Source organism: Ochlerotatus camptorhynchus, unplaced genomic scaffold (genome assembly GCF_037179485.1).
Source record: "Ochlerotatus camptorhynchus isolate MF236.1 unplaced genomic scaffold, CSIRO-AGI_Acam_v1.1 ptg000205l, whole genome shotgun sequence".
Classification (NCBI taxonomy): domain Eukaryota; kingdom Metazoa; phylum Arthropoda; class Insecta; order Diptera; family Culicidae; genus Ochlerotatus; species Ochlerotatus camptorhynchus.
In genome coordinates this window covers 666,998-771,700 of record NW_027040695.1, presented here as the reverse complement: position 1 = coordinate 771,700, position 104,703 = coordinate 666,998, and the positions used below count along the sequence as shown (strand labels likewise).

The following is a 104,703-nucleotide window of genomic DNA, read 5'->3' as shown; positions in this document are numbered from 1 at the left end:
CCAGAGAAGACGAGAGAAATCCCAACCCGAAACAACGTCGACTGGGTCAGGAATCAAATCCGCTGCCTGCGTCACGAACTTGTTTTATACCCGCACCTTTGCTGGCTTAAATGCATATATTTGCACGCAATGGTTTTTACCTTGGTAAATTTTGAATCTCTTGTGCTCAGTTGTTTTGCTGTTGTAAGTCCTAAATGAAGTGTATCATATTTATTTATGGACAACAAAACTTCTGCTTTGTGTGATACCAAATACCTACTGTTGAAGAAACTTGTTTTACTAATTAACTGTAAACAAAAAAATGGCTATTCAAGTCCACACTTATTTTTTTCTCGCAAAATGCGCACCCCGATGATCAATCAACCGTATACAACTATCACGACTAGACCCACGGAAGGAGAAAGGCATTTGGTGGTGCTATTAAACGGTTTTTTGTTTTGCCATTGATTATGATTATCTTCACTGAGTAGGTCAATTTGGTACTCGGTTCTCCCCGCGTAGCCTTCGCATTGTGGCCGCTATTCAGTGTGCTGGAAACATGCCAGATTGGTGAATTGCAACACTCCAGTGTCGGCCAGCTATCATCAGGCCAATGTTGATGTTAAGGGTTGGTGATGCATTTTGATTTACTGTAGGTTCCATACTTTAACTATACACTTAACCAATATTAACAGGGTGTCAATTATCTGAAAAAAAAACCTGGAAAATCAGGGAATTTTATTCAAACTCAGGGAAATATGTCTTAATCAATGTATCGTATGTAGAAGTATGACTGACCTCCCTAGTTTCATACAACTTGATGTGTAGTTTGAGGGTTTGAATTTCATATTTTAAATAGAGTTACGAACTTGTGATTGCTAAGTTGAGCAAAAATTACTCAAATAAAAAGGTATTTTAATTCAACTTCCACTGGGGACTGTGTTCATACGGAAATTGTCATGCGTTGTTTGGAGTGCGACGAAGATAGTAATACAATATTTCTAATCACTGACTTTACTCTCTCTACATTGATGTTAACCTTCCACCCCGAGTTCAGATTGACGGTGACGAAATCAAGGTGGTCGACGAGTTCGTGTATTGGGCCTACTGGCATTGTGGCAGTGAATCGTGCTTACTTTGCACGGTGGAGGACGCCCTTGTCGAATAAAATTCGCTGTCGCACGAAGGTGACTATCTACATAAAGCTGGTATGACCGGTGGTCATCTGTGGCCACGAGACTATCCTTGTGGAGTATCAACAGCACCAAACGGAAGGTTTTGCGTACCATCTACGCTGGAGTACAGATGGAAAACGAAACGTGGAGGGAGTGAATGAACCACGAATTACACCATGTGCTGGGAGAATCACTACCTACAGTAGGACCATTGCTTACAAATTTAGCCAATATTTTGAAAGACAAAAAGGATTGTGTCTCAACCGTTAGTTTAAGGTGATTGGTGTCTTCAAAAAATTAATTACCTTTTTTAGTCAATCTTTTGATGTAAATGACGGTTAGTGAGTTCTAAATTTCTAATTAATTTCAATATTTAATATTTCAAATTCGGCAAGTATTTATAGAAAATAAACAGTTGTCATTGGTTGATCAATCTCACCAACATTTTTTTGGAAAACCACTGGTTTATTCCCGCGTGATATTCGATAAATCCGTTGCGTCAATATTTTAGCAACAACTGAACACATTTTCTTCATTCCCACGCGAAATTATTCGAATCTTAATTTTGTCCCGATAGACCGAAACATCGCTAAAAATCAGGGTTAAAAATTAAGGTTGTCAACACATTAAGTCTCATTCAAATACAAATAGAAAACTTGGATAGTATCAAGACTACACAAGTTTGGTTTGCCGAATCTCGGTTATTCCGGCAATAAGTTTTATTGAGATATCAGTAAAAAAAAATGCGGAAATTGTTTCGCTGAATCTTAGCAAGCAAACGTATTTTTTTTTTCTGAAATCTCAGTGAAGCTTATTTCCGAACTGCTTGGTGGTGCCGGAATTACCGAGATTCGGTAAACTTAACTAAGTGTGTAGGTTTGTACTGATCGGTGAAAATTATATGCCTTTAATTTATGAACATCTTAGGTGTTGTCAAGATCGATTTGATTACACAGTTTTACAAAAACTTTCTATTTGTGTTGACCTATTTTGTGGCTTATTATAAAAGCAAAAAACGTTCAACGATTATGATCATTAAATTCTCCCGCAAAATACCTCACCATACACAAATGTTGTACTATAGCAGTTAGCCTACAAAGAAATAATGTTTTGAATGGCTTTTCTTGCTAATACAGCATGCTCCATATTTAGTACGTTTTAATTACACTTGTTTACTAGCTGCCTATTGTGTAAGAATTCCGTTATACGCCAAATCTATTCAAACTCTGTTCAACCTAAAGGGTGAACACAAAATTAATGCCACAAACATAAACAGTTGTAATTTTTTAACCAGGTTCAACGACAAACTTATACCCGTTTTCCAATCAGAAATACAAAAAGTCTTTAAAACATTGTACAGTTGCAAAAGTAACAATGATCAACAAATTTCCTTGCTTAATCACTGATTTCAAATTTGAGACTGGACATTTTTTTAGAGCAGTCTATTCACTCGACTATGACTCGGGATAAAAAATCTCCTAGACCGTCATAAAAATAGACGTTTGCAATATGGACTAAAGAACCATAACTGAAAATTTTAAGACATTTGGTAACGTATTTAAAAATATGCAGCTGTTTATGTGTGTGGCATTAATTTCGTGTCCACCCTTTATCAATCGCAATTATTTGTCACTAGAAGAGCTTCAATGTCAATTTACATACTTCGGCACGAATAATGTTACACGGACATCCGCTGCATACAGTACATTCATAATGATACAAACCAAACACGCTGAAGATATCGCTAATCCTATTGTATGAGGCATCAGTTTACTAAGGCAACACCGCATACAGTGGGTGACGTTGATTAGTATACATGTGTATCTTATGTTCATGTATAGTAGAATTATTCAGCTTTTTCTTAGAAGCAACTAGATATTATGTATGTTCTGAACCCGTTGTGGTTAACCAGTTATTTATTGAGATCTGTCAGACACTAATCGCTGTTCGGTAATTTTTGAACTACGGAACTTTTCAGTAAAAATTAAAAATCACATCGTTTTTAGCATACATTGGTTGGTTTTGTTGCTACAATTTTCAATAGCGGGTACGTATTTTGATGTGGTGTATCGATTTTTTTTTTGTTTACATGCTATTCCCTTTGTGATTGACGTGTGAACAAATGTTTTCAACAATCGAATACAGGTATACCTCGACAAAACATAACTGTCACTTTTGACTTCCACCGTCAATATCTCGCTAATAAAGATTTGTGGCAACTCTGAGGCAAATCAGGAATGTCCGAAGTGAATATGTTATACAATATAGGTCCAAGAATGCTACCCTGAGGAACTCATGTTCTAACAGGCAGTCGTTCAGATTTGGAATTTTGATAATTAACCTGTAGAGTTCTGTCAATTAAATAATTTTAACTAATTTCATAATGTAGTGTAAAATCAAACTTTTTAAATTAGGCAATCAAACTTTCATGCCAAACACTGTCGAATTCTTTTTCTATGTCTAAAAGGGCAACTCCAGTTGAGCAGCCTTCAGATTCAGGTCCTTACACTTGGTCATTTATGTTACCGATGCTTTCAGATTCGTAAAATATATCAAAATCGTGTTCAAATAGAAATATTACCATAAGTCTTCGACATTACATGCCTAAACACAGAAAATATGTCCAAAAACTCAAAGAACAGGCCGCGTTAATATATTTGTCAACCACTGTAGCTTTCTCATTCCATGTGTTTCCAAATTGTGCACCATGCTCACGTGAATATTGATTAAAAAACACAATCACTGCACACTGCACCGACACGCAGCAAACGAAATGCAATGTTTAGCTGTTAAACAAGTGTTTCGTGATTGAGAATCATAAATAATCTATTATTATGTTTTCATACACTGCCGACAGAGGATCGGTTCTATGAATAGGAAAAGGAAAAGGGCCTGTAAACAGTACTCTTTTGAAAACCACACAAAGACTAACTGTTTCTGTTTGCACATCGGAAAATTCATTTCAAAAGTCAAACATGTACCGCTATAAAGGCAAAATGCTTACGCTCGCTCTGTCACCATTCCATCGATTATTGTTTCGTGTGTTTGCTTTAGGTTTACGTTATCGATCTAAGATTTATTTATCGAAAGGGATGGACTAGGTGGCATTTAGTAATGGAGTTGTAAATAGCTACATGAAGTGTATACCATGCCAAAGGTTTCAGTTGTTTCTTCGGCATTTGATTGTAGGAAATGCTTGACAGCAGCTAACTAATTTCAGTCGGTCTTGTTTAGACTACCGCTCTATTTTTTTCCAATAATTTGATAGCTGATATAACGAACAGTATCTTTTGAATACATTTGTTTTCACTTTTGCATCTACCTTAATCCCATGTAGCTAATGTATCAGTAGTGTTCAACCGGTGACATTGCCAGTTTTGAAATACAAATTTAATCAGCTTATGACCATACAAAGGGAAAAGTCTGATAGTGTGACGAAGATAGTCACACTTTCATTCAGCAATACCAACTGGATTTTACTTTTTATGGTATGCTCTCGCTCGTCGCGGAGAAATGACACAGTGAAACGAAACCAATTTGATTTTTATGTCTAAAAGCCATTTACATTTTAATTTGAATATCAAACAAACTAGTTCGATACCTAGGCGGACTGATCATTTTTAGGCTACTGTTTTCTAGGGTAGTGACATTGGTTTAGAGTCAGTATTAATTTGGTGTAAAAGCGATGCAATAGTACTGATATCAGTGGTTATCAATACTTAATATACTATTGATTCGACATTTTACTGATATCAGCACTTTTATGCGATACTTATGAGCAGTGGCGTCGCCCTAACCTCAATCTACCTGTTCAACAACTCTCAAAACGTAAACAAACAAAACAATATTGGTTCCAATGGATAAACATCAGTGAAACTAGAAGACCCGATGCCTTTTGAAACTGATTTGAATGTAAACATGACCCTAAATAACGTTTTCAAAGTTGTTGAACAGGTAAAAAGTGAGGTTGCGCGACGTCACTGCTTATGAGTAACCTCAAATAACGTTAAAACATGCATAGCATACATACATAGAAAAAAAAATTCAAATCTATGTGTGATATATTGATGTTTTTTTTTTTAAATGGGTTATAAAACATGAAACATACAAGATACTAAAAGAATGTACTTACCAAAAATTTATCAAAAACATCGAGCTCCTAACTAACACAAACATGTTAATCAAGGCTGCTCATAAACTACGTAGACACTTTATGAGACATTTTGGACCCCCTTCCTCCTGGAAAATTTTTAAAATTTTGTTTGGGCCGTCAACATTTTGTAATTTTTGGTAAGTACTGAAAATTTGTCCTAAATCATTAAGATTTACCTGCAGTATCCAGGCTGGCCACTGCATCGGGAGAACCAGGAATTAGATTGTAATTATAAAATATGTGTTTTATACCTTTTATAGACCAAGGCGAATCAGTCAAAAACTGAAAGTCTCTTTAATAAAGAAAACTAACTAACCTTTATAAACCGAATTTAGTTCGGAGAAACTGACTGGGATCTTGAAATTTTATTGTACGCATGACATCTCAAAAACTTTTCGAATTACCAGAATCATTAGCCCTTATGCGTGTGAGGAATTCTACGCTTTTTTCTACACCGTAATAGCCAAACAAGATCCGGGTACCCCGTCACGTACATAACGGTTAGTCTATTTTCTACATGCATGATCTTGAATTTATGTCTCCTGCATCTTAAAAAGCTTTCAGTGACTGAATTAACTAGATAATTTTATGAATCCCTTTACAGGATATCTTTAAAATTGACTTATGATTTTTACTAGAATCACCCAAAATGTTTTCAGAGTTATTTTCTGCATTCCTCACAATGATGTTATGATTCGCTCCATAATTGTCACGGAACTCTGGATTATAGTACATTTATCTTCTTATTCTTAATGATTATCTCCATATTTATTTTTTAAATAGTCTTGGTATATTCCTCAAAAAAAAAAGTATTCTCCTGAATTTTCTATTTATTTCACCTCGGAATTCCACGAGAGTTTTCTTTGGAATTCTGTTGATATTCTACTCAAATGCTCTTGAGAGAATCTTTTCGGGTTTTCTTGAAATTCTCTTTAGAAAACTCTTGAACCTTTCATAGAATTTAATTTGTAAATTTCTTGCAGATCTTCTTAAATTTAAAAAAAATTGCAAGGACATTTGGAAATATGCTCAAAATTCCCTGTGATTTTTTTTTCTTTCTGGAGCTTTCTCGCCAATTGATTAAAATTCCCTCTGAATGATTTTTTTAAAGAATTCCCTTAAAATTATCTTCATATTTAGTTGAAATTCTGCAAACAAATTGTGTGAGCTTTTTCAATGGAATTACTATCGATATTCCCTTAAGGGGGTAGTCCACTCAGGCGGCATGAAAAATAGGTCATTTTCACGATTTTTTTTTAGGGTAAATAACGATCAATTCAAAAAAAGGAATGCATGGTTTGGCAATTGAAATGTCCTCCATTTAATTCCACTTAATTAATGTTGGTATCCATGACAGATACGTATTTCGACTACAATGTGCAGTCTTCATCAGTGTCATTCCCACTAAAGAACTTATCAAAATCTAACCCCCTTAAGTACTCATCCCCTAGGCAAAAAAGTCAAGATCATAGGTATAAAAATGAAACTACAATGTGTTGAATCGGAACCTACCTAACTAATAAAAACCAAAGATTTAAGTAAGCTAAAGGAGAAAAATCTATACAACTCTCTAATAAGGAAAATCCCCAAAGGCTTGGTAACCATCATAATGAAGTAATGAAATTGGGTTGTTAGCGGAATGCTAAATACAACAGCAAAAAAGGTTATCTTCCATTTAATTCCACTTAATTAATTTTGGTATCCATGACAGATACGGTAGTTACCCTTTGATAGGCTCTTTTACGCGAGATAGTCTCTATGTTACGCGAGAACCTTTAAGATATGATATTATTGTCCTCTGGGCCCAAAAAAATAAATACTGCTCAAAGAAATTTTTTAGCAGTATTATACATTTTCTATCGAAAATCATCACAAAACAAAATGAACCCTTAAAAACAGATTAATCTACCTAGAGGTTAGACATACCTTTTGACGTATAAAGAAGGTAGGAATAAAATTTTTTTTTTGGTTATATCTCCGGAACACCGAGAAATCGGGATATAATTTGATAGGGCTATGGGAAACATTTACTATGGAAAACATTTACATTGAAAAGTGTTTCGATTCCTTGTCTGGAATTGCTCATAGGTCATCAAATTGAAGGCTGGCTCATACCTAAGCAGACAACGGCGCCGGTGGTGTAGTGGTAAGCGTGATAACCTCTCACCCCAGCAGGCCTGGATTCAATCCCAGTCGGCGCCGCCGGGATGTTCTGAGGCATAACATCTCTGATCACGCCTTCCTTCGGATGGGAAGTAAAGCCGTTGGTCCCCGGTTCATGAGTTGATGGGTCGATAGGTAGGGTCCAGGTGTGGGAGCTGCCTTCCTGGCACGTCGGTAGCATTGGTGCTCAGCACGGAAAACAAGATCGACGGAAAAAACAAACCAAAGGAAAAAAAAAAGATACCTAAGCAGACACTGCAGGCTTAACTCTAGTTTGCATTTTTCATTTTGCATTTTTAATTTCTTTTTATATTTATTGTGGATTGAGTTCAATCACGATAAAATAAACAGCAAATTATTGAGTTTGTACATCAACAAGACATCTAAAAAATATTGTTTTTCATGTATTTTATTAATGTTGTTATTGAGTAGGGATCACAAAATGACATACGATAAGTTAACTAAGCTTTAAACATTGGACGTAGTAGTAAATATGTCTTTTTTCCCAAGATTTCATGAATGACTAATGTTCATTTTTTAATTATCCTTCGGGCGATAAAGTTTGGAAACTACTGCATTAGTTGCATTAGGCAAAAATTGTATCCTGTCATATGATGTCAAACCTAATATATGCGTCGATACAACTCAATAACGGTTTCGTTAGGTCTCATTGAGCAGAAGATTAACTGTGGCCAAGTAAATCAAAACAACATAAATAATCACATCGCTATCAGTGAAGTAGCGGCGATTCCACTATAATTTGAGCGGCATTGTTGAAACACAGGGCACAAGTGAGCTCATGTGTTGGTGGGCTCATTTAAAGTCGGCAGCAATCAACGACAGAAACTGATACGGGGGAAGCCTTCGTCGTCACGTCACCCATATCATGGTCCACCGATCCCGCCGTGCGGTCGGTGATTGCTCCATAATAATTGTCCATGTCTGTTGCAGGGTAATAGAAACACAAAACTAATAATAATCGTGACGACGCTGTTAGTCATGATTCCAATGATTTATTAATAACAATGTATCCGCGCATTATATGCATGTAAACAGGGGCAAGAACTTTCACCATGTTCGTTGCTCGTGGCCATTGATGGTATAGCTCAAAGCCTCTGTACATCCGTCACATTGTGGACGACAACGAAATGTACCTACATACGTCTTGGGGAAGATAGATGCATTATATTTGTTTAACTTCTCAAGAAGGCTGCAGTGGTAGTGATTGATTCCCAGAAATTTTCCCATCAATCGTGATAGTTTGAAGTTATTTTTTTTTTGTCGAACAGAAATTGCTCTCATAAAATTACTCGAATAAAGTTCTGGTAAGAAGATTACGACACTTGCGGGTCTTTAAACATTCGCCAGCTTTCCTTCGCGTTAGAAAAACTTAAGTATGATTAAACATAAAAAAACCTCGATTACTATACCAAGCAGGGTTGCTAATGAACAGAACCCCAATTAGAATTTGCATTGCGTTAACGGTGTTAACGTCATTAACAACCCTGATCCCTTCGGATCCTAGAACACATCCATGTGTGGTACATGTACTTCTAAAGACCTAAAAATGTATTGAAAATTTACCGTCCCAAATGTATGTCAAAAAGTTGTTGTGGCAAGTGGTGAAAACAAATAAAATTTTATCAGAAACACAACCAAAATCCAAAAACTGTATAAAAGGGTATCCTCATACTCTAAGGCAAGGAAGGGGTTTAGAATTTCGTGACAATCAATATATAAGGCATAAAAAAAAACACGAAAAAATGTTGCTGCTAATTTGCTAATTTTTCCTCAATTTCGCGTGACGTACGATTTGGGTTTGAGGTACTTTTATAATATTTCAGGAAGCGCCCAAAAGTGATCCTTGTACTTGCGTGACAAGCTTTCATTGTTGTTTCTATTGAAGCATTATTCCGAGAACAACCTGTAATACCAGTTGCGAATAAACGAGTAGCAATTAAAAGAAGGAGTGTAAATAAACTTCTAGTTTCAAAAATCGTCGATTCAGAGCGATTATGCCAAATGTTCGTTATGTCAAATGTCAAATACATAAAACGTCATTATGCCAAATGTTCCAGACCCGTCAAGAATACATGTTTTACATGATTACCGCAGAAACGAGCACTGCTCGAATCTAGAGATCTTAACTCAAATTAAATTGATGAACACAACCAACAAGTTCAAAAGCCATTGACTTATGTTATCACATTTTGTCGTTTTTTTTGTGCGAGAGTACACCATCAACAACAGCGTTATTTACTAAACAACGTTTCACTTTTCACTTTCAGGTGCAACCAAAGAGATTGGTACCGCACTGACACGGGTATGCTTGCGCCACAAGGCAGTCGAGACGCGGATGAAAACCTTCACCGCTGCCATCATGGACTGTCTGATTGTGCCGTTGCAGGAGAAACTGGAAGACTGGAAGAAACAGGTAGCCATTATAGATAAAGACCATGCCAAAGAATACAAACGCTGCCGGGCGGAGTTGAAAAAGCGCTCCAGCGATACGCTGCGATTACAGAAGAAAGCCAAGAAGGGTCAAACCGATAATTTGCACATTCTGGTGGAGTCTTCCATGCAGGACGTGACGTTGCGGCGATGCGAGCTCGAGGAGGTTGAACGGAAATCCCTCCGCTCCATCATGGTCGAAGAGCGGTCACGTTACTGCACCTTTGTAAATATGCTACAGCCTGTGGTACACGAAGAGTGTGAAGTGATGTCGGAACTAAGTCACCTGCAAGTAGGTTTATAGAACATTATAGCAGTTGTTGTGCTTGCTAACATTACATTTACACATTTTTAGGAAGCAATGCAAATAATTGCGGTAGTCACGAAAGATCCCGCAGTTCTGCCTCAAGCATCTGAGGAGTTAATCCTAGAATCGAAAACAAATATCAATCTCTACCCGGACTCACCGGGTGGTTCCAATTCCCAAGGAGCTTGCTCGAACTCATTAGGATCTCGTAAAAGTTCCGTATGTTCGATTAGTTCGATGAATAGTAGCAGTAGTGGCTCTCCAGGACATCAATTCCAAAGATCGCTATCTCAGGTGAGACGCAATCGTTAAGTTAGTTTTGTAATTATTTGTTACAGTTTTGTTCAGGCTCGGCTGTGAAATGCAACTATAAGTTAGATGCATGAATTTCTAGTTTATTGTGCGTTTTCTATTAAAACTTGTTCTTTTTAATGCTTTATTTGTTTAGTTGATTGATTTATTTTTATTTTTTTTATTTTTTACCTTTCGTTATATAGTACTCTCCGGCGATACGTTTGAAACCAGGTGAATCTAGTGATAGCGGATTTTGTTCTTCGCCAGCTTTAACTTCGCAGGTTAATTTAGTTTTTGACTAGTTTGCTTTTAGAATTGTTTTCTACATTACTCATGTTACGCTAGAGCTGGTATAACTTTTCACTAATGGTTTATTTTGTTCAATTGTACTTTAAGGCGTCCACACTCGCTAGTCAATCTCATGCCGTTTCTACATGGCCACCACATACGCAAGATGGTACGAGCTCCGCTGACCGGCCGCACACAATATCGTCAGCATACGAGAAAGGTCACCAGCGGCCAGCATTAACTGTCTATACGTTCCAGAATCCAGAAACGATATCGGAAAACCAAAAATCTCCTGCTAACATATTGTGTCGGCCACCGCTTCCAGTTGTGAGTATACACGTATGCATAGCAAATGGTTATGATTTATTGATTTATATGCGCACAAACTTGCCTCCTGGGCAATAACTTTTGCGTTACTGTGAGTATTTATTATTCATAAACTGACGATGCTGTCTTCATCATGGCGTGTCTGCTTGAAAAGAATGCTTTATTCATTAATTTGACACTTTTATGGCCTAATGAAATCGGAGAGTTATTGCGCTAAAGAGTTACTGAACTTCTGATATTTTTTTTTAAATAACCTCCTTGCTTTCTTTGCAACGGAATAATTAGTTAAATGTTTTCTTCCATTACCACAGCGATGTTCGTCACTCGAGAGGCCATTATCGACATCTTCCATAAAGAATTCCAATTCGAATGTTCCACGACAGTGTCCTTCGCCGATTCCTGCCCATATTACCAAAGGTAAGCATACTACCATATATCTAACTTAGTTTTGCTAAAACTACTTATAACTAAATGATTGCGGTGCATTATGACGATAAATAACCGTACACTACACGATTCACCAACTTTACAGAACACCCACAACTACAACCCACCTACGTCAATATGACGGAACTGGCATCGATGGCTGCCTCAAAGAATACTAACAATAATAACCAAAACGCAACTAACCAGCCCCAATCGTCGGCGCAAACTCCAATGCAACCTCAACAAATGGGGTATCAACCGCTTCAGCAGCCAAATTCGCCGGTGTTATCGTCGGCATCGTCGCTCATATCACCAGATTCGAGTGCCACCAACGCAATCAGTTCACCAGATGTATCCGCCTGTAGCACTCAGACACCTCAAAATACGCCTCAGGCTGGTTCACCACAGACGCCTATCTACAGTAGTAGCTCGGTGATTGTTCCTACAACCAGTGATAATATTGTTGGTGAAAATGGTGGTGGTATGAACACAGCTAACGGTGACGGAAGTGGGCCTCCTTTGACTATCATCGATGGAATCGCTAGTCCAGAAAGCGTGGCTGTCGCCGGAAATGAAAGTAATAATGATAGCAATAAGGCTAAATCGTCGTCAACTACGAGTGACTTCGATGATAACCAAGCAAAACAATCTAACACTAACAACCCATCCCAATCCACCACAGATAAAGATATCCTTAAATGTACCGGTTCAGTTTTAGAGAAAACGTCGATGTTCGAGCAACAGATTAACAATAACCAACTTGCACCCTCACGAAGCGAAGCCATCTACGGTAGGAAGGGTGAAGATATTTACAAAACTACGGGTCTTCTGTCGGAACGAGATGCAGGTTAGTAAACGATGCCTCTTTGTCTGGTCCAATATCTGATATCTGCAAATGATTTTACATCACCTTTTGATGATGCGATAAATATGCTTTTGATCCCTAATTGCTTTTCGGCTCGAGTGCATGCAATGATTAAATGGTGTCTTAGTTAGTTATTTACTATTGCATATTTTTTGTACCTATTTGAACACTACTGAGAGGACTGTACGTAAATTTCCCCGAATTGATATGCGCTTTGATACAACTTAACGTAAGCAATTAAGCTGTCTTTATCGGAAATATTGTTAGTAAAGTTTATAGTTTGATTGATATTTTATAGCTCGGGTTCTTAATGTTTTTCGAATCGTGTACCCTTTAGCAATGCATGGTCAAATTGTACCCCATCATTAGGAAAAAAAAACTCGAATTTTTTAAACAGGGTAGCCCCAATAAATGGCAGATTTAACCTCAAGAATGTTAAAAGATTACACAATTTGTGTAAAATTAACGGCTCTCCATTTAGGGTTTTTGATCTAATTTCCGTTCTACTAAGCACAATCCGCGTTTTACCTCTCTTTTTTGAACGGAGTTGAACAAAAAATGGAACATTCCTGTCAAAGATGACTTCTAAATTTATTCACCATTTCATACGTATGATTGGATTTGATAAAAAGTCACAAGTCGGTGAGATATTGTTTAAAAGCTAATACTGTTTCTTGATTCTAAATTCGTCCTACGAGTTTCAATTCCGTCCAAACGCATTGAAATGCCATTAGATTTTCTTCATCCTACGGATAAACGTAGAAAAAGGGGATTCGCTTGGAGCGCTTCCTTTGGTATGAGAACAATGAGCGTAAATATTCATACAATGTGCTCTAATAGGATTTATGTTGTAGCTTATGAACAAACGCATCGGAACAAACCTATTATTGATTTGTGCACGGTGACATCATTGAAATTATTGATCTTTTCTGATCGATAGAACGGAAATGGGCGATTACGACGAAGAAGCGCTCTACCCTATGTATGTATTGATCTACAAAAATAGAAATATGCTCAACATATTTAAAAAAAATTCTTGTGAGATCCAACAGAAGTCAACAAGATTTTACTTTATCTATCAAGTCAGTTGTTGAAAATGCTAATTTCATTCTAACTACTATTGTCATTTAATTTCATATAAAATATTCACAAAAATGCATTTATTATCAATTTTTTTTTAATGAATTACTAGGATTTTAGAAAATTAGTTATAAAATCTTATTTACAAATCTCGAGAATTCTAATTATAACTGCCAATTTTTTATATCGACGAAAAGTTTATAAAATAAGTCACATTTAGGCCAAAGAAGCATTGCAATTTTACGATTCTTCAAATAATCGAAGATAAAAAAATTAACGAATAGCAGAGCTTGAATTTTATCCAAATTTTCCCAACATTTTGCAACTTTGATGTGCTTAAACTAATTTGAGGGGGCTATAGGAAAATGAATTAAAAAGTCAGGAATAGATTATTTGTGCATAATTTTATAAACGCCATAAGAGTGACTGTTTCTGGTTGCAGGGTGGAAGTCAACCGAGAAAAATCAGAAACTTATTTTCACCAGGAAAAGCCTGGTTCAATCATTTTAGAATTTCACATAGGTGATAATGGCACATGTTTTAATATACTTGAATCGAGTCATCGTTTATAATTCAAGCAGATCGAAACTAATCATTTCGTAATACATCTACGGAATTGCAGCAATTTACCTAAAGTAAGGATTGAATAAAAATATTATGTATTTATCGTTATTTTCATGCTTTTTCCGAATCATTTGGACTTATGATTTCGCGACAATTGAACACTGATCATGCCGTGGTTAATTGCTGAATCGTTTTCAAGTATGTTCATTTGTAGCTTGATAGAACGAATCAATAATTTACTTCATAGCTTTAAATACAATTGTGATATTGATATGGAGATAAGTACTATGTTTTAGCACACAAAATATATACAAATGGGTGGAATCTAAACCAATGACGATTCACTCACTTATTTTATATATATATAGTTCAGTCTTCAATTGATCATTTTCGATTTTGCACTTAGTGAGAATGTTTTTCATATTCCTTCAGTTTCTCGCCTTTTTCGTTTTACTGCTGTCAGTTCCGAGTCTTTGTAAAGTAATGTGCCTGGTAGAGTTAACACTCGTTCAGCCATCTTTTAGCATCGAAGCAAGGATATTTTACAGCTCGTGCGAGTCAATCATTTTGCCCATAATTGAATTCACTCTTATTCACTCAAAATGAGGTAAAATACTTCTTCTACACAACACAAAGTTTTGCAATTGTTTGCACGATTTTCATAGAAACACTAAAAGTAATAATTTAAAGTAAGGGTGAAATTCGCATCCACATTCTATTTAAAACGCTTATGGGCATTATGACTCCAATTTATATAAATTTTAAAATTTCAAAATTGGTTTGGGAAATTTTTAAGAATTCAGCAATGAAAATGTTTATGCAGGATCATCAAAATTCAACGAGGCGCGGTTTGGAAAAGTTATTGGCCAGAGTTGAATTTATCTGATTTTAAAAGCAAATCATGCTGGGATTAAAATTAGTTTGTTTAATTTTTTTGTTAGGTAAATTCAAACCATCATCATCATCAAAACGGTTTAAATTTCTAATTCCTTCAAATTTTCGGAACATTTAAACAAATTTTCAATCAAATTGATAGAAGCATTTAAATATTCTTATAACATATATTTACAATTGTTGGCTGAGAACATGTTTTAGAAAACCGGGAAATTTTCAAATGAAACCATGAAAACCGGGAAAAATCTGGAATTTTAAAATGGAAATTCAGTCAACCCTATGGTTATCGCTTACACTCTTTTCCTCCTTATCTCCTCGCTTAAGTTCTAGCGAAGACAACAAATCAAGAAGACTGGCAACTCTTCTATTTCCTCATACGAACGCTATGAGACAGGTACAATCGCGTCATCTGCCGCTCAAAGGTAAATGCTTCGAACGAATTTGATAGCAAATATTACATCCTAAGAATAAAGGTTTGTGTATTTGCTCATTTTTCTATTCGTTGCTTCTACCTTCACTCAAGCACAGGTTCTAGTTTCTTGTCCTTATGCTTTGAAAACATTCAAAAATACCTTTAACACGCAGAAAAAATAATTTTGAACACAATAAACACTGTAGTTCCACTTAAACAAAATAAATGTATAATTTGCCGGCGCATAATGCATTCCTTTCGAATACACAAGATATATGCGTTTAATTCAACAATATATTTAGTTGTTATTCGGGACAATATGTGTTGTACCCTGTCCTAATTCCACGCGGCACCTAATACCGTGGGTTTGGCAATTAACTTGACAACTTCTAACAAATTATCGCAAACGTTAGCATATCGAGTCATCTTTACTAATGCATAACAAATTTGACAACTGGTTACACACTGGTACAACACAAAATATTAATAGAATAAAAACCAGAGCACCGCCGTACTTTTTATAAATAATAAAACGTATGTTTTACAGTCTAAATCAATTGAGCAAAGGCTCTGGACAACGTTAGAAACAGAGGTTCTATAAATTCTGTTTAATATAGGGATGATTCTAAGAGTCACTCTTCAAGTGCGCGATATTAGACATAATTACCGTGTGGTGCCCCTTTACCGCTCGACCTCCATTAACCGTTCATTTTTTTTAAATGGCTGAAAAATTAGTTTGAGCACGCATTTTACCGTCTAATTCACTCATTTTAAATGCCTTCTGTGTCAAAATTTCAGCTCAATTGATCATAGCTGCAACATGCCCAAGTTGGCTAGTTTGTATGAAACTCGACCTATTGTGCTAATTTAACGGCCACCACTGTATGTACTTGAGCTACACTCACATTAAATACATTAAACTATGTACTTGAGCTACATTCACTTAATTCTATGACTAGTCGTAATTGGGCCGAATACTCGAAGCTTACCCGAGGTTAGAGGGATAAATTATTGATGGATAGGATCAAGGAATGAGCTTGGAGGTGCCGTTTCGCTGTCTCATCAGAGCGTTGTCACCAATATGAACGGTATATAGTGCGGTAGTATGGAGTTCGAACGGTGAATTTAAATACTTGCAGCTGACGAATTGCATCGTAAATATGCGGCATAATATGTTACCCATAAGCAGTACGAGTATTTTAAAGGGTCAAAATCAAAAGATTAAAGATCACTAACAAACTGCTCGTATTATGAAGAAGGCTTGACAAAAGTTGATGATTTTTACACGTCAAAGTAGTGCTCATGATATTAAGAAGGAGTCAAGTGGTAGGAGGTAGGATATAAAGAAGGAGTTAACTCCCAAGAGAGATAATAGCTTTAGATTGTCAAAGAACTGCTCATGTTTTAAAGGAGTCTACTCCAAGCATGAGAAATTACTTTAAGCAATTCAGTTAGATTAGTATGATTCAATTGCTTTACTCATTATATTGCTATATAAAAAAGATTCGACCTTTTGGTCCTCCAATTTTCTAACTTGTCCTTTCGACCGTTTGTCTCTGGACCTTTCCTCCTACAACTTGTTTACCTACATATGCTGAGTTTCGTATCATCCCAATCGATCGGCACATTAAGATCATTGCATGCACCAGCCTCGGGCCAACCAACCATTGCATGCACATGTATTTATTTTCATCAAGTTGGAGCAATTGGGTTAAGCACCTGTACACCTGTGTCTACCAGTCAGTTTTAAAGATATCTGTACGGGGTACCTAAACAAAATCTACAGAAAGAAGGTGGTGCCTAACCCTATTGCGTTTGTTCGTTATACCTAGATATTTGTAGATTAAGTATTTACCCTTGCGTTTCTATATACACCATTTGTTTGCATTGTTTATCCTTTCATTTTGTTATGTTTTATGTACTCGCCTGTATTTATGTGATCCCGCTCATTATGCACTGCTGCCAATCATATTCTAATGAATCGATGTGCGAATGCCACCGCTGCTGCCAAATAACTTGCTATTCGCTGCTGACCCGCCTTAGATCGGATCGACAAAGAGACAATAGAGGAGCTAAATAATCTAATTGGTGAACTAGACCTATTCCAAAAAGAGCACGAGCTACGGCTGGAAGAACACTTCCAGCAACCGCCGTCCATGCCCCCACATGAGAATGGTATCAATCATTCCAACAACAATGGAAATCTGTCATCAAATAACAGTGACTCGGCTGGTAGTGATCGAAACGACAAAATTTCCATCTCCAGCTCGATGAATATCGAAGCGATTAATATGTCACTAAATAGCACCAACCTAGGTAGTGAGTTTCCATTCAACTACAGTGATAGTGATATGAATAAGCTCAATACGGAACAGCAGGGTTGCGACTCTGTGGACTACTCGAATACAGGATTTGAAAATCCTTCTTTTATGCACTTGAACGATTCAGAAATCGTGGTAATGCGGCAGAACGAGTTTGGAAGAATTGATCCTGAGAATTATTACAGCCAAAATATGAGCGAAGTAGTTGTCTTGAGATGCAAGGATGTTGCCAAACCCGACTCGAACCGAATGGATGATACCGCAAGTGTAGATAGCCAGCAGCGGCTGAGTTCGTTCAAGTTAAATTCCAGATCTGCGTCGCCAGCACTATCTTCGTTTGCAGTGTCGCGATCACCAACGCCGTCGCTGTCGGTGCCACCATCAAGTGCTACAACTCCCACGATGGCGTCACCGCAGCATAATATTGCTATCAGCATCTATAACAATAACAACAACAGCAATCATGTGATAAACATCCATCACCATACCCAGCAGCATCAGCAGCAGCACTCCACCAATGGTAATGAGAAATGCTCGTTGATCTCAATGCCTTCTGATGAGCGCATTAATAGAATTAAGCCAGCAATCACGCCACGACCTGCATCGTTATCTGGTTTGTGTTTTTGTTCTTATTATTTTAGTATTAATCATATATTTTAGTTTTTCCTATCTTTTTGGTTCGGTAGCCATCTCAACCCCATTCCTACATACAATCCATATGACTTAGTACAACATGAGTGATGTGTATCATAGTTTAGTTTAGTTTATCCACATTCAAAGAAATGTTTACGGTTGTTTTGCTCGATCCACATGCCTAACAAAGCCTCTTTTTCAAACATTTTTCTCATTGGCAAAATTTAACACATGGCTATAAAAAATCGCTTTTCAATAGCGCTGACGCCAACAAATTGGTTTTGTTCTAGATTAAAATAAAATGCTAAATCAATGTCATCAATAGACGTGTGGTCCAAGCGATACCGACTATTAAAGCCACGATTGAACAAACCTTTTAAAGATTAACTCTTTGGTAGTATTAATAGTTAATATCGATTGGAATGTATGGCCATGAATGTTCTAAAAGCTCGAACTTGAATGTATGTTGGGATATGATACTGCTACAAGAATTTGAATAACCGTGTTCATACATATCATACAAATTCCATATTCTTCATACCCTTAAGAAAACGAAAGTTTAATGTTTCTTCGTTCCTACCAGGACCCAACCGTGTTGCCAGACGGTCGTCTGTAAATACCGTGAAACCACCACCGCCGGTGAGAAGAAGTTCTAGTGTAACACCCAGTCCTAACCTTGGAGCAGTAAGTTAATTAGTTTTCACGATATCTATTCAAAGCACACACACAATTCCACGTTTTTGCTATTCAATAGGCTTCACCAAATCTGGCACAGCAAAGTCTCGCATATACGTCATCGGAAAGCTTACCACCTCCTCCTGCATATCTTCTTGACAGCACAACTGGAAATTCACTTAGTAAGGAGCACGTATTTTTTTAGTTCTATAGATATTTGACAAACTTCTTGTGCTTGTAGTTCCAGGAAACGTAGCGGGTACGGTTAAAGCACTGAACGAAATCAGGCACAAACCGGCAAGTCCCAGTGTTCTTCGACGCGCTCAACAGAACCTGCCAACCCAACAGCCGTCTCCTTCGGTAATTGCAAGCCATAAACATTACAACCCTATCCTACACGCAATTTTCTCACATCTGCGCATGAACATATATTATAAAATTTATGTTTTTATTAACATTTCATGTTCTTCTACACCTGAAATGACTGATCGCTACCAACCACACTACCAAAACACAACAGTACTCTACAAATGCATACAACAGCACGCCAACACACGATCACACTAGCACTACTTCTATGCATTACCCATCACAATCTCCGCCAAATTATTTTCCCTCCAGCAGTGATAATCCTAGTATGGTATGCATGTCAAGAGACATTTTTTAATATACCTTTGATCGTCGAGTTTTCCTTTTAATTCTACTACTTTTGTATCACTTTCATTAATTCACTTTCACTAATTGTACTATAACAGTTACGTATTTTCGTTTACTACTTGCAAACTTTTTCAGTGTCTAGTCAGCAAGTAGTAAACGAAATACGCATCTGTTATAGTTCAAAGTGATAGTGAAAGTGAAAGTGATACAAAAGTAGTAGAATTAAAAGTAAAACTCGAGGAAAAAGGTACACAATTATTCAATTATAAAACGCTCAGCAATCGATTTACATTTTTTAATGTTTGGTTAATATTCACTGACCATAATCCACTATTGTCTAATTTCTTTACTTCCAATCAATCAGTCATCCAACCGAAATTCGAAATCATCGCCGCATCAACAAGGGATTTACGCACAACCGAAACAAATAACAAGTATGTCGAGCTTCCGAACTGCAACTCCAGGTATGATAAATGCAAATATTTATGATGAAACCTTCGTTAAATTAACGCTTTTATTACTACTGTTCAATTAGGGCCGCAAAAGCAGAGCACTGGATTTCTGGCGCAATTGAACGCTAGAATTGCACCAAACAAACCCCAGCCACCAGCATCTCCACAGCACTATCAGCAGCAACAATCCTTCACGTATACAACAGCCCCATCAAGTGAATCGACTTATCATAGAAGTAGCCCGGCGGATCAACGGTCATCATATAGCACTAGCAATCAACAACAGCAGCAATCATCAATTCATCATGGAATCTATTCATCTTCCCAGCAAGCATCCACTCACCAGCAACAGCAACAGTCACACTATTATCAGCAACAGCAGCAGCAAGCAGTCAGTCAAAGAGACGGTAAAAATCAAGTTTATTCATCTGCTAATTCCCAAAACCAGCAGCCACATCACTATCAACAACAGCTGTACCAGCAACAGCAGCAGCAGCAGCAGCAACAGCAACAAGCAACCTCGCAATACTACTATCAATCGCAGCCCCAGCAAAATTATGCAACCCAAAACATTTACGTTTCCACTAATCCTTTTGCAACTGCGAGTCCGGTCCATGGTGTGTCTAGTTATTCGCCTTCGTCGTTTGGCAAAGCCCCCCGAGATGGTAGTAACAGCGGTAATGGAAGTGGTGGTGGAAGTAGTAATACGCCCGACAATTCCGGCCATGGTGGTGCCTACAATCGTTCAAGTAATTCTAGTTCCACTATTGATTGTTAGAGATCTTGCTGCTTCGTTTTGTAAATGGCTAATATTTGTTTGCTTGTCTTTCCTTCTGTACATTATACAGGTAGTAATATTTACAGTGTGGTGTGCTGATTAAAATAAACATACTTACATACATACTGACATTAAATTGGAAGCTGAGCAGACCGTGCCGACACCGTAATTTACGCGGTTCCTAAATCTGCGTACTAAATCATTTTCGAATATCTTTCAACAATATTTTTGAAATGTTACCGCTTCCCGAGATAGTTTAACAAGCTTATAAAATATCGAGATACGATCAAAAATGCAATCATTAGGAACTGTCCAAAGTATGGTGCCGGCTCGGGGCACATGTCCTAAATGTAACGTGTTGATTATTTTGAGTGCAGGTATGCTAAAAAAAAACTGACATTTTGTATAAAAGTTATTTTTGCATATAAGTGCATACTTTCATGTAAACCTTTTTGTGAACATCATAATCGCTCAAAGTTGGATTATGATACACACCGTTTCGTTCAGCAGTTTTATAGATTACAGTTCTGCAAATGTAAACTCAATCGGATAATATAAGCTTGACTAGGGTAGGCGTGTCAGTTATGGCGCTACATCTCCAGTTTTAGCCCTAGGGCCTAAATCAAATTTGAAATTTTATTCATGGTTTTATTTGCCTGGTACCATGCTAGCAACCATATTTTTAAAACGTTTCAACTGCGCTCTTGTGTTCAAAGGAAGAGAGTTTATCCAACGTTTTGAAAATATCTTGTTAAAATCGAGATTCTACCGAAAATGATATGAGTGCGCAAGCATAAGTAATTGCGCAAAGTATGGTGCCTGCACGGTATATGGCAAAATATATATTCTAATCGTGTATCGAAAAAAAAATGTAAAGTATGAAAAATTAGAAATATAAGATAGGATTACTAGGGCCAAAAGCTGGCGTGGTTAACAGACATACAAACATACTTACCTTGCTATTCAGGGCCTTGTTGTCCTTAGCCACCAACGACCAGGTGCGCTCATCTTTGTCTAATAATTTTGTGTACCATTTTCATCGGTATGCCGTTCGACATTTTTGCAACGTGCCCAGTATAAATTAGTCGCCCGATTTTGGTTATAACACACGTTGGGATGATTCTAAGGCATACAAACCTAGTTTGTGAACATTTTCAGGATGTGAGTTTTTCTCATTAAAAAGTATCAAATTTGCTTTCATGCGCATAACTTCGGCCTGAATTACTTAATTCTAATATTTTAGCTTGTAATCTGCTGTGCTTTATCTAGAATTATGTTTGGTTTGCAAAAATATAGTGATACTCGCCGACCAAATATTAGGGTCTGGTGCGTTTGGTATAATAGGCGCTTGGCATAACGAACATTGGTATAATCTCGCTGTGATTCGACATATTTTTAAAACCAAGAGTATGACTATTCCTTCATTTAGTAAGAGCATGACTATTCCTTCATTTTCATTCACGAGATGAACTAGCCTACGGCTAAAAATCTCAAAAATAAAGTAAAAAAAAAATCCTTCATTTAATTGCTGCTTGTTCTTTCTCAAAAACCAAACTGTACTTCTATGGTATTTCAGGAATCGCACAATGCATGAATATTCAAAGAAGGGAGTTTCCTTCTTTGTTAAAAATATTCTAAGAAAAGAACATTATCTTCCTTATCAAAAAAGGGAATACTTGATTCTTTATTAAATATTCGAAGCACGAAATATGTTTACGAGTCAATGAATAGGAGTAATCTTTGGTTGTAAATTAACTTTTCTAACCTGCTAAGTTTCCGTTATGCCAAACGTCTTTATACTGAATGTACCAGACTCCAAAAATTACGCTTGGTCTCAATGCCCATTCAACCATTTCAAATATTTTCAGTATAATTATTCCCTTTGAATATTTTCAAAATATAACTTTCATATGAATAAAAACAAAAAGTATTGCTTCAGAACCAGCTATAAGTTAATCGCCAATTCACTATAGGGAACAGATTCTACTGGATATAATTGAACCCGTATTCTTAGAAATAACATGCAATAATTTTGTTTTGTGATCTGATGCAACCCATGTTGAATCAGATGGAACAATACCATCGGTTTAGCTCGGTTTGGTTACACATGGGTCAATAATTGAGTGGCATGATCTTCGAGTCAATAACTATACCCTGATACTGATCGTCCAATGTTCAAATCTTTTCAGATCGTAGCAATAGTGCCAGTAATGCAAACACCAACAACGTCCTCGCCAAAACTAGCGCAGGTTTTTTGGAAAACCTAAACGCCAGGCTAGCAGAGCAAAGACTGTCCGGGAAGGCATTTGCCGTACGGAATCTCATCAACAGTAAGGCACTGGTAAGTTACACATCACTGTACACTTCCTTTCATGCTACACATCCAGAAATTAATCGTTTAGTTCACAGAGAGTGATGGGCTCCGCTTTCATTTTGAATGATGAAAGAATTAAACGATAATTTTGGCATAGGATCTATTTATATTTCATGGTTTATTTTTTTCTTTTTTTATTGTGTTATACTTTCATCAAGGATGAAGAGCACTACCATAATTACTATCAGAATGTTTAATCTAGAACAAAAGTAGTGGTCAACCGATCAGCTTTCTTTAGCATTCTTGTACGGTAGTTTAAACACTTCTACTTGTAAGGTGAGACGTAATGTTTGTGTTTTGGTATTTCACAATGACACAGACTAACAACTAAAACACTTTTATGTCCTTGTAATCACTTGACACCGGTGAAAACTTTGCATTTATATTACCAATATACGGTGCACCAAAATCGCTTAAAAGCTTTGCACCACACCATCAAACTCAATATTTTTGTTTCCTTTATAGCCACAGCTGATCAATAACACAAATTCAGTATTTTTTTACTTACGACTTTTTCCTAATGTTTTTCCCCATCAACATTCTGAATTCCGATTGTGTTTTCCGGATGATAAATAGAGCAGTAAATATAGAAGAAATTTTGTTACGAAAAGAGCATTTTACCGATAGAATTCACATATCATACATAGGGGTTGGAATAGTTTGTGAAATTACACGAAGTTCGCCTGTCATAGTAAGTTTTTGCAAACTGTTTCATCACTGCAGTATAGGGCAGCTTCTCCATAAAGGTATATATTTATTTCTCAAGAATCTTTTGCAGACATAATGCTTGATGCTTACTGAAACTAATTAATTAATTAATTGTCTAAAGATTAACTTTTTTCTACCGCGAATATTAAAAAAAAAGTGTTTTAATGGACTAATTAAAAATCTCAAAAATATTGTAAGAACTCTGCATTGATGTTTACTATTCGGTAATATTCCATCAACAGCTAGATAAATGGTAATTGGTTTTTAACTTAACAAAATGATTTGCCAAGTTTTTTTAAAAATATAAGTAACATAGTAAAATTTGTTTTGCAAGGGTTGATTTTGGGTGATATGAGCACCCCTTATGTTTCAAACATTTTCTACATAAATTCTCCATTTGATTAACCGATCTTTCCTATGGTTACTAGGACCGCGGAGATGTAAGGATAGGACAATAGGCTAAATACCACTAATGGGGGTCTATTTTATTGGTACGCGTAGTACCAATTTTCATGACTTAAAAACAAAAGCATCCGTAGAACAAATATTGTTCAGCTTAGCTTAGACTGACTGCACATATCAATGGTTGTTACTCCGTGATTGATCAGGATCAGTGAAATTGCACATTGGATCAACTTAATGGGGTTGGGAGTGACCATGCATTCTCAATGTACAAGTTTCAATTACCTCATATTTAAAGATTAATAACGGCGCTGGCCACGTCATTACAATAAGGTGAGACTAAGGAAAGAATATTAGAATAACCTTTGCTGTTTTGGGGACCGTGTTTACCTCTGCGTCTCCACGAAGGTCACAGGAGGGAGATTTCGTTAGTAGTTTAGGTTCGTTGGATCAGAACTCGAATATCTGTGATCTTATTATGCCTGGTAGGTAAACGATGCAACCATATTAACTTTCTCGCGATTGTCTACGTACCGGCGACAACTATGTCCAAATTTTCGATCCGTAAAGTAGTAAGCCTACATTCACGATGGTGATCATCCTCTCCCCCAAAACGAATCATGCTTAAGGGGGTAGTACACTTCGTAACTTTAAAAAAAAAATCGATTTTTTGGGCTTAAAATTTTTTTGGGATGTCTAATTTATGGGAATCTTTATCCGAAGTCCGTCCGACATTCCGTTCGAAAGTAATAGGCAAAAACGCAAGTTCTGGACTGATCCGAAGTCCTGGCCCGCGCTCCGACGTCTCAAAACTTCAAACGCGTTTTTCTCGAAACATGATATATCGAAAAAAAATTCTACGTACGCAGATTGAAAATGTATCTAAAAATAAGAGAAAAAATGGTTTGTTCTATGTTCACATGGGCGAGCAGTGGAACCCACGCCGCTAAGAAAAATTCGGTGGGCAGTGCCTGGCGGCACCTGGTGCAGCGGTCACGAGAGGAACGAATAAAATCACCGTCAAACTACATTCATGAATAAATAAACCTACTCATTTCGTTTTTTAACAGATGTTTATTTAGCCCTAAAAAAATCCTAAGGAAAGACTATTTTTCGGGTCGCCAGAGTGTACTACCTCCTTAAACACAAACATCGAAACGCTCGCACACAATCGCAAACCGAGCAACACACCAAGCATGGTAAACCTGAATCAACAGCAATGGAAAAAATAATCATAAGAACATCCCTCAACTGGAACGCATTCACCAAACCAACTCATGATCAGGGCGTCAAAATATCAGCTTCAATCGACAAAATCGATGTGATGAAGAGACTGGTAGCTTTTTTTTCTGTTGAACCTTTCTCCCGTTGTCGCTTCATTCGTCTTTCTTTCAAGCTTCGCTGTAGCGGACGATTGAACGAGCGCTTGACTTTGATAGTTTCGTCTTTCATGAAATCAACACATCAGCGATCACCGGTTTACAATATCACAACCAAAAAACTAATTCTATCAAATTATCACAGGCGAGAACCTGCGACCGCTCTGCTCGGCTGACATCACAGCAGTCTATTGTTAGTTGGATTAATCCATCCAACGGATCTAATGTGGGTGGCCCTTAAGACTCCTAAGTTTTGCACATTATTATAAAGATTCTGACGGGCTACACAACCGTGTGGCACCGTTGTCAATTTAAACCACACAATTTCTTTGAGTGCAACATTTTATTTTATCTCATTTATCCCAGTTATCCACACTCGATGTAACGCACACACTGACACGCACACTACTTTGCTACCACTCTGCTACGAATCTAAAACTGAATAAAGATCATTCCATAGTTGTCACCCTTGTGAACCGCACGCGTTTCTTTTCTCCACTGTCCGAGCCAGCTACTCTGCATCAGGTTATGGGCAACACGGCGGAAGAGTGGTGACGCCATTTGTAAAAACGAAAAGTTTTCGCTAGTTCGCGGTATATTCGTCCTGAAATCGAAGTTTTCGCGTGTTTTCGGTCGATTTTTCGCGTGTGCGATGGAAGGAAATCGATTCTCCGTGCAAAAGTTGGGGAATACCAACTACCCGACGTGGCGCTTCAAAGTGGAGCTGCTGCTCGTTCGAGAGGAGCTCTGGCGCTACGTGGATCCGGGTGTGAAGCCTGAAGGGGAAGCCGACGCGACGTGGAACGCGGGCGACGCCAGAGCGAGGGCTACGATCGGCCTACTAATTGAAGACAACCAGCACGGGCTGATCCGCGCGTCACGAACGGCCAAAGACGCCTGGACGGCGCTGCAAAACCACCACCAAAAGACGAGCCTGACGTCAAAAGTGTCGCTGCTAAAGCGAATTTGCGACAAGCGCTTTACCGACGGCGACGACATGGCGGAGCATCTATTCAAGATGGAGGATTTGTTTTCGCGTTTGGCAAACGCCGGACAGGAGCTCGCGGAGAATCTCACTGTCGCGATGATTTTGAGAAGTCTCCCCTCCTCGTACGACACCCTCACAACCGCCCTCGAAAGCCGGTCGGATGACGACCTCACGCTGGAGCTAGTAAAAAGGAAGCTCCTGGACGAGGCAGCAAAGCGACAAGGTGCTGGATTGAGCTCGGCGCTGCGGGTCGGGCATGACAGCAAGAAGAAGAAGAAGCCAATTGAATGCCACTATTGCCGAAAGCTGGGGCACAAACAAAAGGAGTGCCGCAAGTTCGCTCGTGATTCGGAAAAGGAAACTCAGCAAGGAAGAACCACCAGCAAGAAGGAGACAGTTTCGTTCGCGCTTGCTGCAGGAGGAGCTTCACCATCCGATGAAGCTGTCAAACCGTGGGTCGTCGATTCTGGTGCGACACGGCACACCGTAGCGGATCGGAAGTTTTTCCGGGAATTGCACGAAAGTGAAGTAAAGTTTGTCAACCTGGCGGACGGTAAACAAGCGGAGGTGCGAGGTAAAGGCTGCTGCGTCGTCGAGTGCGCCGACGAGCATGGGCATCGTCGTGAAATGGACATCAGCTTTGCGCTCTACGCCCCCACCCTCTCGATGAACCTGCTTTCCGTCCCGGCTCTCGTTCAAAAGCAAGCTACAGTCGTCTTCGACGCGACCGGTTGTCGGATTCTTCGTGGAGACGCCACCATCGCTGTGGCGCGTTTGAAGCAGGGGCTCTACTAAATTAAGCAACCGGAAGACGTCGTGATGGTGGCAAGCGGTCATAACAAAGACTGCCAGCACGTTTGGCATCGCCGGTTCGGCCACCGGGATCCGAAAGCAATCGACCATTTGGTGAAGGACGAACTAGTGGACGGTCTGACGCTCCGCCGGTGCAGCATCGACGAAAAGTGTGAATGCTGTTTGCAAGGCAAGACGCCACGCACCCCTTTTCCGAGTGAGTCTAATTCCAGATCGAAAGCACCAATGGACCTGGTGCACACGGACGTCTGCGGCCCGGTTGAGGTGCCATCGGTCGGCGGTTACAGGTACTTCATGACCGTGATCGACGACCGCAGCCGATTTTGCATCCTCTACCTACTGAAAGAGAAGTCCGAGGTCGCCACAAAAATCGAGGAGTACGTCGCCTACGCCAAGACACTTTTTGGCCAAAAGCCGAAGGTTATCCGCTCTGATCAGGGCGGCGAGTATAGCAGCAAGCGGCTACGTGCGTTCTACAAGCGAGAGGGAATATCGGCTCAGTACACCGCCGGTTATAGCCCCCAGCAAAACGGTGTCGCGGAGCGGAAAAACCGCTCGCTCATCGAAATGGTACGGTGCATGCTTTTCGATGCACAGTTGGAGCAACGCTACTGGGCAGAAGCGCTGACCACAGCAGTCTACCTACAAAACGTTCTGCCAACGAAGCCCCTCGACGTCACACCATTCGAGCTTTGGACCGGTGCGAAACCGAAGGTCGATCACCTCAAGATTTTCGGCTGCAGTGCATGGGTCCACATTCCAAAGGTGAAAAGGAAGAAACTGGACGCCACAGCACAAAAGTTAACATTCGTGGGCTACTCCTCGGAGCATAAGGCTTATCGCTTCCTGGACAGAACCACGCGGAAAATCTACATTAGCTGGGATGCCAAGTTCGTTGAAGACGACATGAAGAAGGATCCAACGGACGTTTTGACGGACGCTTCCACCAAAGGTAAGAAAGGCGATGAAGTTCTCTTTGATATAGGTCGTCTGCAGAACCGTCCAGTCGAACCTGAAGCTCAACCCGAAATTGAACCTGAAGCTCAACCCGAAATCGAACCCGAGGCGCGTCGGGAAGCGGAGCCTGAAGCGGAAGATCCTGAATGCTACGATACAGCGGATGAATCGAATCAATCGGACGGTGAATTCGAGGGATTCAGTGACATGGAGTTGCCACACCTCGGAGAACCGAGGCGATCCACACGTCCAACGAAGGGCGTCCCGCCTCAACGATTCGGCGACGTCACCGGCGTAACGAAACATATCAGCGATGAACCGCAAAGCTACTCCGACGCGGTCGATGACCCTGAGGCGGCGATCTGGCAGGCCGCGATGCAGGAGGAGATCGCAGCTCTCCAGGAAACCGGCACTTGGGAACTCGTCCCCCTACCCCCTGGGCGCAAACCGGTAGGCTGCAAGTGGACGTATAAGAAGAAGGAAGATGAAACCGGGCAGGTAGTGCGGCACAAGGCGAGACTGGTCACGCAGGGATTCTCCCAGAAGTTCGGCCAGGATTACGACGAGGTGTTCGCCCCGGTCGTCCGTCAAACGACCCTTCGGACCATCCTCGTACTGGCCAGCCAGCAGCAAAAGCTAGTCAAGCACCTGGATATCCGAAGGGCTTACCTGTACGCCGATCTGGAAGAGGAGGTGTATATGAAGCAACCACCTGGCTTCGACCGAAACGATGGTATGGTATGTCGCCTCAAACGCTGCATTTATGGGCTCAAGCAATCCGCCCGAGCCTGGAACAGGATGATCGACGGAGTGTTGAAGTCCATGGGTTTCAAGCCAGCGAATAGCGACGCGTGCCTGTACATCCGAAATCGCAACGGGGAGCAGAGCTACATCCTAGTGTACGTCGACGATTTGCTCGTCGTCTGCAACTCCGAGGCCGAGTTTGAAGAAATTCGTCGGCAGCTACAAGACAAGTTCAAGCTTTCCTGTCTCGGCGAGCTTAAGCAGTTCCTGGGATTACGCGTCGAAAAGGTTGGTGACCACTACACTCTCGACCAAGCCAGCTACATCGAGAAGATGGCACGCCGATTCGGACACGACGACGCGAAGCCATCTAAGGTACCAATCGATCCCGCGTACCTCAAGCAAAAGGAGGAGACCGACCTGCCTACAAACGCTTCGTTCCGCAGTTTGGTAGGAAGTTTGCTCTACGTCGCGGTGAACACACGGCCGGATATCTGCGTGGCCGTCTCCCTGCTTGGAAGAAAAGTCACCCACCCGACCAACCGAGATTGGACCGAAGCGAAGAGGGTTCTCCGCTACCTCAAGGCCACGAAGAACCATCGTTTGCACCTGGGTTCCGGATCCGGCGAAACGGAATGCTTTGTCGACGCCGATTGGGCCGGCGACGAAAGTGATAGGAAATCACATTCCGGGTTCCTCCTGAAGTTCGGCGGTGGTCTCGTCGACTGGGGCACTCGAAAGCAGTCGTGTGTCGCCCTGTCCTCGACGGAGGCAGAATTCGTCGCGCTGGCGGATGGTTGCCAGCAGCTCATGTGGTACCGGAAGTTGCTCAACGACATCAAGCAAGCACCACCCAATCCGATCATCGTTTGGGAAGACAATCAATCGTGCATAAAGATCGTGGAATCGGACCGTCTTGAACGGCGTTCTAAGCACATTGACACCAAGTATGCCTACACCAAGGACCTCCAACAGCAGAGAATCATCGAACTCCGCTACATGCCAACCGAGCGCATGGAGGCGGACCTCATGACGAAGCCGTTGGACCGAATCAAGCTGGAGAGGCACCGATCTGCCATCGGCGTTAAGGAGCCATCGGAGACATCCAACTAACAACGTTGAGGAGGAGTGACGGGCTACACAACCGTGTGGCACCGTTGTCAATTTAAACCACACAATTTCTTTGAGTGCAACATTTTATTTTATCTCATTTATCCTAGAGTCGGTGTATAATGAGTCACGCCAAGAGAAAAACAGTTGAACTCGCATCACGGTTTTCGAAAGATTCCAATTCTTTTCACTTGGCAACAGAGGACTTCTACAACAACTTCAACTGACTTCTAGCGAGAGAAACAATACTGCGGCTGTAGTAAATCATTATATCAGTGATTTTGTCAAATTATCTTAACAAAAAATAGTAGAAATTCTCATTACTAATCATTACCGAGCGTATCCCATGACAATTTAAAGCTCACTGCGTATTTATGCTCATTTCTTCGATTATATTTTATATTTTATTGCAATACCTTTCGTGAACCTTTCATAGCATCGTAATGTTTATTTACTTTGCACGATAGGTATCCGCTTTGACAGTTCAATAGGTAGACTTGGCTTCACTCTTGGCGTGACTCATTATACACCGACTCTAATTTATCCCAGTTATCCACACTCGATGTAACGCACACACTGACACGCACACTACTTTGCTACCACTCTGCTACGAATCTAAAACTGAATAAAGATCATTCCATAGTTGTCACCCTTGTGAACCGCACGCGTTTCTTTTCTCCACTGTCCGAGCCAGCTACTCTGCATCAGATTCATGATGGGAACGCAAGCTCTGCCTATCAGGCTGTTTTTTTTAACGTGTGTGAAATGATTGATCACATGTTAATCACTGTAAATTCCATCCCGAATACTAACCGTTTTCTAGGGGCTAAAGAACAGCCTGCTTGCAGCCTCTATGATTTTTCCATTTGTTTAATCCGTGCAGAAAAGTTTCTCTTGATCAGTTCTAGTTTCACAACCAGCCTTGTTGCCAGTATGTAATGTACCGATCTTATATTGAAATTGTCTATATTTGCCCATTTCAGGCATAACATTTGATAACGGCACAAAAGCATTTATAAACAAACTTTCTAAGGCCCTTTCACGCGAACCAAAGTACACGAACCCACGCAAACCAATACCATTTTCGGAAAGGTGATAGTTGTCCCTATTCGATGATGTTGGTTTGCGTGGGCGTAGTTTGGTTCGCGTTTAAAGCGCCTTAGAAAGTTTGTTTACAAATGCTTTTGTGCCGTTATCAAATGTTATTCTTTATCATTTTAGCACTAGCATTTCCAATAAAAACATACTTTTTGGAACTGTATAACAAACTTTGACATATTATTCTAGGTTTAGCTTGAATTGATAACTAATAGCGAATTTGTTTATTATTCAGTTCCAACCTGGATCGGGTATCAAGATCGGCTGTGCTTGTTTTCTAACAAACGTCAAACGTTTTAAACCTACCTCAGGTTCAGGTTCGCACTGACAAAAAGTTCGGTTTCACACTGGGTTGGAACTGGTTCACTGCTTCGTAGTAGTGTGCGAAGGAATCTTCTCTGTTTTGTTATCTATGTCCTTGGAGTGTTGGTGTGCCAAAGGAGTGATTCGAACTTTAAACGGGTGATCGGACCTGTCAAACGAGGTTAGACGCAATCCAAGGCAATATAAACTGTACGTGGGTTCGTATTCTTGCTCATGATACGACGCGATCGTGTGAGTAGATGACGGTAGTGTTTAACGTATTTTAAATATGGCGTCTTGGCACGAATTTTAATATAAGATTTTGCCCCGCTGGGGTTAACCTCAATCCGGTGACAGTTCAGTGGTATTGTTTACGTGGACCTAGTCCATTTTTCTTGGGTAGATTTTCTCGATAATTGTTTAGACTGCAATGAGATGGAAACCACACTTTTGCAATGTCCGCGAGCAACATCGTTTACCCGCGTACCACTGAACTGTCAAAAAGGTTCAGCCGATTAACAGAGTTCATTTGTGACGTTACGCTGCAAAACCTAATAGCGATTCGACCTTTTGTGATTTAGCCTTCAGTTCTAGACTAACATTTGAAAGGGGCGGAAGAGCCAAAATGTAAACAAACCATATTTTGCCACATATAGAGAGAATAGTTCACAAACTACTCGATAAACACGAAAAAGTAGAAGAAAATATCACTTCAAATCATCAAAAATGTTTCTTCTTACATGGCGTATTTCCAACTTTCAACTCTATGATGAATCTGGTTGTTACGTCTTGCACCAGAACTACGAATTATATCGTTTTAATATGCCAAATGTTTTGATTCTGTAGTATCTAGTCACGCCCGATTCATTTGAAATGCATCCGATGTATCACCAGTGTTGGCAGTTCAAAGGGTGGAAGATCTGGGGGGTAACAACATGTATAAAATTATCAGGGCCTATGATGTTTTCTTCTCAATTTCACAACAAAGAAAACTTTTTTTGAGTTTTTAGTTTTTCAAGAAAAAATGACAAGCGATCAACGAACCGACGCTATGTCAGAAGTGGAAAGCAATAATGATATAATCTTCTTTGTACTTTTTCATGACAAGCAGCCCGTGCGACACAACTCATTCGGGGCGGTAGAAGGAAACGAGCAAATTGTTGGCAAGCTGCTTCACGAAGTAAAGCCGAAGATGATACACGTGTGTTAATGGGAATTTTTTTGTTATGTCTTTTCCCGATTCATATCAAGCTATGTCCTCATCCGTGTATATTGCAACAAAGCAGGCAAGCAATATATCATTATCCTTCTACCACTCGGATCGAGCTTTGTTACAGAGCGAGTTTGTCATGGTAGTCGTAGCAACCGTTTTGTCTGTATCGTTGGTTGCTTTATGTGTTTGGATTCGCTGTCAAGCTTATAAAATCAACCAGAAAATGGAAAGTCGTGAAATAGGATTAATTTTTAGGTCAACAAAATTCAGAAGCGATTTTCTCGATATGGTCATTTTGGAATTACGCCCTTTTCATATGTTAGTCTAGAGTTCCTCTCCCGTTTGCTCTGTATCTTATGTCGTTTTCGTTTTTGCGGTGTAGCACTGGTGTAGTGTAAAAAGGAATAAGAGCGAGTCTTTGACAGCTCAACATCATTTGTTTGTAAACAAAAGTGCATCCTATATCTACACCCTGAAATATTTCGGTGTACGGCAGTGTAACACGCAAAAACGAAAACGACATTACACTGGAGTCGCTTTTTACGCGGTTTTTTTTTACGCGGATTTCGGAATTTACGCGGTTTTTTTTTACGCGGATTCCGGAATTGACGCGGTTTTTTTTTTTACGCGGATTTTGGTTTTTTTTTACGCGGATTTCAGAATTTACGCGGTACATCGCTTTTTACGCGGTTTTTTCTTACACGGTCTTTTTTTACTCGGTTTTTTTACGCGGATTTCGGAATTTACGCGGTTTTTTTTTACGCGGATTCCGGAATTTACGCGGGACGTATCACCCGCGTAAAAAGCGACTCCAGTGTACTTCCTGGTCTAGAGAATTCGAACTAAAAAACTACCATTTTGAAATAATCTTTAATATATTTAAAAAAAAAACGAACAAATAAATTGAGCAATATTCTTAACATCACCTTTTCATCATTTCAGCCGGACCCACGGATATGTCACGAATCGTTAATGGATCAAATCAAGCGTGGTGCAACGCTGAAACGCAATCGAACGATTAACGACCGAAGTGCACCGAAAATCCACTAAATCAGAGCACAACACCATCGACAGATCAAATCAAGCCAAATTCAACTTTTTCGAGAATAAAGAAAGAAGAAATCCTGTGTGCTCATCAAATCAGTGCCACAGATTTACGCTCGCAGATTGATATGTCCCTAGCAATCTGTTTCAGTTAACAGGCACTGTCTTTATAACAACACATTTTTCGTCCAACGGAACAAGAGAAATCAGCGGGATTTTAATTTCAATTTACAGTTATATTATTTGTTGATTTATTTTCGCTAGTCGAAGGAAAGAGTATCGTCGTAATAAAATTGAACGGGGATGGGTGAAGTCTTTAAAGAACTGATTGTAATCAAAATATTTTTATTAAAATCCAACAAAATAGTAACCATGAATAAATAAAAGTTGATTATACATATTAGAAGTGTTATCTAATAACTAACGTGTATTTAGTATTGGTTCAATCATTGCTGTATTAGTTAGATTGCTGAATATCACTACAGACGATTAGTAAAGAAGTGGCAGATTTAACAATAAGTGAGGTTACTGCACTTGGAAGCGATTATACCGCAACGAGTAATATTTGAAAAGCTTTCATTCAAGTTAAGTACGTATTTGAAAAGCACGCTTTCGTTTTATTCTTCATTGTGTCTTCAAACGAGCACAAATTTTACAGTAACAATATATACTCACGAAATTTATACCAAAGGAACGATTTTTCATTTACATTTCAAAACTTTTAAACAAATATCAAGTTTTAACCTACATATACAGAACTGAATACTGTGTAAAAAAGTATACAATAGAAACAAAATATCATTTTCTTCTAAAAAAATGAAAACTTAAAGCACTGACATTGAAGTCTCCTTTAGGAGCAATTCAAAATTCCATGAATAATAAAGCAACAACTATATCAATTATCAACAGTTGTACTGAAAAAAAGCTTGTGTACTCTACATATTAATGAATAAACCATACTTTATTGGAAGCTAACTATATTGGACATCGACTAATAGGAAAATCAAGAGGAAATACAGTAAATGTCGTCCATTAACATTTTAGAGATTGACAAATGTTTGCGTTGATGATAATATTAAGCTCAATGGAAGTGAGGGAGATGTCTACAAACAATTCCTGGCTTTAAGTATTGAAGTAAAGAAGGAATATAAAGGCTGATTTTAGTAACATCCTAGGATCCAAGCATAAGGGTATTGATAAAAGCATATCCTTAGTTCACAAACACACGCGTCATCGCAAGAGCAACAGATTTATCGAAACGTTACTACTAACGTATCGGTCTTCCACCAAAGATGAAACAGCATCAAACGTGAATGGATACAACATCATCTAGGTTATTATTCCTAGCAGAATATGTAAATTGCGTTTCCTTCGCGGTACCAGTTAACGAATCGGAAGAGGCTAAATTGTAGTTTTGTTTTTTTTTTGCGACCAGAGTAATATTTTTCTGTACCGATTATTTATTTATAGATTGATATTTATTTGTCAGATATAGACAGCATTTTGGAGTGTTTCCGTTTGGATTTGAATCTCGAATAGCCGCCTGGAATTAAATTTTCTTCGCTTTTTACTTTGTAATTTACTACGCCAATCTTGTATATATACGTGTAATATTTTTGAAAATCGATTAGTTCGTAGGTTAAATTATTCGTAACACTGAGAAGTTATCGTTAACATCACTTCGAATCAATCGATCGGTAAATATTTATGTCCACAAAAGCAAAGCAAACACAAATTGTAAACAACAAAAAGAAACAATAATTACTGATAGGTAAGCCGAAACAAACTAGTTACAGTCCGTATGAAACAACAAAAGTAGCACGATGACAGCAAATATAACGGGAATCATATATTTTTATACGAGTCAAGCATTAGAATCATGAGTTTTCGAATAATAAAGACAAAAAAATGAAATGTACCGGATAACTGTAAAATTATGTAATGTTTAATTTCAATCTCTACATTATAATAACGTCATGAACATATATCGCTGTAATCCACAAAATATGGAATAAAAACGAGTAACTGTAAGGCAAAGGTGTTGTTTTATGCATCCGAAAAATTATTGTTTTTACTCTGACATTACTCCAAATGCCACTACCCCGGACGACAATAACCTAGAATGGTACACTAGCCACTCCTGTAATTATTACCCAGAATCCATTTCGAAAAGTTGTTGATTAGGAGTTAGGTATGATACAATATATATTCAGTGGTGGGCTCATTTTCGTTAAATCGTTAATTATCATTCAACGGCTTTAATTTTATGAGTTGGGAGGAAAATGCTATACTAATATCAACAACGAGGGGGGAAATACAAGTAACACGTCAAAAACTCGACGATTTTCGGATTTTTTTTTGTGAGCAAATGAAACAACGCAAACGTTTTTAGCATTAAATTGCTTAAATCTTCCTCTACATTTGAGATTTTTTTCATTGGTGTGTGACTTCTGTGGCTCCTTGCGGTCACATCGGAAGGAGGTCGTCTCCGGTGGGGATTGGTAATTGGCGGACGTTCGAGAGACCTGAAAAATGGACAAAACTTACTTTTATCAATTAGACCTTATTCAGAAAAGATTTTTGTTCTATGTGAACATCTAAAACCCAAAAAAAAAACAATTTAAAAATTTAGAAAAAAATATTTGAAATTTCACTGTTTTTTTTCCACTTTAGGCAGACCTGAAAATTATTTATTGATGACGATCAGTATCAGGGTATAGTTATTGACTCGAAGATCATGCCACTCAATTATTGACCCATGTGTAACCAAACCGAGCTAAACCGATGGTATTGTTCCACCTGATTCAACATGGGTTGCATCGGATCCCAAAACAAAATTATTGCATGTTATTTCTAAGAATACCGGTTCAATTATATCCAGTAGAATCTGTTCCCTATAGTGAATTGGTGCTGGTTCTGAAGCAATACTTTTTGTTTTTATTCATATGAAAGTTATATTTTGAAAATATTCAAAGGGAATAATTATACTGAAAATATTTGAATTGGTTGAATGGGCATTGAGACCAAGCGTAATTTTTGGAGTCTGGTACATTCAGTATAAAGACGTTTGGCATAACGGAAACTTAGCAGGTTAGAAAAGTTAATTTACAACCAAAGATTACTCCTATTCTTTGACTCGTAAACATATTTCGTGCTTCGAATATTTAATAAAGAAGCATGTATTCCCTTCTTTGATAAGGAAGATAATGTTCTTTTCTTAGAATATTTTTAACAAAGAAGGAAACTCCCTTCTTTGAATATTCATGCATTGTGCGATTCCTGAAATTCCATAGAAGTACAGTTTGATTTTTGAGGAAGAACGAGGAGCAATTAAATGAAGGATTTTTTTTTACTTTTTTTTGAGATTTTTAGCCGTAGGCTAGTTTATCTCGTGAATGAAAATGAAGGAATAGTCATACTCTTGGTTTAAAAAATATGTCGAATCACAGCGAGATTATGCCAATGTTCGTTATGCCAAGCGCCCATTATACCAAACGCACCAGACCATAATTTTTGGCCGGCGAGTATCACTATATTTTTGCAAACCAAACATAATTCTAGATAAAGCACAGCAGATTACAAGCTAAAATATTAGAATTAAGTAATTCAGGCCGAAGTTATGCGCATGAAAGCAAACTTTGATACTTTTTGATGAGAAAAACTCACATCCTGAAAATGTTCACGAACTAGGTCTGTAGATATGAATTTTGTCATGATATCAGTGGTTCACATAGAGTAAAAATCTATTTCCTTTATAGATGCGCCAGGTTTCAAGTCATTTGGATGAGAACTTTTTCAGTTATCTTTCCCGCCAATTTGGAAAACACCGTTTCGAGAAAAACGCGTTTAAAGTTTTGGGTTGTGTAAAAAAATGATTTCTGGAACTTACGGTTAATCGGCGATACCGGGGCCATAGATCACTCCTTCCTCGTGCTCGTAGCATTTTTTAATATTTTTTAAAGTAAAATATAAAAAATCGATAAAAAAATTTTTTACTTGTATTTCCTCCCTTAAGTGCGATAATTTATTAGCTAGAGAAAGTTCTGAAGAGGATAGATCGATAAGTTCTGTTAGAGTACGGCGTCCGCTCCTCTGACTAAAAAACTTATGTAGGACAGTGAATCTGAGTTCCTACGCACTAAATGAGCATTTTTCTAAGGTTTATGGAGCATTTTATCGTTTTAATATTACAAAAACCATTTTCCATTTCGATCTGATTTCCGTCCTACTAAGCACAACACGTGCTTTGTCTCACTTTTTTTAAAGGATTTGTGCAAAAAAAATTAACAAGGTTGAATTCTGGATCATAACTTCGAATGTGTATCATTCATTTTGTTAAAAAGTTACAAATTGTTGGTAAGCCAAGCTATCGTTTGGTGGGGTTTTGAGCAATAGCAAGAAGACACTTATTTTCCGATCGAGCGCAGCAGCAGAAGCAGAATTTGTAGAGATAAAGAGAAGACAATAAATAGTAGTTCTAGTGTAGGATTCTATAACATTCCCCAGAAAAGTATGCCATTGTTTAGATTGACTATTTTTGTTTATTATAGTCACTCCTGGAATCTTCTTTCGCGTATATAAAAAGAAGAGAAAAAACTTTCTTAATGGATCAAGGAGATTTCCCTTCTTTTAAAATATAAGAAAATGAAATAATTAATTCTTTGGATAAACGATAAAGAAGGGAATATTCTCTTATTTTAATATGTAAGGAAAATATATAATCAATAGTTTTTCGCAAGGGATTCGGGGTAATGCCCATTCGGGATAATAACGTTAGAATAATGTTATAAATTTTTAATCGGTAGTTCAACGTTCATGCACCGATTTTTTAATCCATCACGAGAAATTCTTCAACTCAGATCGATCAATTCTTCGATAAGGTTTAACAGTTTCCGACTGGTTGAATTGGATTGCATAATATACCCTTTGACTTTTTAAATGATGTACGAAGTGCTTGAAAACTTGAAGGTTGTTGAAGGTTTCTAAAGAGCTAAAAAATGGTTTGGAATTGATAAATATAAGATCCATAAAAGGAAACGGAGTGTATCATCAATAGTAAGGAGTGATTCCAGGAGTGACTATAATAAACAAAAATAGTCAATCTAATACATGTCATACTTTTCTGGGGAATGGTTCATTCTGGGCAATGCTTTTCTGGGGAATGTTATAGAATCGTGAATGTATCGTGTGGTAATAATTAGTCATCGGCTGTCATCATTTATGAAAAGACTTTTTTATGTAAAATATCATTATTCATTTTTGCGTTCAGAATCACAAATGCTTAACTCCTGTCGCCTGTCAAATAATATATGAATTTCTTTCACTTACGGCACTAGATTCTGAACATTATATTTTATTGCTACATAAATTTTCAAATTGTACCTATACCTAATAAAACTGTAACTCTACTGTGGCCCGAGTATATCTTGTCGTTACGTCTCTAAAAGTTTGGATGGTTCACTTGTTTGCTGCAGATAACAATTTGGAGAACATGTTTTAGCGCAATCTTCAACAGACTTCAAAAATACAACATGCGAAAGTTTAATGGTTTAGTAAATTTTATAAAACTAGGACGGATGGTGTTATTCGAGTTTGTACATATTAATCCTACGGACGGAATATCGATTAATACTTAACAATTACTACATCGTAAACTATCTACACGATTATTTTGAAAACTAATGCTAGTGCTAGTAAAACCACATTCAATGCGTTGAACTTTAAAGAACTCGCACCTGCATGGCAATCGGTGATACGGCGAGCCCGCAAGAAGTCTGCACCAAGATAGGCATCAAACCAACGTTTATCACCGGGTATAAGACGCAGCTCTCTCGTGGAATCCGAAAAGATCAGATCATGATATGGGGGATTTGAGTAGAACAAGCTGAAGCTGAAAATATAAAGCAAGAACATTAGATGTTGAGTGGATATGGCTATTAGGGTGTCAATGAAAATGTTCATCTTGAATTTCCAAAACCGACCAGATACAAAATGTTTATTACCTCGAAACAAGACCCTGTGCAAAATGCGGGCTCAATCGGACATGATTTAGGGGTGGCGCCAAATCATCAATTTGAGTTTTTTAATACCGAAAAATCACCTTATAAATGTACAAATATTGTTGGTTGCAGTACGTAAATATTGCTTATCCTAGCATTAAATGAATAATACAAAACATGTACGTTTTTTGCTTTTTTTTTACCACCCTATGGAAGTATTTCAAAACATACTCTAGTGATGGATGTACATAACGTATCAATGATACTTCTACTTACTTATGTATCCTACACCCTAGTGGTGCATAGGGGCAATGTTGCTCTTATGGAGTGTCAATATTTCATTTCCTGTAGTATTATTAGATACTATCAGGAGGAAACTTATGATTTTTCCGTATATTTTGAAGTATTAAATATCAAAAGGAGCGCCCTAATGAAAATTAAGGGATCCGCCCTAAAGAAATATCGCGAACCAAATACTAGTGATGGTTTCAAATTATATATTAATGTAAGAACAGCATGTGATCTAAAAAAGGGTATAGACGGATTTTTTTTGAAGTTTCGCTTTCGTTTCATTTTCAAGTACTGAGTCATACCAACCGGTCAGAGCTCGGGTTTTTTTTTTCAGTTACCATGGGGACGTAATTTGTGATTAAATCCGGACTCTTTCACATTAGCTCATTATTTATGAAGGGCTTTTATATTTGAATTGACTTTCCTCATTAATCTAAGGATGGCCAATTTTCAATCATTAACGAACCGAAAAATAAAATATTTGAAATTGGTTTTATCATGTCGATATAAGCATTAACTTCTCCAGAGGATCATCACCCACCGTTTTACACACATTGGTAGAAAAAGAAATCACATCGAACAAAAACTAATCGATTAGTTGTTAATCGAGTGATTAAAAATGGGACATCACTAATTTTGGTGTGCTTGTTTTGATTAGAAATACTCAGAGGGAGAGATAAGCGGAAGGAATGTTTTGAGCCAAATGAACTGTCAAAATCTGAGCCAATCGAACATTCCCATTATATTTTTTCCGAGGATTTCTTATTCTAACTAGATTAATTTAAAGAGTATTGCAATCGAACAGAAATTCAATCACCTTTATGTTTCGTGTGCTTTTCAAATTCAACTAGATTTTGAATAAAAAACAATTAGAATATTGTTGATTAATTGTTCTTAGTTGGTTAACTAATAGCACCAAGAAATGTGCGAAATATTCCCATGCACTCAATTACTATTTTGCACGTAAATCGAATCAAAAGTAAACGTCATGTGAAATGCTAGCTTCTAGCTTTTATTTTATTGATGAGCCATCGTTTGAGGTTTGGGAAGAGATAATAGCAATCGGTGGAAACTAACGATTTTAAATTGGCTCACTACTTGATTAGCCTATTGGTCCCAAGCAAATCGATTAACGTACCCCATTCTAGTCGAAATTCTAGTACTACACTATTTTTGTTTTGATTCGCTTTGAAAGTTTGTCAGATAAATGAGGGGTTCGTAGATTTTCCTATGTTTCGAGGGGTGCATCGAGTAGCTCGGGACTTTCTAGTCTTAGAGTTACCTCTATGATAATAGTCTAAGGGAGCCAAACCAAGCGAATACGGTGGATGCGGAAGCAATTGGAGCCATAAGTCATTGATTTTAGCCATGATTGCGATGCTCTTGTGCACCGGCGCATTGTCTTGCAAAAAAAAATCGCTTCATGTGAGGCCGTTTTGCAGCGATTTCGGCCTTCAATTGCTCCAATAATGCAAAGTAATACCAACCAGTGGATACTAACGATTTTAAATTGGCTCACTACTTGACTAGCCTATTGGTCCCAAGCAAATCGATTAACGTATCCTATTCTAGTAAGAATTCTAGTACTACACAATGTTTGTTTTGATACGCTAAGAAAGTTTGTCCGATAAAATGAGGGGTTCATGGATTTTTCTATGTTTCGAGGGGTGCATCGATTAGCTTGGGACCGAAGAGAGTACCAGAGCTGAGCCAAAAATTTGAGCACGTTTCTTCGGGACCTACTAGTCTTAGAGTTACCTCTATGGTAATACTCGCTGTTGATGGTTTTTCCTTTTTCGAGGTAGTCCACGAAGAGTATGCCATGACAATCCCAGAAAACCGACGCATCGACCCATCGAGCCTCCCTCGGCCGCTTCGGAGCACTCTTGCCGGCTTCAGTCCATTGCCGGGCACTCATTCTGTTCTCTGGGGTGTAGTAGTGGATCCAGGTTTCATCAACAGTTACCATCGACGCCAAAAGTCCGTCCGATTCCGCATCAGCAAGTCCAAACACTCTTTCGAAATGCTCTCGCGTTCGTGTTTTTTGACAGGAGTGAGCTTGCGCGGCACCCAGCGGCAGGATAACTTTTTCATATGCAGAATCTCGCCCAAAATATGGCGTGTGCGCTCAGTACTCATCTTTGCGGTATCTGCTAACTCGCGCACTTTCACTTTTCGGTCAGCCAACACCATTTCATGTATTTTTTTTACATTGTCCTCTGTAACCGCAGGGCCTCCCGCTGCAAACTTGATCGGTAGTGGAGTTGCGGCCACCACGAAACTCTCAAAACCAATATTTGACGGTGTAATCTGACGTTTTGCCTCTCAAAAGATAATGTTTTATGAGAGAACGAAAATCCTTTTTATCCATACTCAACATGATGCCAAACACGTCAACAACAATCAGCTGTCAAAACAAAACTAAAGACAGTCCCCCCTATTCTGCGAGTCACGTGACTCTCTCTCACCGGTGAGGTGACAATACCCAACAAACATTGAATGTTTAATAAGAGCTTACTCAGGCAAAAATAAGCTTCTTAAGCTAAAAAATTGCTATTTCAGCTGTTAATCAACTCAAATTGTTTGTTGGGTAGTCACCTCGTGTGAGGTGACTCTCCATTTGATTTACATGGAGAGTCACCTCACACGAGGTGACAATTGTCACCTCACCGGTGACAGAGAGTCACGTGACTCGCAGAATAAGGGGGAGTATCGTATTGAAATTTGACATGCCTTCCTATATATATATTTATAAATATGAACGGACTTAGAAGGCACCATAACCTTTTTTGCAGTAGCAGCGCATTCTGGAGGTTCCTTTTCACCCCACCTAGTATTGCTATCAATTTGTAAGTTACAAGAATATGTTGTGAAGTATGTCCCGAGGAAAGTCCAGCATGAAAATGTCAATCGAAAATTTGATAACAAATTTTGTTTTCATTACATTTTATTAGAAAATCTACCGACTTCGAAGGGAATTTCCGTTGATGCATTTGTGGCATCACGTGTCACGTAAAATTGACAGGAAAGGTAAAAGAGTGATTCTATGTGAATTTTCACGTAACAACTTTCGCTTTCGTTAATAACTTGAGCACATAACCGTTTCTTGTTGTGTTTGTCGTATTAGATGCTAGATAAAAGCTTCTTTTAGCGATCTGTGCGCTGAAAATACCTGGGAATGTTTTTTGATGAACTAGCCTACGGCTAAAAATCACGGTAATAAAGGAAGAAAAAACATGGGAATGTCTTTACATGGCCGTGGGAATACAAAGAGAAAATCGACGAAGAGAATCTGTCAAATTTCCTTACGACCTAATGAAAAGTTCAGATTGATTTGTCATTGTCATTGACAGACTTTCGCGCGATATTGACAAAATTGTTCTTCACATAGTCACTGAGACTTCGATCTTGTTCTCCGTGCTGAGCACCAAAGCTCCCGATGCCAGGGAGGCAGCTCCCACACCTGGACCCTACCTATCGACCAGTCAGAGTCAAGAGGTCTAAAAAACACCCAAAAAAGAAAGCAGAAGCTATCTGACTGATGAAGCTTGCGTATTAATAAGTAAATAAGGGTAGATTAGAAAAAAAAAAATCTACATGGTAATGTTTAGATAAAAAAAATTATGAAATTATCTTTCAATCCTATATTTTCGTCAATTTTAGAATTATTGATAAAATAAGTGTTATTCAATCTATAACTTGCCAAATGTGAAACTAAGTAATACAAGTATGTAATTTGGGTAATTTGCGTTTTATAGCCTCTCAACTGAATCAGGAATGCTGAGCGAATGCGTCGATAGAAAATTGTAGAACGTAAGTGGCTGCCAATAATAATGATAACTTACCTAAATTCATCAGCATCCCTTCGGCCGTAAAATTGCTGAGCGTAGGTTAAAAGATTGATGAAGGCATTCAGTTGAGTAGCGTTATAGTTGTGACCACCTCTGGTCACGATAGCGTTTGCTTTTACTTTTCCCAAATTACACTTTCTATACTCGTTCACCTCTGCACGGGTACCGTCAGGGCAGAGCAGCTCAAAGTCATCTGGAAGCGTATTTCTGGCCCACCACTCGCGTTTCTTTCCTCCGGTGTTTTCAACGACAGTTGTATGCCGCACAAACGCTACGTGGCCTCCTCCTTCCACCAGACAACGGAAGGCACCGGTATTACCGTAATAATCTTCGGAAGCATCTCGTCGACAGTAACGGAAACTACTTCCATGACACAAGTCACACAAGTTATCATAAGGCACTCCTGTATTGTATTCATTACTTATTGCTCCCGGAACGCATGATTTGGTGAAATACTCGGCTGCTGCACGAATACTGTCACAGCCGTATGGACGAATCCATCCGTTCGAAATCAGGTATGCCATTGGGTATATCCACCCGGCGGCAGTATTGATTCCCGAGTGACATGTGTACTTGTTCTTCAAGTACGTCAGTTCAGTATCGGGATCTTCTTCCTTTGCAACGGCTACGACGTAGTATTCGGGTTGCCCGAGATCGTACACTTCAGACATGAAGGGGAGCAAATCATACTTTAGACCACCGGTATAGACATCACTGGCATCCAGGACGACTACATCGGCTTGCCCTGAGTTTACATGACGCATGCAGTCTATATGAGAATGAGCCTTAAAGCACAACATTTCCGGTTTTATGAGCTGTGCTTTCAACGCAGTCTGGAATCGAAGATATTGTTTATTGCCACTGCTATGATTCAAATGTAAAAAAAAATACTTACTCTCATCTTTATACATTTTTCCATCTCTGGTTCAGAAGTTACACACAAAGTCATTCGACTGACGGGACACGATCGGACACCGTAGATGTAATCTAAGCCACTTCCTAAATAATATTGGAAATTTTGATTGTTTTCCTCGATAGGCGCAAGATAGCGAGCCGTATCTTGGAACATAAGATTAAGCTGTTTGCCATATCGTCTAGACTCGAACAAGTTAAATTTTTCGTAAAATTGTGTTTCATTTTGATCACTAAAGTTGCGATCATCGTTGTAAACACCATAACTGTAACGTTCTGTTGTGGTTGTTGTGAAGCGATTGAAGCGATCATCGGAACGTCCGCTATCATATCGGTTGTTGGAGTTGAAACGATCATTTTGATTGCGCTGGCGATCATCCGCTGAGTTCAGAGTGCTATTCGAACGTTTCGACTTCGTTGAATACAAATTAACTGCTTGAGTGAAAAATTTCTTGTACCGACGTCGTTCTGCAGTTGTCCTAGCAGAAGACACAACTAAAGCATGGGATTGAGCCATTCCCCAATGACATTGCCTATATTCGGATACCGGTTGCCTCGTTCCATCCTTACAGAGCAGCTCAAATTGGTCGGCGGTGACACCATGAATTAAATCACTTTCTACCATCTCATTTACGGTGGTATGTTTTAGGAAAGCAATATCTCCCGCTTCCAGCAAGCAACGGAAAGCTCCCTCAAAGCCTGCGTAAGGGTCAGATGGTGTACACTTTCCGCCCGGAACCTTTCCTGTACAAAGCGAACACAATCTAAAAAGAGGATCGTTAATTTTACGTTTTGAGTTTGCATACACATTACCTTACTTGTCCGAATTGTCTCCAATTGGATTGTACTTGTCTACTAAAGCGTTAACAGCGCAAGACGGGCCAAAATAGTCAGTAGCCGTTTTAACATGATTGTTACAATCTGTTATGTCCATACCCCCCTCACGTTGCAACTAGAATAGACCATTTTTGCTGAAAAATATCTTTAGTGAAAGCAATCTTATGAACTTACCGTATAAATGGGAACAATCCAGCCTGCGTAACTTCCAACCCAGGCGAAGCAAGCTTTCTTTCCCTTTAGGTGTCTCAAGTTAGTAACATCTCTCAGACTGTCTTTTTTAATAACTGCGACTGCATGATATTGCGTAAATCCTCCGTCATACCCTTCTTGCATAATGGGAACCAGCGAATGGTGTCGACCGGCAGTATAGACTTCTCCGGCATCTAGCATCATTGCATGTGCTTTGCCCTCATCTATAAGTCGCATACATTCGTCCTGGTCAAAACCAAAGTAACAAGATACATTTAGGAAGTAATTGTCAAACAGTGCCTGGTCTCGCTCTAGTGCAACTGTGAAGTTACGACACTTGTACATCTCTACCTCACTTGAGGCGCACCATACCATCTCCGTTCCTAGCTCCACATTATCAAAATTGTGCTGACCTGAAAGAAATATGTAATGATACATTTTATCAGCGTAATGCTAATTGCAAACCACCTGAGGGGCGAGATGGACCTGGACCAGTCATGGTCTTAACCTGTCTGCAAAGACAAATCCAAAGAAAAAAAAAGCCATGATGTGAATCATCATTTTGTTTATAAACAATGATGTATATACGTATAAGCTTGTAGTGGTAACATTGAATGTACTTTTCACTACCACCTTAGCACATAAAACCGTCTGACGCCCAACTGAGTATGTGATTCAAACAGGTGTCATTAACAAAAATAATTTAATCACTTCCAAAAATTATAAAAACATAATTTTTCCACATCATTCCAAAATAAACAATAATTAGCTAAATAATAGAGAATAATGCTACTAACTATAATGGTACCTATAGAGCCTTCAGCTATCCGTTTGGGAAACCGACTTAAACTTATCTATGCCAACCAGAAAATTACGAAAAATAGGGACTTACCGTAGATAAAACCGGCAAACGCTAACAGAAACGCGTAGAAAATAAGAGGCTGCATCATTGAAGGATGAATTTGCCAAATGTTCGGAAGAAATGCAGCAAATATATCGAATTTTTACTTTTGAAAACCAAACATTCTGCCAGGCACACGCCCAGTCCGCTGTCGAATCGAAAAATGGAGGATGACGTTTTGACGTAAACACATATATTTGAAATTATTATTTATAGCATTACTTTGATTATGGCACACCACAGGGATGCAGCGTAATATGCACGCTATTTCAAATCTCCCAAATTTGGGTAGAATCCACCCAGATCGGTCAAAACTAAAACTACGCTAATAAATGAATACCATAAACGAACTGTATGGGTAAACCAGGCCAGTGACAAGGCCTATACCAACAGCAGCGTTTGACAGTAGGCAGCATGTCCCGGGCTCAAATCATTTATTTTGCTGTGCTGGGCCCGCTGTCACCGTATAACATGTCCCGCATAAGCGCGAACCATAAATTGACCTTACCGATAATGGTTATAAATTGTTTATAATCCCTGCTAAACTTCAACTGAAATGGTTATGGAACTTTACATGAACGTTTAATGATAAAGTTTTAACCTTAAGTATTATAGTTTTTTGGAAGTGGACCTTACAAATAATGGGTTGTTAAGAACCTTTACAATTCAAAATTCTTGTTTTCTCCATACATTTTCGGAAAGAAAACTATACTAAAACCTTTTAACTTATGGTTTGAGAACATTAATGGTAATGGTTATGGTAACCAGTAAGGTCCATGAATGTTTTTGTAACATCGATCAACTTTAAGTGGAATATATCGCGAATTGGTTGCTTGTAAATTACTGATTACCAATTCACGATATATTTCACGTAAAGTTGAGCGATAATACAAAACCATTAATGGACCTTACTGACTACCATAACCATAACCATTAATGTTCTCAAACCATAAGTAAAAACGTTCTAATATAGTTCTCTTTCCGAAAATGTATGGAGAAAACAAGAATTTGGAATGGTAATGGTTTGTAAGGTCCTCTTCCAAAAAACCATAATACATAAGGTTAAAACTTTATCACACAAACGTTCATGTAAAGTTCCATAACCATTTCAGTTGAAGTTTAGCAGGGATTATAAACAATTTATAACCATTATCGGTAAGGTCATGTGATGGTTCGCGTTTATGCGGGGTTGCCTACGTGCCTTCCACTGGGCTGGGATAAACTATCCCACAAATGGTTTGAATGATACCCCGAACACGTCGTTAAGCTCTCTTTTATGGTTATTTTTATTAGGGTACCCAAACACGGGTAAACTATGTTGGGAGTGACAAGAATCCGATCAACTTTGTTCATTTGTCAACTTATCACTTCCAACATAGTTTACCCATTTTTGGGTAGTGTCGTGTCCGGGCACGCTTTCAATTTGCCAGTCGACAATCTCGGCCATGGTGACTGCTGATACGCTGGATCCTGTCCACACCGTCTCGGAGTGCAACTTGAATTCGATGTGAAAATTCAAAACCAACTGTTAGCCTTGAAAAAGGCTGTTTGTTGAACACGCTGGATCGTTGCGCGCACGCAGAGAATTTTTGATGTTTTAAAACAAAAAATAATATTGTTGTGCTCAACGATCGCCTTATTATTGTTTCAATGGGGTATTTTTGTTCAAACATCTTTAATTTTTTTAAAATAACAATATTATTTTTTATTCTCTTGCTCAAATTTCCAAAGCATGAAAATTGTTGATTTAACAAAACGCATGGTTTATTTCAAGGGCAACATAAAATTAATTCAGGTACCATGATTGTTGATTGAATTATATTTTTTGTTCAGTGTGGAGAAGCTAGAAACCGAACCCGTCCTTCGCCATTTTGTTCACGTGCCAGTAAAGTTTTGCGTATCAAAATGTGTTCCGGTTCTGATAATCCAATAATTATTGAAGAACTGGATGTAGAAAAGGTGTCGGTTGAAGAAATCGAGTTGATACATTTATTGAATAATTATGGAATGTCCGAACGAGTTATTGAAGCGTTTCTCGGTAGGTAGTATCGTTTTTTATTCAGTTACGGTATCCTAACATTATTATTGCATTTAATTGTTACACCATCGAAACATTGAAAATCATACAGAGGAAGGAAATTGAGGAACTCCTTCCTTCGCCGTTTCTTGCTGAGCGAACCAGATTCATTCATGAATTGGACTCTTGGAGGAAGGCACAGGTAAATTATCATCAAATCATTCTTGTATAGTGCAACTAACTAGTTATTCCCTTTGATTACAGGGGCTTTCAAAAGTCAGCGAACAACCCGTTACTTGCAATTCATCTGTGACCCGAGACAACAACGCGCGGCCCTCTGAAGAGACTCAAGTGTCTCGAGAAGCCTGTACTGCCACCTTCTTATTGAACGCGTCATCGAAAGGGCAAGCCATCCTAAGGAAGTACAGCAAAACCGCGTTCCTCTCCAGATCTGACAAAAAAAGTGTCACCCACATCGTTGTTGACGAGTTCAAAACCCGTTTCTCTAAGCTGTCATCGTCGGAACTTCTGGATAGAGCTTGTGAGCTGAAGCAATTATGACATAATATACGCATCAAAACAATTTCTCACTTATTTAAAAAATAAAACAAGAAAATACCACGAATTATAAATACAACCATATTCATTTATTGAGCTAAATAAATTTTTATTTAAACCAAGAAAATAAGCATTTTGGGTCCAAAAATTAGCTCTGTTCCTTTTAAACACCAGATATTGTTGTTTCTCAAAAAAACATTTTTGTTTTTAAAAAAATTATTGTTACGTGGTCGTGTCATCCCACTTTTGAATTCAACAATAAATATTGTTGAAACGAAAGCATGATTATTGTTGAACCAAAGATATTGCTTTATAAGCCGGGAGATAATACAACTTTTTTGTTGAAACTATACTGAATATTGCTATGTTCAAAAATATTTTCTCTGCGTGCGGTACTATTCGCGGTTACTGCTGCTGCTGGAAGGCCTCCTCTCGCTGATTCGATGCGTGACACTGCTCGCGGTTACTGCTGGAAGGCGCTCTCTCGCAACCGATGGTTCACCGCTCCGTTTCACGGCAACGGGTCGTGGTCTTGCTGCCGTTTGCTCTCTCTCTCTCTCTCTGTTCGATGCGCGACACTACTCGCGGTTATTGCTGCTGCTGGAAGGCGTCCTCTCGCTGATTTGATGCGCGGCACTGCTCGCGGTTATTGCTGCTATTGGATGCTACTCTATTCACATCAGTTGTATGAATCAACAACTCTGTCTTTATCTACAGAGACATAACATCATTTGAGCTTCGTCTATATCCACCGAAGCTCATGAAACACTTAAATTTGTTTAAGATTGCTCTAGCAGTACTTCGCCTATTTCCATCGAAGTCTGTTCTGTTTTCTAGATCAAATGCTTTTTTTTTTTTTTTTTTTTTTTTTTTATACTTACTTTACGGGAGCTGCTGTTCCATCCAAAGCTGCGCCATTGTCGTGTCCGGGCACGCTTTCAATTTGCCAGTCGACAATCTCGGCCATGGTGACTGCTGATACGCTGGATCCTGTCCACACCGTCTCGGAGTGCAACTTGAATTCGATGTGAAAATTCAAAACCAACTGTTAGCCTTGAAAAAGGCTGTTTGTTGAACACGCTGGATCGTTGCGCGGTACTATTCGCGGTTACTGCTGCTGCTGGAAGGCCTCCTCTCGCTGATTCGATGCGCGACACTGCTCGTGGTTACTGCTGGAAGGCGCTCTCTCGCAACCGATGGTTCACCGCTCCGTTTCACGGCAACGGGTCGTGGTCTTGCTGCCGTTTGCTCTCTCTCTCTCTCTGTTCGATGCGCGACACTACTCGCGGTTATTGCTGCTGCTGGAAGGCGTCCTCTCGCTGATTTGATGCGCGGCACTGCTCGCGGTTATTGCTGCTATTGGATGCTACTCTATTCACATCGAATTCAAGTTGCACTCCGAGACGGTGTGGACAGGATCCAGCGTATCAGCAGTCACCATGGCCGAGATTGTCGACTGGCAAATTGAAAGCGTGCCCGGACACGACAGGTAGGTTTAGTTTTGAGCGATCTAGGTGGATTCTACCGAAATTTGGATAATTTTGAAATAGTTTGTACGTTAAAACTAAAGCCCTCTAGGGCTGTGTTCCATTTGGTGAATATTCACTTAAATTTGACACTTCGAAAATAAATTATAGGTACTCTTCGAAAATCCCTCTCTTGCTAATCGTCCGATATTCGAAAAGGTGTTTGTCAAAATTGAGTCCTGATCTATCAGAAATAAGTCTGCTCGAATAGCAGGTTTATTTGAAAATTTTCCATCTGTCAAATTTAAGTGAAAATTCAGGCATAACATTTGATAACGGCACAAAATCATTTGTAAACAAACTTTCTAAGGCCCTTTACACGCGAACCAAAGTACGCCCACGCAAACCAACAACATCATCGGATAGGGACAACTATCACCTTTCCGAAAGTGGTATTGGTTTGCGTGGGCGTACTTTGGTTCGCGTGTAAAGGGTCTTAGAAAGTTTGTTTACAAATGCTTTTGTGCCGTTATCAAATGTTATGCCTGAATTCACCAAATGGTGACATTTCGAAAGTTATTTTCTATGTTCGAATATCCTCGTGCTGTCGATCGACCGGTTTTCAACCCACGGTTCTCAAAATTTAACTTCTTGTCTGTCAGGAATAACAAAGCTCGGATAGCAGGGTTCATCGATAACTTTCCATTTGTCAAATTTTAACTAAAAGTTAAAATAATCCACCAAAATGGTTCAGAGCCTAAATCGAACACAGACTCTTTTCATGCCATAAAAATTCAGGGCTGTACTGGAATAAGATAATTTCCGGATTAGGACATTTTTACTGTGAACAAAACGTCAAACGGTCAAAATAATCTCAGTTAAAAACGTCAATTGTCCGTGTCAGTATATTTTCACTCTTCTTGGATCTTTTCAGTCGTTTTGGAAAATACATATATTTTTGGGATTTCAATTCAATTTTTCGCGTTACTTTATAATACTCGCCCTATAGTAAGCAACGTTAAATTGTCAGGAAATGTTATCATAGCGTGCTGTTGACGCGGAAGTAATGAGAATTTTCATTTTATTGGTATACAAAGTTTTTGCTCGTATATTGGACGTCTTGAACAAGTTTTTCAACGTGCCCAGACTTCGACACCTTCGCGAGGTCGTTGATGTAAGTGCCGAGGACATGAGTGGGGAAAACAATTCTACTGCTGAAGCTCACGATGGATATAGATTTCGGCCTTTTGAAGTGAAGCAGATCAAACATAGAAGCAACACAAACACTGGACACGAAAAGTCCAAGCCGTACGCCAGAAGCGGTCACAGGATCGTTTGTAGCGATTCAGCGCTCTATTGCTTTGGGGGATTCAATCCGAATATGGCAGTGGTTAACGATGACGATGATGCTTCTTCGTTGTTTCAAGAGTTGTGGAAGTATGATTTATTAAAAAATGAATGGACATTAATCATGGATCCCAGCAATGACCTACCGCAGGAGCTAGCATCTAACGCGATGATTTTGCACGGAGATACATTGATAGTAAATGAAATGAAGCATCTGATTTGCAACAATGATTTACTGAAATATTTGTTTTTAATTAGCTCTTCGGAGGTACAGGTTTTCCGTTCGGTGTAAATTGTTCGAATCGATTGTATGTCTGTCAGCCCGCAAGGAAACCGAAGGAAATGACTGAGATAGCCGTCAAGGGTGATCTCCCACCTGCACAGTATGGTCAGACAATTCTTTATCATGACGGTTTTCTCTACACCATTGGAGGAACCGAGGGCTTTAACTACACCTGTGATGTTTATAGGTAATGTAGTGAGTTGTGTTGATGTGATAGGTAGACATAAATGTGAGTTTATTTCAGGTTGAATGTTGCATCTAAAACATGGGAATGTGCCTATGCTTGTCGACAGGATATTGGTGATGATCCCCCTGGAAGGTATCGGCACGAGCTTGCCTTCGACGGGGAAAGGATTTACATTATTGGTGGAGGAACAAGCGAGTCGGCTTTCAGCTTATCGTCCATTCCGACGTATCATTTGAAAAGAAACGTGTGGACATACACAGAAACTAAGCCCGACACCAATTTGCCTCGCCCGGGTGTTCCGGCGGCTAGAAAGTGTCACTCTTGTGTTCAGTATCAGACTGATAACGGAATGGAGGTTGTGGTTGCTGGCGGATATGATGGTCGATCATATTATAAGGACATTTGGAAATTGAATCTCTCCACATTTGAGTGGCGCCTGATGCAAAAGTCGGGGCTACCTTATCCACTATTCTTTCACGACGCAGCCGCTAGCATTGCTGGGTGCATGTACATCTTTGGTGGCATAAAATTTAGCTTCAACAATAACGTCCGAACCAATGTTGTGTATAAAACTTGGATGACTATTCCGAAACTAAGTGAAATATGCTGGGAAGCTCTGCAGCATTACAGTCCCAGTATCGTTCGAAAATCGAAAAGTAGCTTACTGGAAGCGGGAATTCCTCTAAAATTCGTTCAAAGAATCCATGAAACGTAGCTCTTCGGCTCATTGGTTGTTCGGGTTTTAATGCTGTTGACAAAAACTTTTACTATTTATTCGGTAGTAATTTCATGAATTTCAACATACACAAATTTAAATTTCAAAACGTGTAGTTGTTTTTTTATCTAGAGCTTAAAAGAAATTTTTTTTTTACTCCACTCCATTATTTCGATAGAAGCGCATTGGGGATCAAATATTTAAAAGGCTTATGAACATATTTTTCGTTTCGAGGCATTTGCTCGATGGGATCATTGAAATTTCATGTATCTTTGATTTTGTTTTTTTTTATATGTTCTTGAGAAATAAATTATATTTTGCCAGTAAATTTATTAACAGAGGCTTCGAAAGCTCTCAATTAACAACTGTGGAATTGCTTAACGAACACTATGGCTTTGATCCATTTGGTGACATTTGACAGATGGAACATGATATTCCACCAAACAACATTGACAAACACCTGCACGAAAATTGGCCGATCAACAACAGAAGGATTTTCGAACATTTTAATTTATTTTCGATTTGTAAAATTTAAGTTAAAATTCACCAAATGGAACACAGTCTAAGTTGAAAGTCGCCGAAAAGTCCCAGCCAAATAAGAAAAAGTAAGTTTATTTAATAAATCTGAGTTTTGTACAAAAACCCATATTAAATATCGTAGATTCAAAAATAAAAACCCAAATAAATAACTTTTCAAAAATTTACTGTTTTTAAATGAAATGAGCGGACATGCACTCGAAGCATCTACTGTGCAAGAGTGCCAACGTTGACTCATCAAATGAAAATAATAAAAAATCGATGCTGCCGCCAGTTCGGTTCGGTGTTTGACAACTCGGTCTCATTTGGCAGTGAAAAGTCGCATGGATTGGACACGTTTTTCTCATGAAAAAAATACCTAAAAATAAATCTGCAAAAATGTATATATACCAAGTTATTTGATAATTAAATCAATCCTCAACAGTGTAAAGTAGTGTTCGAATTGTGTTAAGTTTGGTTAAGCAAGCTAGGAAGTAGTAACATCAAACATCGCTTCTGAGAACCGTGAAAACGAATCTCCGGTAATCAAACAGCATCAGGAAAACCATCCATCGTCAAAATCAGCAACTAACAGCGAGTAGACCACTTCGTAGGCTTCATCACAACGTGTACGACTGAGTTTTTATTTTGGTGAAAAATCTGTGAATATCGTAAACATACGATTGTTAATCGCGTTATCACTTTCGGTTCTCCCCTAAAGATAATGAAAACTACCATGGAAGGATCCGCAGAGGGGAAAAAGGTTTATAAATTGGTCCTGACTGGAGGTAAGCAGTGTATCTTGCGTTGTAAAGTGCGCAATATTTATCTTAATCTTTTCAATGTGGTGAGGTAAACTGACTCACAACGAGTAGGTATTGCTTTATTTATGGAAAATGGAAAAGTTCTCATGTGACTGATGCTTTACATTACTGAACACCGTTGGTTTGTCTCGGGTAAAGGCAGAGCAGGAATGAACATCTGCTCATTACCAAGTGGCCATGTGCAACATGTGTGTTTGTAAAATTGCATTGCCCAGTACTACATTTATTGACTTGCGAAGTTCTACAAAGATTATCTATGTATGTATAGATAATTATTGTGCATTTGTGCTTTACCCTTGAACATATTCCTGTGTTGTCTGCAGGAACGTTATGTAAAAGACAATACATATATAATAAAAAAAGAATCTTGTTCAACCTTACTCAGGATCTAGTGATTTTGAAATATTTGTTGCTTTAGTAATGGGGATTAATCATTCTTTATTTTCGCCAATCTTCTTCCAGGGCCTTGCGGCGGTAAAACGACCGGTCAGGCGCGGTTGTGCACCTTCTTCGAGAACCTTGGGTGGAAGGTAAGTTGACGCTGACATCATGATGAGAATAACTCTGAGTTGTGCCTATATCTTCTCTACTGCCGTTATTTCAAGTATTTATCGTTCCTAGTACTAGCGGGATGTAGAAGAGATGCGCGGTATTTTTCCTTTAGCAAAATGAGATGTTCGCTCAGTCTGTTGTCCGTATTGTAAATTGTTCTATTTTTGTGTTCGTATATCATCACAACAAGTTTCATGAGATTTACTCGTTTGCGGCAGTCGCAAACATTTTGCCGAACATCTCTCCGGTGAAAAGCTGTGTTCGTTTGTATTTTGGCAAACGTTTCTGAGTTAACAGTCGTGCCATAGAATACGTCTATAAACATTCAGATGGGATGGTACCTAAGCTGATAGCTCTTCCGTACAAGCTAGCTAAACTTTTTAAGTTACAGTTGTGTATACAGCTGTATATATATACAGCCATTCCATAGCAAAACGATATAGTGGTTCTCAGTATTTCGTAAAAATTGATAGTTATGTCCCTCATCGCAAAATATTAGAGTCGTATTTTTTTTTTGTCAATAGGGTGACCATTTCCATGTTAGAATGGTAAAAAAAATCATTTTTTTTCAAAAATGACTTAAAAATAACTTTTAAACCACTGGGCTAATTTCAAAGATCCAAATATCAAATAAAAAAAAAAAATACTTTTTACGAAAAATTTAATGTTTTTTTTTTGTTGGTCCATATTTGCGGTATTGACCAATGCACGGAATAAACTGCATGAACAAATTTGACGTTTGAGCGGTGCCGTGTTTACTAAAAATGAACACATGAATAATACTCGCGTAATATTTAAAAATGGCCTATCAACTTATGTACACAAAACTTGTTAGACATTTTTCGCGCGAACCAAAGTACGCCCATGCAAACCAACAACACCATCGGGTAGGGTGAATTCTTCCCTTTCCGATAGTGGTTTGGTTTGCGTGGGTATTCTAAAGTTACGCGAGCATTACATCATGTGTTCATTTTTAGTAAACACGGCACCGCTCAAAAGTCAAATTTTTTCGTGAGTTCATTCCGTGCATTGGTCAATAGACGAGTGCACGGGTGAACTTTTGTTCATCTACTGAACAAAAATTGACACAGCAGCGGGATCCTGTTTACTAAAAATAAACACATGAATAATGCTTGCGTAACATTTGAAAAGGGCCTATCAACTTTTGTAAACAACTGGCTAGGTCCTTTTCACCAGAACTGAAGTACGCTCACGCAAACCAAGAGCACTATCGGGAAGGGGATAATTTACCCTACCCGATGGTGTTGTTAGTTTGCGTGGGCGTATTCGGTTCGCGCGAAAAAGGCTTAACAAGTTTTGTGTACGAAAGTTGATAGGCCGGTTTCAAATGTTACGTGAGTATTATTCATGTGTTCATTTTTAGTAAACAGGGCCCCGCTGTTGTGTCATTTTTTGTCGAATGAGTGAACTAAAATCCATCCGTGCACTCGTCTATACATCATTCACAGATGAAAAACTACCCAAAATTAAGTACTTTCCCTCAATTCCGGGGTTCAGCCCAATAACCCAAATTTGAGTAAATCGCATAATTAGTAGTTTCCATTTAACACCAGCAAACAAAATAACCTACTCTTAAGTATATTCTACCCAAAATTAAGTTTAATTCACGTAAATTTGAGAATATGCAATTTACTCAAAAGTAACTTATTGGGTTGAACTATATCGTTGGGTCGAATCACTCGTTCCTGTTTTGAAAACCATAAAGATTGCAAGTGAGAGGCTGAACTCAATGTTGACTAAAAAGAACTTTAATTTTGGGTAGTATTTTTTCGCTGTGTACGGAAACTGCTAAATACGCAAAAATGACTATAAAGGATTAAATTTTGACTATAAAGTATGCATATTCGGCTAAAACGGGACTACACCTAAAATATGTGTATTTTTAATACCTTTTATGAGTATCTCTTACTCATAAATGCATAAATTTTATTCATTTTTGTACTAGCAATTACACATAAATGTGTAAAATTTTAGTCATTTTATGGGTAGTCCCGTTTTCTTTCAAAAATGCGTACTTTATAGTCATAAAACAGTTTTTGTGATTACTGTGAGTGTGTATTGTGCTCTTGATTCATCTCACATATCAATACAGAGCTAGAAAAAGCAGAGTAGATGTTATAATAAGAGTCCCGCCAAGGGAAAATGTTGCGAACAAGCAGCACTGTTTGTGATTTATTTTTCGTCAGAGTAAACGGCAACTAGATTTTTTGCGATAGCATCGGATGACTTTCATTCAGAAGTGAAAAATTTCATGTCGATAAAGGAGCTTCTGGTAGACAAAAACAATTATAGAACCTGAAAAATGTTCAAACAAGTGCTTGGTATAACTTATAAATACCACAATGTACTAAACAATGCGAAGAAAAGTTTTTCCTCTAAAATTACTAAAATATTGTCAGTAATGAATGCAATACTTCAAGAGCAAATTTTCATTATATGGAAAGTAACATTCGCACCGATCCGAGAAAAATAAAGATTTGTATTGATGACTGAAAAGTTATTCCTATTTCGAATTAAACACATATATCCCATAGTGATAGCAATAGCAATGTTTAACATATTAAGCAGGGTTTTAATCATACAAAGCAGATCGCTAGCTTTAATACTGAAAAATACTGGTTTTTGAGTCAAAAGTTATTATACGTCGTTTGGTGGCCCCCTAATGTTACATAAGTCAAAGTGTATTTACCAGAATATTCGGGAGAATTATCAATCACGTCTCCTTACGTGCAGCCCATTCATCATTTAAGGACCACCGAAATCATCTTAGTAACAAACAGTTCGATTTATTCACTTTAATAATGAGAAAGCGAAACGACGAACGTACACTTTCAACGGGTTTCCCTGCGCTTTTACTTAAGACAAACAGCATCTCCATAGAAATCGGGTGACTTAACTTCATCGAAAAATATTTTGATCGGAGGTGATTACGTCAAAAAGCAATTTTAGTGGTAAATAAATTTTAAAATAGGATGTGATCCTATATTCGGACAGTATATAGTGTAATAGCAGGAGCATCGATTGACACTGATAGCTCGACTTTGTTTACCTTTGTTACTTTCGACGTAATGAAAATTTGTTCTTGACTTGTAGTTCTTCTTCTTCTTTTGCTTTCCTTTATTTAACGTCGGTCTCTGTTCCGCAATCTAGTGCCAATCACCGACGGACATCGATTGCCATCCAATGACGGCAATCGAATGTGCAAGGAAGGCAGGGGCGGCATTGCGCATCTCGAAACGAAAAACTTTTTCATACAAGTGTTCGTACAAAATGTTTCGAGATGCGCAATGTGCCCCCAGCTTCCACACACCTGCGTAGAATATCGCACATATTCAACACACACATGGGCCGGGACCAACGGCCTTACTTCCCTTCCGAAGAAAGACGTGACCAGAAATTTTTATGCCTCAGAAAAATCCCACCGACCTCGGCTGGCATTGAACCCAGACCCATTGGGGTGAACTGTTTGAGAGTTCTGAAATTGCTATATTTCAAATGTATGCAACGTAATAGTACGTTCAGACTATTCAGGTTACTATTAAAGAGACTTTCAGCCATTCGTTTGCTAAGCTTATACGAAAAAATTTCACAGAAAATCATATATATGCAATTTGATGTCAAGATATCAGCTATAGTCTGAACGTAGTTGGTTAATAACTATGACGTTTGTTTCCAGGCAAACACAATCGAACACAGCATCAAACATCGCAAAATCTACGATATACCTACAACATACAACATCTCTTATAATTCACCGTTTCGAAAGTAGAGTAGATACGAAAGCAACAATAGAGAGTTCTATAGAATATTTTGTTCGATTTGTTAATTTTTACAGGTGTTTCGAGTGCCTGAAACGGCCACTGTTCTCCTCAGGTACGATTTCATAATACCTGTGAACATGATTAGTAGTAGAATTGTAAATCAGAATGAATATATCGCAAAGTTTCATTTTTCTAGTTATTTGTGATGATTAAATGCTGTCCAATATCTCTGCTTCATAACGTTTTTGAAAAAGAATCGACTTGGTTTTCTAGACTGGAATTTCGAGAAAATTTGTATGAAGTAGCGATAATGTGACTAGAAAGATAATAGGTGGCAACTAAAACATTCAATTATTTGTGATAACTGTATGAACATAGTTTCAGCTTGTAGTTAAGTAACTTGTTTTCCGGTTAGTCTGAATGTAATTTAGAATTCTAGTAACTAAAATAAGTAAAACATTAAAAAAATGTGAACCATCAATTTGAATAGTATTGAAGGTTTCTAGCTTCACTGGCTTTTTGATCATAGACCACTTTCCGAAGTGAGAATAATTGAAAACTTTAGTTGTCACCCGTTAGCTTATTGCAGTGTATACTATCACAGGGATTAATAAGTAGAGATCACCTTGCTACCCTAATATTCATAAGTGGAGCATAAACATAAGATTTAAAAGGCGTCACTTACGAATACTACGGCAGTGCGGATGCATAGTATACAGTTAGATTTGTTATCTTTGTGCGTATAAAGGCATGTATCTTTTTCATCTTCAATGCAAAATGTAAATAGTTTAGTGATCTCTATTTTAATCCCTCCTAGTTAGATTTTGTCGTTCAGTTTCGATTATTGTTTATCAATTCTGCATATTTAAGGCTCCAATGTTCACATTTGTTTAAATAATCGTATTTCAAATGAATCTTGCACATAAATTGAATGATAAGGTTCCGACTGTCATTTCCATTTGCAGTGGTGGAATCAAGTTTTCAGACCTGACAGCGGATGAAGGTGAGATCAATTTTCCTGTTTAATTTAATTATTCTTTTCCGTAATATTCACATCATACTAACATCATTTACTCACCTACCATGAAAACATGCATGTTTAAGCTTTTATTTATTTATTTATTTTTGTCTACATTGTCCATATTTCTAATCCAATTAGTCATTACTCACAACAAATGGGAAACGTCGATTTTGCATGCAGGAATGCTAGAATTGCAACTTGATGAGCATTGACCCTGAGAATGTCGATAAGACATATGCCTAATTCTAGACGAAGCAAGGTTAAAAAACGTCTCCGAAGCAAAATCGATACTGTTTACAGAAGTTGAAGTTTGAATAAACATCCGAACTGTCGTATCTGTTTTCCCCCAGCTTGCAAGGAATAAAGCAAATTAAAACTCTGAGTAGGTATTGACGACAAAAGTTAATTGCTTATTGGCACGCACATGGTATTGTTTTGTCGACATGTAGCGTGCTGCTCCGGTGTGGTTTATTGCAATTGAGTCCATCAAGGAAGCCTCAATGGCAACAAAAACGACACGAGTCGTAAATTAATAATAGTTTTGACTTAAACTTAGACAATCCTATATTTATGAAGCTCATGGACAATTGGTGGGCTCAGCAGAGGTGGTAAATGTCGTGAAAATGTTATGTGGAAACATTTCGGGAAAAATGTCGTGACCCCCATACAATTTACTGGTGATATCTCTGCAGTAAAAATGTACATTTACCTATAGAGACTGACTATAGTCAGTTTAGGCACGCTATTATCCAACCGATTCTCGATCTGGTTCATAGAAAATCTTTCGGGCTGGAAATTTTATCGACTTCCCAGGAGATGTCCTTGTGCTATATAATATACAAATTTATGTATTCATAGGTTGGCATTGAAAGCTCTTAATTAATAACTTTGGGAGTGCTTCGAGGAACACTTGAACCTAAACGCAAAGTTTTTAGTGTTATGAAAACACTCATACACAAGTAACATTGCAAGTTTTATCGAGGTTTTAAAGCATGCTATAAATCTAAATCATGGTTTACAGAACCCTCATAAAATCAAAATTGTTCAATATCCCGAATTTGTTTAATTTGACTGGCTGATGGACATTTTTAAGACTGTTTTTTGTAAGTTGATACCAGTGCTTGACTACTGTACACTGAAGCAAAAAAAACGTAAGAATTCCGTTAGAACTACTTATGATTTTTAATGAAAAATTAGGTTTGACTTAAAAATAATAAAACTGAGCTGACTGGAACTGAACCATGGGAGTTGAGATTACGGGACCTCTATGCTGACCACTCGTCTTTCAACGCTTAGTATAATGCAATTGTTATAGGCGTGTAAGAGCTACCTCATGTTAGACGAAACTCTTTCATAAGTCTCGCTTATGAAATTAATATGTGTTGTTCATAAGTCGAGCCTTTAGAAAATCTTACGTTTATTTGCCTCAGTGTAGATATGTATGAAACAGTAGGGGTAGGAGGGAAATAGTGAACAGGTGGGGCATAATGAACATCTTGTACTTTAGACTTAAATTTCTAATTGTTTAAATCAAATTAGTAGGTAGCAAGTTCAATATCATATGGATATTTATTTATTTATTTAATATTTAGCATAACCTTGATTCCTCTGTCTATTTATAAGTCTTATTGAATATACATTATATTGAAGATACTACAAATTAATTTGTTTGAACAATTAGAAATTTAAGACTAACGTATAGGATGCCTTATTATGTTTCACCTGCTCACAATGCCCCTCGATCCCCTACATATGTAAATTTAACATTTTTGGGAATGCCTGCCTCTTCGTGTAAATCTGGCAGAGTGCAGAACTTCATTCCCTTTCTGACGATGACCGCTACACCACTCCCGCTGGAGCTGGTGCGATCAAGCCGGATAATGATGTGTTCAGACAACCAGAAGCTGTCACCGGACTTTAGGTGGGTCTAGGTTAGAAGACCCTCGTCGATGCTATACTTGCGGAGGAAGTCGGTAAGCTCACTCTGTTTAGCTCTCACAGAGGAAGCGTTCCAGGTAGCGATTGTTAGTGGTTTAGACACCATACTGGATGATGAACTTACCGAGCACTTGGATCTGTTCGGGCTTATTGCGGCACTTACGTAGAACACCGGTCATGTTTTTTGAGGGGGGGGGGGGGGGTGGATCGCACCCGTGAAGAGGCGGAAAGTCCTCCGCCCTGAAAGCATTGGCCTTATCCTTCCTTCGTCCTGGTTGATTGTTGGTGGATGCTTGATTTTGGATGCGCTTGAAATCCTCGCGTTTAGGGCACTGTTTGTCGGATCCTTGGTGAGCATCACCACAGTTAGCGCATTTGGACGCCACAGCTTCATCCGCAGCACATTCGGAGGTGGCATGGTCGTGTCCTAAGTTCAGACACCGTTGGCACTGAGTCACATCACGATGGCCGCCACCGTATGGCTCCCAGCGGACGATGGAATTGATGGAGCGGATGGCTTTCAGAGCGTTTGGAGTCACCGTTTCCTTTTGAAAGTGTACCAAGAAAAGGTAATCCGGATACGCCTTCATATTCTCGTCTCTTCATGTCATCCAATAGACGGCACTTGGGGCCAGCTTTGATTTCAACTTCGATAAACTTCGGGTCGAAGTTTGATAGCCCCTGATGACGACCTTGAACGGTTTCTCACCGGGAATGTCGTGGGTGAAGAATTCCACCTTGGAAGTCCTCAGGTAGACGACGACCAAGTCATACTCCGCGTTGGTACGGAGCACTACCTTGGTGTCGACTCTGTCCAACTTGTATTCGGCTTTAACGCCCAGCGTCGCTAGATCCGCGATGAGCTCCTTAAGATGGGCATTTTTCACTACCAATGGAGGTAGCTGCACTTTTGCCGCACTCGGGTCGGCAGAATTTTCGTTGTCGATGCCGTCGCCCAAATCACCGATATCGCTGACGTTCGTCGCGGTGACATCGTCACGTCCACTCGCACCATCGGACTGGTCCTAGTTTTTCTTCCTCTTCTTGAATAGCTTCACCGTGACGGAGGTGGTATTCCCAACATCGGCAGGAAGAGTAGCGTACCTATTTGAAATAGGTACACTCGTGCTACCCTCACCACTGTTCTTCTCTGCTTTCTCACGGATCCTGTCTTCCCATCACAGCTCAATTGGTTCCCGAGATTCTATCTGCCAGACTTTAACCTACACTACTGACGACGCGAATAAACGTTTGGAACAAACTATCGATTGAACAACTCGACAGAGCGAGCAAAAACCTGACTGAACTGCTTGGGGGACAAGCAGAGAATGGGAAAATAAACTGCGCAGTATAGGTGAGGAGAATTATGGCACTTTATGGTACCCTACAAATGTAGTGGGCCAAAAATGTCGCCACATTTTAAAACTGTTTTCTGTTGACTTTTTCACCCACAATAAAAGGCGACACAGATTTGTGACTTAGAATTTTACTGTTTTCTAGCTAATTATACCGCTTATATTTGATGTTTATTGTATGGAATCAAAAGGAAAGAATGAAAACATATTTATTAAAATTAGTGCATTATAAATTGGAAATTCCAGTTCATCCAGAAGACTGGCAACTTTTCCAGAATTAAAGAGACCGATATAGTAAACAAGTATATATCGCCCCTTAGTGGGTATATTTATATTGTTTTCTCTTAAATTAACGAAATATTCACGTACATTGCTCTGAAAATTAGAAATAAGGTGTAATCATTTTGTTCTTCAGTGGCATTAAAAAAAGTTAATATTTTTTTTTACAACGCCTAGATGCTATATTCTTTAACTATGGGGGTTATAACGGACAGTATGCACAGAACAGAAGGGGAAGTGCAAACAAATCGGTGAATCAAAAAGTGGTACGTTTTTCTGCTCAACCAGCGATGCGTTGTGGTAGCGTTCCACGCGGGCTTTCTATGCGCACTCACATTATCATATCATGCTTCCTATCTTAACTGCAGGCAGCAGATACCTTCTATCGCTAGGTGCGCTTGTGTTCTCCAATGAAAAGTGGGGCCACTTTCTGATCCGAAGTTCCTCTTCTGTTCTATGCTAGTATGCAAAAACCTGTGTGAACTGTCAAAATCGAGCAATGATCTACAATTTTGGCGTACGGCGTACGGAGTTAAGAATGAAACTGAGATTTAGGGTTCGAAAATTGAAATAGGTAATAAGGGAAGGGGGTGAAGAAACAAACAACGTATCGATAAACCCAACAACAGTCCCCGTAACGTGGGTAGATCACCTTTTCGTGGTACGTTACGGGATGTAAGATCTACCACCGATTCCTAGTCATGACTACTTCAAACTAGGGGAACAGGATTTTTCAGTAATCCAAGGAACACATCTTAGTCCTTGTTACTTTTTATGCCTTGTTGATAGTGAAAAGACTCGGCCTTGTCTACCGAGGATGATCTTGAAATAAGGAAAAAAAATGAGTTAGTTGTCTTCATCTATGTGATTCCTAATCTTCTATTCGTTGTTCCCTAGTTTGAAATGGTTAAGACTAGGGTTCTGATGCATGGTCATTATCGGTGTCATTCCTTAATTTTGTTGCTAAGGAATCCAATTTTGACTGACAAAGGGGCGCGCCTTTGGAGGGTGTTTCAACTCTCCGAAGGGTATAAATAGCGGGACCTTTCAATTAGAGTCGGATCCTTGCGATAAATGCAAGAGTGGCAACTGTAAAAACAACGTAATTTGTGATTAGCCCCGGTCCCTTTCAAATTGTATCATTATTTATGTACGGCCTTAAATTTGAAATGACGTTTTACATTCATCTAGTGATTGCCGATTTTTATTCGAATAATCGATTAATCGATTAACGAACCGAGAAAAGTAATATATTTGTAATCGGTTATATCATGCTGATATATGCATAAACTTCTCCAGAGGATCATCACATATCGTTTCAAACATATGCTGCACTCTCTTTGGTGGAAAAATGATAGCACAGCGATCAAAAAATAATCGATTAGTTGTTAATCGAATAATTCTAGGAGGCTCTAAATCCAAACACTCAGAATCATCACACATATGTATTATGATGCAAAGTAGACGAAATATGTATTTTTGTAAACAATGAAATGTCCGTAATTCGGTGCTATGCGGTACATTTGCCACCCTATTAAATACAAAATAAAACGCAAACATTTTTTATGGTCGATTTCTAAACCGGCTTAAAATTTAAGCGGGGGTAAAGTAATCAGCCCTTAATCAATAAGCAGTTCCACGCCACAAATTTACAATTTTTCTCATAATGGCGTCTTTGTTATTTTTCAATAGATTGTAGCACGGAAACGTCATTTCTCGAACTGACGTCTGATACAAAGTTGTAGAGAAAAATAAATTCTTTCTGGGAAAAGCACAAATGGTATTTTTTATAGAGGAAACAGTGTGTAATTTATACACAATAAACAATATTTGAGACGTTCTACACCAATATCTGTGAAAAAATTACTTAATAAAGCTTGTTTACAAGAAGCCTATTACCAAAAGTTGACGTTCTACGATTTTTGTAAATTTTTGTAAAACTCCACTAGTTTGCTGTGGACAGAGCTTGACTTTAAAAATAAATTATAAATATTGAAGATATACTTTCTAAGATTTTTCTGTTTTTAACCCTTTTCCAGAATTTAGTGATACAGCTTTAGCTTTACTCAAATTACTAAACAAATGTACCGTGTCTATTTTTCTCAGAAAGACTTTACTTTTCTTAAAAACTTTTTATCAGATGTCATTTCGATCAGAAGTCCAATTTATTGTAAAATGTCAAAGACGCCATTTTGAAACAAATTACAAGATCCAAAATAGTAATTTTTTGCAAAAATATGAATGATTGACCATAACATACAATGATGTAAAATTTCTTGCAAATCAGAGAAGGTGGTCCCAATTTTTATATTTTTTTTATCCTATGTGACCTGAAACTGATCCAATGCGTTCGCTATGAAAAAAAAGTTTGATATCATTACGATTCTTACCCACAAAGGGTAAGGGTGGCTGCAAACATTGTTTCCAACATGAAGCACCCTAATATTACATTTCCGGTCGGATTCGTAATTAGGGCGTACATGCTTTTGTAAACAAACATGTCAATTGCCATACGTTTCTTGCGAATAACAGCCGAATCTCGGAAACTAACAACACAATCAGGTAGATGAATGATTCCCCTACCATTTTGATCAATCGGCGATTGATCTGTTTGTCTGCATACAAAAGCATGTACGCCATAATAGCGAATAAGTCCGGATTTATCCATTTGCGGACGGTCTGTACGTAATACCTGTTACTAGACATATTTTGAAATGTTAGATTGTTTTATTGGATTGTGGTGCGACTTACTACACTTACAAATTATTACCGACTTCGGTAATTTTTTACCGAACTTTCCACAATTGAACATTTTCATTTCAAAAGCTAAATAGTATCACTAAATTATAATTTCAAGACACTGTCAGTCTTACTTAAATAATCGAGTCTTGCCATTGTGGTGAAGGCTTCAAAACTAATGAATTAAAATACCTAATTTTTAGCTGTTGAAAGTTCGGTAAAAATGACCGAAGTCGGTAATCGTTTCTAAGTGTATACGGCTGATCTGCGTTTTGAGCAATAATTTAACGAGTTTGCTTTTAGCATAACGCTTCATAACATTTCATTCCATTGTTTGTGCAGTCACATTAGGGTAGGACTTATTAAACTTATTTTTTGAAGTACTAGTCTTTGTTCGGTATGAGCAGAAATTCCTCTGATATGTCGAACAGCAACTTATTTGAAGCTTATGTGATAATTTCCTATGTTTCACTAAAAAATAAGCCACACCCTAATTTGTTGGATAATCACATATATATGTGTTCGGAGAGAATTGAATAACAAGTTTGTAATCGTTATAATACTAGAAGTACACCAAAAAGCGAGCAATAACCGGACAGTTTTCAAAGATGGTACCCCGGATCATAGCGTTGATAAGACTGCGTCCTGCCCCCGTTGTTTGGCCGCTGCTGCCGATAAACCTAATGGTAGCGAGGGTGAGTTTCTAAATGACACATTTCATAGGAACGACACCAGAGATGTCCAGTGTGATGATGATGTTTCAACTAATTGCAACCATGCTTTAATTATCAATTAACAATTCATGTGCTACAATATTAGTCGTGTCTTTCGCTTTCCATGTTTTAACCGACAATCATCCTTCAGACGAATTGGCAGACCTGAAAAAGTGTGTGAGAGCTCAATGAAGATATGTTACTCGGTTTATACGCAGCTTTTAAGTTCACGATCATTCTAATATGTGGCCTGGCAAAGTTCATCGCTATTTAAACTTGACTCATTTGTATAAATTAACCCTTGTGGCATATTTTGGGCTACTATAGTAGTAGTGATCGCGATCTGTTGTTTCAACATTGAGGAATGAAGGCTTGCATTATTGAAATCTTAATTAAGGCAGACTGCTCAAAAGAGCATAAAGGCCCAAACGCAATGTGGGCGGAAGCGGAACGGAAACGGTAAGTTTGACAGTTCTCACAAATGACATCAAGATGTCTAACCGAAGTCGATTTGATACTAATTAGCTTTCAATTCGACAAATACGCTTACTCAGATCGGGCTTTTCCGCTGCCGTTCCGCTTCCGCTGTCATTGCGCTTAAGCCTTAACAGTCGCATCTTTGCTTGATTTCCTATTCAAATGGGTCTGCTTTGCGTCTTTCGGTAGCATAACAGATATAAGAATCTTCAGTATGGTTACATATGCAAATGTATGTGTTTATTAAGATGAAATGCGTGAAATAATTAATTATTTCATACTAGTTTTCAGCGCATCAGCCTAGTTTTCTGTAGTTAGCGATCCTTGGTGCTTTACTAAACTAGAACTTATTTCCAAATTATGAACTCAATCTTATTTGTCAGTGCATTTTGGTTTCAATTATTTAATTAATATAATTTTCGTATGCGTGATCAAAACTCAAGCCGAGTAGAGAATGAATGATTTGATATTATGATATAATCGATCATGAAAACATAATTTGACAACCGAGTGGTCGAGTTAACAGTATTCATAACAAAAATGATATCTAAGGACCGATTTCTTCACCTGCGCTTGAACCAGGTTTAACCAACAATCAATACGAAACTAACGATTTTAAATTGGCTCACCACTTGACTAGCCTATTGGTCCCAAGCAAACGATTAACGTACCCTATTCTAGTTGAAATTCTAGTACTACGCAATGTTTGTTTTGATTCGCTATGAAAGATTGACAGATAAAATGAGGGGTTATTGGTTTTCCTTATGTTTCGAGGGGTGAATCGATTAGCTTGGGACCGAAGAGAGTACCAGAGCTGAGCCAAAAAGTTGAGCACGTTATTTTGGGACCTTCTTGTCTTAGAGTTACCTCTATGGTTTAACCTTCTATAGCCGCTAGCGGTAGCTACACGCTATTTAAATTCTACTCAGTGACTGAGTAGAATTGTATTTTCCACTCTTTTTCTCTCACGGGAAACTTATTTAGTCACTGAGTAAACTCCTTTTTGAACTGCAACTGAGTAAAATTTCCGTGAGATAAAAACAACTGAGAGGGCAATACAATTCTACGTGACTGAGTAGAATTGATATAGAGTGTATGGCATTGTTTAACAGTGTATATGTCACGCTAACTCCAAAGTACCCATTAATGAGTAAAATTTTACTCATTTTCAAGAAAAGTGGCTTAACTCATGAAATGAGTAAAACCGGTTTCACTCATTAATGAGTATTAAACAGATACGTCAAAAATGGGTATTTTGTACCCTGCTTGCTTTTTTCGAAATGTATGAAAAGTACCCATTTTATTGATTTGCTTTTTGCTTCATGGGAATACCTGGCATCAAACCGATGTATTCCTTTAAGAAAACCTGAAATCCTATAAAAACAAATTCATACTCTTTATTGGACATAATTATTAGCACAAGTAATCACACAAATAATCAATAGCATCCACTGGGCATCGGTCTACGAGGTTTGCTGCTCATTCAGATGGTTCGGACCCTTCTGTAAACTTCATTTCTTCCTCTTTGAAAATCATCGCTAACCTGAAACGGAACACGTATTTGGAACAAATACAATTTTCATCATAATTGCACATACAATTTTTACCTCGTAACAATCGATATCAGATCATGTCCAGGAATGCTGTGCTGTTCTTCAGATTTTTTATGGAAAGTGACGGAAACAATAAAACTCGCAGCCGCAGCATTGTTGTTAAGTTAACATTTTCACGTCAATCAACATCGGTCGGCTCGGTTGGAACACAATTTCATACTCCGTCGTATCGTCACGTAATCGATGCACATGAAATTCAAGAATGTTCATAACATTTGGTTGTTAAAAATGATAAAACACTCTGCGCTTCCAGTTCACCAAAGATGTCTTGACAATAATTGAATGTACATTTTTACCCATTTTAATTGCAGTAGATATGTTCAAAAATGGGGAAAAAGTACCCGCTTTCCGGTTTTCGAAAATACCCATTTTTTGACATTTTTGAATAACTTCAAAAAATGAGTACAAGGTACTCATTTAATGGGTACTTTTCAGTTAGCGTGAAAGCGGAGACCACAATATTGCGTCAAGCGGGACCCACAATACTGCGTCAGCGTCAGCGTCAAATTTGAATCTGATCAAAATTGACGAACTGACGCAGCGTCGAAGTGAAGTCGTCAAGTAGATATGTCGGTGGAAAAGTAGCTTGACATGTGTTATAGAGATTAGTGACGTTTAGCACACACACACTAGCAGGTGCATCGCCGTGTAAAGTTACTTAGTATTTTCCTTTGACTAACCTAAAAAATGTATGAAATTAGATCTGCCAAATGAGCTTGACAGCTATGTGTTATGTATTTTCCTCGGATTTTCACTGACACGCTCTCACATATCGCACCCATACAACCGGACGTGAAAATCTCTATACCTGTTATTTGACGAATGAAGAAATCTTCATTTTATCAACAAACATTTGAATATGCACCAGCCGGATCATTGCAAAATCGATATAGAAAACAAAATATTCCATGTGGATGACGATTTCCAGCACCTATGGGAAATGGCTCTAATGTTGGTCTATGGATCTAAGATTGGGCCCATCGCTAAAAATATGCTATTTATCAATTTTATCTAGATGAACGCGTCATTGGGACGGTACTAATGGATTTAGTCGATTGTTGAATTTATGTATGGGCCCAAATTAGGGGCATTTAGGCCGACATTACATCCATTTCCCCTACCATGGATAAATGAATCAGGAAATGTGAAAATTGGCAAATCAAAGTTGACACTCGTAGAGAATAGAAGAACTATGAGAGTGATGATGGTTTCAAAATTTTACACGGTGAGGTATACGAGAGCAATCTTAAAATGCTTTTATTTTGAAAATGGAGCATTTTATTTAAATCTGGTTGATGCTATGTTAGTAGAAAACTTAAGGATTACTCAATAGGCCTTTTTAATGCACCACCAACGTAGAGTGCGCTACGCGAGTTCGAGAAGAAACGTCAACCAAACCGTTTGTTTACATCAGAATAACTATTTTTCACAACGCAAATTAAAGCATTTTTCATTCAAAATCTTGTCAATTTCCATCAGCTATTGTCTTATTGTACGATTTTCCACAGATATGAACTGATTTGTACCTTAACTATTCGCACACAAGAAATCCGGAAGATTATAACCACTAAGGCACTTTTCTATTTTTCAATTTTTCTCAACGAACATATTCCTCAACACCAGCAGGATCTTTGCAAAAACGATACAGAATTAACTTTTTCAGCTGTAGATTAAGTTTTGAAGCATCTCAGATGAAACAATTTATCAGGAAAAGTGAAAAAGTATTCCACTTCCTATGTCTCACGGCAAAAATTTCTGCTCACAACACTCTTTTTGACGTTCTCCTACTCATCACCAGAGGTTGAATCGATCGCTTAGTTTTTATTAAAAAGGCCTATTGGCAAATCAAAGTTGGTACTCGTGGAGAATAGAAGAACTATGACAGTGATGATGGTTTCAAAATTTCACACGGTGAGGTATACGAGTTCAATCTTAAAATGCTTTTATTTTGCAAATGGAGCATTTTATTTAAATCTGGTTAATGCTACGTTAGTAGAAAACTTAAAGACTACTCAATAGATATATAATATAGAAAAAATAATTTCTTTTCAGATTTTTAGGTGTATGCATAGATTTCAGCTTTTCTACAACTGTAGCAACAACCAGATTTAAATACAATGCTCCATTTTCAAAATAAAAGCATTTTAAGATTGCACTCGTATAGCTCTCCGTGGAAAATTTTTAAAACCATCATCACTTTCATAGTTCGTCTATTCTCCACGAGTGCCAACTTTGATTTGCCAATAGACATACAATAAAGATTTTTAGGTGTATACCAGTGATGGAAAAGTTCGCAAAAAATCACTATGACTCGCGAACTTTTCCCTTGGAGAACTTCGTGAAATATCGCGAACTTTTCCAACACTGGTGTATACATAGCGCCAACTTTGATTTTCCAATATTTTCTCTCCCTATTGGCAAATCAAAGTTGGCACTCGTGGAGAATAGAAGAACTATGAGAGTGATGATGGTTTCAAAATTTTCCACGGGGAGTTATACGAGTGCAATCTTTAAATGCTTTTATTTTGCAAATGGATCATTTTATTTAAATCTGGTTGTTGCTACAGTTGTAGAAAAGCTGAAATCTATATCTACACCTAAAAATCTGAAAAGAAATTATTTTTTCTATGTTATATGTTTATTAAGTAGTCCTTAAGTTTTTTAATTTTGAAATTTTTAAATAAAATGCTCCATTTGCAAAATAAAAGCATTTTAAGATTGCACTCGTATACCTCACCGTGTAAAATTGTGAAGCCATCATCCCTCTCATAGTTATTCTATTCTCCACGAGTGCCAGCTTTGATTATCCAATAATCTTCCTCATCACTCTTTTAAGGGTTTATCTACCCCTACCCACGGCCAGAGGCTGAAACGATCGGTTAGTTTTTATAGAATTCGTCTTTTTGGATGTGTATGCCCTTTTAAAAAAAATTAAGCGATCGATTCAACCTCTGGTGGTGATTGTTGAATGGAACGTCAAAAAGAGTGTTGTGCGGTGAAATTTCTGCTGTGAGACATAGGAAGCGGAACACTTTTTCAATTTATTGATTCATCTGAGACGAAAAAAAAATTTTTTTTTTATCTTTTTTGCACCTGGCGCCCTCTACATTGGTGGTGCATTGAAAAAGTCTATTAGGGGACCACTAGGGCCAAAAACTGGCAAAGTCACATTTACTTTAACACTTTTGGGTCATTCTTGACATGTCCGGGGATGATATTTGAACTCGTGGCACGTAGTTAATAAACATTCCGGTCATTTAATGATACAATCGATTGATTTAGATATGCTATTCGATTTGTTTGTATAATTTATATTATTATAAATCTTATGAGTTACGCCGAGATTTACGCAAACTGGTTTTAGTCCAGCTTTGTTGACTAGTAGCTGTCCGTTCTACTGAGAAATATCGCCATGGATAACCTTGTACACTAAATATTGGAATGCGAAACCACCCTTATCAATTTTTTGAGAGGGCATCATATCTAAATCTCAGTCCTCCTCAATCCCAAGCAACACTTGAACAATCACACAATAGCATATCAATCTACGAAATATCCTATTCCGCAACAATTTTCTATTTTACGACAGTAAAACAAAATCCTCTGTCTTAGATATAGTCGTCTCCTCGCAATTTTTACTATTTTTGCTCAAACTCATATTTGTTGAGTTATGAATCAAACTAGAAATGCACACAAAATAAGCATTATGTATATTTTAAAACGCCCATGGCCTATATAATCTGCAACAGATTGACGTTTTCCGATCGAATGTGCTGCTACTGAAAGATCCATCATAACACAGCTGTCTAGGATTAAAAATAAAATAAATCCCACCTTTCCACTGACCAACACCGTGTTCAAGTTTATCTTTTTCCGCCACAACCGTCGTCGATGTATTGAGTTATCTTGCGGCTAAAAAAACCAAGCCCACTGTAACCCTGTCTATATAATCGTTGTTCCTGCGCAGAGTAAATTCGAATCGTGAATTTCACGAAAAATCAGCGTGAGGAAAAAGCACTTGCTATATAAATAGAAGCGAGCTTCATTCATTGTTAGCTTCTACTAATGGTCCGTTTGACTTTCAAATGTGTGTTGGAGAAGAGTACCTACATTTTGCGAATCTTACTCGATAGATCCAATGCCATTTATACTATTTCACGTAATATTCATGACTCACTGATTTCTTTGTAATTTGCTTTGAAACACAGTTTTTCAAATATTATTATTCAAGCGCAATAAATGAATATAAGCTAGCACATTGAGGTACGTCACATAATCCGTTGACGTGATGTTTTTATATAGGTACGTAGTCAGTGAAAATATGTTGCAAAAATGAATTGCAATATTTACATCGCAGTTTCATTGCCATCTGCACCTACACTCCGCCACTGCACAATGGTACCAAAGCCGTATTTAGGAAGGCAAAAATGTTTGCGCCAAACCGTAAGTCTTGGATAAATGGAATCTTCGTGTTAGTTAAATTAGAGTGGTTGAGCTCAACATATCAACTTTTTAGTTATTTGAGATAGACCAGCACAATGTTCTACAAAATTGTAGAACAATTCATCTGAAGCAACTTTGCTGAAGATACAAATTTTCTTCATTTTTGTCGCCTTAAATTTGGCTTTGCGGACCATTGTGTACTGGACTGGTAGTTGCATGAATGTGAATTCTTCTTATTTTGATGGAATCTGCTTAGGGGCTGTTCATAAACTACATATATATATATACACTTTAGAGGGGGGAGTCGTCAAGTTAATAGGTCAATACAAATTTCGAAACGTAGACACAAGGAGGGGGTTTGAAATTTCAAATTCGGTGAATGTAGTTTATGAACAGCCCCTTTTGTTCCGTTGATTTTTGTGTACAACTTTATTATCAGCTCGGGACTAGGATTAACTGACTCTCGCAAAAAAGTGTACCATTTCATAAAAGCGAGAAGGCAATCACATACGTCGGCAGAGGCAGATAATGGTTATTCGGCTTACTCGTGAATTATTTACATTTCTCAGATTGACTTAACGCACACATGTGATCCTATCTATAGGATAGTGTGCAGTTTTTTACATTGTGACGTAAAATTAGTTGAGCTTATCTTGAGAAAATCCCAAACTGTCGCACGAATAAGTCACATTATTTTGCAACTGTGACTGTCTCATGTGACCGAAGCGGTGTCAGAACCCTGTCATTGCTAGTGTTTGTGACGAAACAACGGGAATACAAATATTGGCGAATCCTAGTTAGCTACCGTGGAGAATAGAAGAACTATGAAAGTGATGATGATTTCAAATCTTATAATGATTTTATTTTGCAAATTGAGCATTTTTTATACCTGGTTGCTGCTGCGGTGGTCGAACCGTTGAAATCTATGTAAACAACTAAAAATCCTAATAGATTTTTTTATGTTAATATGCCTATACGCCTTTTTAATAGAAACTAAACGATCGATTCAACCTCTGGTGATGAATAGGAAAACGTCAAAAAGAGTGTTGTGAGCAGAAATTTCTACCGCGAGACAGGAAACGGAACACTTTTTTACTTTTCCTGGTAAATTGATTTATCAGAGATGCTCCAAAACTTGATCTACAGTTGAAAAATTTAATTCTGTAACGTTTTTGCAAAGATCCTGCTAGTGTTCAGGAATATTTTTGTTGAGAAAAATGGAAAATTAGAAAAGTGCCTTAGTGGTTATGATCTTCCGCATTTCTTGTGTGTGAATAGATAAGGTTCAAATCAGTTCAGAGCTGTGGAAAATCGTACAATAAGACAATTACCGATGGAAATTGGCAAGTTATTGAATTAAAAATGCTTCAATTTGCGTTGTGAAAAATAGTTATTCTGATGTAAACAAACGGTTTGGTTGACGTTTCTTCTCGAACTCGCGTGGCGCACTCTACGTTCGTGGTGCATTAAAAAGGCCTATTGAGTAGCCCTTGAGTTTTCTACTAACGTAGCAATGACCCTTCGAGCAACGTATTATATTTAAAGGCGTTTCTTTTACTGTTTCTCTTAATGAAATTTATTAATTATTTAATGTGCAAATCATAATTACATGAGCGGGGTATTTTTGATAGTAGAACATAATGATTATGATAGTAGAACATAATGATTAAATTTACTCTCTGCACTTTTTCTTAATAGGCCTTTTTGATGCACCACCAACGTAGAGTGCGCCACGCGAGTTCGTGAGGAAACGACAACCAAACCGTTTGTTTACATGAGAATAGCGATTTTAACAACGCAAATTAAAGCAGTTTTCATTGAACATCTGACCAGTTTCCATCGGTAATTGTCTTATTTTACGATTTTCAACAAATCTGAACTGATTTGCACCTAAACTATGCACACACAAGCAATCCGGAAGATCATTACTACTAAAACGCTGTCCAGACTACAGAGTTATAACATGTTATAACGGTTGTCAAATAATTGCAACACAGAAACCACCATCAATATAGCGCTATAACATGTTATAACTCTGTAGTCTGAACGTACTATAAGGCACTATTCTAATACTTTCCGTGTTAGGGTGGTCCGATAAGGAACAAAATTACCAATTGCTACGAAATTCTAAGATCCACTCTAACTTTTTTGATGGAATTGCTGTATATAGTCAGAGCCAGTCGAGTAGCGCCTATCTGGATTGCATTGACAGTGTTGCAGAAAATCACCTAGGCAGAGGTTGCCAAGGCAGTTTGTTGTTTTGAAAATTATATACTGCTTTTGTTTAGGGAAAGTGTGACAGTTATGGCACTAGTGCTTCCCCAATGGGTCATACGGCCTAAATTAAGTTCAAATTAAGTTTTTCCAAATGTTGCAACAGGCATGCAGAACAGCATTGAGACTATAATCAATCGGTGGAAACTAACGATTGGCTCACTACTTGACTAGCCGATTGGTGCCAAGTAAATTGATTAACGTACCCCATTCTAGTACTACACTATGTTTGTTTTGATTCACTATTAAAGTTTGACAGATAAAAAGAGGGGTTCGTTTGTTTTCCTATGTTTCGAGCGGCGCATCGATTAGTTTGGGACCGAAGATAATACCAGAGCTGAGCCAAAAAGTTAAGCACGTTTCTTCGGGACCTTCTAGTCTTAGAGTTACCTCTATGCTATAATCCTGTGAAATAAATTTTGAGTTTAATGGAAATTTTGAGGTTTGAGGCACATGGACAATTAAAGGACCACCACCACAACTTGTACACTTTTCCTATTTTTATTTTTTCCCCTGCCTACTCACTACAAATCTATGTCTAAGCCCTTGTTGGGCATTTAATACTTGGACTTTTTGTTAATTGTGCCTCCGCTAGTTGGGTCATGGCCCAATTGGGTTTTTAGGGGTATTGAGGTAATTGCATAGAAATATTTTAAATAAGTGTGAGAACATTAGCAAAAACCACAATCTAAGCGCCCCTCGGTTGTAATTCGTATGGGAGCGAGCTGTCAATTTGTTAGTTCAGTGTCAAATATTTTTTATGTTGCTGTTATTTTGCTTTAAATCTTGATTTAATAATCGAGATGGAAGTAAATGGGATCGAAAAAAATATTCTTCTTATCATCTTATTTCATAAGATGTATAGTAACCGATTTTTTTAAATTAAAAAACTCAATAGAGATTAGTGAAGTTTAATCGCCGTGTAAAGTTGTTTATTATTTTCCTCACACTAACCTAAAAAATGCATGAAATTAGATCTGTAAACATGAGTTTGACAGCGTTTTACTATGCATTTTCCTCGGATTTTCACTAACACGCCCTCACATATCGCACCAATACAACCCGACGTGAAAATCACAATTGTTCCAGTTGGAGTTGGCTGTACCTTTGTTTACACAGTTTTTGATCTCCATTTTGAGAGCATAAGAAGATATTTATAAAAATGGTTGAATTGCATGGATGACCGAGGGGGGCGACACATATAAATCTCAATTTTAGATACTCAAAAAATCTCACACTAGCGAATCAATCTTCGAAAAATCTTCTTGCATTTCTCGCATCTACTTGCTCAATTTTTTGCAGGAAATCTTCAGAATCATCATCAATCTTCTTTCTATCTACTCAGCGTGTGAGCAGCTAGCAACAACAAAACACAATCTTTCCTGCAGCGTAGATAGAGTCGTCCCCCTCGTGGATGACCCAAATTTTGCCAACTGATCAGCTTTTTCATTTCCTTCTGATCCACAAAGACCATGAACCCAATAAAGGTTGATCTTATTGCGATAGGACAATTGTTGCAATCACTCAGTACATTCCCACACCAGTTTTGAAGTGCATGTTTTGATTTTAAAGCATATAACGCTGCTTGACTATTTGAACCGATATATCTTGTGTTTAGAATCAAAACGGCCTAAGTTCGATGACCGATTCTCTTCATTTCATTTTTGTTGTTTCGGATTAACATTTCTCGATGCGTTTGATGTCGCTTTTGCTAGCTAATACAACATTTTTCTTTAATACTCCCTTTAACTACACTGACTGATAAGTTCGGAAAATTGGTTCACTGAACTGTGGTAATGCGAAGAGATAATCGATGAAGATAATCAATCATCGCAGTTATGCCCTTATGGTTCTGAACGTTAGAAGTATAATTTAACTTCATTCAAAGTGTTTTCATGTTACTTCATACGCGAAGTTTGCGATTTTCAGAGTTGGTTGGAAATGCTATCTAACATGAAGATTTAGTGTGATAATTTATTAGCTAGAGAATGGTCTTTAGGAGAGGGTAGGTAGATAGCTCCGTTAGAGTACGACAGTATGGAAATTGAATAGAAGTTGAAAATGAGCGAAGGGCCATTAATGCGACAGTACAAAGTCAAACGCACACCTTTTGTCTAACCCGTAAGAAGTATGTCTTCAAATCTACAGGCAAAAAGTGTGCGCCCGCCTTTGCTCATTACTGTCTGCGGCAGTGGAAGAGTTCTAGCGACGTTTCATCAGTACCTAAAGCCCCACGTTGCTGAAAGCATTTCCAGTCGATGGTGTGTTATAATACAATTCTTCTTTACCCAAGCTGCGGTACTTTTTGAAGTTTAAATATGCTATTGAAAATAATTTGGCCAGAGGATTTTTAAGTTGTGAAAAATCTCTTAACGGATATGAGAATGGTTATTTTTGTTATATCTAACATTATCATTTCATATTAGCGAGAACAATGCTGCTGCCATTCGCATAGTTTATAGATTATCCCTAAAACATCTGTTGCATTCTATCCGCCTATAACATATAGAAACATAAATCATTTACTTTTTTCTTTTTATGTTTATTGATTTATCTTTGTTTGTTTGTTGAATGCTGTATTAATATTCATAACATATGTATTTAGTAAATAGTAAACACAATTATTTTTTTAACATGCATAAATATTTCTTTTGTGTAGCATACAAATTTCAGGAAAATCTGCTCCGTACCATGATTCAAATGGAGAACACCTTTTTTGAGCTTGGAAAATCATGTACGAGAAACTGTCTGATTATCTGCGATCGAGGAGTAATGGATGCCAGTGCATGTACGTTGCGGAATTGATGTTTGCTTTGTTCATATTGAAATCTGTTACTATTGTCTTACCATTACTTTCAGTTGTTTCCAAAGAAAAGTGGGACCGAATGATGAGGACCAACAGTTGGAACTCAGTGGAATTGCGAGATAACCGTTACAACCAAATTGTTCACATGGTCTCCGCAGCCAACGGTGCAGAAGCGTTCTATTCTACAGAAGATCATGCTTGCCGATCGGAAGGAGTAGGTTTGGCACGTGAGCTGGACTACAAATCGGCAGCTGCGTGGATAGGGCACCCATACTTCGATGTTATCGATAATTCGACTGATTTCGACAGTAAGATGAACCGCATGATTGAATGTGTGTGTCAGAAGCTTGGTATAGATACTGGCGATCGTCTTTTGACTACCTCAAAGAAAGTCAAATTTCTCGGTAATTTTATACATTTACAATGATTGAGTGTATCACTAATGTTATCGTTTGTTTCTAGTGTCGGAACTACCACCAAATTCCGCCTTCCCAGCGTTTCAAGATTTCGACGTTGTCCATCACTATCTACAGTCAGCTGGGCCGAGAGTACAAGCCAGGCTTCGAAAACGTGGTCAAAACGGCCACTTCAGCTACATCCATACGATTCGTCGGCCACATCTTCATGGCCAATCGATCGAAGTGAAGACACAACTTACACATCGAGACTACTTGAACATGCTCACACAGCGTGACGACTCACACTTTACCATCTATAAGAAGCGTCGTTGCTTCCTTGTGAATAACCAATATTTCCAAATGGATATTTACAAAGAACCCGGTCATCCAAGGTAAGCTATTATAATTGAGAGAGGCGAATTACCAAAAAAAAAAAACCAATCAACTATCTATAGTTGAAATATACTCAGGTCTTTTTTTACACGGGGGATTTGTTCCGTGTAAAAAAACCTGTAAAAAAACCTACCGAGATTTTGATTTTTTACATGCTTAAATACTTTTAAAATTCGTAATTATAGCATGCTATGGTCCATATGGACAAATTTAAAAAAAATAATCTGTATTTACACAAAAAATTATGATTTTTTTTTTTTAAAGTATTAGCTATAGGTAGCTTGAAACAAATAATGTGATTGAAATCAAGTCGATAGGTTTAATCGTTGTTGAGAAATCGTTAAAAACGTACCGTGTAAATCGCGAATCAGCGGCACTAATTGTGTAAAAAAAACCGCGTAAAAAATCGCGTTAAAAAAACCGTGTAGACTTCAGTGTACAGCTATGCCGCGGTATACATAGGGTTTAATGATGAAATGAAGTACATTGTGCTCTTAAAAAAAAACTTAAAGCTACAAGACTACAGCAATTCACTTTCCTCCTTAATTTTTGCCAAAACCTGGTCCTTCCGAAGGAATTCGTGATCAAAGGTGGTATGCCTCAGAACATCCCGGTATATATGTATGTATATACAATCCAATTTCCACTGTCCGGCAGTGTTTTTATGGAAGAAAAATGTTTGCAATATAAGTTAAGTGACAGCGAAATTGAAACCCTATAGCCTTAAATAGGCAGTACTTCTTAAATTTAATATATTCTACAGAAAATAATTGTTTCTGTTGAATCTTTTTATGCAGAAACTGTTCATTGTTGACCCTTCATAAAGCCTCAAGAGAACATAATATATAACCCGTTGTTTACAAGGTCGTTCATAGCATCCCGACAGGGTGCTCATTTAACTTCGGTTACGAAACGAATATTTTTTAAATCGTCTTGCATAAGATTCAAAAGTGTACTTTGAATATTCAATTTGTATTCATGATGTAAATAGGGCTTCAAACTATTCATTTTGGCTAAACATCATTCGAATTTTCCACTGATTTTTGTATGATTAAAGATGATTTTCTTAGCCAGGCTTTTTTTAAGATTCAAAATCCAATTAAAAGTTTTAAAACCATTTGAAAGTTGGCGTGCCATTTTGCCAATGTAATGCCACTGAGCAATACTCGCTGAAAGAAAGTCAACAGAGTTCGGAAAAACTCGAAAACTCAAATCTCATGCGTGAGTTTATTTCGCCTATGAGTTTTGCCCGTGATAAAATAACCGATAAAATACTTCAAATCTCCGCGTACATCGTACAGGTTAGGCAAAGAATGTGCGTTTCACTTGCACTGTCGCATTAATGGCCCTTCGCTCGTTTTCAACTTCTATTCAATTTTCATACTGCCATACTCTAACGGAACTATCTACCTACCCTATTCTAAGATCATTCTCTAGCTAACCACACTAAAGCTTCATGTTAGATAGCATTTCCAACCAACTCTGATCACCGATGAGTTTTAGGGATAAGAATAGAAGGGCAAACCACAAAGGGCCGAAACACAAAATGTCATTAATGTATGAACCTACCACAAAAGGCCGAAAATCCAATAAGGCCGAAAAAACATAAATATTCATCGTTCGGTCAATGAACAATATTACAATTTACGACATGCGCTAAATGATATGCATTTCTTGCATAAAACTAGTTGTTAAATACATTTGAAGTACATAACCTTAAAACTTGTTTCATTTAGCGGAATTATAGTTGCAAGCAACTTTTACAACGTTTATGACACAATATGACTGAAGATTTTCAAAACAATCGATGCAGTTTTTTTTTGCGATGCACGTATTTTTTTCCGAATTGTTTTTATTTTATTCTTAAAACACTATCAGTTTAATGGTGTACTGTAAACAGTCTGAGGAATCTTGAATTCTAAATCTTGAGTTTAAGGAATTTCGATCTTGAAGATCTGAAATTGTGTTCAATTCATGGTATTGGTTTTATTCAAAGTTTTTAGCATACGAAATAGGGAAATTATCGGCAACTCGAAATCAGCCGCACTTTGTAGTGTGTATATATCATTTAAAGAAAAATCTGGCATAACAGGATTGCTCAGTCGTAAAAATGTAATCAGATTGAAGCTGAGAGACTAATGCCGCGGATACACTTGTATGACAAACTGTGAGCATGAGCATTAATTGTATGATAATTATGAGCACTAACAAAAACTATATATAAACTATACAAGTGTGACCATGGATGAGCATGAGTTTTATTATACAAATAAGGCTCATGCTAAAGGTATGTCATACAAGTGTATTCGCGATATAAGGAATCGTTTAAGGTAATACTCTAAGGAAGCCTTAGCGTGAAACTTTAAAGGCACAGATGTCAGCTTCCACAAAACATACAAATTTGAAATTGCTACTCCTTGTTTGCTGTGCTACTACAAACAGAGAGTAGCAATTTCAAATTTGTATGTTTTGTGCAAGCTGACATTTGTGCCTTTGAAGTTTCAGGCTAAGGCTTCCTTAGAGTACATTCAGCGAAGTGTTTTGATGGAAAAATACAGTGAAATTGACATTTAAATTTTTAAATGAAAACAATTAATGGGTGCCGAAGCCGACATTTACCGTATCTCTAAAAAATTCTAATCCTAATGTTTGCATACTATTTGGAAAAGAATCGTCACGGTGACCTATGGTCCGTGGGTTGTCCTCAGTTGGGTTGCAGACATTCAGATAAGTCATATGTTATTAAAATTTTGTGCATAACTTATCTGGATTTTGAATGATGTCGCGATAATAAAAAATGAACTATAATAACAACCTACTGGTTTGAAATTTTGCTAGTTTACAGCTGACTGTTGTTAATAATTAAATTATTAAACATTTGTGGACAAGTTTTAATACTTTCGGCTCCGTATTATAAGACAGTTGAGGTGATTCCTTGTAGAGTCCACAAATGGCGGCTACGTAGGCTATACATGCACTTCCACTTCGAATTTTCAATTACTCCATTTCATTTGAAATTGCTACTTCATGTATGCTGCAGTGCAACAAACGTGGAGTAACAATTTAAATGTTGCACGTGTCGTAGAAGCCGATATTTGTGCACATAAAGTTGCTAAGTGGTTACGAGAATAAGGATGGCACAGCGAATCACCTTAAGCGTTACCAAAGAAACGACCTTTTTTGTTATCTATTTATGCCTTGAATATGATTTATATCATTGGTGCTACAATCAGCCTGATATACAACAACAATAAACAATAAACAATTGAAATTTTCTTGTAGGCTTATTTAAACGTAAAGTAACAGAATCTTACTTTCTTAAAAAATGTGACGTTTCAAAATCATTTAGGAATGTAAATACCATTTGTGTGTTTAAGGGGTACCTTGGCGTTATTAAGGTTACATCGTTTTGATGTACTTTCCATTTAGTTTGAGTACTACTTTATCGTTTTGATACTACTCAAGTGTTTTGATTACTCTTTAATTGCTTTCAGAACATTTTTGCACAGTTCATGTCATTTTTGATGTTTTGCACTGATTTGGCGCTTTAGCGCATTTTTTGTTAATAGCTAGGATAGGGTGGACGTACCAGCTATGGATATCTATTATGGTGTGTGCCAATTATGGCATATGGGAATAACATAAGCCTTAATTAGAATACACTATAATATGAACGTATAAGAAGTGGTAGGAAATAAACCTGTTTTCAATGCTAATTCACCCATGAAACTATGAATGGTGTTCCTATGCAGCATTATAGAAAGTTCTGCCTGAAATTGCAAAAAATCATTTTTTGCTGATGTGTCAAAAATCGAAATTACTTATAATAATTAGACATCATAAAACAATGATTTTGGAATTTTTGGTGTCTACAATTTCTGCATTGAGGCATCACTAATAATGATTTATTGAACACCAATATAAAGGAATTTTAAATATTCCCTATAATTGGTCAAAAATAATTTTCCTAAAAATGAACCTCACACGGGGCAAGAGTGCCACCCCTATATTTATGAATAAAATTATAAAAAATGTAAAAGAAATTGCTTCATTGCCCATTTAAGTCTTCGGTAAGCTTGTTTTCACCAAATTTGATAAAACCAGCTACATGAAATAATATCATCAACAATAGTTTTCATTTGATTTCATTTGTTATGTATTGAATAATATTCTAAAATTCATTTGTTAATTTGCTATTTATTGAATAATATTGTAAAATTCAATAGTTAAATTGAGTAAACAATATCAGCTATTTCTAGCCCCATAGGAGTTAGCACTCTTGCCCTATTGCAGTTTAAAAAAAAAAAGATTTGAGATGAAATTTTAAAAAAATCGTAAACAACTTTTGACGAGACATAATTGGCATTACATTGCTGATGTATGAAGACAATAATATGAAGTTGCAAAACGGTGTAGAAACTCCTATAAATATCCACTATTTGGCATATATAGAACGTACGATTGTTAAGGTGGCACTCTTACCCCACCCGACCCTACACCAAACCTATACTTTTTTGGTATGTTTTGAGCTATTTTGGGCGTTTTTTAACCATTTAAATGCCATTCTTTTTTTGGTATTAAGTAATCATGCCTTCAATTTTGCGTTTTAAATCCATTTTTTTAGTTTTAAAGTCCTATTGGCCTTACTACATCTGTATTCAATAATTGTCAATCAAAAGTAAAATCAAAAGCAAAGATTAATATTTACTTTAAGTTAAGTTTTAGTTACAGTTGCATAAATACAGGGTGTCCATTCAAACGGGAAAACCGGGAAATGCGGGAAAAAACCGGGAATTCGGATTTGCCGGGAAAAATGTGGGAAAACCCAAATCGCACCGGGAAAGGTCATATATACTCATCCCAAGTAACAATTTTGGTTTTTCATACTCTTGCAGACTATAATTTGGTCTTGAAGCATCATATACAATTTGCAATGTTACTTGGAACCAATCAAGTTATATCGCATACACCATTATAATCATCTGTTTACAACTTTCATATTATGTCTTTACCACAGTATCAAAAATCCTCAAAACTACAACAACTCTATACTTTTCTTTCACTCGCAATCTATTCGCGCACGGGGAAAACGATGATTTTGCCGCTTTTCCGACCACGATAGCTTAGAGAGTAAATTTTAAGAATTTATTTTGGTGTCATTGGAAGAAAAGTGTTTGAATTCTTTTGCTACAATTTTCCGAGTGAAGTAGTTCTAGTATAAAGCCTGAGCGAGACATATCTTGTTACGAAGCTACACCGGACACAATCAAAGAACTAAAAATTATGACATCTGTAAAACGAATGATCCGAGTGTTAATGTGAGTATATTATTTAAAAAAATAAACAGCTGAACTCTAGAAATTTTACAAAACTTAATAAACCAAACCAATTGTTGGCCTCACGAAGGTTTACTCATTCTATCATTAAGTCAAATCATCGTATGCATTGTTGAGTCTGCAAAACTTCAAGATAAGATATCCGGGATGATTTGGATAGTTCTACAATGTTATTTTTAAACACAACTAAACATTTTAAATTATGTTATGAATCTCCGTGATGCACAAAATGCTCAAAAATTCTGAGTGGACATCGAACAAGATTTCGATTAACCTGTAAAATATCTCCGGTCTCTTGAATTGATATATGCTTTTTCCGACATACCACAACAACATTTAGGCTCATGTTTTGCAGCGAGACTCTTTGTTTTTGTACGGATTCATGATTCCATGAGATTTTGGAGATCTAGATCATCGACATGTTAATGTAAATCTCATTTCATATTATTTGCACAAGGTAGACGTATTGTAAAGCAACTGTGCTCAACAAATTATGTGATTATCTATAAGGGCCCATGCATTAATTATGTCACGCTAAATCGAGGAAAAATGTACACCCTCTCCCCTATCGACACGTTTTTTCCTATACCTAATGCATTGCTTGTCACAAAATATTAGCCCCCCCCCCCCCCCATCAACCCTAACCTAATATATTTTTCTTAGATTATTCACCAATAGAGCCCAAATAAGGCAAAAGATTTAATACCGCAATTATTTGTAATTCCTCCAACGTAGCTAACATTTGGATTTATATCTTTCGCAGGTGCAAAGGGCTAATCTTATTGGAGACGTACACCTCGTTGAGCGGTGATAAGCTGAAGGGTATTTTACCGACATTTCTTAACATTGTTAAAGAAGTCACCGGACAGCCAAATTACTCGATGTTCAATTTATCGCTGAAGGAGGATTGGAGCAATACGAAAAAATTCTGCTACTCACTTCATGGTAAGAAAACTGTTTGTTGTCACAGCGCTACAAACACTGGACCCAGCGACAGTGACAAGTAAATGTTTGATGAATGTAGACATTGTTTCATGCTCACTCCGCATTATATCTCCTATTGTGTCCAAAACAACTGTTTGGGATGCATCGTATACTTATTTTACTTTTTGAATATCAATTAACGTTGTAGTTTTCTTTATTCCCTACGACTAACCATCACGTAATGTAAGGACTGATACTTTTTGCTTATAAAAATCTATTCCAGATTTCTATTTTGACATTTTTTTTGTTTTCTTATGTACTTCTATCTGTACTTAAAATCTTTGAACATGGAAACAAATATCTAGTGTTTGGCTTAAATTTTCATGTTTCTGCCCAAACAACATCTTGGATACTTGCATGAGTTTTGGATTTGTATCATGGTATTACCCAGCAATATTAAAAGCTTTTACCGAACTAAGAACATCATAACAACCTAATCCAAACCTGATGCATACTATCTGTTATAAATGATACCACCTACATTTATTTAGCAATGTTTTGAGTGATATGATATTGATGGCATTCAGTTATTCTAAAATTTATTCCTTTTCACAAACTTTTCATACATTTTATTTAATTCCTACATATTATATACACCTATCAAATGCATCTGAGTTGTTATACAATCTCAAAGATACCGTTAAATCAATACACAATAAGTAGCCATTTATTGTCAAGTCCTTGCCTAGTCATACTTTCATTTCCATTGGCATTATCGTAGTTATTTCATTATTCCGTTTGAGTTTCGATTCAGTAGCTCAAAATTGCTTGCGTCGATTTTAGTTTATCCTATTGGCAAATGTTATATATTAGTATAAAATTCTGTTTCTTTTCTCTTTATTTTTATTATTCTAGATCAAGATGAAGGTGAGTTTAGAGCAAATGGACACTCGCAAAAAATGATTAACGGTACAGCTTAAATGTCATTGAGTGTATGATTATTATTTTTCTATTAAATCATAATTCTTCTTGTAATGGTGTGTTCTTCTTCGAACAACATTTTTAAAGATGATTCACAAGATCTTATTCTTGTGCATCTTTCCAAATTCTTATTTTTCTTAGAATGAACGATTTCTTCTATTGATTTTTTCAACAATCGGTGGTATTAGATTAGAAATCTCTTGTTAAAAATGACTTCAAATGGATGTTCTCTGTATTTTTTTCTATTTGCTCAAAACTATTGCTCGCAGAGGAACGTGTTAAATAACATGGTGTATAAACATTTTTTGCAGTTTTCTACAGGCAAAACAACAACAATAGGTGCATTAATAGCAATGTTAACCTTTAATCGCCTGTTACTATAAAAATTGCAATGTTCAGATGGGAGCCAAGCTCTGAATTCTGATGGCTCGTAAATTAATCTGAAACTACTGGAAACTGTTTACTTAAAGAGTTACTTAAATATTCGCTCGATAAGTGTTAGCAGCAGGGAAAACAAAAAAGTAGAAAACAAGCTTTAAACAACAACATGTGAGAGAAGAATTTAGCCAACAGGTATATTTTTGCAATCAATTTATGTGTATTGTTAAACTAGTCCAGGTATTGTCATGTGTTAGATTTCGTTTCATTTGAATGTTCTTTTAGTACTTCAAACATTAAAATCATGTCTAAAGCCATCAGTTCAATAAAAACGGAAACCAAAAATCTTTGGCTAAATTACTTACCCATCTCATTCAGTGATCGCGCGTACTAAGCGTTGACAATTTTTGTGTGGATAAAAGAAATACCTAACTAAAGCAAATAGGAACAACCAACACTCTGTTTTGAATGTATTTTATATTAAAATATTGAGCCCTATTTCTTTAAACAAAACCTGTACTTTCTTTTTGACAGCAAGAATCCATAAATACTTAACTGCTGAATTGCATTTCATTATTTTGATGACATACCCTAGTGTAGTAACGAATATTGGATCCTGCATTTGTTTTCATTCAAATTCTGTTTCTATTCCCACCTTTCTTTACGAATGTCAATAGTCACAACATTAAATAGTTATTCAAATAGACTACCTTTAATTCCGGCTTTTTAGTAAATAACTCAATTTAGAATGGCATGATTATTAGTCGCCTTACGTTTACACTTGCCATGTTGTGGTTATCAATATTTGTAAAGAAAAGTGGGAATAGAAACAGAATTTGAATGAAAACGAATGCAGGATTCAAGGGTCCGCCGGGTGATGCTAATCGAGCCAACGTAATGTTAGTGGGTAATTATGGTCCTTAAGGATTCAATAGAACATGGGACAGTTATGCTTATAACGGCAGAATAGTGCATATATATAGGTATTGAATTAATTGAAAAATTCTAATTACTTCTACGAAACCCATGCGCTTTTTCTGTGTGTCCATCTTGAAGATGAACGAGAAAGATTTGGAATAACGACTATATGCCACTAATTTAGGCCCATACAAAAATTCAGCAATCGACCAAAAATATCCATTCGCACCGTCCCATTTAGATAAAATCATCACACATTCTATAACTCCATCTTCTTCAAATTCAAAGTAGGCAACGGCAGCGATTCCGTTTTCGCTTGCATCGCAGAAGATATTCAGTTGAGCAACATACGTGGCTTCAGCAGACGTGATGAACCGGTAGCACCGAGGAACGCTTACCTGGTGTACGCCAGGTAACAGTGTAATGTAGATCATCCACTTTTCTTTCATTTTTATAATGATTCTCCGTTCCCATCTCCTTATACAGACTCATGTTCTTCTCCGTGGTAGTGCCATAGAGGTAACTCTTATGCCAGAAGGTCCCGAAGCAACGTGCTCAACTTTTTGGCTCAGCTCTGGTACCATAGAGGTAACTCTAAGACTAGAAGGTCCCGAAGAAACGTGCTCAACTTTTTGGCTCAGCTCTGGTACTCTCTTCGGTCCCAAGTTAATCGATGCACCCCTCGAAACATAGGAAAATCCACGAACCCCTCTTTTTATCTGGCAAAGTTTCATAGCGAATCAAAACAAACATAGTGTAGTACTAGAATTTCGACTAGAATGGATTTGCTTGAGACCAATAGGCTAGTCCAATGTGAGAAAAGTCCACGTAAACAGTATCACTGAACTGTCATCAGATTGAGGTTAACCCCGACGGTGCAAAACCTAATTGGGTAGAAGGCTATATCAACAATCAATACGAAACTAACGATTTTAAATTGGCTCACCACTTTAGTAGCCTATTGGTCCCAAGCAAACGATTAACGTACCCTATTCTAGTCGAAATTCTAGTACTACGCAATGTTTGTTTTGATTCGCTATGAAAGTTTGACAGATAAAATGAGGGGTTATTGGTTTTTCCTATGTTTCGAGGGGTGATTCGACAAGCTTGGGACCGAAGATAGTCCCCCTTATTCTGCGAGTCACGTGACTCTCTGTCACCGGTGAGGTGAGAATTGTCACCTCGTGTGAGGTGACTCTCCATTTGATTTGCACGGAGAGTCACCTCACACGAGGTGACGATTGTCACCTCACCGGTGACAGAGAGTCACGTGACTCGCAGAATAAGGGGGAGTACCAGAGGTGAGCCAAAAAGTGGAGCACGTTTCTTCGGGACCTACTTGTCTTAGAGTCACCTCTATGGCTATATAGCGTACACTCGAAGGAAGAATAAACTATAACAACTTTGTGACTCGAAGCTTAAACAAATGCGTGTGTTATTTTCTAGATCATAAAGAAACGTCTCCCTCTTGAAAAGTACAAATTAACAGATATAATAGCATGTAGCATTTTTTTTGTTCCGTGACCTCATCCCTGGCACTTACGGCACTGGGTGAGGTTTCGAAAATTTCCTCCAGTCTTTTTGAAATGTTCTCACTTCACTCAGACATGGCTAGATTTTTCTAAGGCCTTGAGGTTGTTTAGTTCACTAGACTTGAAGTAAACAAAACAAAAATCATTAGAAATCCCGTTGCGCAAATCGTCAGGACAGGATTTCATTTTCATTTTTGATTACTTGGACTGGTACAACTCCAAGTAATTTGCCCAGTTCATTTTTGATCTGATCAAGGGATTCACAACTGGGCAGACCTTTCATGACAACCTTGAACCCCTTGAACACACGTTCAGTTTTGGTGTCGTAAGTAAAAAATTGATGCTGCTTCTCAGTAATATCAACAATCAATACGAAACTAACGATTTTAATTTGGCTCACCACTTTAGTAGCCTATTGGTCCCAAGCAAACGATTAACGTACCCTATTCTTGTCGAAATTCTAGTACTACGCAATGTTTGTTTTGATTCGCTATGAAAGTTTGACAGATAAAATGAGGGGTTATTGGTTTTTCCTATGTTTCGAGGGGTGAATCGATTAGCTTGGGACCGAAGAGAGTACCAGAGCTGAGCCAAAAAGTTGAGCACGTTATTTCGGGACCTTCTAGTCTTAGAGTTACCTCTATGGTAATATCAACAATCAATACGAAACTAACGATTTTATATTGGCTCACTACTTGACTAGCCTATTGGTCCCAAGCAAACGATTATCGTACCCCATTCTAGTCAAAATTCTAGTACTACACAATGTTTGTTTTGATTCGCTATGAAAATTTGACAGATAAAATGAGGGGTTAGTGGATTTTCTTATGTTTCGAGGGGTGAATCGATTAGCTTGGGACCGAAGATAGTACCAGAGCTGAGCCAAAAGTTGAGCACGTTTCTTCAGGACCTACTAGCATAGAGGTAACTCTAAGACTAGAAGGTCCCGAAATAACGTGCTCAACTTTTTGGCTCAGCTCTGGTACTATCTTCGGTCCCAAGCTAATCGATTCACCCCTCGAAACATAAGAAAAACCAATAACCCCTTATTTTATATGTCAAACTTTCATAGCGAATCAAAACAAACATTGCGTAGTACTAGAATTTTCACTAGAATGGGGTACGTTAATCGTTCGCTTGGGACCAATAGGCTAGTCAAGTAGTGAGCCAATTTAAAATCGTTAGTTTCGTATTGATTGTTGCTACTAGTCTTAGAGTTACCTCTATGGTAATATACTTGAGAAGACGTTTGAATCCGTCCAAGGTTTCAGCCAATACACGGTATTCACCTCGGCGGCCAATTTGCAGTGAAAGCTTGAATTTCACGAAGGTCAAAATCGGAAGTGGTTATCAAAGTAGGGGGAATCTTTTCCTTTTTGGCATTAAGCCGGGAAAGTTTATTAGAATTTTTCCTGGATGATGGATCATTCTCATCATCCGTGAGCAAAGCAAATTGATTACTCAAATTAATTTCATCAGAAGGGGGATCAAGAGAATGCCCCTTTCATTTGCGCTTAGGTGCCATGGCGGCAGTAAAACGTTTATCCAAATCGATTTCCAAGCAGATTGCTATAAGAATCTTAAGGATCGTAGAGGAATTTTCCAAATCGATATCCAAGCAGGATTACCTCGGGTAGGGTAGGGTCCAAATAAGGATAAGAGGATAGGAAAATCAAATAACCCCTCATTTTATCTGTCAAACTTTCATACCGAATCAAAACAAACATTGCGTAGTACTAGAATTTCGACTAGAATGGGGTACGTTAATCGTTTGCTTGGGACCAATAGGCTAGTCAAGTAGTGAGCCAATTTAAAATCGTTAGTTTCGAATTGATTATTGGTAGAACATTTACAGGTATATTGGGCTCTGAAAAGTGTTGTTTAAATTTGTTGTAGCTTTAGGTAGCAGTAACACCATAGAGGTAACTCTAAGACCAGAAGGTCCCGAAATAACGTGCACAAGTTTTTGGCTCAGCTCTGGTACTCTCTTCGGTCCCAAGCTAATCGATTCACCCCTCGAAACATAGGAAAAACCAATAACCCCTCATTTTATCTGTCAAACTTTCATTGGCGTTGACGGCACCGTCGAAAAATTTGCTCTTTCAGCAAATATAGACAGTTTCTTATGGGAATTTTCGGTGGAGTGAAAGGATAGTACAAAGTCCGCCATGTTTCACGCACAGTCTGACGTTTGCTTATGGATTTTCTCATAGGAGTAAAGAGCTACAGAGTCGCCGTCAACGCCAATAGCGAATCAAAACAAACATTGCGTAGTACTAGAATTTCGAATAGAATAGGGTACGTTAATTGTTTGCTTGGGACCAAAAGGCTAGTCAAGTGGTGAGCCAATTTAAAATCGTTAGTTTCGTATTGATTGTTGGTAAGACTTCCTTCAGCAAAAAACAAATAGATGCGCACGACAAGAGAACACGATGCGGACTGTCAAAGATAGGTTGATTGCTTGATTAGCTCTTTCACCAGAAGCCCGGTTGGAGTGGCTTCTTGGCACATTCGATCTCGGTGATATGCGACCCATGCATCTGTTGTCCAAGATGAAAGAACTTTCCACTGGCCTCAACGTGAACGATAACCTCCTGAAAAAAAATTTCTTGCAGCGAATGCCATCACATATTCGCCTAATTTTGACTATCAGCGACGATTCATTGACGAAGCTGGCGGAGATGGCTGACAAGATGGAAGCGTCCCCACAGTCCGCAGCGGTTTCTACTTCCCATGGGGTAAACTAAAGAGCCTGACTTTATTTTAAACACGAATGAAAAATTAATCATATGAGTTACGTAGTAATTTCAGAAGATTTGCACCATGATTCTGTATCTGTAAACTTATTTATCTAAAAAATGATTGCTTTTCTACGTACAGAACAGCAGTTAAATGTGGATAAAATTAATCTCATGTCTGACGGAGCTGCAAGAGATAAAAATCTCTAAAATAAAGATTAAAAAAAAATAATAACGGAGCTTCCCAACTAACAATTTTCACAAGGTAAACGCTTTACTCATTTCATTTATACAGCCTCAAGCTGTATTTAAACGTTATACGATATGAAGAAACCTTTACTCAACCTCTATACAAGCAAATCTGGCGAACTTACTCAGCTACTTATGGCTGTTGGAACGGTTGGGAGAAGCTCTTATTGCATACCCATTAACGCTTCTATACAGCTGTTATTATGCTGTTAAGTTGTGTGTGAACTTGAAAGGCGCTTATTCAATCTTTTCCCGGTAATCCAATAATCACTACACAGCTTTCTCTTGAAGCCGGGTTAAATACTGTTAACGCTTTTTTATGAAGGAATTTATTGAGCTTATTTTACTGTGAATCAAATTAATCGAAATTAGTTACAAATCATCATCAAATTATTTACCCTGCACCGGAGGAACCTGGAATCGAACTCGAAACGACCTCATTGGCAAACCTTGACACTACCAACTGTGCTACGCCAACACTTTGAACTTGTGTAAACAAATCAACATTTCCTTCTACAACAAATTCACTGAGTAGAGGCTTTATAATAGTGCACATGAATCACTTTTCTCGACTAGTTATAAAAGAGCAGAGTAAAAGCTGTAAAACTGCACACGTCTAAAAATAAATCTAGTTGACTGTGAAAATGCTTCCGAAGTTGCTCTAACACACTTTATAAGCTGAGTACAGGTTGTTTAGTTGTTGAAAAAGCACTTTTGATGTTTATGTTATTCAGCAAGAGTGGTTGGTTGTTTAGAAGCCATCAAATGAGTAATATATTCACTTTGTTAGCTTTGTTTTGCAGCTACAAGTGTTTTGATTAGTGTTGATTAGTGTGTGTATAGAAGTGACATTAGCATTTATTGGCTGATGTTATTCAGTGCGACTGACAAATTGAATAAGGGTTGTGAGAAAGTTGAGTAAACGCTCTCCAAAACTATTTTGCTAGCTTTTGCTTGTAGCTGTATCTGCAGCTTCTTTTCAGCTACTTTACAGTACAACGCTGGAAAAGTTGGCTTACAAAGCTGAAAATGTTAGTTGGGTTGCATACCAGTATAAAATCGTCTCTTTGTCTGTCTATTGACGGTTTCAACAGTAAATTTGAGCTCATCCTAAAAATTTGCCACAATGTGTGTACTATGTTTACTGAAAATGTACATCAATGTTCCAATATGTAAATACTAAATTTTTCAGGATTTTTGCAGGCTTCAGAATTCAAGTTTTTTGTATTAATGTTTTAGAGTCATTATTACATAAATATTTGTTATGTGAGCTGTAACAGAAATACCTTTGTCCAAAATTTTCTAATTGTTTCCATCCTTCATATTTCTAAGACTTCGAGTTTTAAAATTTTTATTTCTAAATAATATTTTTATTGCATGATTTCTCAATCAATTTCCATATGAGATCTTTACTACACGTAATTTTAAGTTAAATTATTACAATCAAACAACCAATTCACCATTTCTTGTTATACTCCAAACCGTGTTCACTTCACCAATCGCAGTTCCTCAATTGAATATGATCTGACCATGAAACAAGCAACTCATGGGATTCCCGATCAACTTCGACCTATTATTATTCCGCGTATTTTTACTGAAAAGTACCAACAAGTCAATTGCATGAAAATATATTTTACAGACGGGTCCCGTCTCAATGGATCCACTGGCTTCGGTGTCTTCAATGAAAACTCTAGCGCCTTCCGCAAACTTCAGGAACCTTGTTCCGTTTTTGTTGCTGAGCTGGCAGACCATTACTTCATCTTCACGGATAGTCTCAGTTCGATTGAGGCTATTCGGTCGATGAAACAAGGTAGGCACTCATCTTATTTCCTTTCAAAGGTAAGGGAGCAGATGTGTGTGCTGGTCGAAAGATCATATATGATTACCTTTGTATGGGTCCCCTCACATTGCTCAATCCCAGGCAATGAGAAGGCGGACTCTCTCGCAAAGGTGGGCGCGCAGGAAGGCGAATTGTATGACAGGCAAATTTCACACGATGAATTTTACCGTTTAGTGCGTCAGAGTACCTTTTCGAGTTGGCAAACCGATTGGGACACTGGAAATCTTGGACGGTGGTTACATTCAATTATTCCTAATGTTTCTTCGAGAGCGTGGTTTAAAGGCTTGGGCTTAAGTCGTGACTTCATTCGCGTGATGAGTAGACTTATGTCCAACCACTACTCGCTAGATGCTCATCTCAATAGAATAAACCTCGTGGACAGCAACATCTGTCGGTGTGGAAACGGTTACGATGACATCGAACACGCAGTTTGGCAATGTACGGATAATGACGCCGCCAGAGAGCGTCGAATACCCTCGAGGCCCAAGGAAGACAACCCTATGTTCCTATCAGAGACGTGTTGGCAACCCGTGATCTCTGCTATATGCAGTCCGTTTATGTTTTTCTTCAAATGTCTAGTATAAGAATTTAATTCCTTTTGTCTCTCTTTATTAGTTTTTGTTTGTCTTGTCCCCCCGTCTCGATGAGTCTCATCGTCGCCCACTGGTCACCCACCATAGCCGGTCGAACTCCGGACGAAGCTAGAACAGCACTACCGTTCATACTGGCGACAACGCTCTGATGAGACAACGAAACCCTACCCCAAGCTCCTCCCCTGATCCTATCCTTCGAAAATGTACCCTTCTAACCTCGAGTAAGCCGCGAATAATCGGCCCAACTCCTACTTGACATAGAATTAAGTGAATTTTGTTACACACAGTGAACAATGAATTATCGGCTCCGTAAAGCTAACGCGATTGAGCCTTCCAAATAAACGAACTAGATAAAAAAAAAAACCAATTCACCAAAAATTGGGTTGTAGATTTTTTGTACTATAAGGCCAGGCCATTACAAAAAAAATCAGTTTTTATCCCCTGGCTGTCTCGTGATTCGCGAGTTTGACAAGCGAACAAAAAAAAAAAAACGCATTCGTACAAAATTGGGAATAGCCCAAAATCGTTCGAAAGAACGATGTTCGAAAGTTAGAATTGCTTCGAACGAAAACGGGAATGCGAAATTGCCTTCGTTTCGAACGAATCCGGTTCGTACGAAAACGGGAATAGAGGTGATAATTTCTAAAAATAGTATTTTAGCTGTAATAAGCATTTCCAAACCTGATCTTACGATCATTGATTATGTTCAGTTTTCAAAAATATAGGATTTTTGTTTTAGTAAAATTGAAGTCTTGCCCCAACCCTTTTATCGAACATCCCAGTTATTTCTCTTGGAAGTTCAGAGGATTTCTTGGTTTCCAACAAAGCAAGCATGACATCAACACATTCCTACCCAATTACCTTTTAAATCACTTGTTTTACACACTAGGCCCAAGGATAACCTGTTGGTTCTGTGTAATTACTGCTGATCTGATAATAACGGAGTACCATCAGCGGGCGGTCAATCATGCTCATGCTCCGAACACTGGTACCAGTTAAAGCGTCATAATCTAATGAAGAAATAAAATGTTCGCTAATGTATAGATTGTGTTCAAGTGACATTGTTACATGTTTATTTGACAAAGATAATGAAGTACTATTCGGTGTCCATATCCGAGCTATCATCATCGTCATCGGAATCATCGTCTTCGTCATCGTCATCGGAACCTTCATCATCGTCGGAAGAACCATCTTCACTATCCGAACCGAGCCATTCATTACCAGTGAGACTGTTAGCGATAAGCGTCTTCCATTGATCCATTTTATGCAAATCTGTGAAATTAATAATGATTAATTGATTTTGGATACTGGAAATATCGACAATATCATACCGATGGAATAGAAATCACTCAGTGTATACTGTCGACTTCCACTTTCGTACAGACCGCCGTAGATGTAAAGAAGTCCTTTGCATACAACGATTCCTGAGTTCATACGTGGTGTTGGTCCACCGAGATCAACCGTTTCTGAGTTCATTTTAGTACTGGAACTGCTCTGCGAAGGCCCGCCCACAGACACGGTAAAAACGCCATCATCGTGGACAACAGTTTTCACTTCAGCTGGCTTAGTTTCTTCCTCCATTTCGGCTTCTTGAGGTTTCAGGGTTTTTTTCTTTGTTGACAGATCAAGCTTTCTCCAGCTATGCGAAGCCGGATCAAGCGAGTGTAGTTCGTTGCTGAACATGCCTCGTACGTCCTCTTCATCTTCTTCGGTGTCCAATACACCTCCAAATGTATATACTTTACCGTTAGCAGCAATCACGGCACTCATTCCACTCCTGGGAGGTGGACGTTTTCCGCCAGGTTTGACGCTTGTCCATTTATAAGACTCGAGGTCATTTTTATCCGATGTTAGCGCAAACATATCTGCATGTGTGACTCCACGATCTATTTCCTTCTTAACATTTGACTTAGAATAGCCACCCCAAACGAGAATCTTTCCTTCGGGATTAGCTATCATGCAACAACCGGAACGAGGTGCTGGTGGAGTTCCAGATGGCTCTATCTTAGTCCAAGTATAATTCTCCAACGAGAAACAATGTAGGTCATTGAAGTATCGATAGGACGTGTTGTTATCATGAAAACCGCCAAAAACAAATAATTTCTTCTTGGTTACAACCATTCGGTGACCACTTCTGGCGTTTGGCGCGTTTGCAGCATTGATTTTTTCCCATTGCTTTTTGGCAATTCGGTACACCCACAGATCTTTATAGTGGTAGAATTGAAGCTGCGATGGTGAAGCAAATTCCCCTCCGAAAAGCCAGATTTGACCACCGTCCGTGCTCACCGAAACCATCTGGTGACCACTTCTGGGAGCTGGACAGATCGATGATTTAAGCACTTTCCATTCGTTCTTGGTGATATTGTAGCAGAAGAAATCTCCATAAACAAAGGTCTTCTGACCATTGAAAAATTCTCCACCATTAATAAAAATCTCTTCCTTATCCGGATGGGAACAAATGGAATAATTGGCTCTTGCGGTCGGTGGTGCACAGAGAACTTCCGTTAGATCCGAAGATTTAGTTTCTATTGCTTCATATTTAGCCACAATTGTTTCAATATCGTCCTAAAAGTTATGATTAGACATTAAAATTTAATATTGGATTTCAAACTGGCTATAATAGCTTACCTCGCCAAGCTTTGCGATCATTTTTTTCTGCCTAGCCGCCAGTTTTTTATCCGTTTTAATCGTTGTTTTTTCGGCTCCTTTGCCTTTTTTCTTGTTTTTCTCTCTTTTGCCCATTTTGCCAAAAAATCTCTTGATTAACTATTGAATTTACAAAAAAATATAAATGCGGTGGTAAACGCACGTTTGTAACGCTCAAAAGCTAACACAGAGTAGTAAACAAAAACATGTGTTCGCCTTCGTTTAGTGTCTTGCGGGAAATGTCAAAAGTCAGCAGAAGTTAATATGGCTGAGTTCTTTCGCTCGAGGGGTGTATCGTTAGAAACACTTCGAAGCCTCTTTCAGGCGTGCTTTCAGGCGCATCGGAAAATCGAAAACAAGCTAACTTTCGTCTAGAACAGATCAGACACGAACCACCCAACAAACAATTTGTGCTGATTAAGAGCTGAATAAGCTATTTTTTAGCTGAAGAAGCATATTTTTGCCTTAATAAGCTCTTATTCCGCTTACAATGTTTGTTGGGCAATTCATAACTTTTGCATGCGGGTTCATGGCTTAGCTAAATATTTTCAGCAAACATGAAGCCAGATGTCAGTAGTGTGCTTTGGTCAGAAATTTTATTGTTTTTGCTATGGTCATTCATGTCGGTTTGTCAGTGATAAGTTCAGACTTTTGAGTTATAACATGTTTGTGGTGTGTTTAAAAAAACTATATTCCATTTTACGGAATGACAGGAGCTAGTTTGGTTGACAGAATTGGATGATATTGATGTTGATTCTCACAGTCGTTAAGTAACTGTCTCCTGTCAAAGTTCATTAATGAGTTGAATCAGACACGTCTCGTAAAATGCTTTATTATAACATGTTATACAAGCTATAATGATTCTGCCTAATGACTGGGTAGATTATACTCATTCTTACATGGCGTATGGAGTTGTCAAAATCTTGATGAGTACCCAGATTCTGGATAAACCAAGGGGGGAGGTGGCTGTCAAATACGAACAATCGTCGCCTACCTCGCATAACTGGTTCCAAACGTAAACAACCCATAACAAACCAATTTCATACAAGAATGATCAGTAGGGGCACGAACGGAAGCTTGACGTAGGACCACTAGTGGACGGAACAAATGTGAAAAGCATTTAGTTCTTTTAATTGATCGATCATCTATTATCTTAACTCTTTCCGTTTTTGAATTTGTGGCCCTGAAAAGGACCGTTTGTTGTTTTTTTCCTGGTGTCCATCGAAAGGGTTGTTGGAGTTGGAGGGTACGGAATGAATAGGTACTAATCTCTGTTGCTTCGGTCTGTAATCAAGAAAAATATTATTTATATTACTATTCAATAAATTGCTTCAACAATCTACATACACAATGGAATATATACCAACAGTATGATCGCTTTGGACGCCTAAAGCAGTAAATATTGGCCGGTGGTAAGAGAAGTAGGTGATGAATCGTTTGCACCTAAGGTCCGAGATATGCATCTTAAAGACCATATCGATACAAGATCCCCTGAGTGTGGTTGGCTGTTGATTCAACGCTAGATTGTTGCTTCTTCCATCGAACTGTGTGTAGAATATATCCGGCCGTGGCGATTCAAAGAAAAAGTTGACGAAGAGAATCGATCAAAATCATTTGCAACCCCTGCTTCCAAGTTTGGTTACAAGATTACAACTGGAGAGCATTTTGTGTGGTCGTTGGGGGCGTGTAAAGCAGATAAATTCTATGCCTAATTTTTACTGGAATAAGCTTGGTGGCCCAGAAAAGGGCCGTTTTGTTGCCAAAGTTGGTGATGATTTAATCTCCGAAACCGTACAGAGTGCGTCTCTGTCGCTTCACACCTAGATCCATGGACGCTTACGCTTGGCGTGTTTATTGTAGGTGACAGCATCATGGATCTCGTTTTCCAGTAACACCTTCAGCACACCTTGTAGATCAGACCGGAGATACGTTTGACACCACCACGGCGAACCAGACAACGGATGGCGGTTATCACGAAGAACCTTGCGATGACGCTTGGCACCTTCTTTACCAATACCTTTTCCTCCTTTGCCACGAACAGTCCATTGTTGCTTGAGTGGACTATCTAACCTGCCACCACCAGTTTGGTATTAATTCGGACCAAGTAGATGTATTACTGATCCCTTAGAAATAGAAGAAGTAAGAAACCAGGTTGTTGAGCTCATAGCCAAATGACGCTGTTACATCAGTTTGCCGCAGAGCTAGCTGATATTGATAATTTATGCAGTAACAAACTTGCTGAACACTTACCAACGTTTTGTTTTCGGGAATCTTAAGGAGTTGGCCATAAGGAAAGATATTAGTGAAAAAGACGAGGCTTTTGTTCTACTGGTAAATTCACTTGAACTTAAGGACCCGTTCGCTGATGTAAGAACACCCTAAAACAATTTGTCGTATTTGGCCTATAAAGCGGATGGCTCAGTGTCCACTGTTCGAATGATCGTTCTTGGCAGCCGAACAGCTACTAAGCTGGTTCCTGATTCCTCATCTCATTTAAGATTTGGACGAGTGGCTATGAAACACAAATCAAGGATAGTAAAGGATGTGGCATACTGTATACTGGGAGACAGGATCCTAGAACTTGTCATGAAAAGCCCAGAAGCAAGTTTTAAAGATGGTTCACTTGTTAAAAGTCAGAATATGTTTAAAGACTATCCATGTGTATTTATATTTTTGTTATTCAGATAAAATTGAATATTTGCACCTAAACACGAAAATTAAAAAGAAACATACTAACATAAGATTAAGCCGGTGGTGTAGTGGTAAGCGTGAGGGCTACTAAATAGAAGTATTATTTTAAATATTCTAAGTTTTTCAAATTATTTGAAGGAAATGGTTCAAATAGGTACACGGATACAAATTTTGTTCATTTAAATCAAACATATAAATTTTTACTCTAAACATATGAATTATTCAAAGTAAATTGAAAAGATGTTAAAACTAAAATATTTATGTTTGAATTAATTTCAAACACATGTTTATTTAAACAATATAGAAATCCATCGTATTTGACAGCACCAACGTGTCTATGTTTGACTGTCCATGATCGGTTTTTTTGTACGTGGCGAATAATAATGGAATCATTGTCCGGTGGGACCTGGCCAAGCGGGAATGGTTGGCAGTGACAAAGGCGCAGAAGACGGTAGTTCTTTCGCTGGCCAGGATCTGAAGTTTTTGTTAGTGTCCGATAAGCGAGGCGATAAGACTAAAAGCTGGACGGACACTGGAGCTGGTGAATGCTGGGAACATTAACACGTTGCTACCGGGGTGGTTTTCATAAGTTATATTCGTGTACGGAAGATAGGACGGTGAAGGACTGGTCCCTGGACGACATGTTCTACGTGGAGACATTATACGGTCATCAAACGCTGATGATGCCCTATCTTGAAAACGCTTCATTACTTCCGGTGAAAAATCGCAGTTGTTGTGCAACTGTCTTCTCAGCACGGATAACTTGAATGTGTCAAGTTGATCGGTAACAAACATTTCGTGTCCTGTGGGACTCATCGTTTACTATAGGTTTGGCAAAAAAAAATGTTGTTAATACGGTCAATGGGGAGGCGAATTTGATAAATGCTATCGCGTCACTTTTGAATACGGATGTGATGGCATCCCACTATCAGACCAGGCGGCACAAATCGAAAAATCGACTTTCACTAATCCTTTTTACGAAATATTTAGTTGATAGTAAACATTTTAACTAAGAGAAACCCAAGGTTTTAAACTTTTATCATTCCCAGTTCCTGAGATATCGATCGTCAAAGTAAAAAAACGAGAAAAATGTGTGCTTTTCGAAGCAAACACGCGCTTCAATTGAAATCAATTTTAGACCATTATTCCATAAAAACTATAATCAACAATCAATACGTCAAACTTTCATAGCGAATCAAAACAAACATAGTGTAGTACTGGAATTTATACTATAATGGGGTACGTAATCGATTTGCTTGGGACCAATAGGCTAGTCAAGTAGTGAGCCAATTTAAAATCGTTAGTTTCGTATTGATTGTTGCTATACTGAGCCAAATTTTGAAACCTTCATGCTGATGGAATATCGAAGCAACCTGATAATTTTCTATTCTTCTTCTTCTTCTTCTTCTTCTTATTCTTCGCATTTCAAGCTTATTGCTTAGCGCATATTAGCTTCTTGCGTGCTCTCAACTTAGTGTTCTAAATGCACTTCCACAGTTATTAATTGAGAGCTTTCGAGCCAATACCAATGCATGAATTTGTATATTGTGTGGCAAGCACAATGATACTCTATGCCCAGGGAAGTCGAGAAAATTTCCAACCCGAAAGATTCCCTCGACCGGACCGGGAATCGAACCCGCCGCCTCCGGCTTGGTAATACCGTGCCTTTACTGACTAGGCTATGAAGCCCCGCTAGCTGATAATTTTGGATTCACACTGAATAAAGGCTTCAACCCTCGCTTTAACCCAGTGTATAAGATGCTGCACGCTGACGTCACGTGATGAACACGCATTCATCAGTTTGTCATCCAGTGTGGGTTTGTTTTCTTTTTCCTGTTAGTCGTTTCAAGTGGATTTGAGTTTTTGAACGAAAAGATGTAGCCGTCACTGGTCGATCTCGAATAAGTATGCGGCTTAAGCGCCACTCCGATAAAGGAGACCGCATACCATGTTGAGTTTGCCCGGATGAGACTGCCTCAAGGGCGAGTCCAAGTGTAATCTTCCTAAAAAGAAGAGATCGAGCCAGCTTCACTACCACCGAAATTGATCGGGTAGAAAACCTTATTGCTAAAACAGCATAATCTCTCACACCCCGAAATATTTCCCCGAAGCTCACGGTAAGAGATCACACAAAACCTAAACGACGTTACACGTCAAGCTTTCCTCATCGGTAGTTCCACTTATTTCCGCCAGAGGTGCAGCTTCAACAAAAGAGGTACGCCACATACAAGTCAAATTCCGACCACGCGGAAGACAACATAATTACCCGGACCCGAAACAACGTGAAGACACTTTCTTCCTTTCATTCAAAAGTTTTAATAGGACTGATCAACAACATTACATTCACACCACTGCGTCCTAGCAAGAAGTACGGTCGACCTGTTACGCGCTCCGTTAATTTGGAAGTTTTCTCGCTATTATCGGACGTAAATAATCAGTTTTTCTCGCTTAGTGATTCCTGGCATAATTCCCGATAGATTTATCAAAAAGTGAGTTTTTTTCTGAGAAGAAAGTGTGGCATCATCGAAAATTGTTTTTGCGATTGGCAATTCGCCAATCATTTTGCGCACCATCGGTGCGTGGTCACGCATACCTGTGCACACGGATCATCGTCATCGAGTGTCAGCATCTCCACATTCAAACCGCTCATCCATCATCGTGTGTGCAGCTGAGTGCCGAGCTTCATACAAGCACACACCAACGAAGACCGCCCGCACACGCGGATCGAAGATCATCAAAGCTGCGCGTCGCACCGCTGCTGCTGTGTAAACGCTCGGTGATAGTAGTATAGGATTATCAGATAAGTTTTTGTTCTTGTTTCTTTCTTTCTCCCATCTATTGAATTTTAAGTTTGTGTTTCTGTGTTAGTATTTTTTTTCTTCGTGTATTGTGTCCGAGTAATTTTGATTATCGTTGCAGTGGTAGAGCGTTTTTCGCTCCCACTAGTACGGCAAAATGGACATTTTGTCGGAAGACGAAATGGACGTTTTGTCGGAAGATGACACCACTTTGCCACGCGATAGCAAGAAAGGTCGAAAACGTCTGTCATCCCAGAAATCAGATGATGCCATCCCTGCTTCGTCATCTCAGTCTGGTAATGGACAGGGACAGATAAGCCCCCGATCGCGAGCCTACCCAGAAGACTCGACTGGCCCATGGGTTGTTTACTTTCAGCCCAAAAAGAAACCTTTGAATGTAATGCAAATTACTAATGATCTGACGAAGCGGTTCTCGGCCGTGACCGAAATCTCGAAGGTGAGGTACAATAAACTTCGCGTTGTCGTCTCTAACCTGAAACAAGCTAACGAGATTGCTGCCTCCCAGCTCTTTACACTCGAGTATAGAGTGTACATCCCAGCTCGTAATGTGGAGATCGAAGGTGTGGTCACCGAAGCGAGTCTGACCCCCGAGATCTTGGCGAAGCAAGCGGTTGGCCGTTTCAAGAACCCCTTGCTTCCCACGGTTGAGATACTGGAAGTCCAGAAGCTGAACTCAGTATCTTTCAGCGAGGGTAAAAAGAGCTTTACCCCCACAGACTCGTTTCGGGTGACCTTTTCTGGTTCAGCCCTTCCTCACTACATCGAGTTGGGAAAACTTCGGCTTCCTGTGCGTTTGTTTGTTCCTCGGGTCATGAACTGCCAAAACTGCAAACAGTTGGGACATACGGCCTCTCACTGTGGCAGCAAGGCACGCTGTTCCAAATGCGGGGAGAAGCACGAGGATGGCGCCTGCACAGTCACTGCACCAAAATGCGTGTACTGTAAGGGAACTCCTCATGGTCTCTCGTCGTGCCCGACGTACAAACAACGCGGGGAGAAACTAGAACGCTCTCTTAAGGAGCGTTCCAGGCAGTCTTTTGCAGCAATGCTAAAGACAGCCACACCATCAACCAACGACAAAAATCCCTTTGCTGTTTTGTCTGATGACGAGTCTGACTCTGACTTGGCTGAGGAGGGAGTTTCTTTCAGTTTTCCGGAAGGTTCTGCACGGAAACGAAAACGCATCCGTTCGCGGAAAGTTGCAGATAAGGAACCCCAAATCAGCTTGCCCAAATCAAGAAGTGATGGAAAAAAGGAAGTTTCAACTCCTCCTGGTTTCCGCAGAACTGACTATAACCAGAAATTTCCATCTCTCCCGGGGACATCAAAAACCCCTGCTGGCCCATTTTTAA

General features: G+C 38.2%; 6 protein-coding genes across 13 annotated transcripts; 4 read left to right on the top strand and 2 right to left on the bottom strand.

The window, feature by feature from the left end:
* Window positions 1-9,762: 9,762 nt before the first annotated feature.
* Window positions 9,763-36,058, top strand: LOC135703021 (putative uncharacterized protein DDB_G0277255). 5 transcript variants are annotated; one of them, XM_065224112.1, is made up of 16 exons: window positions 9,763-10,213; window positions 10,277-10,522; window positions 10,726-10,803; window positions 10,919-11,137; window positions 11,449-11,554; window positions 11,670-12,140; window positions 12,276-12,410; window positions 17,422-18,312; window positions 18,916-19,016; window positions 19,087-19,189; window positions 19,249-19,367; window positions 19,528-19,647; window positions 20,029-20,128; window positions 20,200-20,523; window positions 23,084-23,235; window positions 33,926-36,058. In XM_065224112.1, exons 1-16 carry the CDS (start codon window positions 9,827-9,829, stop codon window positions 34,031-34,033), a joined length of 3,660 nt encoding a protein of 1,219 aa, XP_065080184.1. In that variant the 5' UTR covers window positions 9,763-9,826; the 3' UTR covers window positions 34,034-36,058. The 5 variants fall into 5 exon arrangements, with proteins under 5 accessions (XP_065080184.1, XP_065080183.1, XP_065080185.1 ...); XM_065224111.1 differs by having other exon boundaries at window positions 12,246-12,410; XM_065224113.1 differs by lacking the exon at window positions 10,726-10,803 and having other exon boundaries at window positions 12,246-12,410.
* A 3,252-nt stretch (window positions 36,059-39,310) lies between these two features.
* Window positions 39,311-47,104, bottom strand: LOC135703023 (transferrin 2-like). 2 transcript variants are annotated; one of them, XM_065224118.1, is made up of 7 exons: window positions 47,002-47,104; window positions 46,092-46,522; window positions 45,899-46,032; window positions 45,064-45,844; window positions 44,163-45,001; window positions 39,763-39,917; window positions 39,312-39,495 (listed from the first exon to the last, which is right to left on the bottom strand). In XM_065224118.1, exons 1-7 carry the CDS (start codon window positions 47,057-47,059, stop codon window positions 39,485-39,487), a joined length of 2,409 nt encoding a protein of 802 aa, XP_065080190.1. In that variant the 5' UTR covers window positions 47,060-47,104; the 3' UTR covers window positions 39,312-39,484. The 2 variants fall into 2 exon arrangements, with proteins under 2 accessions (XP_065080188.1, XP_065080190.1); XM_065224116.1 differs by having other exon boundaries at window positions 39,311-39,917.
* A 1,811-nt stretch (window positions 47,105-48,915) lies between these two features.
* LOC135703020 (uncharacterized) lies at window positions 48,916-49,751 on the top strand. The gene is made up of 3 exons (XM_065224110.1): window positions 48,916-49,048; window positions 49,102-49,229; window positions 49,292-49,751. The coding sequence occupies exons 1-3, from the start codon at window positions 48,916-48,918 to the stop codon at window positions 49,586-49,588; spliced, it is 558 nt and encodes a 185-aa protein (XP_065080182.1). The 3' UTR covers window positions 49,589-49,751.
* A 2,230-nt stretch (window positions 49,752-51,981) lies between these two features.
* Window positions 51,982-53,674, top strand: LOC135703019 (kelch domain-containing protein 10 homolog). Its single transcript, XM_065224109.1, has 3 exons — window positions 51,982-52,594; window positions 52,657-52,868; window positions 52,926-53,674. The coding sequence occupies exons 1-3, from the start codon at window positions 52,118-52,120 to the stop codon at window positions 53,581-53,583; spliced, it is 1,347 nt and encodes a 448-aa protein (XP_065080181.1). The 5' UTR covers window positions 51,982-52,117; the 3' UTR covers window positions 53,584-53,674.
* A 734-nt stretch (window positions 53,675-54,408) lies between these two features.
* Window positions 54,409-87,888, top strand: LOC135703025 (TRPL translocation defect protein 14-like). 3 transcript variants are annotated; one of them, XM_065224123.1, is made up of 10 exons: window positions 54,409-54,887; window positions 55,386-55,453; window positions 59,332-59,369; window positions 60,223-60,260; window positions 67,159-67,284; window positions 78,769-78,897; window positions 78,969-79,319; window positions 79,378-79,705; window positions 85,806-85,987; window positions 86,882-87,888. In XM_065224123.1, exons 1-10 carry the CDS (start codon window positions 54,824-54,826, stop codon window positions 86,944-86,946), a joined length of 1,389 nt encoding a protein of 462 aa, XP_065080195.1. In that variant the 5' UTR covers window positions 54,409-54,823; the 3' UTR covers window positions 86,947-87,888. The 3 variants fall into 3 exon arrangements, with proteins under 3 accessions (XP_065080195.1, XP_065080194.1, XP_065080196.1); XM_065224122.1 differs by having other exon boundaries at window positions 67,156-67,284; XM_065224124.1 differs by lacking the exon at window positions 67,159-67,284 and having other exon boundaries at window positions 54,780-54,887.
* An 8,262-nt stretch (window positions 87,889-96,150) lies between these two features.
* On the bottom strand, window positions 96,151-98,068 carry LOC135703018 (kelch domain-containing protein 4-like). The gene is made up of 3 exons (XM_065224108.1): window positions 97,824-98,068; window positions 96,527-97,760; window positions 96,151-96,467 (listed from the first exon to the last, which is right to left on the bottom strand). The coding sequence occupies exons 1-3, from the start codon at window positions 97,935-97,937 to the stop codon at window positions 96,292-96,294; spliced, it is 1,524 nt and encodes a 507-aa protein (XP_065080180.1). The 5' UTR covers window positions 97,938-98,068; the 3' UTR covers window positions 96,151-96,291.
* Between the last annotated feature and the right edge of the window lie 6,635 nt (window positions 98,069-104,703).

Excerpts from the sequence above, each read along its gene's own strand:
- LOC135703021 (XM_065224111.1), top strand. The coding sequence starts at position 9,827 with ATGAAAACCTTCACCGCTGCCATCATGGACTGTCTGATTGTGCCGTTG. Across the intron at positions 11,555-11,669 it reads TCCTGCCCATATTACCAAAG|AACACCCACAACTACAACCC; the intron begins GTAAGCATACTA and ends CCAACTTTACAG. Across the intron at positions 19,648-20,028 it reads GCAGTGATAATCCTAGTATG|TCATCCAACCGAAATTCGAA; the intron begins GTATGCATGTCA and ends CCAATCAATCAG.
- LOC135703023 (XM_065224116.1), bottom strand. The coding sequence starts at position 47,059 with ATGATGCAGCCTCTTATTTTCTACGCGTTTCTGTTAGCGTTTGCCGGT. Across the intron at positions 46,033-46,091 it reads GGATTGTTCCCATTTATACG|TTGCAACGTGAGGGGGGTAT; the intron begins GTAAGTTCATAA and ends GGTCTATTCTAG. Across the intron at positions 45,002-45,063 it reads AAAAATGTATAAAGATGAGA|ACTGCGTTGAAAGCACAGCT; the intron begins GTAAGTATTTTT and ends CTTCGATTCCAG.
- LOC135703020 (XM_065224110.1), top strand. The coding sequence starts at position 48,916 with ATGTGTTCCGGTTCTGATAATCCAATAATTATTGAAGAACTGGATGTA. Across the intron at positions 49,049-49,101 it reads AGTTATTGAAGCGTTTCTCG|TTAATTGTTACACCATCGAA; the intron begins GTAGGTAGTATC and ends TTATTATTGCAT. Across the intron at positions 49,230-49,291 it reads ACTCTTGGAGGAAGGCACAG|GGGCTTTCAAAAGTCAGCGA; the intron begins GTAAATTATCAT and ends CTTTGATTACAG.
- LOC135703019 (XM_065224109.1), top strand. The coding sequence starts at position 52,118 with ATGAGAATTTTCATTTTATTGGTATACAAAGTTTTTGCTCGTATATTG. Across the intron at positions 52,595-52,656 it reads TGCACGGAGATACATTGATA|CTCTTCGGAGGTACAGGTTT; the intron begins GTAAATGAAATG and ends GTTTTTAATTAG. Across the intron at positions 52,869-52,925 it reads TACACCTGTGATGTTTATAG|GTTGAATGTTGCATCTAAAA; the intron begins GTAATGTAGTGA and ends AGTTTATTTCAG.
- LOC135703025 (XM_065224122.1), top strand. The coding sequence starts at position 54,824 with ATGAAAACTACCATGGAAGGATCCGCAGAGGGGAAAAAGGTTTATAAA. Across the intron at positions 54,888-55,385 it reads TAAATTGGTCCTGACTGGAG|GGCCTTGCGGCGGTAAAACG; the intron begins GTAAGCAGTGTA and ends ATCTTCTTCCAG. Across the intron at positions 85,988-86,881 it reads ATTCTGCTACTCACTTCATG|ATCAAGATGAAGGTGAGTTT; the intron begins GTAAGAAAACTG and ends TTATTATTCTAG.
- LOC135703018 (XM_065224108.1), bottom strand. The coding sequence starts at position 97,937 with ATGGGCAAAAGAGAGAAAAACAAGAAAAAAGGCAAAGGAGCCGAAAAA. Across the intron at positions 97,761-97,823 it reads TGATCGCAAAGCTTGGCGAG|GACGATATTGAAACAATTGT; the intron begins GTAAGCTATTAT and ends CATAACTTTTAG. Across the intron at positions 96,468-96,526 it reads GAGTGATTTCTATTCCATCG|ATTTGCATAAAATGGATCAA; the intron begins GTATGATATTGT and ends TTAATTTCACAG.